This window comes from Choloepus didactylus, chromosome 9, assembly GCF_015220235.1.
Source record: "Choloepus didactylus isolate mChoDid1 chromosome 9, mChoDid1.pri, whole genome shotgun sequence".
Taxonomy (NCBI): domain Eukaryota; kingdom Metazoa; phylum Chordata; class Mammalia; order Pilosa; family Megalonychidae; genus Choloepus; species Choloepus didactylus.
In genome coordinates this window covers 35,803,350-35,947,528 of record NC_051315.1, presented here as the reverse complement: position 1 = coordinate 35,947,528, position 144,179 = coordinate 35,803,350, and the positions used below count along the sequence as shown (strand labels likewise).

The following is a 144,179-nucleotide window of genomic DNA, read 5'->3' as shown; positions in this document are numbered from 1 at the left end:
TCTTTGCCTGGTTTTGGTATTAGATTGATGTTAGCTTCATAAAATGAGTTAGGTAGTGTTCCATTTTTTTCAATGTTTTGAAAGAGTTTGAGTAAGATTGGTGTCAGTTCTTTCTGGAAAGTTTGGTAGAATTCCCCTGTGAAGCCATCTGGCCCTGGGCATTTATTTGTGGGAAGATTTTTGATGACTGATTGGATCTCTTTGCTTGTGATGGGTTGGTTGAGGTCTTCTATTTCTTCTCTGGTCAGTCTAGGTTGTTCATATGTTTCCAGGAAATTGTCCATTTCTTCTACATTATCCAGTTTGTTACCATACAGTTGTTCATAATATCCTCTTATAATTTTTTTAATTTCTTCAGGATCTGCAGTTATGTCACCTTTTTCATTCATTATTTTGTTTATATGGGTCTTCTCTCTTTTTGATTTTGTCAGTCTAGCTAGGGGCTTGTCAATCTTGTTGATCTTCTCAAAGAACCAACTTTTGGTGATATTTATCCTTTCTATTGTTTTTTTTGTTCTCTATGTCATTTATTTCTGCTTTAATCCTTGTTATTTCTTTTCTTGTACTTGGTTTAGGATTGGTTTGCTGTTCATTTTCTAGCTTCTTCAGTTGATCCATTAGTTCTTTGATTTTGGCTCTTTCTTCCTTTTTAATATATGCGTTTAGTGCTATAAATTTCCCCCTTAGCACTGCTTTTGCTGCATCCCATAGGTTTTGGTATGTTGTGTTCTCATTTTCATTCGTCTCTATATATTTAGCAATTTCTCTTGCTATTTATTCTTTAACCCACTGATTGTTTAGGAGTGTGTTGTTTAACCTCCAGGTATTTGTGAATTTTCTAAGTCTCTGATGGTTATTGACTTCTAATTGTATTCCATTGTGGTCAGAGAATGTGCTTTGAATAATTTCAATCTTTTTAAATTTATTGAGGCTTGTTTTATGTCCCAGCATATGATCTATTCTGGAGAAAGTTCCGTGAGCACTAGAAAAGTATGTGTATCCTGGTGATTTGGGATGTAATGTCCTGTAGATGTCTGTTAAATCTAATTCATTTATCAGATTGTTAAGGTTTTCAATTTCCTTATTGGTCTTCTGTCTGGTTGATCTATCTATAGGAGAGAGTGATGTGTTGAAGTCTCCCACAATTATTGTGGAAACATCAATTGCTTCCTTTAGTTTTGCCAATGTTTCTCTCATGTATTTTGTGGCACCTTGATTGGGTGCATAGACATTTACGATTGTTATTTCTTCTTGCTGAATTGCCCCTTTTATTAGTATGTAGTGGCCTTCTTTGTCTCTCAAAACATCCCTGCATTTGAAGTCTATTTTATCTGAGATTAATATTGCTACACCTGCTTTCTTTTGGCTGTAGCTTGCATGAAATATTTTTTTCCATCCTTTCACTTTCAGTTTCTTTGTGTCCCTGTGTCTAAGATGAGTCTCTTGTATGCAACATATTGATGGTTCATTTTTTTTGATCCATTCTGCGAATCTATATCTTTTAATTGGGGAGTTTAATCCATTTACATTCAACGTTAAAACCGTGAAGGCATTTCTTGAATCGGCCATCTTATCCTTTGGATTATGTTTGCCATATTTTTCCCTCTCTCTATTAATATCCTTTATTGTACCCATACCGAATCTCTTTAGTACTGAACCTTTCTCCAAGTCTCTCTGTCCTGTCTTTGTTTCTCTGTCTGTAGGGCTCCCTTTAGTATCTCCAGTAGGGCAGGTCTCTTGTTAGCAAATTCTCTCAGCATTTCTTTGTCTGTGAAAAATTTAAGCTCTCCCTCAAATTTGAAGGAGAGCTTTGCTGGATAAAGTATTCTTGGCTGGAAATTCCTCTCACTCAGAATTTTAAATATATCGTGCCACTGCCTTCTCGCCTCCATGGTGGCTGCTGAGTAGTCACTACTTAGTCTTATGCTGTTTCCTTTGTATGTGGTGAATTGCTTTTCTCTTGCTGCTTTCAGAACTTGCTCCTTCTCTTCTATGTTTGACAGTGTGATCAGTATATGTCTCGGAGTGGGTTTTTTTGGATTTATTCTATTTGGAGTTCGCTGAGCATTTATGATTTGTGTATTTATGTTGTTTAGAAGATTTGGGAAGTTTTCCCCAACAATTTCTTTGAATACTCTTCCTAGACCTTTACCCTTTTCTTCCCCTTCTGGGACACCAATGAGTCTTATATTCGGACGTTTCATATTATCTATCATATCCCTGAGGTCCATTTCGAGTTTTTCAATTTTTTTCCCCATTCTTTCTTTTATGCTTTCATTTTCCATTCTGTCATCTTCCAGGTCACTGATTCGTTGTTCAACTTCCTCTAGTCTTGTACTATGAGTGTCCAGAATCTTTTTAATTTGGTCAACAGTTTCTTTAATTTCCATAAGATCATCCATTTTTTTATTTAGTCTTGCAATGTCTTCTTTATGCTCTTCTAGGGTCTTCTTGATTTCCTTCATATCCCGTACTATGGTCTCATTGTTCATCTTTAGTTCTTTGAGTAGCTGCTCTAGGTGTGTCTCTTCTGGTCTTTTGATTTGGGTGCTTGGGCTTGGGTTATCCATATCGTCTGGTTTTTTCATATGCTTTATAATTTTCTGTTGTTTTTGGCCTCGTGGCATTTGCTGACCTTGATAGGGTTCTTTTAGGGTTTGTAGACCAGTTGAAGTCCTTATCTCTAATTTATCAGATCTACAGCTTCGTGGAGTACACTTTCTCTAACTAACCAGCAGGTGGCGTCCATGAGCCACCTGTTCTCCACAAGCCAGATCTCCCCTGCTTAGCCTTTTTGGTGAGTGGGGGAGTGAGTCTTGTGGGGCCCAATTGGTGTCCCAAGCTTGCGTGTGTAGTTGGTGTTGCCTGCCCTGTATGTGGGGCGTGTTTCTGGGCAGTCGGGGAGGGGGGGTGGCCCTAACAATCAAATCTCCCTGATGATCCTAGAGTTTTAAAGCTACTGCAATAGTCTAATCCTTCAGTTCAGTCCTGCCACAGTTTGTCTCTGCCACTGACCCACAAGTCTTTGGTATTGGCGTATGGCTCCTGAGACTTGCAAGTGGGCCCCTCTTCCAGGCTGTGCACCCCGGGTCCTCTGTTGAGGGATGACTGTGCTATGTCACAGGTGAGTGCCGTCCCCCCAGGGCAGTTCTGGGCTGCTGGGCTGTGTTGGGAGGCTCCCAGTCTGCTCAAATGATGGCTGAATGGGGCTCTGTTAATTCACACTGCTCCCCCTTCCCAGCTCTGGGACATTCAGCTGAGGTTGCAGGGAAGGCTAATGTCCACGCCCAGTTTTGTGGTGTGTGCCTGTTATTTGAAGCACTTCCGTCTCACTGGGTTGTCTGGGGCAGCTCTGGGCTATGGGGCTGGCGATGGGCAGGAGTGTTTCCTGTCCACCAGGATGGTGGCTGTGAGCGGACACCCCCCTTTTCTTGGGAAGTTGTGTTGTTTAGTGAATTTTCTCAGCCACTGGATTATTGCCTTTTGTCTCAGAGCTCTCTTAGTTCTGCTCTTGACTTGACGTGCCCAAATTTCAATTCTTTGAAGCTTTCTGTATTGAGCTTCTTAGAGTAATTGTTTTAGAAAAAGCAAAAATGATTTAAAAAAAAAAAAAAAAAGGCCCTCCTCAGCGATCTAATGGGTTATTGAAATGCTAATAGACAAAGCAACCAGGGCCATTAAGGAAAGGTGCACAGGGCAGAGAGATCAGCCTTGCTTCGGGATTTGCATATGCGCCTCAAGGCCTGATCTCCGCCCTTCCCCTTTCTGTGTTCACCAGAACTCCAAAAATCCTCTGCTTTTATTTTGGAGTTTTTCGTGTTGTTTTTTTTCTATGCCTGTCTCCTCTCTGCTGGGCTGGCTGCTCTCAGAGTCTCTGGTGTCTGGTCTCAGTCTATCTATGGTTGGAGTTTGAATCAGTAGAATGAGTTTCCGATAAGAGCAGCCACTGCAATTCTCCCTTCTCCTTCCTGGAGCTGACAGCCCCTCCTCCCCCGGGACTGAGCCTGGCAGGGAGGGGCGCGGGTCCCCTGGCCGCAAAAACTTACAGATTTCGCTGATCTCAGCAGTTCCACGTTTTCATGAGTGTTGTATGAAGTATGCCCAAAGACAGATTGCTCTGTGGTGTCCAGTCCACGCAGTTCCTGGCTTTTTACCTACTTTCCTGGAGGAGTAACTAAAACATACAGCTCACCAGTCTGCCATCTTGCCCCGCCTCCTAAATAATTATTATTTAATATCTACTTCTAAGGAATTAGAAATAAGAAAAGGAAAAGAATAGGTATGAGTTTATTGTTACTATTTTTGTGTGAATGTGAATTTTTGCACTTTGGTGATAGAAAAAGTATTATACATATGTATAATATATATTACCCTTTACAAAGAAAACAAAGACTGATGGGGACAGAGTAGGGGAGATTATTTTCCTCAATATTAAAAAAAAATTGTCTTCACAGAGTTAACTTCACTGGATTTTCCCACCTATTTAACCATGCAAATTAAACAAAACACTTAACTGCACTTTATTGTGCTTCATTTAGATCAGAAAAATTTCAAAGTAGTACTGCGCCTTTAGTAGAAACTGAATTGTAATATGTTTGTAGTAATTTTAACTTGTCAGAATATAGTGTATGCTTTTCTTTATATTCAAAATCAGTTATTACTAATTACTCTTGCAAATAAGTGGATAATTTTATCCCATTTCCAGATATACAAATACAAAAGTTAAATGGCTTGCCTAGGGGCACAAATTGAATTAGAAGCAAAAGTGGGATTATAACTCCAAACTACTGACTCAAAGCTTAGTCCAATGAGCCATGCTGTTTTTCAAGTAGTAAGCATATTAATTGTCCCTTCAAGCAGGAAACAGAGCTCTAAATGGAGCATGTTCCCATTCAGAAGACCAATGCAACTCAGTAAAGAGACCTACTTTTTTCACTTAGAAAAAAATTGTGCACCCAAACTGTCAAACACTCATTTTCTGTTGAAGAGGAAACATATGTTATAAATTTAAAAATTAATACAAAATATGTGTCACAAAAAAAAAGGACTGAAATTTATACTAATGTCTTGATGTTGTTTTTCAATACTAACCATAGACTTTGGATAAACAGAATAATGAATTTAGAATGCTAAAAAAAAATTCCTAAATAATTTAGGAATCCATTTTTCCTTGGCTATTTAGGCTAAACATAGAAAAACAGTAATTGTGTGAATGTATGTTAATATTTTAATAAATTATTTCCTGGCTCATTCTTCTTTTTTCAATCCATCCACATACATATTTTGCAACGTCCTTGGGTTTTCATTGGTATTACACTGAATCTAAGGAGGTGATTTGGAGTGAATTGAAATCTTTATAATATTAAGTATTTCATTCCATGAACATAGTATACACCTTTATTTATTTAGATCTCCTTTAATTTCTTTCAGTAATATTTTGTACCTTTCTGTGTAGTGGTCTCTCAAATCTTTTACTAATTTTATTCCTAGATAGTTGATGTTTTAAGATACTATTGAAATTGCTGGAGGTTTTTTTCTTTCTTATTTCATTTTCCAATTGTTTCTTATATATTGAAATAGGATTGAAAATTGAATTCTTATCCAGGGACCTTGCTAAATTCACTTTCTAACTCTAGTAGTTTATCTGTATATTATTTTGCTTCACTTTCTGCTACAGTATCTAGTAAAGTTAAGTATATGACTACCTTATAACCCAGCAAATCCAGTTCTAGTTCTAGATCCAAGAAAAATGAATGCACATCCACCAAAGACATGTACAAGAATGTTCATACAGTTTTATCTATAGCCAAAATAAAAAACCACCTATGAATATATATGGTGTGGTATATATTTTTTTATATTAGCTTTATTGATATTTAATTGACAAAGCATAAAATTCACCTTGGTAAAATGTACAGTTCAGTGGTTTTTAGTATTTTGGGGACTCTGCAGCTATCATCACTAATTTTAGAACATTTTCATTTCCACAAATAGAAGCCCCAACTCATTACCAGTCACTCCCCATTCCCTACTTACCACATCCCCTGACAACCACTATCTACTTTTTGTCTCTATTCATCTCATTTTCAGATTCACCTATTCTGGACACTCATATAAAAAGGAATTATATGTGATCATTTGTGACTGGCTTCTTTAACTTAGCATAATGTTTTCAAAGCTTATCCATGTAGTAGCATGTATCAGCACTTCATTTTTTTAATGGTTGAATAATATTCCATTGTATGGATAGTCTACATTTGGTTCATCCATTCATCAATCAATGGATATTTGTGTTATTCTGCTTTTTGGGCTATTGTTAATAATGCTATTATGAACATATGTGTTCAAGTTTTTGTGTGGACATATATTTTCATTTCTCTTGGATGTGTGCCTGGGAGTAGAATTTCTGAGTCACATGGTAACTCTATGTTTAACATTCTGAGAAACTGCCAAAACTATTTTCCAAAGAGTGCACCATTTTAATCCCAGCAACACTGTATGAGAATTCCAAATTCTCTACATCTTTGCTAACACTCCTTATTGTCTGTCTTTTTTAGTTCAGTCATCCTGGTGAGTGTGGAGTGACAACTTATTGTGGTTTTGATTTGCATTTCCCTAATGACTAATCATGTTGAGCATATTTTCTTGTGCTTATCATCAATTTGCATATCTTTGGAAAGTGTTCATTTAAATCCTTTCCCTATTTTTCAATTGGGTTGTTTGTATTTTAATTATTGAGTCATAAGAGTTCTTTATAAAATTTTAATTTTAATGAAGTCCAATTTATCTATTTTTTTTCTTTTGTTGCTTGTGCTTTTGGTGTTATATCTAAGAAACCTAACCCAAGCTCATGAAGACTTACTCCTATGTCTTCTTCTAACATTTTTACAGTCACATCTTAAATTTAGGTTTCTGATCTATTTTAAATTAATTTTTCCATATGGTGTGTGACAGGGGCCCAACATCATTCCTTTGCATGTGTATGCCCAGTTGTCTTGACACTGTTTGTTGAAAAGACTATTCTTTCCCCATTGAATTGTCTTGGCAACTTGTCAAAATTAATTGACCTTAAACAAAAGGATTTATTTCTGGGCTCTCAATTATATTCCATTGATTGATATCTCTATCCTTAGGCCAGTATCACACTGTCTTGATCACTGTAACTTTGTAGTAAGTTTTGAAATCAGGAAATATTAACCTCCAACTATGTTCCTGTTTTTTTTTTCAAGATTGTCTTGATAATTCTGGGTCCCTGCACTTCCATGAGTTTTAGGATCAGATTATCAGTTTCTACAGAGAAACAGCTGGGATTTTGAAAATAACTTAGTTGTATATCAATTTGGTAATACTGCCATCTTAACAACATTAAGTCTTCCAATCCATGAGCATGACATGTCTTCCCATTTATTTAGGTCTTCTTTAAATTTCTTTAAATAATATCTTTTAGCTTACAAAGTACAAGATTTGCACTTCTATTGTTAAATTTATCCCTAAAACTCATTCTTTTTGATGCTATTGTAAATGAAATTTTTCCTACTTTCATTTTCAGATTGTTCATTGCTAGTGTATAGAAGTACAATTGATTTTTGTATATTGGTTTTGTATCCTGAAACCTTGTTGAACTCATGTATTATTACTAATAGCTTGTCTGTTTGTGTGCATGTGTGTGCATTTTCCTGTTTGTTTAATAGCAGCCATTCCAGTAGGTATGAGATGATATTTCACTGTAGTTTTGAACTGCATTTCCCTGATAGCTAGTGAGGCTGAACATCTTTTCATGTGCTTTTTAGCCATCTGTATTTCCTCTTTGGGAAAATGTCTATCCATGTCTTTTGCCCATTTTTAACTGGGCTGTTGTCTTTTTATTGTTGAGTGGTAGGATTTCTTTATATATTCTGGATATCAAACTCTTAGCAGATTTGTGGTTTCCAAATATTTTCTCTCATTGAGTTGGCTGCCCTGTCACCCTTTTGACAAGTCTTTTGATATACAAAAGTATTCAATTTTGAGGAGGTCCCATTTATCTATTTTTTTCTTTCATTGCTTATACTTTGAGTGTAAGGTCTAAGAAACTAGCTCCTATCACTAGATCTTGAAGATGTTTCACTATATTTTCTTCTAGGAGTTTTATAGCACTGGCTCTTACATTCAGGTCTTTGATCTATTTTGAATTAATTTTTGTATAGGGTGTGAGATAGGGGTTCTCTTTCATTCTTTTGGATATGAATATCCAGTTCTCCCAAAACCATTTATTGAACAGACTGTTCTGTCCCAATTGAGTGGATTTGTGAGCCTTGTCAAAAATCAATTGACCACAGATCTGAAGGTCTATTTCTGAACTCTTGATTCCATTCCATTGATCTATGGACTCCATTCCATAGGTCTATTTTTATGCCAGTACCATGCTGTTTTGACCACTGTGGCTTTATAATATGCTTTAAAATCAGAAAGCATAAGTCCTCCCACTTCAACTTTTTCAAGATGTTTTTGGCTATTTGGGGCCTCTTACCCTTCCAAATGAATTTGATAATTAGCTTTTCCATTTCTGTAAAGTAGGGTGTTGGAATTTTGATTGGTATTGTATTGAATCTGTAGATAAATTTGCATAGAATTGACATCTTAACAACATTTTTAGCCTTCCAATCCATCAACACAGGATGTCCTTCCATTTATTTAGGTCTTCCTTGATTTCTTTTAGCAATGTTTTATAGTTATCTCGGTACAGATCCTTTACATCCTTAGATTCCTAGATATTTAATTGTTTTAGTTGCTTTGTAAATGGATTGTTTTTCCTTGATTATCTCCTCAGATAGCTTTTTACTAGTGTATAGAAACCCTACTGGTTTTTGTATGTTGGTCTTGTATCCTGCCACTTTGCTGAGCTTTTTTAGTAGGTCAAGTAGCTCTGTCATAGTTTTTTCTGGATTTTCTAAATATAGGATCATGTTGTCTGCAAATAGCAAATATTTTACTTCTTCCTTTCTCATTTGGATGCCTTTTATTTCTTTTTCTTTCCTAATTCTTCTAACTGGAACTTATAGCACAATGTGGAATAGAAGTGGTGATAGTGGGCATCCTTGTCTTGTTCTTTATCTAAGAGGGAAAGCTTTCAATCTTTTGCCATTGAGCATGATGTTAGCTACAGGTTTTTCATATATGCCATTTATCATATTGAGGGATTTTCCTTTGATTCCTGTCTTTTGAAATGTTTTATCAAGAAAGGGTTCCGGGGGAGGGGCAAGATGGCAGCATAGAGAGGAGTGGAAGCTAAGCAGTCCCCCTGGAACAACTACAAAAAACCAGAAACAACTAGTAAATAATCCAGAATAACTGCAGGGGGACAAACGAGACCATCCACTCATCATACACCAACCTGAATTGGGAGGAATGCCCGAGAACACAGCATAAAATCTGTAAGTAAAACCTGTGGACCCAGGTCGGGAGACCCCCTCCCCCATAGCCCGAGCTGTGGAGCTGCGTGGTGCCAGAGAGAAGCTCTCTCCCAGCAAGCGAATATAGCTCAGCTGAGCTCCAGCTGGGGTTTTAAGTAGCGAGTGTGAACTGCTCACTACAGGTACGCAGCCCCAAAAAACAGACAGAGGCTTTGGGTGACGACTGACCTGGGAGAGCTGGAGGGTCGCCTTGACTGGGTCTGAAGGGGACTATCTGTTTCTTTTTCAGCTCAGTGGAGAAAGCCCCAGTCATTTTCAGTTTCCAGGGCTGTGACTCGGGGAAGGGCGGAGACAGCACAAGCAGAGAGCAAGACCAGTGAAATGCTAATGACCTCCACCTGGGGGGGTCTGTCTTCTCTAGGAGGAAAGGGGTGGGGCCCTTTCCATTCAGAACCAGACCCCAGAGCCTGGGGGAACACGGCCACACCTCCTCACACCAGTCAAGAATTATAGGCTGACAGGCACCACCTGCTGGACAGAAAAGCACAGTGACCCGAGGCATCAAAGGGTGGAGCAATTTTCTAAGACACACCCACAGGGAAACCAGATACTGAATATTTCTTCCCTCTGGGACCTGAGCCTGTTCTGGTCTGGGAAAACCTGATTTGGATAACCAAGGAAACCATGCCTAGACAACAGAAAATTACAACCTACACTAAGAAAAACAAAGTTATGGCCCAGTCAAAGGAACAAACGTACACGTCAACTGAGATACAGGAATTTAAACAACTAATGCTAAATCAATTCAAAAAGTTTAGAGAAGATATTGCAAAAGAGATAGAGACTGTAAAGGAAGCACTGGACATGTTTACGGCAGAAATCAAAAGTTCAAAAAACCTACTAGTAGAATCTATGGAAATGAAAGGCACAACACAAGAGATGAAAGACACAATGGAAGCATACAACAGCAGATCTCAAGAGGCAGAAGAAAACACTCAGGAACTGGAGAACAAAACACCTGAAAGCCTACATGCAAAGGAGCAGATGGAGAAAAGAATGAAAAAATATGAGCAACGTCTCCGGGAACTCAAGGATGAAACAAAGTACAGTAATGTACGTATCATTGGTGTCCCAGAAGAAGAAGAGAAGGGAAAGGGGGCAGAAGCAATAATAGAGGAAATAATTAATGAAAATTTCCCATCTCTTATGAAAGACATAAAATTACAGATCCAAGAAGCGCAGCGTACTCCAAACAGAAGAGATCTGAATAGGTCTACGCCAAGACACTTAATAATCAGATTATCAAATGTCAAAGACAAAGAGAGAATCCTGAAAGCAGCAAGAGAAAAGTGATCCATTACATACAAAGGAAGCTTCATAAGACTATGTGCGGATCTCTCAGCAGAAACCATGCAGGCAAGAAGGAAGTGGTGTGATATATTTAAGATACTGAAAGAGAAAAACCACCAACCAAGAATCCTGTATCCAGCAAAGCTGTCCTTCAAATATGAGGGAGAGCTCAAAATATTTTCTGACAAACAGACAATGAGAGACTTTGTGAATAAGACACCTGCCTTACAGGAAATACTAAAGAGAGCACTACAGGGTGATAGAAGACAGGAGTTTGTGGTTTGGAACACAATTTTTGGAGATGGTAGCACAACAATGTAAGTACACTGAACAAAGGTAACTATGAATACGGTTGAGAGAGGAAGATGGGGAGCATGTGAGACACCACAAGAAAGGAGGAAAGATAATGACTGGGACTGTGTAACTTGGTGAAATCTAGAGTATTCAACAATTGTGATAAAATGTACAAATATGTTCTTTTACGAGGGAGAACAAGCAATGTCAACCTTGCAAGGTGTTAAAAATGGGGAGGCATTGGGGGAGGGATGCAATCAGCATAAACTAGAGACTGTAACTAATAGAATCATTGTATTATGCTTCCTTTAATGTAACAAAGGTGATATACCAAGGTGAATGCAGATAAGAGGGGGGGATAGGAGAGGCATGTTAGACACTTGACATTGGTGGTATTGTCTGATTCTTTATTCTACTTTGATTTAAGATTATTTTTCCTTTTGCTGCTTCCTAACTGTCATTTTCTTTTTTTCCTCTTTCTTTTGCCTCTCTACCTTCTTTGACTCTCCCTCCTGCCTTGTGGAAGTAATGTAGATGCTCTTATATAGATAGTGGTGAAGGTGGTGAACACATAAATGTATGACCATGCAGAAAACCATCGAGTATTTACTTGGGATGGAATGTATGGTGAGTGAACAAAACCATATTAAAAAAAATGGGTCGATGACAAAACCTCGAGGGCAATATACTGAGTGAAATAAGCCAGACACATTAGGACAATTATTGCAGGGTCTCACTGATAGGAACTAATTACAATATGTAAACTCATAGACATAAAATATAAGGTACCAGGATATAGGACGAGGCTTAAGAATGGGGAGTGGTTGCTTAGTATGAGCAGAATGTTCAATTAGGATGAACTTAAATGTTTGGAAATGAACAGGGGTGTTGGTAGCAAGAAGTGAGAATAACTAACAGCACTGAATGGTGTGTGAATGAGGTGGAAAGGGGAAGCTCAGAGTCATATATGTCACCAGAAGGAAAGTTGGAGGTCAAAAGATGGAAATGTATAAAACTGAATCCTATGGTGGGCAATGTCCATGATCAACTGTACAAATACTAGAAATCACTTCATGAACCAGAACAAATGTATGACGATACAATTAGAAGTTAATAATAGAGGGGCATATAGGAAAGAACTATATACTTATTACAAACTATATACTACAGTTAGTAGTATTTCAACATTTTTTCATAAACAGTAACAAACGTACTATATCAATATTAGGAGTCAAAAATTGAGGGGGGTTGGTTAGGGATAGGGGAGGATTAGAGTTTCCTTTTCTTTTTTTCTTTTTTCATCTTTCACTTTATTTCTTGTCTGGAGTAATGAAAAGTTTCTAAAAATTGAACAAAAATTAAGTGTGATGGATGCACAGCTGTATGAGGGTACCCAGGGGCAAGTGATTGTACACTTTGGATCTTTGGATAATTGTATGGTATCTGAACAATCTCAATAAAAATGAAAAAAAAAAAAAAAAAAAGAAAGGGTTCCGATTTTGTCAACTGCGTTTCCTGCATCAATCTAGATGATAATGTGGTTTTTCCCTTTCGATTTGTTGATGTGGTCTATTACATTAATGGATTTTCTTGTGATGAATCACCCTTGCATACCTGGAATAAAACCCATTTTTCCATAATATATCATTATTTTAATATGCTGTTGGAGTTGATTTGCCAGTATTTTGTTTGGGATTTGTTCATTTATATTCATTAGAGAGATTGGTCTGTGGTTTTCTTTTCTTGTAATATCTTTAGCAGGCTTTGGTATTAGGGTGATGTTGGCTTCATAGAATGAGTTAGGTATTCAATATTTTGGAAGTGCTTGAACAGGATCGGTATTAATTCTTCCTGGAATGCTTGGGTAAAATTCACTGTGAAACCATCTAGTCCTGAACTTTTCCTTTTTGGGGAGGTTTTTGGTAACTTATTCAATCTATTTAGTTGTGATTGGATGTTGAGGTCTTCTATTTTTTTCTAGAGGCAGTGTAGGTTGTTTGTGTGCTTCTAGGAAATTGTCCATTTCTTCTAAGTTGTCTCACTTGTTGGCATACAGTTGTTCATAGTATCCCTTTATGACCTTTTTCATTTCTTTTGGATCCATGGTAATGACCCTCCCATCCTAATTTCTGATTTTGTTTGCACCTTTTCTCTTTATGTTTTTGTCAATCCAGCTGAGGGTTTGTTGATTTTATTAATCTTGTCAAAGAACCAACTTTTGGTTTATTGATTCTCTCTATTGTTATTATTCTTATTTCCACTCTAATCTTTGTTATTTCTTTCCTTCTGTATGCTTTGGGATTAATTTGCTGTTCTTTTTTTAGTCTCTCCAATTGTTCAGTTAGGTCTTTGGTTTTACCTCTTTCTTTCTTTTTAATGTAGGCATTTAGGGCTATAATTTCCCCTCTCAGACTGCCGTCACTACATCACATAATTTTGATACATTGTGTTCTTGTTTTCATTCGCCTCAAGATATTTACTGATTTCTCTTGCAATTTATTCTTTGATCCCTTGATTGTCTTTGTATGTCTAACATTTTTGTTGTTGTCGTTGAATACTGGACTTTCAAAATAATGTAATGGGGTAACTGCAGAAATAAGAATCCCCCTTCAGGGTTTGTTGCTGTTGCTGTTGCTGTTTTGTTTAGTGACTTTCCTGGACTAACTCTGTAAAGTCTGTAATTTTTTTGTCATAACCATCTACCGAAATCTCTGCTCAGTTAGAACAGAGGCCTCCTAATGATTGCAGGGAGATTTTGAACCAATAAGTCTCCTAGGTTTTGTGAAGGGGTGCTGTCTTTGTCTGTTGGGACACCCCTTCAATGCTCAGACAGTTTATAAGTCTATTTTAGCCTTCACTTCCTGCTTACAAAGAGCCTCAATTTCAGTTAGAGGGGAGAGATTAGTACCTTCCCAGATTTTTCAGGGACATATGCACAGCCCTGTAGAAATCGTGTATCCTTAGATACCCAAGAATGCTCTGGAGCTTTTCAGTACTCCTTCTGAACATTTCTTTCCCCAGATTTCCCTTATACATTTTTTGGCAAGTCTCTTATTTGCCCCAAATGGTATCCCTGCTTCAGGCAGCCCTAATGTTAGACAATTGACGCTGGTTGTTTTAGACAAACAATCTCCTCACTGAGAGAACTCCGAATCACACAAAATAAAGACATGTTTTGTGATTGGGACATTCCCAGAAAACTGCCACACAGGTCAAATAGTAACAATTCACTGGGAATTGGGCTTTTTCTGAGAGCTCCAATCTCATTTTATCTCCTTCATGGTTGCTAGGCTGCTTTTAACCATTCCACTGTACAAGGTTGCTGATTTTTAAGAATAACATGGTTTCAGGGAACGGGGGGAGGACAAACGGCAAACTAAAACATCACAAAGCTCACTGTTCTTTACAAAATTCAGTTGTTTTTTTTTAAATAAATGCTCCTTGGATTAAATAAATGCTGTTTTTTCCCAGAGATTTGAAAAAGTTATTTTGACAATATTTGCCAGTGTTTTAATTTCTTTCAAAGAGGACAAGATTTTCAGAGGTGTTTTTTCTGCCATCTCAGAAGTACTTCTGCTGTGGTGTATTCCTAAAGTGAAATAGTTTACAGCAATAAAAAGAATGAACACCTGCTTCATGGAACAACATGGATGAATCTCACAAAAATCAGGCTGAGCCAACAAAGTCAGACAAAAGAGTACGTGGTATATGATTTTGTTTACATGAACTTCCAAAACAATCCTAATGAATCAATAGTGATTAAAGCAATACCATGAAATGGGTTGGCTTAAATAACGGGAATTGATTAGCTTACAGTTTGAGTCCGAGTAAATGTCCAAATCAAGGCATCACCAAGGTTGCTGGTGATCCTTGACTCCTCTGCCACACACACAGTGAGGCACATGGTGGTATCTGCTGGTCTCTTCTTTCTTTCCGGGATTTTTTGCTTTCAGCTTCTAGCTTCCATGGCTTTCTATCTCTCTCTGTGTGCATATTCATTCTGTTTATAAAGAACTCCAGTAAGAGGATTAAGACCCATCTTGAATGAGATAGGTCACACTTTAACTGAAGTAGCCTCATCAAAAGATCCTACTTACAATGGGTTCACACCCACAGGACTGGTTAACTTAAAAACATGACTTTCTGGGGTACATACAGTTTCAAACCAGGACATGGTTACACAGGTGTATTCATTTGTAAAAATTCTTCAAGTAATACACTTTGTAAACTTTATTTTATGCATGTATATTTTTGTAAAAAAAAAAAAACCCCAAGAAAAGTAAATGGTTAACCTCAAGGTCCTTCTTTAATTCTTAAATATAGATTTCCTTGCAGAGTTTTGTGCAAGGAGTGAAAGGTTTCATATTCCTAATTAAGAGATATGTGCCACTGAGGCATAGGACTGATTTGTTTTAATATTATTGTTCCTTCCAATAACAAAAGCTTAAATGTGTTCAATGCTTTACATTTATCAAACTGCTTTCATATACATTATTTTATCATCTCTAAAAACTCTTAACATGAGAAGTCAGATGTTACATTTTCCAAATGAGGGGACTCGGATACAGAATCACAGAATTTGTGAACAAACTTCAAACTTTAAGAGTCTTACCCTTAGATTAGTATGCTTTCCGGTCACACTATTATATCAGTTCTTAAAGAATATTACTAGTCATGAATTTATCAAAATTAGATCAGTGCCCAAGAGCTAAGAATTCTCTGTTAAATCATTTTTAAGGATGATTTTAATCCTTGATTCTATAGGTAATCTCAGGATTCTAGGGTTAGAAAGATTTTTGGATTTCTTCTTTTAAGTCTCTCTGTGAGATATAGGAGTATTTGTCACCCAACTTAAATATATCTTTTGAGGATATTTCATAATGCTCATGTAGTCCAGTATCATGTAGTCCAGTCATTATGATAAGGAAGTCATTTCATGTTTAAACTCTATTTCTGCAGCTTAATTTTTTCATGCCTTCTACTGAAATGTAGAACAATTGATCACAATTATCTATGATTACTTTCTTGATATTTGAGGAATATTAGAATACCTTATCTTAATGATCTTTTCCCTAATGTATATTACCCTACTTCATTTAGGCTTTCCTCCTGTCATTTATCAAGCATTCACATATTGGTTAAATGTCTCTGAATATTTCTCCATCAGAAAAGATTTTTGTTGTCATCTCATCTATGACATAAGACTTTAACCTGGAATACAGTACTTTACAACTTAGTCAGTGAACAATATAAAAGTTTTGTTGTTGTTTTATTGTTTCTGATACTTCATGACTACTAGATAATATTCTTCCATGCTTATGTAAATTTCTCATTTCTAATTATGTAAATTTCCCTTTCTTCTGTTTAAGTGCTTTAATCTGCATTCTTTCCCATTAAAAGTCATCATATTTGTGAAGATGACTTTAAATTCAATCATGTTTTTTTAAAGTAATAGACATGCTAGCTAACTCTGCATCTTTGGCTAATTTAATATGTACATTCTCAACATCAATACTGAAACCACAAATAAGAATAATAAATAAATCAGGATCCACGAAGCTGCTATGTATTTGTGGATAACTACTAGAAAGCCTAAATTTGCTTTTCATACAAATGAAGAATAGCACACAAGTGAGAAAAATGCTATTTATAAAGAGAATAAGGAGCTTGGGAAATTTATTTATGCTTTTGCAGTAAAATTCTACATGTTTGATGAAACACTACTTTCAGACCCCAAACAGTATCTTTGGCTGGATTTTTTGCCCCTCATCCTGAGCAAAACCTTACTTTCTCAATCACTTAGGGATTCCAGGGGGAAGGGGCAGGGATTTCTCCTCCAAATGACTATCTACAACCTGACTTTCTTCTCTGAGACATATCTTTTCTATGATACCAACTAAAAAATACAGTAACACAATCTGTTCAATTCCACAACTAATATTACTATACTCTTGGACAATTTCAGAACAAACTACTAAACAGAAGTACGTTGCCAGTGTATATTGCTTCACTAGTTTAGTATAGGCTGAAAGCCCTAAACCGTCTCTCCTAAGTCATCTTCATCCTTGCAGTTGCTGCTCTCCCCTTAAGTTCAAACCCTTGATATCACTGTTTTTTTTTTTTCCTTAGTTAACACTACTTCCATTCTCGAGACCAGGGCAGCAGACCTTTCTCAGAAAACCATATCCTTGAAGATGCAGCATCCTTTTTTGTCTGGACCAGCTTCAGGTTAAAACTGCAGTTCTTGTAGCCGTTGCACTGTTCAGCCTGTCCAATGTCATTTCATGATCAGTCTTCTTTCCTTTACTCTGGATACATGATAATATGCAGAGATACCTCTGTTCAGCCTTTAAATATGAGCCCTCCTTGGGTTTGTTCTTTCTCTTCTTTTCTCATGTTCTCTACTGTCTAGACCCAGAGTTTCTTTAAAACCTTGTTTCCTCACAGCAAACTTGTGTAACTCCACACCATGCCCTACTCCCACGTCTAAACATCATAAACAACTTCACCAGCCTGAGTGGGTCCCCAATTCTAACATTCAGGGATGACCACCACTTTACTGTATCTAGTTACTTTTCACACTATATCATTAAATAAAATAAAATAATAAAATAATACAATAAAATATACTTTCATCCCTGTCTCCACAAATAGATCCAATTTGGAGAATGAAACCTAGGGTAATTCAGAAGATATCTGGCGAGATACACCACAGCAAAAGAGCTTGAGATTGTACATTAAGGTTTACTTATTTATTTTACTTTTTGTTATGGAAAATTTTAAACATATAAAAAGTAGAGGAATATCATATTGAATCCCCAGGTAGCCATCACCCAGCTTCTACAACTATCATAGTCTGCTTATGTTTATTTTTAAAAGAAATATTTTTCTGTTGTGGTATCATATTAACGACACTTGCTGAATAATTATAATTCCTCAAGACCAATCTGCTCTTCGTTATTCTAAATACAGTCCTAAAATCAAACTAAAATGCTAGGGGGAAAAAAAGACAGGAAAGAAAAAGAAAAACAAATGAACTGAATACAGTTCTTTTAATTCCCGGGGTATCTCTTCCATATTATCTTTACCACATAAAGCAAGTTACAAAGTAAAGTGTGTTATAAACTCATCTTTGAAACAGTAGCTGGGGGAATCCTACATTAGAGATGTTTATTTTTCTTTCAGCACACTAGCATTATTATGGTTTTCCTACATTGTATTCTTTGGTAAAACTTCTGGAGAGATTAGATGGGTTTCCATCTAAATAAGTTCAGCCCTGGGGATATCTATGATGAGGTATTAGCTGCAGCACTGCAAGAAGAGCAAAGAAGCTTTCAAAGAACTAAAATAGTATGGTGTGGTTTACACCACTTCTAGGTAATTGAACCATTTAGCAAAGTTACAGACAAAGAGTACTTAGGCATGGCTATTTCTACAGGAAAAGAATCACATGGTAATTAGTAGAAATCTGCTATGAAGATAGTTTTCTTCCTATCTTTATTGATGTCCTGGGTGAAAGAATTCAGAATACATTGGTTAGACTCATAGGTGGTTGAATTAGGCAGTTTGCTGACATCCTAGAGAAAAGAGAGAAATGTCCTTGATAAGTAGGAAAACATTAGCCTGAAAACAGGGTGTGAAGTCATAGGCAACAAATATGAGGGTTAATTACACAAAACATTCTCTCACTTCAGTTTGAGAAATAATCCTTCCACTATATTTTTCATTTAACAGACTTAACACTAAAACAATGTGCCCATGTGGAACAGAAAAATTTTTTAATTTTGTGGACAAATTAGAGAAACTCCAAAGATCAATGGCAAAAGTAGAGAAAAATTCAATTTACAAAGGAAGGAAAACCTGAAGCATGTTATGAGAAAGGTTCAGAAAAGTTGTTTAATATTTAAGAAGGATTAAAAAAAAAAAAAGGAAGACTTAAAGGAGGACACACTATACTTGGGCATAATTCCCTTTTTCTTAGATAAAGCAACAAAATGAAATATGTATTTTACTTATTTCTTTTTCCAAAGTGTGGCTTGAACGGTGTACTTTTTAGTAGAAAGAGTCCTTCTGGCAGTGAAGAAGATAGTTTTAATTGACTTCCCACTCTTCCCAACAGCAAATGGCTTGCTTGTGACTGTGGTTGTAAAGGAACAGCTCTTCCTGGCAAAAACAATGTTTTTTCTCCTTTAAAATGCCATATATTCACAGAGTTCAACATTATTTTTAAACGTAAAGAGGTATATGGAGAAAAGTTTAGGTCTTATTCTGCCTGCCATTTACAGTGCTATCTTACCCAGTCATGCACACATGCATGCAGCCATAATCACTCTTATTATTTTCCTATATATTCTTGCAACATTACTTTATCCATATGCCAGGAAATACGGATATACATTTGGTCATTCATTTTTAACAAAAAGTAGCACACAATATACACTATTCTATACCTCACTTTTTTTTGCATTTAACAATATATCTTAATGATCAATACATTCAGATCTTCCTCATTCTTTTCTTGAAAAACTTCTGTGTAAATGTACAACAAATTTTATAACTGGTCTCCTGTTGATGGGCATATGAATAGTTTCCAATTTTATGTTACTTCAAGCAATACTGGCATGGATAATGTTATACATAATGTCATTTCACATGTGGTCAAGTATTTCTGCAGGATAAATTCTTACAAGTGAAATTGTGGAGTTGATGGACATATCATTTTGATTTTGATAAACCTTGTGAAATTTCCTTCCATAACTAATTGAATCAATTTACACTCCTCCTAACATTTGAGAGGCCCTGTTTTCCTACAAATAATAGAATGTGTTTTTTTAAGCCTTTGGATCATTGCCAATCTGAAAATGGTAACTCCATATAGTTTTAATGTGGATTTCTCTTATTATGAGTGAACTTGATCATCTACTTACATTTTTAAGTCGTTTGTATTTTTTTAATGACTTGAAATGTATATATTTTTGCTCATTTTTCAATTATGTGGTTGGTTTATTAGTTTCTAGTACCTCTTCATATATTAGGGAGATTGGTCTTTGCCTATGATAGGAGTTTCTCATTTATCTGTTAATTTTCTTTATAGTTTTTTATCTTGTCAAATTTATTATTTCTTTTATTTTATGGCTTCTTGATTTTGAGTCATAAATACAAACATCTGCTCTGGGATGTTGTCTTGGTTCTTCCTTAGCAGCTATCACAATTACCACACAATAGGCTGGCTTACAGAACAAGCATACATCAGCTCACGGTTTCAGAGGTCAGAAGTCCAATGTCAAGATACCATCAAGCCTTCCTTCCTGAAGACTGCAGCGTTCTGGTGCTGGATTCCCGCAATCCTTGGGGTTTCCGCCTCAGGTCATATAGCAATGCCCTTTCCTTCCCATTCCCGTTCCTTATCGTCTCGCCTCTGGCTCTGGGGGCTTACTCCTACAGGGAGGAGCCAGGAACCGGAAGTCACAGAAAACAGGAAGAGAAAGGAGAGGATATCCCTGTGTGAAGGGAGGCTGAGGTGTTAGCCCGGTAACCCCAAAGATTGCCGGCCAGCCAGGATGCTACTGACCTGGGAGAAAGCAAGCTTTCTACTCAGTTTCTTGATTTGGACTTCTTGCCTTTGAAGCCGTAAGCCAATAAATTCCTGTCGTTTACACCAACTCATATTTGTCATAGCAGCCTGGTATACTAAGACAGATGTTAAAAATGAACTTCCTGTTCTTTATTCTAGTACTTATATGCTCTCATTATTTTATATGCAAATATTTTATTCATTTGAAATTTATGCTGGCTTTACTGGACTATAGTTTGAAATATGACTCCAAAATCTATCCTCCCAGATATTCTATCACCATTTATTGAAGTATTCATCTCTTCCCCTACTGTTTTGAATTATTATATATTGAATTGCACTGTGCATTTGGAATTATTTCTGGACTTTATATAATGTTCTATTGGTCTATCTATTCATGAACATTTACTACTCTGTATGTATATCTAGAATAGGCAAATTCATAGAGACAAAGTAGATTAAAGGTTACTGGGTGCTGGAGGGAGGGGGGATGGAGAGTTATTGCTTATTGGGTGAAGAGTTTCTGTTTAGGGTCATGAAAACTTTTTGGAGATAGCGATGTTTGCACATTATGAGGTAATTAACATTACTGAATTGTACACTTAAAAATGGTTAAGATGGTAAAATATTGGTTATATATATTTTACCACAATAATTTTTTTCTTTAAGTTGATAAAGGAACTTTTGGAATCACCTCAAAAAACAAAACAAAAAAAAAAAAAAAAAAAAAAAAGGAAAGAAAAGAAAAGAGAAAACCCTCGTGTTAAAATTACAGATTAACACAGAAAACATTGACTTTTTTTAACATTAAGTTTACCCAACTAGAAGGATCTTCCCTTAGTTGAAACTTTCTTGTATATCCTCCAGTAGGGTTTTAACATTTCTTAGTAAGTTTATTCCTGTGTAATTTATCATTTATTTATGTATGTACTCTTTGAAGGGTGTATTTTCTTTCACTAGATAGTCAAACTGATTGATGTTTGGCTTCTATATATGAATTTTGTGCCTCACTACTTTGCTAGTCTTTTCAATGGAATTTTTTTAGTTTTCTAGATATATAAATATAGTACCTGGCAGGAAGAATCCTAATGGATGCTATAGAGAAGAAATTTTGCTTTTGTAAAGTTGGGTGGATGGAAATCCCTTCTGACAATCTCAGGAAGGACAAATATGGTTGTTTTATAGACTCTTGTACCTTTGACTACACAATGTAATGCTCAGTGTCCAAAAGCTGTAGAATCGTTTTAGGAGGGATGTCCCAATAGGAGAATTGTATTAAAACAGAAATGATGCATTATTATCTTATTCTCAGTCATCATACTTGCCATCATATCTTATGTTTATATAACTTCCTTTCTTTATTAAAAAAAAAAAAAAAGTAATCCAAGTCTACCTTTCTGTTATTACCACTGTTATTACCAAAAATTTAAAAATTGTCTCCTGGATATTCATGTACGGCTCAATGGAGTTTAATACCAGTATGGTAAAGAAAAAAAACAAAACAAAACAAAAAAACAGTTGTTTACAACCAAGATTCCACTTGCAGTAGGATTTTTTTGTTTAAGAGGCTTAAGTGAGTTGCTTTGTGTTTGCAATGGGCACAGCAAATCCTCATTGCTGAAGTTTCTAAACTGTCCTCACCTACCAGTGATCTCCTTTGTTGATCTCATATGTTTAGTTTGGCCTTTTATTTGACTTCTATTGACTTTACAGCCAGGCCCGTTTTCTTTGTTTGAGTAGGTTAGCTCAGATACATAGGTGAACTCAGCCACTTAGTGATAGGCATGTAATTTTAAAAGAATAATGCATAATGGATTTGATGAAAGAATACAATTTTTGCTAGCAAATGGAGAAGCAAATGTTTGACTTTGAGCAACATCTTGCTATCTTTTAGAGGAGTTGTCCAACTGTCTTTTGCTAGGAGACACAGAATTCTGGTTGCTGAATTTCTGCCAGCTTTTTTTCTATATACAGTGCTCAACCTTAAATTAGACGGAGACAACTTGTCTTCTTTAAGTGCTTCCTGGGATATTAGCACCTTTGGTGCTAGTTTCTGGAGAGCTGCAGCTGTCACCCAGGTCCTAATATGAGCTAGCCATTATAACCTGAAATTTGGTGTGGAAGAATCTTCTCCTTTTGGGTATATCACAAGTTGTGCTATGTTTATAACTGTTGGAAAATAGAAACAGATATATTGGGCAGTTGTGTCAATGAATATATAAGATGTACAATAGAAAAGCCAAAGATAGTGAATATTTAGATTTGTATCTATTAGTACTGAAATCTTGATTTTGCTCTAGTAAATTTAACTTTATTTCCTTGTTTCTGATACACTTGAATCTAAATATTTTATATTTTTTCTACTTTAAATTCTCTAAAGAAAATCAAGATATAAAATGCTTTAAAATCTAAAGAAGTTTTGTGTAAGTTTTTTTTATTCTGAGACATTACTTCTGAAATAAAATAGTATAACTTCAGATCAAATGACATAAGAAATTGAAATCTTTTTTTTTAATCTTCATTTTCTTGAGATAAATTCACATACCACACAGTCATACAAAACAAATCGTATATTCAATTGTTCACAGTACCATTACATAGTTGTACATTCATCACCTAAATCAGTCCCTGACACCTTCATTAGCACACACACAAAAATAACAAGAATAATAATTAAAGTGAAAAAGAGCAATTAAAGTAAAAAAGAACACTGGGTGCCTTTGTCTGTCTGTTTGTTTGTTTGTTTCCTTCCCCTATTTTTCTACTCATCCATCCATAAACTAGACAAAGGGGAATGTGGTCCTTATGGCTTTCCCAATCCCATTGTCACCCCTCATAAGCTACATTTTTATACAATTGTCTTCAAGATTCATGGGTTCTGGGTTGTAGTTTGATAGTTTCAGGTATCCACCATGAGCTACCCCAATTCTTTAGAACCTAAAAAGGGTTGTCTAAATTGTGCGTAAGAGTGCCCACCAGAGTGACGTCTCGGCTCCTTTTGGAATCTCTCTGCCACTGAAGCTTATTTCATTTCCTTTCACATCCCCTTTTTGGTCAAGAAGATGTTCTCCATCCCACGATGCCGGGTCTGCATTCCTCCCCGGGAGTCATATTCCACGTTGCCAGGGAGATTCACTCCCCTGGGTGTCTGATCCCACGTAAGGGGGAGGGCAGTGATTTCACCTTTCAAGTTGGCTTAGCTAGAGAGAGAGGACCACATCTGAGCAACAAAGAGGCATTCAGGAGGAGGCTCTTAGGCACAAAGAAATTGAAATCTTAAGACATTTATTCCATGTATGTTATCTGAGAGATGCTAGCATTTAGAATTCCCTGATCAATAGGTGGCTTTTGCTGTCCCCAAATGTGAATTACTTATATAAATTTCCTTCAGAATCTCTGTTTATGGGATAGAGACCTTAGGAGATGTTATAAAGGGTGATGCCTTGTTTTATAGGCCTTCTGATTTGCCAGCATACTTTAAGTTTCAATATTCAAAAGTCCTTCACATATCTCTTCCTTTATTGATGTGGTTTTAAAAGTTTCAGGTACCTACTTGCAAATGTTTCCCCAGTACATTGCCTTGTGTCTATGTGTACCATGCCTTTTATCACCTTTCTTTTTCTTTTTTGGGTTTTTTTTAAAACATGGTGGGGAGAATTTTATCTTTCAAAGGAAAGATGACTTGGAGAAGAACAGAGCCTGTGCCAAACCCGGGTGTCTTTACGTGGCCAGCAGAAGGGCAAAGGAAGGCCCTCTCTACTGTTTTATAATTGAGAAAGACAGAACAACTCTTAAGAAGTTACTACATTTAGTCCTGAACATCTTTAATTATTTCAGTCTTGTGAAAATTCAGATCAAATCAGTAAACACAAATTTGGAATAATTTCTCACCCTTTTGGATGGTGGAGTATGGGGCAGTGGGTGGACCACAGGAATGGGCTGAGGAGATAGTGTTTCCAGAGCAGAGTTTCTCTAGCCATCGTCTCCTGGTCTGCTTGGATGTGCAGATCTGCCTCGCTAATCTATTCAGGCTTTTGCCTGGCACACCCAGTGTTTTTTCTTATAAAAGCTAGGGATTATAATTTTCACACACTTAGAATCTTAGTAGGCATTTAGGTATCCCCTTTTAGATGGAAATTCTATTCCATCTATTTTATTTTTATTCTTTTAAGTTTAAAGAGGTATGTTATAGTTGTAATACAGTGAGAGTGGACTTTGCAGTCAGACATATCAGTACTGACTTTTTCCCTTCCTGAGCAAGTTATATAACATCCCATCTGTAAGTTGGTTATAATAAGACCAATCTCATAGGACAGCTATGAGAATTCACTGAGATCATACTTGTAACACATGGCTGGAACTTCATATACTTGAGTTTCTAAAATAATTTATTTGAGGTGTTCTAATTGCCTACTTGTTTTGTGAAAGGATTTATGTTGAAAAATGAAAAAAAAATCATTCATTCATCATATATTTATTGTGCACCTGCTTTATGCCAAGCATAGGTTTAAGAGCTGAGAATTAGTAGTGGATAAAACCAAGGAACAATGTCTGCTCTCATGGAATTTGTGTTAAATAAACGTGAAATATAAAATATGTCTAATGATGATAGCTAACTAGGGGAGAGAGAGTTGTGCCCTGAGAAGGTAATGTTGAACAGAAAGTTGAAAGAGGCAAGGGAGTGAGCAGATGGATACCTGGGAAATGAGGACATGGCAGGTGCAATATCCCGAGGCAAAGAGGCTGGCGAGTCTGGAATAGGAAATGCAGCCAGACAGATACTGAGGCCCCATCATGTGGGACCTCATGGGCTAAGTAAGGCCTTTGGGTGTTCCTCTGAGTGCAAGCAGAGCCAAGGAAAGGTTTTGAACAGAGGAATGACATTGCCTAAGGTTTCAAAAGAAAACACTTGGGCTGTTCTGTTCAGATTATAGAAGAAAATGGCAGATGCAGGGGAGACCAGCCAGGAGGCTATTGTGGTAATCCAGGCAAGCGCTGATCATAGCTTGGACCAGAATGGTAGCAGAGAAAACAGTCAGAAGTGATTGGAATCTGGATGTATTTCGCATATAGGGCTAAGAGAAGTTCTTGAAGTTATTTATAGGGTGTGAGAAAGAGAGAGGGATGAAGTATGACTTCAAAATTTTTGGCCTTAGAAACTGGAGTTACTGATAATGGAGAGAGGAAGACGGGAGAATTCAAGATTTGGGGTGGAGGGGAAGATCAGAAGTCTGGATTTAAATATGTTAAGTTTGAGATTAAAATGTCCACCTGGCTTTTAAAACCATGAGACTTGTTGAGGACTTACCAGAGGAAGAGTAAGGTACAGAAGAGGTCCAAAGATGAAATATTTGGGCCCCGTAACATTAAGAGGTGCTGCACTTGAAGAAAAACAGTCTCATTTGCAAATGTGCAGTTTATAGTGAGAGCACAGTTTGAGGAATACATTTTGAGGAAGTTTAGCTATCTTCACCTCACTTCCAAATTCAATCCAAAAGAGAATGAGATATTTGCTTCCTCAAAATAACAAATATCACATACCCATTGCTTAAGAAACATAGAACTCTGGAAATATTCAGGGAATGTGTACAGAAAGAAGATTAAAAAAGAATCATCTCCATAATGGAGACTCTAAAAGCCCTTAAAAAAAAAAGTCTAGGGCAAGCATCAGTAAATTTAGAAACGATTTATAAATACATCAGATGTTGAAAAGTGGGGTAATGGACAAGGTTGGGAAATGATAGCCAGTGTTTTAAGTAAGCAGAGCCATGTGGTTGATTTGGAAATGGTTATGAAAGTTAAAAAAGAGCCTTGATCCAAGTTTAGGAAGAAGAGAACATGGATTGGTAGAAAGAACAGTTTCAAAATCAAGAATGACCATTACCTATTGAACTAGTAGGAAGCTTTTTTTTTTTTTTTGGTGAGTCATTTCTTCCTTAGTGTATCGGGATCCCACTCAAAAGGGGCAATTGAGGAGAATTTAATGAAGGAACTATTTATAAAGTTGTAGGCAGCTTAATGGACACTAAGAAGAGTGCAAGCAAACCTAAGCAAGCAGTCCATACAGGCCGGCTTCCTGGGGCAAGAACAGGGAGGGGAATAATGGAGAGTGGATCCAAGCAACACACCGAAACTATCCAGGATACTTGTCTCCCATAAAACACAAATGTTTTTAATAAGGCCCAGGAAAAGGTGATCCTATTGTGAGAAGGATTGCAGGATTACTTAGGGGGTAGTATCCTGAATAATTTTAGCACCAGTAAGAAACTTGAACAATCATCAGTTTAATAGGATACTTCCAATCCCCCAATGTTCAATCTTTTTTACTTTTTAAATCTTTCACTGACACCACCCCTCTTACTTTTTAATTGGCAGCATTGTTTGTTGTTGTTGTTGTTGTTTGTTGTGGTGGTTTGATTTGTTTTGTTTTGGCTCCAAAGTTCTGTCCATATTATTTGTTAACATTTATGAAGACTTTGACATTTGAGAAAAATCTGCTTTAAAGAAGGGTACCAAGTTTTCAAGCTATACGAAGTCTCACTTGACTGTAATACTGTGCAAATAAGTTTAAAAGTCTTAACAATACTGAGAACCTAGTTCTCAGTATTTTCTTCCTATTAGTTGTAGTTGCATAGCCTGTCACCAGAGAAAGGGAGTTAAAAGTCTCATTCTACCAGAATAGTCACTCCCCAAATTGTTTTTTCCTCTTTCATATACTGTTAAAGTTTCCTGCTGTTCTCAATGTTTGTAACATTCTCCTGCTAACTCTAAAACCCTCTCACTATATACATTTAGTAAATGTGTATAGATCAACCATAAAAGGAAAGTTGATAAGATGAGGTACAGACTAAAGATAAAAATCACAAAATTTAAAGGGTGTGAAATGTTATTTTGAAAATTATTTGACAACAAACTTCAAAATCGGTTAGGAATATGAAAACCATTTGCAAATATCCATTACTTTCTCCCAGGTGGATTGGCAAGGGCTGCTAGCTGTCCCTCAAAATTGGTTCTCCCCTTCTTTCTTTAGTAATAGAACCCCCAGCTTTTAACTGAGCACATTCCCTGCTACATTTGCTGCTACGCTTGGCCACATATTTTAGGATCTGGTGGGTGGTATGTTAGCAGAATGCAGCCACAATGGTGAGAGCTGCAAAAACCATCTTACACTATGGTATGGAAGCCATGTCTTGAGAATAGGAGGACAACAAAATAGAAAGTGCCCCAGTCCTGCACACTGGGGAGCTGCCATATGACTCCTGGACTGTGTAGGCTCCAAATCCTACATGAGAAAGAAATCAGTGTCCATTGTTTGAGCCACTGTTTTTATGGCCTCTGTGACAGCAGCCAGACTTGAATCCCAATTTATTCATGGCCCATCTGAGCAATAGAGGCCTGTGTGATAAAGTACAATAGTAGTTGTAGTTTAGTGGTTGATAGAGAAAATGAATAATGACAAAGAGGTATAATAAGTGCAGAAAGATTTTAAATGTTTTGCTTAATTAATATCATCTATATACATTTAAAAAATAAAAGTATTCATCTATTTGCTATATAGTGCTTACATTAACTGAATTGATAATGCTTGGACCGGAATATGAATTTAAGGACCTTTGCCAAACCCCTTTCCCCAACTACCTTTTGAAGTCCATCAATTAGGCTTTAGAGTTAAAAATGAGATTAGACAGTATGAGAACCAGCTTAGAACATGGAAATAATATCTGAAATGCCAGTTCATCTACAAAACCTTTGATTATAAACAGATGAATGAAGAGAGGGTCCAGTGTCTGAAGTGGACATTATTGTGACCTCCCCATCATTTTGCCACTTTCTCATTGCATAACAGCCATTCCACTTGGGTGGGATTGATCTTTCTCTCAGCTGCAGGCAGGGATGATATTTGAAATATTTAACTAGTACAAGATCCATCAAACAAAAGAGATCCCTGCTGCTCTGCTGGAGCAGGCAGGGCCCTAATGGATCCTTGTTTCACAGGTGCTTTTTTTTTTTAAATTGAGATTGTTCACATACCATACAATTATCTAAAGATCCAAAGTGTACAATCAGTTGCCCCCGGTACCATCATACAGCAGTGGTGCATCCATCACCAAAATTAATTTTTTTTTTCAATTTTTAGGACATTTGCATTACTCCAGAAAAGAAATAAAGACAAAAAAAGGAAACTCAAATCCTCCCATACCCCTAACCACCCCCTCTCCATTATTGACTCCTAGTATTGGTATAGTACATTTGTTACTATTGATGAGAGAGTGTTAAAATGCTACTAACTGTAGTATATAGTTTGCAATAGGTATATATTTTTCCCTATATGCCGCTCTATTATTAACTTCTAGTTATAGTGTCATACATTTGTTCTGGTTCATGAAAGAGATTTCTAATATTTGTACAGTTAATCACGGACATTGTCCACCACAAGATTCACTGTTTTATACATTCCCATCTTTTAACCTCCAACTTTCTTTCTGGTGATATACATGACTCTGAGCTTCCCCTTTCCACCACATTCATGCACTATTCAGCACTGTTAGTTATTCTCTCAACGTGCTACCATCATCTCTGTCCATTTCCAAACATTTAAGTTCAACCTAGTTGAACATTCTGCTCATAATAACCAACCGCTCCCCATTCTTTAGCCTCCTTCTATATCCTGGTAACTTATATTTCATGTCTATGAGTTTATATATTATAATTAATTCATATCACTGAGACCATAGAATATTTGTCCTTATGTGGCTGACTTATTTCACTCAGTATAGTGCCCTCAAGGTTTCTTCATCAGTCCATTTTTTTAAAGATGGTTTTGTTCACACACCATACAATCTGTCCTAAGTAAACAATCGATGATTTCCTGTATAGTCACGTATTTATGTATTCACCACCATCATCACTATCTATATCATGACATCTCCATTTTTTCCACAAAGAAGGAGGAAAAGTCAAAGAAGGTAGAGAGACAAAAGAAAAAGAAAAAGAAAAATGAAAGAGAAAAAAAAAAAACCATGACAGCTGGGAAGCCACAAAAGGAAAGATAGCATTAAACTAAAGTAGAATAAAGAATCAGACAACATTACCAATGCCAAGAGCCCCATACCCCACCTTATGTCCCCCTCTTATATGCATTTAGCTTTGGTATATTGCCTTGGTTACATTAAAGGAAGCATAATACAATGTTTCTGTTAATTATAGTCTCTAGTTTGCATTGATTGTATTTTTCCCCCAATACCTCCATATTTTTAACACCTTGCAAGGTTGACATTCATTTGTTCTCCCTCATGAAAAGACATATTTGTACATCTCATCACAATTGTTGAGCACTCTAGGTTTCACTGAGGTGTACAGTCCCAGTCTTTATCTTTCCTCTTTCCTTTTGGTGCCCCACATGCTCCTAACCTTCTTTTTTCAACCATACTCTCGGTCATCCTTGTTCAATGTACTTACATTGCTGTGCTACCATCACCCAAAATTGTGTTCCAAACCCCTCAATCCTGTCTTTTCCTATCTGTCTTTAGTGCTCCCTTTAGTGTTTCCTCTAGAACAGGTATCTTGTTCACAAACTCTGTCATTGTCTGTTTGTCAGAGAATATTTTAAACTCTTCCTCATATTTGAAGGACAGTTTTGCCAGATATAGGATTCTTGGTTGGTGGTTTTTCTCTTTCAGTATCTTAAATATATCACACCACTTCCTTCTTGCCTCCATGGTTTCTATTGAGAAATCCACACATAGTCTTATCAAGCTTCCTTTGTGTGTGATGGATCACTTTTCTCTTGCTGCTTTCACGATTCTCTCTTTGTCTTTGATGTTTGATAATCTGATTATTAAGTGTCTTGGCATAGGCCTATTCAGATCTGTTCTGTTTGTGGTACTCTGCAATTCTTGGATCTGTAATTTTATGTCTTTCATAAGAGATGGGAAATTTTCATTGATTATTTCCTCTGTTATTGCTTCTGCCCCTTTTCCCTTCTCTTCTCATTCTGGGACACCCCTGACATGTACATTTGTGCATTTTGTGTTGTCATTGAATTCCCTGAGATGTTGCTCATATTTTTCCATTCTTTTCCCTGTCTGTTCTTTTGTGTGTAGGATTTCAAGTGTCTTGTTCTCCAGTTCCTGAGTGTTTTCTTCTGCCTCTTGATATCTGCTGTTGTATGTCTCCATTGCGTCTTTCATCTCATGTGTTGTGTCCTTCATTTCCATGGATTCTGCCAGTTGTTTCTTCAAACTTTCGGTTTCTACCTTATGTTCACCCAATGTTTTCATTATATGCTCCATCTCTTTTGCCATATTTTCCCTAAACTTTTTGAATTGATTTAGCATTAGTTGTTTCAATTCCTGTATCTCAGTTGAAGTGTAAGTTTGTTCCTTTGACTGGTCATAACTTCATTTTTCTTAGTGTAGGTTGTATTTTCTGTTGTCTAGGCATCTGGTTTCCTTGTTTACCCCAATCAGGTTTTCCCAGACCAGAATGGGCTCAGGTCCCAGAAGGAGGCAATATTCAGTATCAGGTTTCCCTAAGGGTGTGTCTTTGACACACACTGTGAGGCCTCAAGCCACTGTGGTTTTCCTAACCTGCCCAGCAGGTGGTGCCTGTCAGCCTGTAATTCCAGACTGTTGTAAGGAGGTGTGGCCCACTTAGTTTCTGTTTTGGCTGTTTTTCCCCAGGCTCCGGGGTCTGGTTCTGAATGGAAGGCAGGTCGTAGACCTGGGCACCACCTCCTCCTCTTAGGGAAGAATCACCCCCTAGGGAATTATCATCTGCATTTAAATAGGTTCTTTGTTGCTCTGACTCTGGTATCTCCACCCTTGTCTGGGTCACAGTGCTGCGAACTGAAAATAGCTAAGGCTTTCTGCACTGAGCTGCTCAGATTGAGAGAGAAAAAGGGACAGAAAGCCCCCCTTCAGGGCCAGTCCATGGCTCCCAGTTTTACTCATTGGCCAGAGATAACACCTGGTCCTCTAGGCTCCCCCTTCTGGAACAGAGAAGTCCTCTGGCTCTTTAATGTCAGTCGTCACTAAAAGCATCTTTCTGCTTGTTGGGGATTTGTAGCTTGCATTGAGCAGTTCACATTTGCCAATTAAACCTCAGTTGGAGCTGGATTGAGGAATATTTGCTTGTTCAGAGAGAGCTGTTCTCTATCACAGTGAGGCTTTGCAGTTCAGGCTGACTTGGGGGTAGGGGGCTCCTGGCTCAGAGCCACAGTTTCTACTCACAGATTCCATGCTGCAATCTCAGGCATCCCTCCCAATCCAGGTTGGTGCACGGTGTGTGGATGGTTGTCCCCCAGCAGTTATTCCAGATCATTTACCAGTTGTTCCTGGTTGTTTATTAGTCACTCCAGGGGGACTAACTAACCAGGTGCTAACTTTCAATTGCTAGATAGTGGAGGGGCCAGGGGGATTCCCAGGCTGGGTTGGTTGGGCAGTAAGGGACACTTCGGGGGACTCAGAACATTGGCAACTTATTGTCTGGTTTAGAAGCAGTTCAATATTATTAAAACCTATGGTGTCATATCAATGTGTGCAGGTATGTGTTCCGGTTGTTCCAAATCAATAGGTCTTTCCTTCTTGCTGTTACAAATGACTTAAGAGTGACCAAAATTGGACCAATCAGTATGAAGCTCAGGACTTTTATTCTCTGGCTGAGGAGGAAAATGCTCTCTTGTGGGAGATGTGAATGAGAAAGAATGTGACCCTGGTTGGTACAGGCAGGCAAATTGCACTAAGCTAGCGTGAGGGCAGGGCCAATAATCAAAGGAGGGAGGAACCGAGACAACTGCAGCCAAATGGACCTGGGACCCTGATCATTAGCACCTGAGTCTGTCTCATCCTCTGGACTTTTAGGTACGAGTCAATAAATCCTTTTCATTGTTTTTGCAAGTTTGAATTGAGTTTTCTGATGCTTGTACCTAAAAACATGCTAACTGATATAGTCCCTATAACTTCCCTAGCAGATGTTTATCAGGTCTTTTTCCTTGAAGCATTTTAGTTTAATGTCTACTAGTGTAACTATTCTGTAATTACCTTTGTGTTGTGTTACTAAATAAGTGAGATACCAGCTAGGCTTCAAGCAAATAGGACTTTCCTGAAAGACTACTATGGACCAACTTTATTCTAAATCCTTAAAGAAAAAAACTCAAAGGCAAACAGACATGCATGTGTGCACACACACACATGCACTTGCAACTTCCCCAGCTTTATTCTAAATCCTTAAAGAAAAAAACTCAAAGGCAAACAGACATGCATGTATGCACACACACACATGCACTTGCAACTTGCCATACATAGTAAGAACTAACTTGTACTTTAGATACAAGGAATGGGAAAAATGATGCAAACAAATGGAAGAGGATCTGGAATCTGTGGGTGTTTTAATTTCCTAGCTGCCAAAGCAAATATCGTGCAGTGAGTTGGCTTAATCAATGGGAATTTATTGGCTTACAGATTTTGAGGCTAGGAGAAGCCCAAACTCGAGCTGTCAGTCAAGTGATGCCTTCTCCCAGAAGACGGCATTCTGGGGCTGGCTGCTGGTGATCCTTGGTCCTTGGTTTTTCTGTCACATGGCAAGACACATGGCAGTTTCTCCTAGCTTCTCTTTTTTCTTTTGGGTTCCACTGACTTTCAGCTTCTGGCTGCTCCCTGTGGCTTTCTCTTTTTCTGTGACCTTCCCTATAAGGCCTTCGGTATTAGGATTAAGACCCATCCTGCTTCAGCTGGGCCACAGCTTAACTGAAGTAACCTCATCAAAAGGTCCTTTATACAAAAGTTCACAGCCACAGGAATGGATTAAGTTTAAAAACATGTTTTTCTGGGGTGCCTGGCTCCAAACCACCAAATGGGGGATAGTGAAAAAAGTAAAGGAAGGTAGTAATTCAAAGAAATATGGCTTTGTGAGTGAGATTCTCTTTTATAAGAATAACTCTAAAAATGAATCAAGTGGTATAGTATGAGAGCCAATTTAAATACAATGCTACCACAGGATAGAGAGTGATGAATAGAGGTGGCCAAGGGAAAATCATGACATTTAAAACCTCTTTTCCTCTGTCTTAGCCTTAAAAGTAGACCTTTCTTTTGCAGTTCTGGGGCCATTCAAAAACAGGGTAAAGGAGGGATAAAAACATCCCTTGTACTCCATGCCCCCACCACCCCAAAATGAAAAACAATTGAGTTCACGCAGTTGATTTAGGTCACCTTGAATTACTCGATTTGCATATTGAGTTTGAGCCTTCTGCTTTATATTCCTCATGGCAGTTACTGTCTATACATGGTTGACAATAATTATCAGAAAACACAATTCCAGATTAAGCTAACATTTTATTTACCTTTGACCTATTTTGAAGTTAGTATATTACTTTGAATAATAAGGAAAAAGAATTTTAGAAAGATAACCGGAAAAAAATGTTAAGCTTGTTTTTCCTAGGATGCAATTCATGTTAAATTGCTAGTATCTGAAGAATACTGAACTGAGATTTTATCAATATGTGCAGTACCACACATTTCCTATTTTAGTTACTAATTAGTATTCAGGTGTGCAGTGGAATACACGGAATTAAATACTAATCCTGATTCATTTGTGATTTAACATGTACAAATTGTTATATGCAGCATTACTCTGTCTATATACATGTATAATTGTTTTTTCTTTTTTTAATTTGCTATCATAATATCTTCATGTATTCATTTGATTCAGTCTTCTAAAGGCATGATATAAATAAATCTTCTTGGCTGAAAAAATCATTACCTTCTGTAGTTTAGAAATGAAAATAAGAGATATTTAAGAGTCATTTTTTTAAAAGCTTAAATTGAAGACTTAGTTTAATTGACCCACAGGTGTAGAAATTTTATTGTTTTCCTGTTTTGTTTGCTTAATTTATGATTAACAGCTACATAAAATTGTAAACCATCTAATGGAAGTCATTTTATAAATATTGCATGCCATCTTATGTTCTTCAGTCTCAACTCCTCTTATCAAGTATTTTTATGTTAAAAAATTTTCAAAGTTAATGTGTGAGGAAGTAACTAGCTACTTCAGTTAGTTAGATTTCTCTTCCTGAAGAAAATTACCATAATGGTTACTTTTGCTAAAATGCAATTACTGTCACTGTAACAATCAATCATATTTTTATATAAGAAACTTTAACAACTTTTGAATGCATTAAGAAAAGTAAATGAATAAGACAGTTTGAAATGAGACTAGACACCACCCCACCCCATTCCCCCTAAAATCCGGTAAGAAAAAAAAGCTCAGCCACCTCTCTTATAATATGTTTGAATGCCTTATATAAGATCACTGTGAAAGTTATAATACAGTAGGAAGCAAGTTTCTCAAAACATCATTGAAAAGTGCTACATATATTCAACAACTAGTAGCTATTATTTTTTCTGGTAAGTATGGTATTATCCTAATCCGATAGAATCTGTAGTCCTCTAGTTTTGTGAATGAAACTGAAAGACACCATTTGTAAAGGGTTAACATTCCTTAGACTCCTACAGATGAAAATATTTCCATGTGAAAATGGAGGTTAGGAAATATGAACTGGATCAGTTCTCAGCTTTAAGAGATCACTAGTTGAGGTTAGAAGAAATGTTTTTCCTCAAAATAGTGTGCAGTCACACAAAAATACAGATGGTATTTTTTTTCCCAAAAGCATCTGTAATATTCATGAAAGTAAAATACTAAATATAACATATAAGATTTCTGCTCCTCAAAATTGTTACCCCTCATATAGTTTTGGGAATATGGAAATAGATAACTTGGTTCATACTGTTATTTAACTGCATGTACGTTGAACAAGATGGTCACATTAGGTGAGATTAATCAAAACGTACCAAAGAACAATCTATTATAGGCAAAACAGATTATTTTAGGTAGCTATTGTAAAACACTAAATTAATATCTAGTATCCTAGGTGATTATTGTCCTCTTCTCTCTCCCAATCCACCTGTGCCCTGACCTCTTTCCCCAAGTGCTTCTTGTCTTCTCTCTAATATCTAATATCCCCATCCAGCTAGTCTCCTATACTGGACATAGGAGAAATTTTTGATTCCTCCCTCTTTCTTTACTTCCTCATTCAATCCTTTACTGAATAATTTCCTTCAAACTATAAAAAGTATCTGTATATTTGCATTGTCTTGGTTCAGGCTTCTGTAACCTCTTAATGCTCTCTCTGTTGTCATTCTCTCCCCTTTGTCACCCACTCTCTTTACTTCTTCCAGAGTTATCTTTCCAGACCCCTTGGCATGATATCCTATTCCTGTCCTGTTCCCTGTGATCTCACCCCTTTTAGCTTCCCAGGCATTCCTTCCCACTTCCCATCTTGCCAGTGACACATTTAATCCACAAAGTTCTATAGCAGTGGATGCTGCCTTTTCTTCCTGGAATACCATTTTGTAGGCCTCTGATTAGAAAATTCCTATATCTCCATCAAGATCCAATCTAAAAAGCCCTTCCTGACACTCCTAGGCAAAAATTGTCTGCTGTCTGTTTTCATAGCTGTTTGGACATATATGGGTTGCAGCACTGTCTGTTTTTCATGGGGCTTTCAACTCTGCTTCTCCAGGGCCAAAGATGTGTTTTATGCTTCTTGGGATCCCAAGTTCTTAGCTCAGTGCGTGGTATGTTGAAGGCCATCAATATATAGTTGAGAAATGAGTGAATGAATGAATCTTGTATACTTTTAGTTTTGAACCAATTTTAGTGCTAATACTTACGAATTTACATTCTGTCAGGAAACAAAGCCACTAAGAAAACGATAATTTTAAGTCATGCTATTAAAAATAGCTTTTATCAATTTACCTGAAAGTAAAATTCATTACAATTGCAGGACATTCTTCATTATTAGAAAGCCTTTCTATTTTTATGTGTTTTGGGGGGATATAAAAAATGAGCTATGAATGACCAATGGGTAACAACTGTATGGATGATTATTTGTTAATAAAACATCCCAAGCAAAAATAATCCATTACAGGATCTCTGGTGGGCAGATTTCTTTTATTTCCCTCTAAGCTAAAACCAGCCATAAAGTTCATTTGGTGGCAGTGTTTTGAATGTATTTTAAATTGAGACAGCAGCAGGGCAGTGCTATCTATAGAAAACTGCATTTGGTTCTGTTGCCAATATGTGCTGTGTTTTTTTTTGTTTTTGTTTTTTATTTCTACACTTTTCTACACTCCGTCTGTTATCAGAGATCTAATAAAGGTGCTTTGTTATTCCACTGTCATGCTTTCTAGAAAAGAATGTCATTATAGGCTTCCTGGCTGCAGGAGTGAGCAGAAGGCCCAGGCCTATCCAATCTTGGAATCTCATTCTACCCGTAGTGTTTGATCTGAGGAGTGTGTATATGACCTAGACAGGCTTCCTAGAGTCCTTCAATGAGATTTGGTATTTGGGTGGTAGGAGAGAAAGGGCTTATTTCATTTTTGGGTCTCAAGTCATAAAGATGCACACTTAGAAATATTGGCATTTATGTTTTATGACATGTGGAGAGAGTTTGTCTGCAGTAGGAAAATATGACTCGTACTGAACCTTATACCCAAAGAGAAACAGAGACTAGTTGAGAGATATTGAGTAAACCCTGATGATACTGTTTTCATCCTTGAATCTAGCCATGCCTAAAGCAAGATCCATCCTTGAATTTCCAGGTACATTAGCCAAGAAATTCCTTCTTTTCCACTTAAGGTAGCTTGAGTTGGGTTTCTATCACTATGCAATATTATACATCAGAGTGGCTTTGTGCTGAGAATACTAAATGTTAAAGCTCTTTAAGTATGAAATGTCAGTGTTAAATAAATAAAAAGTACTCATAGCCATGATTGTCCCCTAAAAGAGGTATGTTCAAAATATGACTATAAAGAGAAGCAGGGAAGGAAGCCTCTGGACACAGATCCTCTGATATCTTTCAGTATTTTCCACCTTGTGGCACTTAAAAGCTCTAATAATCATCTCATTTCACATCTTCATAATTTTAAATTCAACTTTGAGTTAATTCACAGTAGAAATACTAACATGGCACACTGGCTTTGTACCATGTCGATTTCCCAAGATTCCTTTCCCATATGGTTCCAATTTGAGTTGGCCGAAGGAGAAATTTGGGCAGGACTTGGAAGTGAAGGGTAGTCATTTTTATGCTCTGAAGATCACTGCAGGGCAGGTGCTGTTGCGATTGGAGCCTGCTGCCCTGGATCTGCTGTTGGCAAGGGGAAGCTGCTGGGTCCACAGCTCCTTTAGCTCCCATCAGACATCTCCTTCAGCTTCTCTGGATCCTGGGCCAGGAGCATGTTCAGCTCCAAGGTGAAGGGTGAGAGCTTGTCCAAAGCCACCCAAATCATCGGGACTGGAGATGGTGAGGGATCAGATGAAGTTCTAGTTTTTCCTCGCAGGTTCCAGTTTGTCCTTGGTGTCCCTTTGTATCCATCTTCTTTTCCTTATCACTGGCCTTCAGGCTCAGCACCAGACCCAGACTTACACAGATTGCTTGCCCAGCTCCCACAGTTGTATAAGGACTAATCACTATTATACATTTCTTATTCTCCATCACTCATATTGGTTCTGCTTGCCAGATCAAACCCTAACTGATGCCTGCTGTGACCTATTTTACATCATTAATTTCTGAAGCTGTATGAGATTTGATCCCTTACATTTATGAGGTTGAAAGAATTTAGGCTTTACATTCTGCCTTTGCTACGTGTTATCTGTGCAACTTTAATCATATTATTTTAATTTCTTGTCACCTTAGTTTGTTAAACTGTAAAAGGAGGAAGAGTTTATCTACCATTGGGACTGCTATTAGGATTCACAAGGGAATAATATTTGTTTTACCACTAGACTGTTGTTCACTACTGCTGTCCCATACCTAGCTCAACAATTGCTACATTGTACTTACTACATAGTATTTTCTAAATTGATGTATAAATGTATACATGCTTAATAAAAGTTAATTTCTTCTCCTTATCCTTTATTTGATGATCTGTGATAGAGTAAATTATTGTTCAGAAAATATTTACTCCCTTCCCCCCAAACCCCTGCACAGGAGAAATCTGTTTCCCTATCCAGTTGATGTTGACCTTGGCCATGAGACTGGTCTTAGCCAATGAAATGTTAAAGGATGTGATGTGAACAAAGATTTGACATGTATTTCCACAGTAGGATTTGTGCTCTTTTTCTTCTCCTTCCACCAAGAGAAGAACATGCCCCAAGAAGCCACTGCCCTTTCTACCTGAGCCTGTGAATGAGACCTATGAAGCACAGCAGTCTGGTCCAGTCTGAAGCAGTGACCCGAGCTGGCCCACAGGCAGGTGACTGAGAACCAGTGCTTCTTGTTCTATGACCTGAATGTGGGGATGGTTTGTTATGGAGCAGTACCTGACTATAAAGAGGGCTTAATGGTAAAGATAGAATCTATGTGTACGGATTTAGCATGTAAAAGAAACTAAGACTCAGTTAGGTCTATGCACTTATTATAAATTAGATGGATTTGAACAATAGTTTAAGCCTATCCTTAGTCAGATTAATCCATCCACCACCATATTCTATGAGTAGCAATTATGGTCATAGCCTTGACTGGCTGTTAGGGACATTCAAAGTGCATAAGACGTGGTAGCTATCCTCAAAGAGTAAGTATGTCCTTAAGAAAACTATTAATCTTCTTTTAAAAAAGTAGTGCGTGTTCTAAGAGCCTTGCAACTGACTTAGTACTGCTTCTCGTTTGGATATATAGGAGGAATTCTGCATTATTTAGAGGCTATGTGACCTTGGGAGAGTAACTTGACTTCATTTTCTCCTCAGTAAAATGAGGACAGTAATTGTTACTGCTCTATGGAGTTGTGAAACTTAAAAGCATGAATAAAAAGCTCTTAGCACACTGTCTGGCACATAGCAAGCAGTCAATAGAAGTTATCCTTTTTTATGATTATTATGCTTGTGAGTGACAGGATGCTTAGATAAGAGGCCAGGCTAATTCTGCCACTCTAAAGCATAGTAGTGATATAGTATTCTAGCCTGGCTCTGTGATAGGTCAGGGAGTCTAATAGGGTGGTAACTTGGAACTATGTACCCCAGAAAAACATATTCTTAAACTTACTCCATTCCTGTGGGTGTCAACCCATTGTAAATAAGATCCCTTCAAGATATTCCTTCAGTTAAAGTATGGCCCAAATGAATCAGGTTGGGCTTTAATTGGATTACTAGAGTCCTTTATAAGCAGAGTGAAAGTCAAACGGACTAAAAAGCCATGGGAAGTTGCTGAAAGTCAATGGAACCCAGAGAAGCCAGGAGAGGCTGCCATATGTATTGCCATGTGACAGAAAAGCCAAGGATCGGGGATTGCACATAGCCAGTCCCAGAATGCCACAGTCTTCTGGGAAAAAGCATGGCTTTAATGACACCTTGATTTTGGACTGCTTCTAGCCTCAAAACTGTGAGCCAAAAAATTCCCATTGTCTAATCCAACCCACTACATGATATTTGATTTAGCAGCTAGGAAACCACAACAAATAGCAAGAAGAATTCAATAAGAGAAAAACCTAGGAGACTAAGACCTTTGTCCTTATGGAAAGGGAAAATAATGTAGATCATAATCATTTTATATAACTACTCCTGTGATTCCTACAGAGCCTGTTGGGTCTATTTCATATTTCTTTTCCCGAGGCCAAATAATCCACATATCTTTAATTATCTTTGTTGCTTACCTATGAGTGGTCTACAAATTCCTTTATTATTTTATTTTGAGAAGACTGTGGACTAAGGAAGATGGGCTCTGAGCCAACCACAGTGGAACAATGACAGACTGATATTGAGTGCATCATTTTACTATTTTATGTTATTATTTTTTTTTATTTTGTCTTGCAACATTCATTCCCTCCACCTAACTCCTTGTGTTCTCAGCAAATATCTAGGTAGGCTGCATTGACACTATTCTCAACTTTGGACTGGCCCTTGATTGGTTTACTGATACCTCATCCCCAAGGTCCTTGTGATTGGTTTGAAGTTGTGTGTGATCCAACCTGAACAAATGAGGTCCCAGACCAAAGATTTGTATTTGTCTGGTAGGTTCTTTCTTTTCTTGCTGGCATGATATGAGGATGTCAGGCTTGCAGCTGCTGCAGATGGGGCCACTAAGGGCAACTTTGTGGCACCTGAGGGTAAAACTAAATGGAAGGAAGGTAAAGTGGTGAGATAGAGACAAGTTGGGCCGTGGGTAAAATAGGTGAAGCTGCGGAATCAAGCCTTATCTTAAGTCAGAACTGCCGTTGGAACTCAGCTCCTTAAGCCTGATCAATTTCTTTTATTGTTTAAGGCTGTTGGATTTTTTGTCACTTGCAACATGAAAGAGTAATATGACCACGTGCTACACCGTTATTTATATGTCCTGTGAAAAGCCAAGATGATCAATAGTGGTGATGATGTTTGTTTTTTGTTTTTGTTTTTTTTTTTTTTCAAATGAAAGCCCTGCTTTAGCACTGTGGCATATGGAGCTGACTGCCCATTGTTCACTGTTTCTTTTCCTACTTTTTGACTTGGGTGTGTAGCAGTATCAGAAGGGTGTGTAGCAGTATAAGAAACTCTTAATCACACTTTCAAAACTCTTGTTCAAGAAAATGTAACATAGGATGTAATGCTAAATGAAAAAAAGCAGGATCCCAAATTCTCTATATAGCACAAATCCCATGTAGAAACACATGGGAAAATATTACTTTTATAAGAAAAAATATTAAAAATATTCCTGCTCTCTATGGCACTACTAACATAGGATATTGTCCTTCTTAGACATGAACTCTCTCTTTACAATCTGGATGGTCCTTGTGATACATGTGGTATGTAATGTTACATTCATTTGTCATACAGTCATTTCATTCAACAACTAGATTGTGATCAAATATTGCAGCACATTAATTCCCTAGTGAGACAAGTTAGAATATAGTGTGCCCTGCTGTTTTGTCACATTTTCCTCTTTTTATTGTAACTTTTTTTTAACATCATCAGATTTGGCGGTTTTATCAAAATGATTGACTCCTAAATTGGAAGATTTGTTTGATGGTAGGCGCTAGATCTTGAATTAGAGAGTTTTGCTTGAGATTTAAAAGAGCATGTGTGTAGTGTTAGCTCCACTGGCCTTACGTAACACATGTATCAGGTACAAGGTTTCTCATTCCTGAATCATAGTTAAGAAACAAAGAGAAAATAAAAGAGAAACTTTCCACCCTTGAAAGTAAGTGTAAAATGTCTTAATGATTTTTTTTTTTTTTTTTAATCATCATTTTATTGAGATATATTCACATACCACGCAGTCATACAAAACAAATTGTACTTTCGATTGTTTACAGTACCATTACATAGTTGTACATTCATCACCTAAATCAATCCCTGACACCTTCATTAGCACACACACAAAAATAACAAGAATAATAATTAGAGTGAAAAAAGAGCAATTGAAGTAAAAAAGAACACTAGGTACCTTTGTCTGTTTGTTTGCTTCCCCTACTTTTCTACACATCGATCCATAAACTAGACAAAGTGGAGTTTGGTCCTTATGGCATTCCCAATCCCACTGTCACCCCTCATAAGCTACATTTTTATACAACTGTCTTCGAGATTCATGGGTTCTGGGTTGTAGTTTAATAGTTTCAGGTATCCACCACCAGCTACCCCAATTCTTTAGAACCTAAAAAAGGTTGTCTAAAGTGTGCGTAAGAGTGCCCACCAGAGTGATCTCTCGGCTCGTTTTGGAATCTCTCTGCCACTGAAGCTTATTTCATTTCCTTTCACATCCCCCTTTTGGTCAAGAAGATGTTCTCCATCCCACGATGCCGGGTCTACATTCCTCCCCGGGAGTCATATTCCACGTTGCCAGGGAGATTCACTTCCCTGGGTGTCTGATCCCACGTAGGGGGGAGGGCAGTGATTTCACCTTTCAAGTTGGCTTAGCCAGAGAGAGAGGGCCACATCTGAGCAACAAAGAGGCTTAATGATTTTTTTATGCACTATCTAATCATTGCTAAATTTTATTGTTCCTATCTGGACATATACCTTTAAAGTAGCTAATTGTCTTTCTGACAAAGCAAAGGAAATGAGTTATTCAAAGTGGAGGTCTAATAAAGCTGACATTAATAAGAATTTTGAAATATCATTGACATGGATGATTTATAAGCTCCATGCCTAATTTTATGTTGTTTTTAATTGTCATGAGAGTATATTTATGCCTCCAGCAGTGCAGATGAGGTGATGGAAAAAAGCAACAAAATAGTATAATGTATACCACTTTCCAATAAGTGATATAATAGCTTGGCTGTTTAAAAATTTGACTTATTTTCTAATGTCTTTGACCACACATGGCTTCTTAGAGCTGTGCCTCTTACTCCTTGGAGGAGGAGTATTGTGGTGAGAGAAGGAAGATAAGAGAAGTACAGTGAAACTTCAGAGATTTACTCTGGGTTGATTCAGCAAGGAGATGAGAATTCTTTCCCAAAGAGAACATGGCATCCTTTTAGAACATTGAGAATACAATGGAGCCACTGTTTTAACATTGATGACAAAGATAAAATTTACATTCATAGTTTAGGTTTTTCTGCATTTTAATGAGAGAGAACTACTCAAGGTCATTATTTAAACTTAAGAAAAAATCCAATCCACAGTAAAATGAAACAACTTATTGCAAGATGATACTATACTTTGATTCAACCTAGATGTTAAATTACACGTCATGGTATGTTAAATCATAGTATTTGAGCATTTCCTTTCAGTCAGGATGTTTGTAGTATTATTCACAATAGCCAAAAGGTAGAAGCAACCCAAGTATCCATCAACAAATGAATGGATAAAAATAATGTAGTATCTAAAGACAATGGAATATTATTTGACCATATGAGGAAGAACGAAGGTCTGAGATATGCTGCAACATGGAATAATCTTGAAAACATTATGGTCAGTGAAATAAGTAGGACACATAAGGACAAATATTGCAAAATGTCACTTATAAGAAATCTCTAGAAATAGCAAATCTACGGAGATAGAATGTAGATCAGAGGTTCCCAGGGAATGGGGAAGGGGGAAGGGGGATGTAGTTTGGTGGATATGAAGTGTGTATAAATAAAATTAATTTCAAAAAATTATTTTTACTATATTCAACCATAGAGCAGATGCTAGACAATTGAAAAAATTTCTTCCTATTTGCCAAAGATTCAATAGCTACTGCGTGCATGGAGAATGCTTATTGTATATCTACTGAGTTTACTATAATATTTGAAATAATATATATGTTGACCAAGTTAGTTAGATTTGGGTCCTTCCTGATGTAAGGGTTTTATTCAACTTGGTCTTAGCTTATATTATAACACACACACACACACACACACACACACACACACACACACACACATTCCTTAAGCATTTTACATATCTGTGAAAGAGACTTTACATATGGCATTTTCCCCACTCAATATTAGGTTTAACGGTTGTTTTAGAAGCTATTAACAGACAAATTAACAAATTAAAAAAATAAATTTAACTGTGGTTGGTGCCAGAGAACACTTTTAATATATGTGCATTCAAAATAATTATCAAGCATTAAAATTCATCTTAGAAATATGAAATCTATCATTATTTTCCCCAAATCTGAAATGGTGCCAGAACTTTGGCTCACTTCCTATATTCACATTTAATTATGTTTATGACTTCTAAGGTAACTGGACACTTTGCATCCTAATAACTGTCCGTAAATCCTTAACTTGCAATCTTCTTTAAAAATTTTACTCTACTCTCTACTAGCTATTTAACCTGTGCTAGTTGCTTAACCTCTCTTTCCTTAGTTTACTTATCTGTGAAATGGGGAAAATTATAAACTTCATTATCAGGCTGTTGCAAGGATTAAATGAGTTGATAAATGTAAACCACTTAGAATAGTTTCTGGCTCAATAAAATCTCAGTAAATGTTAGCAATTTTTATTACTGTTGATTATTTTTTCACCTTCTCTTGAGAGTAAATCCAATTAATGGCATTATTATACTTTCAAGTCACAGTAAGTCATAACAAATAAACATTGAGTCTCAAGTTCTATATTATTCTATTTCAATAAAAATTTCAGAAATTCTAACCCATACTTTCAATAACACTTTCTATTTCATTATATAGAGAAGACAACTAATTAGTGAAATAGGATTTTTTTCATGTGTCACTAATATTCCGATGAGCTCAAAATAAAGTGGTTAATATACATTTTACAGAAAGCATATAATTCTAATATAATAACTTTCTTTCTCATTCCCAGGGTGCTTGTGATGTTTAATTAGTTAACATTTGAAAAGTGCTTTGTGGATTAAGAGTGCTATATAAATGCTAAATGTTCATTGTTAGTAACAAAAGATCAAGTTTGAAAGAACACATCAAGCATATTTTACAAAAGAATTTATTTTATTGTAATTTTTGCTCTTTAACTTTGTAGAAAACTGCCATTAAAGTTTATTTTCCTAAAAGATAAAAGCAGAGCATTTTCACTGAAAATCTCAGCTTAGTTAACCCAATAATATATGGTTGGACTTTGACTAATTCACTTAAAATCAATGCCTTTCACTTTCTTTATTAGCAAAGTGAAGATAACTATACTTAACCCCTACCTACTTAATGCTGACATGAAAATATATAATACTTCTGTAATGTAATGCTAGCTTCATGAAAAAATATAATACTCCTATAAAGTAATGCTAGATTTGGGTTCTTTGCAGGACAATATCATTTATAACTGTTAGGATTATTGCTCAAGGGTGCCTCCTCTATATTTGGTGGAAGGATGTGGAAGCAGGGTAAAGAGTCTCTGCCCACAGCCCTGATCACAGAGCTGGGCAATCCCCCTTCCATCACTTTCCATCCTCTCAGAAATAGAGCAGGCGGGGAGAGCACAGCAAGCTGGAGAATCCCTGAGCTGCAAATGCCCTTAGAAGTCATCTTATCCAACCCTTAGTGCCCTTGAAGCAAGTAAAATCCAGGTTGAAAAGAAAACTGTAATCATATACTTTAAATGGGTGAACTGTATGGTTATGTGAGCGGTAACTCAATAAAACAGTTTTTAAAAAGTGTGTGTGTGTGTGTTTATGGAGATGTCTGCTTCTTTGACCCTTCCCTAACCTGAGTGACAAACCTACTTTACCAAACCTGCTTTCATTCCATTGTGGTCTTCAATGAATTGTGAAATGCAATGGTGGTGTCCAACCAGGACCCCAGATGATGTCTTTTTTTCTTAAGAGCTAATGGCAGATGATGGCAAAAAGTTATTTTGGCTGTTCTCATTTCTTTTTGGCATTAACTTTAAAGGGCTTCTGAGAAAGCTTTTTGCCTTATCAAACTTTCCTTTCCACACTCTTTCACAACTTAATTTTTACCCAGGCCCTAGGCTGTTCGTTTCTGACATTTCACCCTGGAGCACCATTCCTTGAGCTCAATGGCTCTCAACTGGGAATTCTTTAAGGAGCATTTGGTAATGAGAGGAGATAGTTTGGATTGCTACAGTTAATGGTGCCTGAGGCCAGGGATGATGATAAATGTACTATAGAACAAAGAATGGTCCTACCCAAAATGCCTGCAGAGCACGTGGTAAGAGATACTGATGCAGTCTAGCTTAAGATTTTGCTTCCTTTGACATTGCCATTGCCATTCTGAACTTAACATAAGTTCTGGATCCAGTCCTCGGAACTAGTTTTGATATATGGTCTGGTAAGAGGTGATGGAAAAAGCATGTGTATATGGATATTCTGGAAATGATGCTCTCATAGGGGCAAAGGAGATGGGCAGGGAAGACTAGAAGACTGACCCAGCAGCAATTTCTACCTCCCTGCCCTCTTGTCTCCTTTCAATAATGTGGTTGGGAAAGCTATTTCTTTGTTTCCCCAACTTTCCTTGTAGAGGAGTGGCCATGTCACAAAATGCTGACTGATGAGATGTAAGTGAAAACCTGCTTGGGGTGGAGGTAGGGGCTTTTGGAAAAATTTTGCTTTTCTGGTAAAAGAGATGGCACACAGCACCCCAGCAACCACTTCCCGTGGTCTTGAGGTGTGAGGAAAAAAATAAAAACCCTCTTTATTGGTTTAAGCCAGTTAGTTTGGTTTTCTTACTTGTAGCTGAACATATTCCTAACAATACAGAATTCAAAGGAAAAACTGCATATGTGTTCATGATTTTGTTTATCCTTGCCTTCTTCTCAGAAGATTCTGTCAATCAGATCCACTCTAACCTGTGGCCCAAAGAGTAGCCAAACCTGGCAGGACTCTCATTTAACTAATTTCATTGTTTATTCAGAGTATGCTATTTGAAAGGCAATATAAAAGAAAAAAAAAAATGGAAGAGATATAGTCCCTACCTCAATGAGCTTTAATTTAGTGAGACAAAGAAAGGAGACAATTTTACTAAATTATTCTGATCTGGTCTACAATAAGAGCCTTATAAGAATCAATTTGGAAAGCATAAGTGGTTTAGAAGTGGGAGAGTTCGGAGACAGGGAGGACAGAAAGGAAGCTACTGCCACCATTCAGCCTGGGCAGTGCCCACAACAGTTTCACCCAGGAGATGCCATTACTAGGTCCCCGAACATTTGATGTAAGGTAGAACTTCTGAGTTGAAAAGGACACTCTCCTTTATATCTGAACAATTGGTCTTTCGGTTGCTTTCCCACAGTCTCATGAGTTTTGCTTGCTGAAATCATCCATTTTCATATCAAAAAAATTAGTTAAGCAAACAAAAATCAGTTAAGGACATGGTGTAGGTGGGGGGGCTGATGTGCAGAGTTTGGCGGCATGCAGACAACACTCAAGTGTCCCACTTTGAAATGCAGTGGGATTCAGGGAGTTTCTTTCTGTCCACAGTGGTGCAGGTGAAACTAGTGTGTGCAGGTTTTCGGACTGTGGAGGAAACCCTCCGAGCTCAGCTGAGAAGTTGGGATATCTAAAGAGGAGACCTTAGAAACTGTACAAATTATAAGAAGAAAATGTCTCTTAAATATACCAAGACATGCTGGTACATCTGAGTCAGGCAAGAAGTGTACAGCACTGGAACTTCTTGAGCAGGAGCATACCCAGGGCTCCATTATTACCTTCTGTTCAGCACTAGATAACATTCTTGGGGGTGGAGTACCCTTAACCAGAACAACAGAAATCTGTGGTGCACCTGGTGTTGGAAAAACACAATTATGTATGCAATTGGCAATAGATGTACATATACCAGAATGCTTTGAAGAGTGGCAGGTGAAGCCGTTTTATTGATACAGAAGTAAGTTTTATGGTTGACAGGGTGGTAGACCTTGCTACTGCCTGCATTCAGCACCATCATATTATAGCAGGAACACACAAGAGAGAAGCACCAGAAAGCCTGGGAGGATTTCATTCTTGAAAATGTTCTTTCCCATACTTATTAATTTCATTGTCCTGATTACGCAGAACTTTTGGCACAAGTTTGTCTCCTTCCAGACTTCCTTTCAGAACACTCAAAGTTTTGATTAGTGATAGTGGATGGTACTGCTTTCCTTTTTGTCATGACTTAGATGACCTGTCACTTTGTACTTGGTTACTAAATGGCCTAGCCCAGCAAATGATCAGTCTTGCAAATAACCTCAGATTAGCTGTAATTTTAACCAATCAGATGACAACAAAGTTTGATAGAAATCAGACCTCACTGGTTCCTGCTTTAGAGGAAAGTTGGGAACATGTTGCTACAATATGATTTATCTTTCACTGGGACTGAAAGCAGAGTCTCAGGGATTTAGAGATGCTGTGGCTGCTGCATGTTCATTGCCAGTAGAAACTTCCTTGAATTCCCGGAAATGGTCATGAGAATCAGAAGAAGAAGAACAGTAATCCAAAGACTAATCTCAAGGTACGCAAATGTACTGATGCCTTCAGATTCAGTGTGTGCAAGTAGAAGACTCATTACTTTACAGTATAAACACATATTATGGCATGAATGAATCAGAAACAGACTGAAGTGAGTGGGAAAAATAATTAAGGAATATGATTCTTTGAAAAAGTTCTTTTAAAGCACCCTTCTATATTTATATTTTGTTCTGTTTTCATTTTTGGTAATGTTCAGTAGAGATTAAATGGGTAGTGTGTTTCACAAAAATGGAAAGCTGATCTCGTGTGGCCAATGTGAATTTATCATTCAGAATGCACCCCCTCCTTCTTTGACAATTGCCTAGAAAATCTTTTGTCCTCTGTTTCAAATGTAACTTTGATAACTCTTAAAATGACAGATTTTATTGTTTTAAAGAAGTGGCACCATGGGTCAGTCATCATTATATTAAGTTTTATGGGTAAAATATAAATTTTAACTGACCAATCTGACTTTAGTAACCTGTATCCTAAAATCTAAACCATTTTTAAAATTTTCTATGTTGTTTTATAATGTTAAAGGAGGGATTTTGGAGCTATTATCTCATTTAGAAATTGTCTAGAACATACATCTTCCAGAATAGTTGATAAACTCACAATTATTTATTTCTACATTTTTGAGACCTAGTAGATCCATTCTAGGATTCTAGGTGTTTTAACATGTTCCTTTGAATAAACTTAACTCTATTTGAAAAAATTAAAAGTTTTAATTCTTGAGTGTTTTGAAAATCATTTAAAGATATTTTGGCACCTGGTTATTCTTAGTACTCTCAATTCATTAACAAAATTTACTTTGATTCCCGGTGGAAGCAAATTATTTAAATAATTGAATATTATGTACTGTGACAACCACATTTTCCATATTTTAGTGACAGGTGGTATTTCCCTTACAAGATAGTATATCAAATTTATAAAATTTCCTCAACATATCTATCCTGCAATTGATCACATAGACTAACTGTAGTAAAACAGGGCTTTGAGAGTGAAAGGGGCACTGTTAACATTTTTGCCAGGGCGATGTGCATAACCTGGAACTGCCCAAGGTAGGTCAGGGGTATGGTCATGTAATTATTTAAGACTAATTTCAAGTGACTAGTTTAATGTAGGACAACCGATTGTAAGTATCTTACTTTTGAAGCCTTTAAAGCACAGATTATTTTATTGATGTAATCGTTTAAAATAATTACCTATTATTTATATTCTATCTGCTCCAATCATAAAATCAAGAGTTATGAAGGGGTTGTATATAATAAATAGCAGTGTAACAACACGTCAGATAATGTAGGATCTCCTTTGAAAGCATCATAATACTATACTTTAAAAGAACTGTAGGACCCTGATTATAGCCAAAGCCAAGTGTGTTTCTTCTTGTTTGCAACTTTTTTAAAAATAAAATTTTATATCATAGCCTTTTCAAACTGTTGCTATTGCTCAAAAGGGTATTTATTTTTTAGTTATAAAAATAATATACATTTATTATAGGAAACTTAAAAATATATTTCTATATGCTCACATACATTTTAAAAAACAAAATTATATTATTTTGTTTCCTGCTTTAAAAAAGAAACTAATATGTCCTCATATTTTCCACATCATTAAATTTTTCTATGACAGTTAAAAAAAAGTCAATTAAGTGTCTGTGGTGTGCTTAGTGAAAGGAAGTGTTGCTTAGTGGAAGGAGTGCATACTCTGAGTTTGAATCCTGGTTCTGCCACTTGCTAATGTGGACTTGGACTTTGGCAAGTCACCAAACATCTCTGTGCCTTAGTTCCATGATCTGTAAAATGGGAAAAAAACTTAATACTGAATCCATAGCATTGTTGAATTGATTAAATGCAATGAAATATGTAAAACACCTAGGACAGTGCATGGCATATAGTAAGTGATCAACAGATAGTAACTATTATGTGCACAGCATTGGGTGATGTCATTTGAAATGCAAAGAGGAAGGCAAAGAATGTTGGGGCCATAATCCTGTCATTTAGGGGTTTAACAGTACTGGAGGAGGTGTGTAAAGAGAGCAATTACAGTTTGTTGACGTTACCTGTAGGAAGGGGTAAAGTTGAGATAAGCTTAACTTGGCAACTCTAATGTACAGTACCTGGTCCTGTATGTACCTCAAGCCAGGTTTTCTACATGATGATTCTTAATACACACACACACACACACACACACACACACACACACACACACACACACACACATACACACACATTCAAACTCTCTTCTCCGCCAACGTGAAGCCAAGAGTGAAGCTGCCGTGGGGGCCAAGTAATTTTCCTGAGGCAGTGGGGTGGTAAGCTCTGAACATAGACCCTCTGAATAAGACGGAGTAGGTTCTACCTGCCTCTTGGGACAAAGGAAGATGTGAATGAGCGTCTCCCACATTGTTCAAATAGGATTTGCAGTAGCTTATGCACAATACAACAGAATTAAAAAAAACAGGAATTTTCAGGGTAAGATGAAAGAAATATGAGTGGGAAAATAAGATCCAGCCTGGGTTAGGGGCCTTGGGAGGATTTGCTGGACCCTTTTAAACTGGAGGGAAAAAACTGGGATAATTCAATTGTAAGCTAACAGGGGATTGATCAAAATACTTTATATGAATAGCTGGTCTTTCTCTACATTTTTTTTTCCATGAAGGTGGCAATGTTAATTTTCTTTGTCAACAGCGTTTGTAGCTTGTATAAATGTCTTGTTAATCTCAGTGCTCAGGAATGCATATACCCCAACATCGACTTAATGTATGAATTTTCTGAGATTGGATTATATCATTACACCCACATAAATATATAAACTTCATGCTGCATTTATGTAACACAACAAAACCTGGTTACTAAACATCCTTTGTTCCTTTTGCTTTCCACCACATGATATTGTTTAGAGGAGTGTTTTGGTTCTAAGCATATAAGATATTTTTTAAATAAGTGAAAAAATTTTTAAAAGATATATTTTCCATGCAAGGATGCAGGTTGTCTCTTTGAAGCATTAGAAAGCCACTCTTTGGGGCTTAATGTTTTCATTTAAACAAAGGTCTGCAATAAGTAAGTTTTGTAGATAAGTGCACAGCATTTTAAGTGTCTAAATAGTCAAGACTGGATAAAACCTTTCTTTGTATTTTCTCCTGCTGTCTTGGCCGTGACTGTGGGTTGTGGACCTGAGGCCTCCACCCGCCTGCCCCTACAACCTCCATTTGTGGTACCCATTCCAGGGCTGAGAGGAGAGCATTAGTAAGGCAAAGATGATTAATCACCCATTCAGAGATATAGCCAAAGGATTTCATTCTTCCTCTTCTGAGGGGCGTAAAGGTGCTCTTCTTTGCGATTTTGCATCTTCTTTTAGCATATCTGAAGCTTGAGAGGTTAAACATAGGACAGATGCAAGTGCTGATGAGGAATTGTGCAAAAGCATTGCCATTGGTGCATCAGAGAAGCTGTATTGCAATGAAATGAAAAAAAATCATTGAAACTAGTTTTTTCTTTTAAAAATATTTCTGGGTTTGTCATTTATAACATGATTTGAGATTGCCTTTATTGTAACACAGCAAAGATGATGATCAGAAGAATTCCTGACAACAAAAAGGCTATTAAGCAGACTTTTTACTCTTCAGGGTTTTGTTGGTTTGTTTTTAAGGTTCATAAACACACTACTTATTATTCAGTTAGTGGTAAAGTTGTTGAAATGGAAAACAAAAAGAATAATAAAACCAAAAGAGTAGTTACTCCATTTTTTGTGTGATAGAGAATAGAGCTAAGAAACTTTGCAGGTAATTAGTACACCACTTTAGTTTTATAATTAACAATTTACTCTTTGATGCTTTTTAAAATACCTATAAATGGGTAAAAGTGGTCTAAAAAGAAAAAGGAAATAAAGAGACTTACTGTACTTTCTTCATCTTGATGTTAAAATGGTGCATCCCTTTTATGGTGATGGTGCTTAAATTTAAAATAAAAATGTGTGAATCTTGTCTTATATGTCTTATGTGTGTATGTACACACACACACACACTAGTTTTCTATAATGAAAAGTTGATTGTCATGCTCAACCTAACTTCCTCTATTTAAATACATTTATATCTATATTTTTAGTTAAAAGGGGAATGAATGATTAATTCCCTTTATTTTCAGGAATAAGGAATCACTGAAATTAGAAAGTCACTTATATCATCACACTCACATCCATGGCCAGTTTTATGATTATTCTTCTGGTTCTCCAGGTATTTTATTCCATCTCACTATGAAGGAGTGATTGGATTTCCCATAATTGGCGTAATAAAATATTTTATGATGGACTGGGGGAAGACGTCTCAGATGAGCAAGCTGCTGGGCCTTAAGTAATTTGGACATACTCGAGTTGACGCTAGCTTAGGTATAAGCTTCCTCTTCTGTTCCTGAGGCTCATAAGCAAAGGTGAAGGGGCTTCTAATATCAGTGTTGAAAAACATTCAATTGTCAAAAATGCACATGACACTGAGCAAGGGCGTGTCAGGAGAATCAACAGGACATGGTCTCCAGGTACCTGAGGCTTATTATCTAACAAGTACAATCTTCCCATTCACAGGTCTCTTGCAGAAGTGGTCAAAACCTGCCTGGACTACTTCCAGCAAGCTTGGAAAACCAAATTTGTGATCTGCCAGCCAGCAGACTTTCAGGGAAGGCAGATAATGTTCATGCTTTAAATTTATTCATGTTTCTACTATGGCAATTTGCTGTTTACAGAAAGCTGTCCTCTAAAGCATTGCTCATTATTCTCTCTCTCTAATTAAACGTTCATAAGCCAGAACGTAGTTCTTTTTTTCTTCAAGAATTGAACTTTTTAGTTTAGATAGCTGGCCAGCTTCCATATAATTGTGTTTTATAACCACAAACTAATAAGGATGCAAGACCTCAACACTAAAATTTTTTCATGTATGTTACTCACTCTATGATATTTTACTACTCAAATCAATTTTAAGGTAATTTTGTCCCTTTACATTGATGATGTTTTGCTGAGTGCCATTAGACCACTGGGTTTTGCCCATGTACATATAATTTAATCATTTGAGGGACATCAAAACTACTTCACACCCTGACCTCCTATTTCCAGTCTTACTTCACTGCCTGCACTTTGCAAAAACATCCTGGTTGTCCTGAAACTGCAACTTCAAAAGAGCCATGTTCAGCATCTACATCTTACTACAAGTTTATCACATTGTTTGGACACCCAAGACTGAGAGAGAGGACAGACGCATTTTGTTGGGAGAGAGTTGAGAAAAATTTAGAGTATGTATGGCCGCAAGGTTGTCCTTGGTAGACCTATGAGATCAGGAGGGCTGGCTGCTGTGGGAATGATGGGAGGATGACATAGTGTTCACTATTTTAAAGAAAAGAAGAAGAAAGGGCAGAATATGCATAGAAAATATTTGAAAGGATATATCTCTTTCACATTTTTGACCAGGAAAGGCCACATTTAGACACGGCTCTGAAGAAAGATCTCCCAACTATGGCTTTGTATGAAGTTAATGAGCAGGCAATTCATGAAAACTTATTCTAACCACAAAATGAATTTTAAAAACATCTAAAGTTTAGAAACATAAAAATACATATAATTCTAAGTCTATTGGGCATTAAAAAGGCAGCATAAAATATATGTAAGGATGGTGTATTAGTTTCCTAGACTTGCTATAACAAATTACTGTAAACTTGGTGACTTAAAACAGCAGAAAGTTATTCTTTCACAGTTCTGGAGTGCAGAAGTCTGAAATCAAGGTTTTGGCAGGGCTGATTCTTTTGGAGCCTTTGAGGAAGAATCTATCCATGCATCTCTTCTAGTTTCCAGTGGCAGCTGTCAATCCTTGGTATTCCTTGGCTTGTAGACACATCACTCCAATCTCTGCCTCTGTCTTCACATAGGCTTCTCCTATGTATGTCTGTGTCTTCTATCTGTTGTAAGGACACTTGTTAGGGATTAAGGGCCCACCTGGGAGATCCAGGATACTCTAATCTCAAGATCCTTCACTTAATTACATCTGCAAAGCCTTTTTTCCAAATAAGGTCACACAGTTTCTGGCTGACATAACATTTTGGGCCCACCATTCAACCCAGTACAGATGGTGTGCCAAAATAATAAAAACAGTAAATTCAGATAATTGAAGAATTGAGGTAGGCTGAGCTTCCCAGGAAAAGCTCCACAGAGGAGGCCACACAGAGACTTGAAGAACTGGTAGATTTAGATAGGCAGAGAGTAAAAGTCCTAATGTTGCAAAAGATGAGTAAAGGATGAATGAACACAAGGAAATAGTGTTGTTCATAGCATTTTTTTGTGGAATGAATGGCGAGTATAGCAGAATCTTTACATTGGGTAGTTTGGGTGGGAAGGGCCAGTGTGTGGCAGGGTCTAAAATACTAACTGGTCAGTTGAAGATTTTACCTTCTTCATTATGGTGCCACAGAACATGTGGTAGATGTATAGACATATTAAAAATAATGTTTCTTGAGGAATGATGACAGTAAAAGGCCAAATTGCCAGTGCCTCCAAATTTCAGTTTGCCCTCTGTATGGATGCATTGTGACAAAATCTCCTGGAAAAAAAAAATGTTTCTTGTAATGCACCTTTCACTTTGAGTTTAATATACTTGATTACCATGTGTAATCTGTGAAAATGCATTAGATTTAAAAGCAAAAGGTGGACTGAGATGATTAGCATTTATTGTACAGCTGCCTGGCACTAAACATACACATTGTTAAAGTGCTGACTATTATTTACTAGGTGTATGATTTATGCAAGTCAATCTTTCTGTGCCTCTATTTATATCTATATATAGATAGATAGATATAGATAGATATAGATATGGATAGATATAGATATATAAAGTGGGGATAATATCCCTACAACTATTTACCTACCTATCCACCCTTATCACTAATGGACTGGAAAATTCTTAAAGGATTCTCCTTTGTGCTCAGCATACATAAGAACTCAACAAATGTTATTTAATGGATATTTGAATGCAATGTTTTGAGTACTAAATGAATTGAGTAATAACTGGAAAAAGTATTTTATAAATAGTAGAGTAGGAAAGAATCTCTTCCCTCTGCTTCCTTCCCAGTTCTCTTCAGATATTAGACTAATTCCTGGTTTGAATATAAAGTCATTCCCACCTCAGATTCAGGCTACCCAATCTGAGCTAGGTCATGGTAGAAAGTGTTTTTGGTGGTAGTTCTATGCCCTTTCAACCACAAATATTGGGAGTGCATGTGGTGAGGGAGAAGACTTGTGTCATTTTTAGTTCGTAATTTATAAGAACTTGAGTAATCCCATTCTGGGCTTGGTGGAGGGTCTGATCATCACTCAAAATCCTGATCTTTGTGCTGGATGTAGTGATTGAATGGGAATTGCAGTTGCTGCTCACCAGGAGGTGATGATTTGTTCTGTGTCTGGGAGGAGGAGCAAAAGAGATAGATGGTGAACACAAGGGCAGATTGTGGTAGAGATGCTTACATGTGCTTGCCAAATCTGTTTCCCTTTCCTCCTAGGCACATAGCTAAATTTCATTTTCCAGCATCTCTTGCAATTAGGTAAAGGCTTGCAACTCGGTTCTGACCTGTGAAATGTAGGTAGAACTGATATTTACCTCTTCTAGGCCTGAGCCTAAAATGTCTTGTGAAATCCTCCACAATCCCTTTCTCTTTCCATTCTATGGTTGTGTGATGCCAGGGTGGCCTTGACACTACAGGGAAGAGTGAAGAGATTGGGGTCCCTGAATGACTGCTCTGAGCAGAGGCAAGCCTTCATCTACCCCAACCCTTTGCTCCTCCCCCTTCTCCACCAATCCTATTGGACTGTGATATAAATGAGAAATAAACTGTTATTATGGTAAGTCACTAAGATTTGGGGGCTGTTTGTTATAGCAGTTGGTATATCCTGACTGATACAACCATTGATATTGCTAGATGATTCTTTTACTCCTCCCCAGTTTATTCCTTCTCATAGTCCCCTCATGGCCTCTTCATTGAGCTCATAGATTCAATGGTAGGACAGAAGAGCCAGTCTACCCTCAAATTTAATACCCCATTTGATTTCAACACCCTCACTGTCTATATATCCTAATTCCTTGAGAAGTGGTCTCATGTATTATTTTAATTAGCACCTTTATGTAGATGACCCTAAATATACTGCTCTGGTTTTAACCTCTCTCCTGAATTCCAGACCTAAATTTCCAACTGGCTACTGAGTATCTTTTAAAAATTATGTTGATTTTGATTTTCAGCTAAGAAATACATCACTACAGTCATTATCTTTCAAGTATCTGTGCCTTTTTTTTCAGTTATTAGAATCACAATTTTCCCTATGATCCAGTTTGAGACTTGAGGATTACTTTCAATTCCTATCTCCATCTGATGCTCCCATTTCCACTCTAATACCTGACAGTTTTCCTTTGCTGTCTCATACATCTTTCTTTCCCCTCCTTCATTAATCAGGACCTCCTCATCTTATCTCTGGTCCATCAAGCCTATCATTCTAATGCTTTCAGAATTATATTTTAAAAAATTGCAGCTGGATCATGATACTCCTGTAGGAATTTTTGGTAGCATTTCATTGTCTACAAAATGAATCTACATTTCTTGACATAGATTTAAGGATCCTTATCCCTCTAACTCAACCACTTGTTTTATTTCCAGCCTGTATGCTCCAGCCACATCCGTCTTCTCTCCATTACCAGCTCCACTTTAACGTCTCCCATTGCTAATTGTTAATAAAGTTTCTCAATTACTGGCCAGTGGACTGTCTACCTCAGAATCACTAGGCCAACTTAAAAAAATTTATATCGTCGAGTCACATCTTTGTAGATTATGTGGCCCTCTTCACCTACCTCACATTGTGTAATACCAACAATCTTATTTTAGGGGGTGGGGCGATGGTTCAGAATAAGAAAAAAAATTAGGAGCTTTAAGAACAATACAGGTTCTTGGGTGTTTCAGGGACTACTAAATCAGAATCTGCAGGGAGAGGGTTTAAGTGATTCTGATAATGCAACAGGTATGGAAACCATATAGGTAAGTTGAGAATAAGACAGAAAGAATAGGTTATTCAATATGTACTCCAAATAGTACTGCTAAGAGACAGAAAAGGATGAAGTAATTATGAAATCAGGAAATATTTCTTTGAGTTCTGCATGTTTACAAAAATCTAGATTGATGAGGACTTAGAGTTTGAAAACAAAAAGTCCCCTTAGTCATGCAGGATCTTCATCACTGGGAAGAATGTGAATAAAGGAAAAGTGACTTCCTTAAAGTTGGTAAATTGTTAAGATATATACTTAATTTAAACTGTACCATGATAAATATCCTATCTCACAATTTAGAAAGCATGTGCTCTGAAAAGGCAAGAGACAAAAACACGCTGGCAAGAGATTAAAGCAGGAAGACATGAGGAGTTGAGATGACAAAGGCTTTTGTGTCTAGCTGGCTTCATAAGCCAACCAGCTATCTTGTCAAGTGGGGAGGCAAGAGAAAAGAACCATTAAGGACTCCAGTCCCACTGGCCTAGACCTTATGTTTCTGCCCTGAATGAAGAAAGAAAACCAGCAGTGGAATAGCTCACAATGGCAAATGAACAAACTGATGGTAGACAAGGACTATGACTTGCTAACAACTCTATGAGTCAGCCTCTTGTTTCTGACCTCAGTACATGAATAGGAGAATTATATCCATTTTGCTTTTGTTCTTGGCTTCAGCAATTGGAAATCTATCGGATGCCACAAAGTAAGGAATTTAAGGTAGGATTTAGCTAACATGGGAATGTTCTACTTTGAGATAAAAGCAAACATTTGGATCCAAATGATTTTCTGATAGCTTTTCTCTGTGATGATAATTATTTCAAGGAATTCCACATCTTGAAAAGGGTTAACAACGTAGTGTTTTGAAATGAGATCTGATCTGTTTTTCAAGCTGTGCTGTATTTAAAGATATATTTAGTTCTGCAGATGTCCTGAGTCTATCATTGGAATTGGACTTTCCCATCAAAACCAGACACTGCTTCTTGAGGAGCCAGAATAGGGCACTCGATGCTATTCAGTAGGACCATCTTCATTTTGCTTTCCCCTGTGAAGCAGCACTGCAGCAAGACCTGGTGCAGTTATTTACTTTTTGTCTGGCTCTTATAGCCCATCTCCCATTGGTTGTGCAATGCAGATACTAACTAGGGTTTTTGCTTGGGGATTGCTTTGACTAAGAAAAGTCCTTAAGATTTGTGTAATTTAGTCTCAACAAATTTTAAGATTGTAAAAATAGGAATTAAAAAACATGAACAGGAGATTAATTTATATTCTTTCCAGAAAAAAAGTTGTTGAAAATGGAAAAAAAAAAAAAAAAAAAGAAAAGTCATGTAAAGGAGAAAAGTGCTTAAGATTTTGGTAGTTCAGGATATTCATTCTGTAATGAGTCTCTGACCAGTTAAGGGATGGGAAATCAAGACCCCAGGAACTCAAGATTATATTTGAAGTTGGAATAAACAAAAACATGGGTCATTAAAAAAAAAATGGGGCTGAATTTTTAAATGCTCTAGGAATCATTAAGTGTGGCAAAAAGCCTGGCACATAGCTCATCTGACTGAATAGATGAAAAAAAAAATCATTCAGAGCAAAACGGTTTTCTATTGCTATTGTGTTATTTTGTCCAATTTTTTTCCCCCAAAGGTGTGATTTACATAACAAAGTTAGCAAAAAATTTCCAGGCCTAATTATCACATTCAAAATAGAACCTGGAAATCAGCCATTGGTAACTGAAGATTACAGATTGTTTTTTTTTTTAAAAAGCAAACCTTGAGTCCAGCTCAAATATTATCCTGAAGTAGATTGTATTATTTTGCCACATCAAATCAAATGCAATTTTGGTATCAAAGAAAGCACCTCCTAAGCAGCTCATATCTCAAGTGCTGTCAATTTAGGTGACACTAAGTCTTTGTCTTTTATGAAAGTTAAAAAAAAATAGCAGGATTGTGGGAAGATGGTGGAGTAGGAAGCTCCAGGAAATGGTCCTTCCACCAGAACAATTATTAAACAGATAGGAACAGTCTGAATCAATTATTTTGAAACTCTGGAGTCTAGTAGAAGACTGTAAAGCACCCAGAGAAGAGTGGAAAGAAGAGGCTGACCTAGGAAACCCCTCTCTTGTTTGCCACCACCCCTCACCCCTGGAACTAGCCCTCCAGGCAAAAGCAGTTTAGGACAACTAAAGTGGTATAAGAAACAGTTGAGTTGGGCAGCCTGGGGCAAAGGCTTACCTGTTTTAAGTCCTGTGGGGGAGCACCCTGGAAAGGGAGAAGGTCTGTTTCCTGGGGAATAGAAGGGGTATTCAAATTTCTATAAACACTAGCAAGCACAAGTCCAGGACAAGGCACATGTTTAGAAGACAGTGTGGACCCTGCATATTATGTTAGCTTTGGGGTGATCTTCTTGATAGGAGAGCTGAACTCTGAAGAACAGCACTGGCTAACACAAAGTAATTTGGCAATGGTGTGTTTTTTTTTTTGTTTTTTTGTTTTTTTGTTTTTGCATTGGTTTGTTTTGATTTATTAGCTCTTGGCACTTCAGAAAATCTCTGTCATATCACTAGCTGGGTACAAACTCAAGAAACAGACTGCTTAGCAACTAAATCCCAGAGGTAACATTTAAAAATATTAAAATGTACAGTGGGCAACAAAAGATTACAAGACAAATAAAGAAACAGGAAATGATGACCCATCCAAAGAAACAGGATCAAAATCCAGAAAATATCAATGAAGAAAACCAGACTGTGTACATACCAGATTAAAACTTAAAAAAAATTATCTTCAATATGCTTAAGGAGATGAAGGGAAATACATGGAAAGAACTAAAGGTTATTAAGAAAACAATGAATGAACAATTCATTCACTGCATTGAGAATCTCAATAAAGGGAAAGAAAATTTAAAAAGGAACCAAACAGAATTACTGGAGTTGAGGACCACAATAACTGAAATGAAAAATCCCAGGAGGGTTTCAAGAGTAGTTTGGAACTGGCAGAAGACAGAATCAGTGAACACAAAGACAAGACACTTGAAATGAGTTAGGCTGAGGAGCAGAAAGAAAAAGGAACTATAAAAAGCAAAAGCAGCCTAAGACACCTCAGGGACACCATCAAGCATGCCAATATATGTATTACGGGAGTCCCAGAAGGAGAAGAAAGAAAGAAAGGGACAGAAGGAATGAATATTCAAATAAATAATGACAGAAAACTTCCTAACTTAGCAAAGCATGTGAATATGTACATCTAAGCATCCCAACGAACACCAAAAAGGATAAATTTGAAAAGAAATAGGCCCAGACATAGTAGTCAAACTCAGATGGAGAGATTTCTGAAAGCTAATAGGGAAAAGCAATGTGTTATGTACAAGGAAGATCTAATCAGTAGTACATGAGTAGACTATAGTGGACCTGAAAGTTAACTTCTTTGTGCATCAGTTTCCTTATCTTTATGAGGATAATAATAGTAAGAATCTCTTAGGGATGTTAAGAGGATTTAATAAGTCAATCCATTACCATGTGCCTAGCACATAGTAAGCCTTCAATCAGTGTGAACTATTACCTGATCAATCAAGGAGTGATTCAAAATAAAATCTCATGGCCAATGAGAAAGAATGATAAGGTATAAAAGGGCCATGATCATATAGAAAAAAAGAAAATAAAATCCAGCAGAAAGAACACAGGACCATTTTCTCTAGCTGGTTTATTAGATTAAAGTAGAACAAGCTGACTAGCTGCAAAGATTGTGCTGTGTATCTATGACCACAAGGACAGAAATAGCACCAGTTTTCAGATTTAAACATCCTTGATAATTTATTGAAAAATCTTGTAAAATGAATACTTTAAGCAATTATATGCTCACTGATTAAACCACAGAAAGTAAACTTTAATGAAAGAAAATCAGCTTAACTCTTAAGTGTACCAATCTAATGGAATCCAAGTCAGAAAATGCTAAATTTAAATTCTAAGAAACTGAAAAATAAGCAGATGAAATTGCCTGTAAATATCAGTTGGGTGTCACTTTGATTTCTTAACCAGTGTTATATATGTAAATAATATTCATTTGCATAAAGAGAATATTACATGAAAATACAACCTTATCAAGAAAAACTTACATAAAATATTCTGGGGAAAGAAAAAGGGCCTGAGCTCATCAAATCCTACAGAGCTCTCAAACATGGTATTCCTCTAATAAAATATTTCTTTATTGAATTGGACTTCCATTCAAAGAAGAAATTTCAGAGAGGAATTTCAAACTACATTTTCTAACTTCTGAGGACACTTTGGGTTAATTCTCTTCTTTCAAATCATTTTCTTCATGTGGCTGGAATTCTATGCTGCTTACGTGTTTTTGAGTTGTTACCCAAATATAGTCAATTTGGAAACTAAATGGTTGGTTGTAGGTTGGAGACAGAGTAGGGGAAAATAAGGAGATAATTCTCTCAACTTTTACTAAAAAATAAAAATAAAACAGAATCCAGGATACCCATTAATGACGAATTATCTACCACCACCCCTCCCCCCACAAGGTAACACTAAAAAGATAGAGTTGGTTTATATTGTGTTTGGCTTTTTTTTTTCTTTCTTTCTAGCATCAGTAGGTATCTGTGAGGAGGAAGTGGTGGAAGGAAGGTCATATGAGAGTGCATGTGTGCATGCACGTAAGAGAGGCGGGGTAGGAGTTGGGGGAAGGGGTCCATAGGGGACTTCCTGTATGAGGGTTGAAGTCTTGAAATGTGTTAAGGGGAAAGTCCAAGTTGCTGGAATTTTAATATTTGTTTTGCCTTTGCTTTTATTCCCCTCTGAAATTTCACTAACCCTTTAGAAAAGAAATCTGCCTCTGTGAACAGTCTGGTGAGTTACTGTGGAAACTGAAAGGCTATTGTGGCAGGAGGAAAGGAGCCCCATTCTGTCACATCCTCTCCTAGGTCCCAGTAACACTCTGAGTTCCCAGTGGAGGTCTCGTCCTGAAGGGCATCCTGCAGAGAAGCCATCAGGTTGGGGCAGTGTCTGAAGAGGACATGGCAGTAAGAACAGGCTCTGGTTGTACCCAGAGGAAAAAGATCACCATTTTCCTGAAGGAGGGGATGGGGTCCCCAGAGAACCTTTGCTGGGCAACACGTCTACTCTCCTGTTACCATATATGCTTCTCAGGAAATATCTTCGTTCTATGTGACATCTCTTCTTCTTTTGTCTTGTGCCTAACAGTCATTTGATAAATATTTGAGGAATGCTGATGCAGAGGACAAAGGCAGGTCTTGTCCCCTCCTGCTCTTGTACAAAGCATCCAAGGGAGTGCCAGTCTCATGTGGGTAGCTCCTTCATGGATGGCTAATTTCAGCCAGCCAATCCAGTTGTGACAGTCATGTTCGTCACACCACAAGGAGAGTATAGTTTTTGCATACCACAAAGGGAATGTAGCTCTCACAATTGTTTTCTTTAGCGAACTCTGCCTCTTGTGTTATCTTGGCTCCCTTGGTCTCTCAGCTGCTCAAATACCCAACATGACTTGCTGAAGGCAATGCCTTAGTGCAGCCAGTTGAGTTATTCTGGCTTCCACCTCACTGGTTTCAGTCAGAGGTGCCACTCCTGGAACCATAAAAGGGTCTCCTCTAACTGAGACTTGCTTGGGGCTTTTTCTGCTGTCTTCACTCGTGTTTCTTCCACCATCATTTCTATCACCTCCCACATCAATGCTCTTACCCCCTCCCAGAGCAAATGGAGGCGTCTCTGATTCTGATTTTGGGAAACAGACAACAAACCAAGCCAAAAACAAAACAGAACAAACCAAACCAAACAAAAAACCAAAAACCAACAACTCCATACCAAAAACTATTCCTAGAAGAATTTACATCTGCATCCTGTAAGCTCTTACTCCCTTTCTGATATCCTTGGTAAGTGAGGAAACAAGAATCCCAAATCCATCAGACCCCTCAAAGATTCCTTGCCTACTGATGGGTTTGTGTATGGAACTCCATCAAAGGCTTCTTCTTTGACATATCACTGTGACTCTGCTGAATGGGCTGACCCTTCTCCTTCTGTTGCAGACCTTTTGCTTAGAACTATTTCTCTGCATGCCCACTTGGGGTTGATGCTTTGGTCTGTCAGGTCCAGGAGTAGGACTTTGAGTCCCTTTTGGCTGCAGCCTCAAGTTAGCCCTGCTCACTCTTCTAGACATTGTTACTTTTGGAGCTAGGGAAGTTGAATCCAAAAGATTTCTGTTCAAGCCTTTTCATTCCATATGGGGGATCCCTGTATTCAACCAGAGTGGAGTGAAAGTGGGCAGTGAGAAGCCAAGCATCCTAACCCATGTGCACTTAAACACTAGATCTGCTGATAGTGGTAAACCCCAAGAAGATCTAACCCAACACTCTGTAGACTCATGACACCCACCATCACCATCCCTGCACTGCTTCCACCACCATTTCCATCACCTCCCACAGCAGTGCTCTTACCCCCTCCCAGAGAAAATGGAGGCTTTCAGAAAATCAACTTTCAGCAGCTGGGAAATCATCCCTTCTCCAGTCAGAACTAGGTTATAGGACCATCTTGCTAGGACATATGCTTGCTGTCTAAGGAGCTCTGCCTTTTCATGTCCAGCTGGGTTGGGTCCACAGATTAGGGGGGTAGGAAAGTCCAGGGGGTTTCTTCAGGGCCCTGTATGCTCTCAGAATAGAGCACTGCTGACAGTTAAGCTCCGCTGACATGGGCTCTCAACCTTGGAGCATATGACACATATTTGATATCAAGAGCAGTTTGGGAATAAGGAAGGAGTTTGCAGGACTCAATCAAACAGCATCTCCAGGCCAGGTTGGAGGCAGGTGGAGATAGGCAAGGGATTGCTTACACACCATTTACTCCCTTGGAAGTCTTGATGTCATCAGGGCTCTGATGTCAACAACTCTCCATCCTTGTACATAGAAATAGTCTCTTGCACATTTACCAGTTAAAAATGTAAAGTATTTGTGTGCAAATATTTATTGAGTTTCTACTCTACCTGGGCTGGGAGATGGGTGCTCTGAAGTTTACAATGAGCAAGACTATTCCCTGCTTTCCAAAAAAAGCTTACTGTCTTGTGAGGGAGACAAATAAACACAAAAATAATATAGAGGGCAAAAAAGGGACATGGTAAGCAATGAATGTGGGGGCTGAGCATGGAAGTAGCCAGCATAAAATTTCTAATTTTGAGCATTGGTGTTACATTGCATGTGGCTTTTATTTCTTTTGCAAAAGGAAGAATAAAAATTCTGTGATCTTTTTTTATAAGACTATTAAGCTAAACTACTTCCAACAACTTAGAGAAATTTGGTTATTCATGAGAATAACACCTTTTCTAAAAGAAATAAAGTTAATTTTCTACTCTTCTGCAAAGGAGGTCATTAATTATACATTTTAGATTTCATCAATTTCAGTTAGATGCGACTAACATTTTAACTAGATGTCAAGGAAGGCATAAGATATTAAGTTAAATACCCTGGAAGACAATAAATGGTTATTAAAAAACATAATTCTGTTACTCATAATTTTCTCACTAGGGTGTCTAATTGAAGGCCTGAGTTTCACATTTAGGGAGTTAAGTCAATGTATAGCAATCCTGTGAGCTTTAAATAAAAGCTTCTAAACCACTGAGTCACTTCCAGATTAAGGACAGATGGATGGTATTTTTTTTTAATTGAGCACTTAAAAAAAAATAAAAACCCCAACAAATATGCTGGTATCCACGGTGGTAACCATTTATCTGCAAAAGAATCACATACCTCTTATTCTGTTCTCACTAGGAATTTACTATTTTTGAGATAGGAACTTGCCTTGAAAAAGTTTAATGCATATGATCCTTTGTTTGGGTGATTCTCATTGCCAAAATGTGTAGGAAAAAAGTAAGGAAAATCTAGAGCATTAGCTATTGGCATGCTTTGTGAGTTTCCCCAGGTTGCTGTTGTTTTCCTCTTCTCGTTTTTCAAAAATTGTCCTCTGCTTGGATAGCCCCCTGTCAGGAGGAGCTATCCCTGATGCTGCATGGAGTAACCAGAACCGTCTTTCATTTTTCACATCATCTTCTGCTCATTCGGCCCAGATTCACAAGTGGAGAATTTTTTTAGAATTGTTTTTTTCTTAAGGAATCCAATACAAATTACTAACCAATTTGAATTGTTTTTATTAGGCCACAAGGGATGGAGGGAAACATTCACCTTCAAATAAAGATTTAAGTTAATCATTTTCTAGCATATAGTCCTGGGATTAAAATGTTTTTTTAAACCCTTTTAATTCACACAGGTAGAATGAAATTTGAATAGTTCAGATGACTGCATGATGAAAGAGTAATATATGTAGGTTGCATCTGCTTGACCCTGTTGTCTTGTCCTATAGTCCATCCCATAAGTACAGCAGAGCAGTGAAGGCCTGGGAGAGGAGTGGGAAAAACTGTGTCCCAAAAGTTAAGATGACAAATCATACTCATTGATTTTGGTCCTGCACTGAATACTCAGGCTGGTTATACATATTTTTCCTATATTTTTGTATGTCATTATTTTGTTCTGTCTCTGTTAGATTTTTAGTTGTTGAGGAGGCATGATTACTCTCTTCTGCTCTCTGCCCCCCTACAGAATCTATTCCAGCACTCTGCAGATAGTGACTGTTTAATAGATAATTGTTAACAGACTAACATTTTTCCTGCCAGTTACTGATTAAAATTGGGTTCTTGGTTCTTTCTTTTTTTCTCTGTGTTGCTCTATGAAAAATCAATGATCTTAATCTGCAGTGTGGTACATAAAGAAAAGAGATCACTAAAGTTGACACAATTTCAAATAGCAAAGAAATGGGTCACCTAGACTGAAGTCAGCAACGTGGAGACTTTGTGTGTAAAAGAAGCCTCTACTTTATAAGCAGCCACTTAATGTTAGTAACAGTCACCTATTTTTTCCCAACTATTATGGACTTGACATTCTGCAGAGTGGCTTCAAAAGACCTCAAACAGCAAACTCATAATTTTAAAATGCTTATTTACAGCTTCATTCTCTCTTTCCAATGTGCTATATGGGCATTAAACCGTAAGGTTCCTGTTAAATGTGGTTGAAGCTGAGAAACTAAATTCCCAGTGTATGAAGGGGCAAAAAAGTTCCCCTTAGTATTCTTTAAAAGGAAGAGGCAATTACAGTTTTGTAGGTTTTGGAGAGCTTTCCTTCTTTTCCTTTTTCATCCTGTCATCATTTTTGCTTTATTAGAAAACAAGTACCCATCTGTTTTTTTATATGATGAGAAAATATTTTTTAATTGTGCTTACATGCAAGCCAATAATTCCAACCAACATGATTAATCTGAGGCAATAAACAAATGATTTCAAGTACTTCATAAAGGCCACTACTCTTCAAGTTTTCAACTTTTCTCACATTTTCAAGCTTCTTGGGCAAAATCCTTCTTGATTTCCTAATTGCTATTAATTTTTATCACAGTTATTACTGAAAAAGGAAGGTCAAGTAGGAGAAAAGTGAATTGCTGCACGAAAGGGAAAATCTGTAGCAGCTACCTGAGCTCTGGCCTATCTCTCAAAATGACAATTGGAGAAATCTAGAGCCAAGGAAACTAGTATTTAAAAACTTATTTTAGCCATGTCTTCACAGAAGAAGACTATGTCTTGGCAGCATGATCTATTAGGTCAGATAATAAAAGGTCAGAATAAAAGTCAGACTTTTCAACTTGATGGAGGTTTTCCCACATAATTACATTGTAATATGGAGTCTAGAAATAGAGATTCCGATACACAAAACAGTTAAGATAATCCCTCTGACTCTCACTGGCTAAATGTTTCAGTTCGACTCTTTGTTAGATGGTCCCTGTTGATTTACTTCACTTGAATAATCTACTTCTAGTGCTTAAGTTGCTTGTGTAAGCAGAGCCCTAAAGTTTTCATAGAAATATTCAGTTGAAGCAGGTTGGGAATAAATGTGAATTTCCTTCTCATCCTCTTTGTTCTAAAGTAAATTATGAAAAATAAATTTCAGAAGGAAAAATATGTATTCATTTAAAATATTTTCACTCTTTGGATCATAGACCACTTCAAACAGTGGAAATTTGAAATTAAGTTATAATGCATTTTCACATACATCCAAGAAACTGATCAGTGATCATTGAACCCCAAATATCATTAAATAAATATTGCTTGAGCGCCTGGTATGTACCAAGAACTGTAGTAAGCTCCAGGGCTGCAATGTTCTTTGCTTATGGATGTTGTAGGCTAGAGGGTCTGAAACTAGAGAAGTAAAATGGCACCTAAGGTGGGTATGAGCACTTTGAGAATTAATCCTCTGTAATAGGTGTTCTTCTAATGATTAACAGCTGCCTTAAACAGAGCATGAGGTGTATTTATGGGAACAAGTAGGGGTAATCTTAATCTTGGTTAAGGCAAAAGGAAAACAAGTCCTGCATATCTTTGAACTTTGGTTAAGGAAGAACAGAATGGCTACTGTACTATCTTAGTTGAGGAAGGGGAAAGGAGATGAGAAAAGAAAAGGGTCATGCATATGTGTGAGTTGGGGGGAAAATGGAATTAGAAAAAAGAGAAAATGGAATATACATTCAGCTTCATGTTCCATATTTTATACCAGGCAATGTTGAAGAGAGCTTTTATACCTTCAGTTGGTGTTCAGGTATGGGAAGCCAATAACAAAGTCAATAAATCCCAGCTCATTTGATTCTGGAACTTTGGTCTCTTTTAGCTTATTAATGTAGCTTTGGAAACCCATTAAAAGAGGTAGTTATTGGTGGTGAATGGTGTAGCTGAGACCAGTATGTAGTTTAGCAATAATAATATGTGTGTTTATTGATTTATGTCTGGATTAATAGTCCTGTATAAATCCTTAATTTGTGTTTGCAAGCATACCTATATCTGTGCTAGACTTACTGCTGACCAACATTCACAAGGAGGAAAACAAAACGAATTAACAAGTTCACAGGTTTTCTCCATAACACATGGTTAATTAAACATCTGAGGGATCAAAGTCCTTTGCTATGAAACTATGTTTGCTTTTCACACCAGGGAACCAAGTTTAGCAGTACTTGAGGAATTCAAGCAGAATTTGTTTACTAGCCAGAGGCATGGTAAAGGCCATAATTAAATAAATGCCTAGGGAATAGAGAGAGAAACATAGGCAAAATCCATCTAGTTTTGCTAATAGTTCTTTTTCCTCAGTGTTGATTTGGTGGGGTTCCGTCTTTAAACTATGAATTGGTCAGGGTTTTTAATTACAAACCAGAGAATCTACTCTGGAGCTAGAGAGGGTTGTTACAATGTCTTCAGGTAGCTCACAGAATCTCTGTAAGAACTGATAGACCAGGTTAGAGTGTGTCACATTCTGGAACAGTTCAGCCTGAGCACTGCCCCACCATGCTGCAGGATTGTTACTGCAAAAACACCACTTCTACCACCCCCCACTGCGTATGCTTGGTATTATGCAGAACTCGGCTACAGACCCCCATTGAAGAATCAGATGCCTCTGCTCCCATGTTTGCCAGAAGATTGATCTCCCTACATGTAGCCACTGATTTATGTTGCTACTTTCCACAAGTTTTATCTTTTTAATTGTGTATGGGTGTATTTGCTTGGCTCAACCTAGACCTGATGCTTGTACTATAGCTGCAAGAGAGTCTGGAAATATAGTATTATTTGTTTGTGGTTTTTATTTTTTAATTTTACTTTGGAAAGGCTGAATTCACAATGCAAAAGTCCACCAAAATATTAAGAGAGTGTTTAAAGGATATTAGGCAGCTACAAATGACAAAGTTCCAAAAGCTATGACTAAAGAACCTCAGTGAGAACACATTTATTTCAGGATGACTAGAAATTAAAATTAGGTGAAACATTAATGGGATGTGCTAACTAAAGTTTGGGGGCTAAGATCTTTTTTGAATATTGACATGTGGGACCTGGGCAAGTTATAATTTCTAAGTTGCAAACATCCAAAATACCTAGGAATAAACATCATAAATGAAATATGTACGACCTCTGAAGAAAATGATAAAAAATATTAAAGGGCATAAAACAAGACAAGACATGGAAAGACACTTTTTTTTTTGTGGCTAGACACACAGTTGTAAATTTGTCAGTGATCTCAAAGTCAATCTATATGCAAATGGCAATCCTAATCAAACCCCAGAAGTTTTTTGGAGGGAACATGTCTTCAGGATTCTAAAGATAATCTTGTATAATAGCCAGCCATATTCTGAAAAATATAATAGCTAATTAAATTCTGAAAGAGGAGAATGATGAGAGGTAACTTTCTCTAGTAGGAAGCAGGGTATCAGTAATTAAAGCAGTGTGGTTCTCTTAGAACAGAAATAGACTGAAATATGAGATACAACAAGTGAGTCCAGAAGGAGACTCAAGTAATACGGGAATGAAATATATGGTCAAGGTGGCAGTGTCAAAGATGGAGTATTTAATGAGTATTAAGACAATAGGTTAGTTACTCAGGAAAAAAAAGTTCAACACTGGCCTCAGTCACTATGTTAACAAAAATTCCAGATAGATCAAAGATTTAGTGTAAAAAAAGTAAACCATAGGATTACAAAGAAAACAAAGATTGCTAGTCTTGCACTCTTGTGGTAGAGGAAGCCATTTACTGTTACACACACACACACACACACACACACACACACACACACACACATCCTAAAGGAAAATATTGAAATATTTAACTATAAAAGTTAAAGATTCAGTATAGCAAAAGAAACCATAAGTAAAATGGAAAGAACCTAAAGAAACTGGGAAAACTATTTGAAACTAATATTTGCAAATATATTTGAAAATAAAATCAGGTGACAGTATAGTCCTGAGTTTAAGGGAGAAGAGTTGTCAGTTTTTTCATATACATATAACATATGTAGATTGAAAGTCTATGTCTCATCCTTCATTTATTCCCTTTATAAAATATTCATTGGCTGTGAGTTTTATAGAAACTAGTAAAACTATGCTGAAAAATATTAAAAGATTTTATTAATTCATCTGTCAATTTTTTAAGTGCAAAGAAACCTATCTCCTAAAAAAAAAAAAAGAATTTGTTGCCCACTGTATTAAATCAAGTTTTGTATATTGAATACATTTTCTTTGAACAAAATCTCTGGAAGAGATGCATTTCTATAAATGGTAATGAAAAGTCTGCTGGGATTATGAAGACTTTCTAGCTTCTTTTGCTTCTCTGGATCCAAAGGAAGAAAAGGCAGGATTTTTAAAAGGGGGGATTGCATTCCCTTCAGATTGTTATTCTAAATCTGACTTGATAGCAGAATCCAAAGTACATCATCTCCCAGATAAAGCTAGCTGCTTGCCAGACTGCTCTGTTACAATTGAACTGTAAATGGCTCACATCAGCACACTGTCAACTTTATATAAACCCCACTTTATGTAACGTGATTATAGATCTCCTGAATCCTGCTCTGTACCTGCAGCTTGCAGACTGATTCTCCTAATGCTCTCTGCCAGACCTGACAGTGAAAAGCAGCATGGGCTGGCGTTGATGACACGGGTGGAGCAACAGGCAGCTAGTGCCTGGTTGTTTCATTTTTCTGGTTGCTTTGTTATGTACACATGCAAAAGAAAATAGGTAACCAGGTTCTTCCCCTTCCCCCCAATCCATTAACCCCTGATCCCTGTCTTGATCACATCCAGAGATACTCTGGGGCTGGCTAACTTTGGCCACAGGCCCTGGGGTCTCCATCAGGAAGCATGTAATTCATGGAAGCTTTACTCTCCATTTCTCTTTGGTCATGCCATTCCCTCTGATCTGTGATCAGGCTGACCCGACAGCATGAAGGGTCCCTGTTAGGTTCCATTCAGATCAACAAGCATTTATTGGGCCTCTGCTTTGTGCATGCACTGACTGAGGTACTGGGAATACCAAGACAAAAAAATGCAGGTTCCCTGCTTTTGTGGGGATGACAGCCCAGTGGGAGAGGCAGACAAAAACCAGTGTTTGGCTATAACATGATTAATGCTAAGATAAGATTCCGGGTTGCTGAGGGAGCACACAGGAAGGTGCTAGCCTAACCTGGGATCCAGGAAAGGATTCCTGGGGAGATGATATTCCTGGGGAGTCTCGAAAGTTGAGGAAGAATTATTTAGGTGAGAAGAGAAATCCAGGCAAAAAGAATAGCCTGTGAAACATCACAGATGTTTGTGAAATAGTGTGGGGATATGGGCAGGAAAACTCCCAGAGTTCAGAATTCCCAGAGGAAAATTTATCAGGCACAGAGTGGGCAGGAGATGAAGCTGGAGAAGGAAGCAGATGTTTGATTGGGAGGAACTTGATGCTGAGCTTGGACCCTAGGCAGTGCTGAATCCTTCGTTTCTTCTTTTCTCCACATACCTCACATTCCATGCTTCAGAAAATCCATTGGCCAGTGTTGTGATTGAATTGTGCCTCCTACCACCACCAAAAAAAAAGAGGAGAGAGGTGTTGAAGTCCTAACCCCTGGTACCTGCGAGTGTGATCTTATTTGGAAACTATCTGCAGCTGTTATCAAGGTAAGGTGAATGTCATGCTGGATTAGGGTGGAGCCTCCATCCAGTGACTAGTGTCCTTATAGGAAGAGAAATATTTGAAGACACAGAGGAGGAGACACAGGGAAGAAGGCAATGTGAAGACAGAGGCAGAGCCTAGAATGATACAATGCCACAGGCCAGGGAATGCCAAGCATTGTTGGCAACCACCAGAAACTAGAAGAGGCAAAGAAGGACTCTTCCCTAGAGCTTTCAGAGGGAGCATGGTCCTACTGACTTCTGGCCTCCAGTGAGAAATTTCTGTTGTTTTAAGCCACCCCGTTTATGGTATTTTGCTACAGCAGCCCCAAAAAATCAATACAGCCAGTTATCCCAAAGCTGACCTCCATCACCAACCTAGTCTAAGCTACCTTCACCTGTACCCGGATCACAGCAATAGCTCCACGGTTACCGTGGAAATCAGTCTCCCTGCTTCTGCTTTTGCTTGTCGAAAGTCTACCCTCTACACAGAAATGAGAGTGGCTCCTTAAAACATAAATCAGATAATGACATTCCCCAGAGCACAAACCTCCAACGTCTTCTTCACATTTAGACATTTAGAATAAAACACCAAGGCCCCAAAGGCAAGGGCTTACTTGAATTGGCCCTTGTGTCCCCATCTGATTTCATCTTCTACCCCCTTATACACTGCCCTCCAACCAAACAGGCCTCCTTGATGTGCCTGGAACATGCCTGACATCTCTCAGCCTCAGGGGTTTGTACTCGCTTCTCCCTCTGCCTGGAACAGTCTTCCTCCTGACGACCTTGTAGCAGACCATATCCCTTCAGTTCAGGTCTCTGCTGAGAAAGGGTTTCCCTGGTTACCATTTCTAAAACATGCAACTACCCCCATCTTTCTCTTTTCTGCTTCATAAATATATATTATATTATACATTTGTTTACTTATTTCCTCTTACCGTCAGCAGGAATATAAATAAGCTTCAAGAAGGCCAAGATGTGTCTATCTTGTTTACTGTTGTGCTGGAGCACTAGGGATTTGTTGAATGAATGAGTGGAGAGTTTTAAACTTGGGAGTAAAATGAGCACATGTGTGTTTTAGGCACATTGCTCAGGCTGCAATTTGGAAGATGTATGCAAGGGGATGGATTAGGGGAGGGGGCAGGTAGGTAGACAGGACTTAGGGAGACTGTTTAGGATGCTCTTGTGTTAGTCCAGGTCAGTGGTCACAAAGGACTTAACTAAGTGGTGGTATTTGGCATGAAGAAAGAGGAGATAGATGTGAGAAGCATATTAGAGATACAATTGGCCAAACATGATCAAGTTACATCTGGGCCTCCCTTTGGAGTCTTGGCTACATAAGGGGATGATAAAGGATACTGGAACTGGAAGTAATCCAGAATCAGAGAGGGCAGGATGATGTTGCCTGGTTGCCTTCTGGGACCAGTGCTTTTCCATTTCAGCATTTCCTTGAGTTAAAATTGCCAAGGAGTTCACGTGTCCCTTGCAAAGTGCAGAAGCATTGTCTCTCTATGGATGGCTATGATGAGTTGGATGTATTTTTGGCACCAGATAGATGGCCAATAATAGTTTTAATGATATTTCTACAGCACTTGGGTTTACCCTAGAGGCTGCCCATCTCTCTAATGATTAGGGCCAAGTCTGCTTAGTTTATAAGACCTGGCAAAATTACAGCATGAACTGGTAATGCCGTGGGCTGTTGTACAATTAAACCAGTTCTGTCTTTTGTATAACCCTGAGGAACTTATCCAAGCCTAGTGCCTCCAGAGACTTCAAGAATACTGATTTCAAGGGAAGTGCTACACTAATATTAGCACCACGTATTTGTACCTAGCAAAACCAGAAAGGGACCCACCAAATCTAACTTGCAGTTTCTGTTCAGAATTTTTGAAAAAACATTTGGTCTTTTGAAATTCACACTTAGTAAGTGTCACAATTTTGTTTTCAACATGGTTTGGGAAAGTTCTTTTCAACTTGGGAAAAGTTTATTATCTTAGACAAGGAAAGAATTATGTGGGCCTCAAATCTATAAACTCTCAATCCAAGAGAGATTATGAAATTATTTTGGATGATTGGGGCAGAGGTCTTTCCAAAGGAAAAGTTTATCACATAGATGATTTAAAATACTGCTAAAATTGCCTCTCCAAGCAATGACCTAGAAATCTGACAATGTGATAATGAATTCTCAAACAAATAAAACAAAACAAACACAAAAATCACATTGGAACATCTTGCAATTGGCAGGATGAAAATTGGCAACAATGACTTCTGGAAAAGTGAGTTGGATCTTAGAGCATTAAAATGAGTTTTGGGACCATAATATGAAGTCAACACTCATGTGAGAATTTTGGAATGCTCAGTTTCCCACCATATCATCATTTCTCTGCCTGACAATTGTAATTATTCTTCATCACTTGACAGCCAAATTTGCTTCCTGTAGTGATAATATACCTTCTCCATCCTGGCCATATTGGAGAAATAGCTTTTTTTTTTTTTTTTTTTTAATTTTTGAAGCTAACTTTCTATATTATTCTAACCATTTTGTTACATTTTTCATTAATGAATCACCATTCATGCTTGTGACAATAGTTGTAACTTTGGCAAAAGTGGGGAGATACATAATTGTCTCTACATAATTGTCTCCTTGATCATAAATAAAAGACTACTTCACTTATTTTGTAAATTAAAGTCATGGCTTACAACTTCAGAAAATATCGGACTTGATTATATATTTCCAAAACATCCTAAGGTCATCAAGTAATCATAGATTTAACATATGAAGCATTATGAAGGGATCTAAATCTGTATAATTTGAGAAAAATGCATGGGATACTAAAACCAGGTCATATGTTTAAAAAATAATAATAGGGAAAATAGAATAACTATGAAATAAAACTGTGTGGTAGTTATAAAAGATACTGATTTGATAGAGTCTAGGGGTCATTCTGGAGGTTACTCTTAAGCAAACTTTAGCTATATATTGCAAACTACCGTAATATATCAAGCCCCAACCAACAGTATTCCTAAAAACCCTACGTAGTACCCTGGGCCCTATCTAAGTTTCTATAAAATTTTTCTAGGTAAGTTTATTTTTTCAGAAATTTAAGGCTTCCAGATTGATCCCATGCTAGATAAGACCTGAAACCCAGAGGTAGCAGTCTCTCCAAGAATATCAGCCAGTTTCATTCCACTACCCCATAAGGTTAGCACCCTTTTCCAGCACAAAGAAGTTAAAATGGTCACTGCCCAGATATCCCTACAGACTGAGAGAAAAATCAAATGAGAAGGAGGACGTGTAACTGTGAAATTAGGATTTTGCAAACAACTGTGACTGCTGACTCATTATATAGATATTTCTTTTTAGTATCTAGTGTTTTAAAATAGACAGAAGGAAATACCTGAAGTTGTTGAACTATAATCCAGTAGCTCTGACTTTGATAATGATTGTATAGTTACATAGCAAAAAAAAAAAAAAAAAAAGTCAGTTGTCCGTGTTTGTATGGATCTACTTCTGGATGTGTTGATCTATTCCACTGATCTGTATATCTATCTCTGACAATACTACACTGTCTTAGTTAACCTCCCTCTATTTTAAGTCTTAAAATTGGGTAGAGCACAATAATAGTGATCAGTAAAGGGGGTAGTGGGAGTGGTAAGGGGTATGGGACATGGGGCTTTTCTTGTTTCTTTTTATTACTTTTTCTGGAGTAATGCAAATGTTCTAAAAATGATCATGGTGATGAACACACAACTATGTGATGATACTGTGAACCACTGATTGCATACATTGGATGGATTGTATGGTATGTGAATATATCTCAATAAAATTATTTTTTTAAAAAAGAAAAAGATATTGATTTGAAATCCATTTACCCATTTATTTCTTCAACCAGTTTTTACCACATTTGAGCAAGACTTAAAGTTGGTGATGGAGTGAGACTTGAAGACACCTGGAGAAACAACTTTTCCAGGCAGAGGGGACTCCCCTTGCAGTGGCACAAAGAAAGAAAGAGAAAGATTTTGACATGCTAGGACTTAGGTGTAAAGGTTCATTCTGTCTGGTGTGTTGAGAATGGACTGTAGGAGGCATGGATGGAATCAGGGAGGTTCCCTAAAAGGCTAATCCAGGTTGGTGGCTCCAACCAGTGGGAACAGTACAAATGGTGAGAAGTGGTCAGATTTGGATGTATTTTAAAAAGTCAGCTGATGGATGCATTGGTCCAAAGATGCAAGTAAAGGATGACTCCAGGGGTTTTGGTGAGCAACTGGAAGGGAGGAGCTACCATTTGGTATTGAAATGGAGAAGACTATGGGTGAAGCAGGTGGGATGGGGGTGGATGAAGAAATGCATACACCCTGGTAACAGCCTGAATTGTTGAATTAAATAATCAGGTACTCTTATTAAAGTTATTCATTATATTGGCCTCTAAAAGAATGGATTATTAAATCTCTATCAGAATCCAACATTCTACTCTACTTTCGCCATTATCTTCCATTCTTCATAAGATATTTTAACTCAAACTGTTAAACTATGTGAATTGTTCCTATTTGAATTTTACTTCCTCTCCCTTCCACCAATCTATGTGGAAGAAAGCATTCATGTATTCATTTATTCTACAGATATTTATTCAGTGTCTAGAGGGTTCAGTTCACTGTGCTCAGCAATTCAGAGATACAAAGATAATTAAGAAATAATTTCTAGCATTAAAAAGCTTACCTATAATACTTTGGCTCAAACTAATGTTACCCCACCTCCGCCCCACATTGTGTCCTAATACAGCTTACTTAAGTGTTTAGCTTACTCACAGTCTTCTTGCTATTTAAGACTGATAGTGGTTGCAAAATCTTTCTCTTGTTTCTTTTTTGTTTTTGTTTTTTTGTCTTCACCCCTCCTCCCCCACTTATATTGAGGACGTTTTGGCAATTATAGACACTGAGCTTCAGGTTCTAAAGTGCTTCAAGGATGTAGGAACAAGGCACCGGAGTGAATACATAGTGGGTGGAATCAGTTTATTTGGAGGTGCTTTTCCTAGAAATAACCCATCCTACACTGTGATTTGGAGAAATATACTGAAGAGACAGAAGTGCCAGGAAACAAGCACCATAAAATGTGACTAATGTAAAATAAACCGTAATCTTGGAATTGAAGCATGTTAGGGACAAATGGTCCTTATGGAGTTTAGGAAAGGAAAAGTTGATGAGTATTTCTTGATGTTTATTCATGACTGCCAAGAGGAAGAAGAGACCATATTGGATGCCACTAGTAATCTGATCACTTGAAAAGTGAGTGACATCTCTAGTCTCTCAGACAACCTGATTTAAATAGTTCACAACTATTTAAGCTCCTTTGCATTGGGTCTTGACTCTTGAATCAGCCACCTGATTATTGCTGTAAAGAGCTTGGGGAGCAGCGCCTGGCACATAGTATGAGCTCCATAAAGGTTATTATTTTATTTTCCTTGATACTTGAACATTTCTCCCAGGGTGATCAAACTACTGGGATGAAACCAATGAAACTAGGTTGTAAACTTCTTGTCCCAGTCTAGACTAATGATTTGGGTCAAGATGAGATCATTTATTTGATTAGCCATCCTTGAAACAGTCTACTAGCTTTATCTTTATATTGCAACAGGAATATTTCCTCACGCTGAGCTCATGTTTGCTAGTAATTGCCATGTATCATCACCTAATTGTTATCTCCTGATTTAATCATCCTAAAGCACTGTTTTGTTTAGCCCTTCTTTCTTAAAAACCTTTTCATAGGTCAATGGTACTACCAAATAGTCTAAACTCCTTAAAGTAGCATTTAAGACCTGCTTGTTACCATTCATTTCCAACATGATTCCAACCTGCTTTTCCTACCAACCAACCATGTTTTTTCAGGCTATTAATAATTCCTCCTTTACAAAACATTTGCTCCCCAGCTTCTACGCCTTTGCTCCTGTGCCTCCTGCCTTCTGGAATGATTCTACTTCCTAAAGTTACTCATTGCCTCTTAGAATCCTGGCCGTCACCCAGTGGCCAACTCAAAGGCCATTTCCTCCACCAAACATTTCCCCTTCTCTTTGACTGGAAATGACCTCTATAAAAACTGTAGTTCTTTGACTGGTCTGCTTTTATGACATTTCCTGTATCATAATAATTTGTTGATGTATGGGACATAGTGTGTCACAGAAAGCTAATGCTCTATGGAGCCAAACAGGAAAGTCCTACTCACTAGTTTTACAACTGTGGACCATTTACTTCTCTGTGAGTTTAGTTTCTGCATATGTAAAATGGGAAAAATAATACCAACCCCATAGTGTTGAGATGAGGTTTAGATGAGGTCATGTATGTGCTATATAAAGCTCTTGGTGCAATTATTATTATGTTACTGTTATTATTATATTCTCCTCTACTTATAAGATTATCATCTTTTTGAGGTGCATTTCTTATTCGTCTTTATATTCTGTTTAGCTTAGTATCTTGTACATAGGCCTTCATTTGCCAAATCCATGCGTGTACGTATATCCTTTTGCCTTTCCAACTGTGAAAAGTTTCTAGAAGTTAGGGACAATGTCATGTATATCTTAGTTGTTACCCCTTTAGTGCCAATGTAAAGGATGGTGTAATGTATTTACCCAGGTAGGAATAAGACTTGGTCAGATACTCTCTGTTAGGGGCAATGCTTACCTGGTCCAGTCATTTTGGACAACTGAATCTTGACTGACATTGATACCTGGGGTTTTGGGGATCACCCACACATTACCTTTTTTAAATAAGGTCTGAAGGAATTTTGTACAATTGAGAATAACTTAACCAGTGCTATGAAATGAATACTATATACTTAAAGTTACACATGAGCATAATTCCAACAACGTATAATAGACATTAAACATTATTATGACAGTGGCATTTCGTCCCTTCACATGAGGGAATTGGTGAACCCTTAGGTGAGTGTGGATCAGAGAAATCTCTCTGACCTAGTTCTGGTCTCTTGGCATGGCTCTTTTTCTGGGTCCTGCAATCTCCAGGTCTTACATCTGCTGCCTCAGAATAGTCCCACGTTGCCTCATTGTCAGGATTACTATTGGAAGAAGATCTTTGGTTGCTCCATTCACAGATACATAGGACAGCCTTTAAGTAGAGTTTGCATAAACCATTTCTTTAGGTAACTGCATCAAATGTAATTTGCAACAAATCTGTAATTGCATGAAATGTAAGAAAGATCCCCGAGGCTCCTCTATATTCTGCAAAATCCTTGCCCCATTTTGTTCCCTGGAGTGAGATTGATCTTTACAAGTCATTGCTGCACTTTTGTCTCTCTCAGAGTATTCTGATCTGCACTGAGGGGCTGGAAATAATAATATGTATTTCCATGGCTTTTTGACATGGGGGAACAGCTACTGGTTGGATTCAACCTGAAAAATAATCCCCTCTTTGTGTAGAAATCATTTCTGTGGCTTCCTGAGTCTTATTGTCAAATATCTTCTATGGCTATCGCTAATTTTAACAACTAAATCATTGATTGATTTCCGCAGTGTTCTGGTTTGCCAATGCTGCCATTATGCAAAATACCAGAAATGGATTGGCTTTTGTAAAGGGGATTTATTTCAAATTTATAGTCCTAAGGCCATAAAAGTGTCCAAACTAAGGCATCAACAAGAGATACCTTCACTGAAGACCGGCTGATGGGTTCTGGTTTTAAAATGGCTTTCTCTAAAATGTGTCTGGGCATCATCTCTTAGCTTAGCTTCTCCAAACGTCCTTCATTCTGCATTCTCCAAGCGTCTCCAAGCGTCAGTGTAACCATCTGTGTTGGCTCCTAGCTCTCTTAAATACTGCAGTGAACTAACCAAGCCCACCCTGAGTGGGTGGGGTGCACACCTCCATGGAAATAATTTAATCAGAGGTTCCACCCTAATTAACAGACTAATCAGTCTGCCCCCACAAGATTGCATTCAAGAACTTGGCTCTTGGGAGGGACATAATATATCCAAACTGGCACACATGGCAACATTCAACTCTCAGTAAACACTTACTGAGTAACTTTGAAGTTTATACTATTATTCTTAGAGTTTATAAGATTTCTGATTCCTATGAATAATAGAATTCCTAAGTACTTATTATCTGAATTTCAGTATCTGAAAAGTGTCTTGCGACAGTCATGTAACCTATATATTACCCTGACAAATGAGACATAGGCAATTTAAAAATGTATTACTATGAAAGTAGAAAGATAACTAACTAATTGTATTAAGTTTGGTCATAATAGCATTATACTATGAAGGGGTAAATTAGGAGATGAAGATGAGATAATGAAAGGAAATTAATAAGAAATTTAAAGTCATTTAAATTTTTTCTCTGATGGATTGTTCCCTAATGTCTTTTTGTTAATTCTTCATCAGTCATGAGTTACATATTACACATGGTTTTGCAACATTATAACTATCCTATAGATAGTAGAATTTATTTCTAGTAGCAAAACTGGATTTTTGTTTGGGAAAGAGAGAATTTTTGGAAGAGAAAGGGAGGTTATAATTCAATCATTTCTTCACAGCTGGATAGAAATTAATTTTAGATGGTGTTAGAAAAATTAGGTGCTGTGACATCCCACTTGCTTTGAATAAATGAAATTTTAGCTCTGGTGGTGGGTCTCTAGTCCACCTGTCTCATTTTACTGGATGGAAGAAACTGAGAGAGAGCAAATGTCTTGCAAAAGCACACACAGGGAATTACAGTACAGTACAACTCAAGTCTCGTGACTTCTAATCGAGGGCACTTTTCACTATTTCTCTTTCTTGTTTAATCAGCATATTCCCTTAAATTGTAAAGTTACCCCAGAAAAGACTAATAATAAGAAAAACCTACTTTTGTCCATATGGCCAAAATTGGTTATTTCTCCATTGATTTGCTATTGTTGCAAGTATTGAAGTTACCTCGATGAAGTATAATTAGAAGGAGAGAAGGAAAACAGAAGTCTCTTCAGCCCTGCAGTTCATGCCAAGTTTTGCAACTTGCGAATTCACATTTGTATACAGAGGTGTATTGCATGATTTATGTGCAAATTCTATTCTTGGGCCTACCCTAGAGATGGGTCTGCTTACGCAGACAAAGTAATTTGATTAAAAAGAATATTTATTAGGTCTTAAAATTTCTCTTTCAAGTAGGAGTATGTTATTCACTACTGTATTCAGGTCTAAATTAGATGATTCTTAATGATCTTGGTCCAGGGACTAGAAGGAGAGGGAGTTCTGCATTTATTATTCTGCAGGCATCCATCAAATTATCTAGCAGGTAATATTCACTATTGTCACATGCTCACCACCCCTTCTCTCTTGTATATCCAATCAGATTTTCATCCGTACTTCTTCAGTGAGCTCATTCTTATCAGGGTCACCAGTGACCACCATCTTGCCTCATCATTTGTCAATTCTCAATCCTTAAGTTACTTGACCTCTTCACAAAACTCTTTCTTTCAAATTTATAAAATAATATTTGAACAGTTAATACATGCATAAGGTATAAAATTCAAAAGGTACAAAAGTGTATAAACCAAGAGTAAGTCTCTCTTCCACCACACATACTTCTCATGCTCAGAGGTAATGCTGTTACCAGATTTTTGTGTACCTTTGGAAGATATTCTAGGCACATACAAGGTTATGAATATTGATATTTTTATTTGCTTACATAAGAGGTTGCAAGCTGAAGATACTAATCTCAACTATGACTTGTTTCACTTAATCACATATCAAAAACCTTCCACACTGAACATATAAAGCTCTCTTTATTCTTTTAGTAACTAAATAGTATTCCATTTTGGTGATGAACCAATCTTTTGCTATTGCATATAATGCTTCTGTGCATATCCTTGTATCTACATCATTTTGCACGTGTCTAAGCATATTATAGGATTAATTCCCAGAAGTAGAATTTTTTGGCAAGGGACCTATTTACACTTAAATTTTTTGTGATATTGCCAAGTTGCTCTCCTAAGAGAATGTCAATTTATATTCCCACCTGAAATGTATGAGACTTTCTGCTTCCCTACAGCCTCACCAACATAGTTTTATAAAACTTTTAAATCTTTATTAAACAGATGGGTGAAGAATGGTATCTCAATGAAGTTTAAATTTTAATTTCTCTTATTAAGAGGGTTATTAAATTTCTTTTCCAAGAGCTATTTGTACTTCATTTTCTATGAATTGTATTTTCACATCCTTAGTTCATTTGTTTTCTTTATACTTCTTGGTTTCCAACATTCTGCACCCTCCTGATTTTCCTGCTACCAGACTTATTGCTCCTTCTCAGTGTCTTGTGCTGAGTCTTCTTTTTCCATAGACCTCTAATTGCCACAATGCTCCAAGGCTCAGTCTTCAGTCTTTTTTTCTTTTTTTGCTCCCATTATTTAGTGAGCTCCCCCTGTTCCATCTAATAACTAATGCCGTCCACATTTATACCTCCAACTCCAGCCTTTTCCCTACGCTCCAGACTTCTGTCTAAATGCCTCCTTAACATCTCCAGCTAGATGTCTGTAACGGTTTGGATATATTATGTCCCCAAGAAAAACCCATGATCTTTTTTTTTTTTTTTTTTTAATCTTCATTTTATTGAGATATATTCATATACCATGCAGTCATACAAAACAAATCGTACTTTAGATTGTTCACAGTACCATTACATAGTTGTACATTCATCACCCAAATCAATCCCTGACACCTTCATTAGCACACACACAAGAATAACAAGAATAATAATTAGAGTGAAAAAGAGCAATTGAAGTAAAAAAGAACACTGGGTACCTTTGTCTGTTTGTTTCCTTCCCCTATTTTTCTACTCATCCATCCATAAACTAGACAAAGTGGAGTGTGGTCCTTATGGCTTTCCCAATCCCCTTGTCACCCCTCATAAGCTACATTTTTATACAACTGTCTTCGAGATTCATGGGTTCTGGGTTGTAGTTTGATAGTTTCAGGTATCCACCACCAGCTACCCCAATTCTTTAGAACCTAAAAAGGGTTGTCTAAAGTGTGCGTAAGAGTGCCCACCAGAGTGACCTCTCGGCACCTTTTGGATTCTCTCTGCCACTGAAGCTTATTTCATTTCCTTTCACATCCCCCTTTTGGTCAAGAAGATGTTCTCCGTCCCACGATGCCGGGTCTACATTCCTCCCCGGGAGTCATATTCCACGTTGCCAGGGAGATTCACTCCCCTGGGTGTCTGATCCCATGTAGGGGGGAGGGCAGTGATTTCACCTTTCAAGTTGGCTTAGCTAGAGAGAGAGGGCCACATCTGAGCAACAAAGAGGCATTCGGGAGGAGGCTCTTAGGCACAACCATAGGGAGGCCTAGCCTCTCCTTTGCAGCAACTGTCTTGCCAAGGGTAAAACCTGTGGTAGAGGGCTCAACCCATCAAACCACCAGTCCCCTATGTCTGTGGTCAAAACCCATGATCTTTTAATCCAATCTCATGTGATATTGGGATTAGGTTGTTTCCATGGAGATGTGACCCACCCAACTGTGAGTGACACCTTTGGTTAGGGTGTGACTTCTGATTGAATGTTACCATGGAGGTGTGGCTCTGCCCATTCAGCATGGGTCTTGATTAGTTCATGGAGTCTTAAAAACGAGCTCACAAACAGAAGGAACTCAGAGCTACAGCTTAGAGAGACATTTTGAAGATGGCCATTGGAAGCTGATGCAGACATTTTGGAGAGTACCATTTTTGAAATGCAACCTGAGGGCAAGCAGATGCCAACCATGTGCTTTTCCAGCTAACAGAGGTTGTCCGGATGCCATTGGTCTTCCTTCATTGAAGGTACCCTATTGTTGATGCTTATCTTAGACACTTTATGGCCTTAACACTTTAACTTTGTAACCAATAAAACCACCTTTATAAAAGCCAATCCATTTCTGGTATTTTGCATAAGAGCAGCATTAGCAAACTGGAGCAATGTCTAACAGGCATCTCAAATTTAACATGTTCAAAGTATAACTCTTGATTAACCTCCACCTGAGCCCCTTCTTTTCCAAGTGCTCTCCATCTCAGTAAAGAGAACCACCATTCAACCAGTTGATCAAGATAAAACTCTGAGTCATCCTTGTTTTATCTCTTTCTCTCATGCCCAATAGCCAGTTCATCCATCAGCTGCCAGCTCTACTTTTAGAATATATCCTGAAACCTACCAATTCTAATTATTACTACTGCTACTTCTACTACACCACCCCAGTCCAACCAACATCATTTCTTACTCCAGTTCCCAATTTTGTTTCCCTATAGTTTATTCTTCACAAGGCAGAATTAATGATCTTTAAAAAATTCAGATTATGTCACATTTCTATTCAATATTGTCTAATGATTTTCCATCATTCTTACAAGGAATTTCAGACGCCTTTCCATGGTCAAGATGATCCGACCTGCCACCCACCTCTGTGTCTTCATCTCTTGCCACCTCCCCCTCACTCGTTTTCTCCTCAGGACCTTTGCACTTGCTGTTTCTTGATTTGGAATGCTCTTCCCCAGATTATTGTATATGTTGCTCTCTCTCTCCATGCTCGTCTCAAACACCTCCTCCTTGGTGTGACCACCCTGTGTAATAACCCCCTCATCAGTCTCTATCCCTTGACCTTGCTTTATTTTTCTTCATAACCCTTGCAATTTCCTGAATTATATTTATTTGATTATTATCTACTGCTCCCAATTTGTTTTATGCTCCATGAGGCCAGAACTTTGCCTTTGCTCACTTTGACTCCCCAGCACTTAGAACATGAATGCTGGATAATTACACATTTCAAAGAGTTCATACCAAGTTTCAGATTACCAAGTGTAAAGAACTTTAACACAAAATGTGTCTGCAGTTTCCTTCTTTCTCTCTCTCCTTTTTTTTTCTTTTTGTCTCTCTCTTTCTTCTTCTTTCTAGCAATCTTTAGTTTTGAAAATATACTGTGTAATTACTTTATTTTAAGGTATGGTCCATTACTGAGATACAAAAGGTTTTTAAAGTTATTACCTATCTATCTATCTATCTATCTATCTATCTATCTATTAATACTGAAGAAATCTTTCTGATATTCCAGATTTGAGATGAAGAGGGCCAGGACCATGTGTTGGAAGGAATAGGAAAAAAGAAGTCTGAGTATTATTTTCAGTTCCACCACTGGTTAATTTATCATCATGGTCAAGTTAATCTCATGTCTAAGAATTTTAACATGCATACTATGAAGCTATTAGCAACATAAATTAAAAGATGAGAAAATTTTCCTGATTGCTTATCTTATTCCACTCATAATAGAACCCTTGATGTAGATACCATTATCTTTCCCATTTTAAAGATAAGAAAACTGAAGCACAGGCAGTTTTGTATGATTCTTGCCCAATATTTCATGGTTAGTGAATAGAGGAGCCAGGCCATCTGTTTGACCAAAGCCTGAGTGGTTGCTGAAATGTTCTGAAAACTAGTAAAACTATTCCCATTTTCTCCTTCCACCTCTTGTGACTGTATCTGTATGTAGAGGTACATTGTATGCTCCCACCTGAGTGAGAGATTGCTTTTCCCTGGTATTCCAGCTCCATTATGTAACATTGGCAGAAAGCTGACATGCCTGTGGTGAAGAGTGCCTGATCTAAACATTCTTGGTTGCCAAGAGGTTCTCACTTCCCGTTAGATTGGGAGCACGTTGACAGTCATTCAAGACTGTCGTGTAGGGAGAAGCCAGCTCTGTACCCACAGTACTCAGAATAGGGCCAGTATATAGGTGTTCAGTGAACACTGGTGGAAGAAATGAATGAATGATTTGACTATTGCGGGAAGTTAATAGGCTTCAAACTAGAGAGAGTTCATTAGCTGCGTACAATTCATTCAACAGATATTTGTTAAGCACCTGGAGTGTGAGCTCACCCTACAATCTGCATTCCAGCTTATATTCAATTTTAGCAGAGGGCACAGCTCTTGAGCAGACCACTGTGATTCCTTGATTCCACAGTTCCTTTGGTTCTCTCACATGGAGCCACTGTACTATGTCTGCTGTCTTAAGCCTGTTTCTTGTTAGGGACTTTTATAGATTGGTCCAGAGGTTTGAAGGCTCTACTTGCTGGTCCACCTCTTACTTTCTGCCATAGGGCTAGGATTCGTGCTCTTGTACCTCAATTGTAGTAACCGAGTCTTGTCTTCCTAGGCCTTGATATTTTGCCCGATACAGCAGTTATCCTAGGATGTACATTACTTTTAATACTTTTCCTGGTTTATAGACCCCGCTGTTGGTCCCCTAAGCCCTCTGGCTGAATCCTTGATACCAGGTAGCAGACCTGGCGACCTCTTTTCCCAGGCCTATGCCTATTACCTGCTGCCTGACCCCTTAATGCTTGCCCATTTCCCAGGCTTCATTCCCAGAGGGTCTGCCATAGCTACAGCTCTAGATCCTGGCCCCTCTGGTTTGTTCTGCCTGTTAACCACCCAAGGATCCCCTGTCTGACTCCTTGTATTGGGCTTCAATGAATGAAGAGGCAGCTTGGATCTCTTTTTTAACCTGAAGGTGATCATGGAGGGAAAAAAAAATAATGAACATGAGAAAAAGAGGAGGAAAGAAATGCTGTTCTCCTTCATACACTACTCAAGATTATGAACATTAAGTGCATTGATCTCTTTAGATTGATTTCTTCCTTTGTTGTACTCCTACAACACTTTCTGGGTGTCCCAGAGTTCAGTCTTATTGTTTAGATGTTTTATGTGAGTTAGTGGTGTTTTCCCAACTAGATGGTAAGATTCTTATGAGTGGGTAGCTTATGTCTTCCTATTCCAATATCAGGTCCAATATCAGTACCAATTACCATTTGAGGACTTACAATATGCTAGGCACTGAGCTAAGTGCTTTATGTAAATTAACTTATTTAGTCTTTAGAACAATTTTATAAGGAAGGTACGAATATTCCTACATCACTGGAGAATCAACTAAAACACAGTGGAGTTGCAAATTGAATCCATGTATGTCTGATCCCAAATACTTTCAAGAACAAAACAGATCTCTGGGCTCAATCAATCAATAATTTTTTACTTCATTTTAGGAAAATATATTTAAAAATTATTCTTAAACATAGAGGTCAGACTGAAATACTACCTAGCATTGTGCTCTGTCCAATAATACATAGACAATGTAATTTGCTATTAAAAGTAGTAGTTCTACTGGTGAGAGTGGTCAAATCCTTAAAAGATGCAATTTTTCCATATTCAGGATTTGGAATTTTACTATATGATAATGCATATGGACACAAAGAATTTTTACGAAGATCATCAGGATGTTGAAATGTTGTTCAGAAAAAATTGTTTGAAAATTCAAAACATCATGTCTCCTTCCACTTCTTGTGGAAGATTGTCTCTAAATCTTAGTTTGAGGTGTATTTTCTTGGGGATGCACATGTATATACATTATATGCATTCAAACCACATATAACTTACTCTGAAAAAGGTTATTATTTAATGAGCCAGTATCTTCCCTTTGCAACAAATGTGCTTTACTAAACTTTCCTTTCTTATAGCTAAAAATTCACATGCTGGGTGCCAGTCATCATGGTTTGACTTACCTGCAACATTTTTTGTTTTTTAATTTTTTTATTACAGAAGTTGTAGGTTTACAGAATAATCATGTTCAAAACACAAGATTCCCGTATACCACCCTACTACCAACACCCTGTGTCAATGTGGAACATTTGTTACAATTGATGATAGCACATTTTAATAATTGTACTATTAATTGAAGTCCATGGTTTATCGTAGGTTTCAGTTTGTATAGTGTAGGTCCATGGATTTTTTTTTAAAAAAATTCTATTACTATATATATAATCTAACATTTCCCCTTTTAATCATATTCAGATATATATTTCAGTGTTGTTAATTGCATTCAAAATGTTGGTTGTCATCACAACCATCCATTACCAAAACATCTCCAGCATTCCAAATAGGAATCCTGTACATTTTAATCCTTAACTTCCCATTCCCTATCCCACTTCCCTCCCCCCACCCTCCACCCCTGGTAATCTATATTCTGACTTTATGAGTTTGCTTATTCTAATTGTTTCAAAATAGTAAGATCATACAATATTTGTCCTTTTGTGTCTGGCTTATTTCATTCAACATGATCTCATCAGGGTTCATCCATGTTGTTGCATGTATCAGGACTCTGTTCCGGTTTGCTAATGTTGTCATTATGCAAAATACCAGAAATGGATTGGCTTATAAAGTGGATGTATTAGTTTACAAATTTACAGTCCTAAGGCCATTAAAGTGTCCAGACTAAGGCATCAACAAGAGGATACCTTCACTGAAGAACGACCGATGGTGTTTGGAAAACCTCTGTCATCTGGGAAGGCATGTGGCTGGTGTCTGCTGATCCTTTGCTCTGTGGTTCTGGTTTAAAAATCACTTTCTCCAAAATGTCTCTGGGCTAGCATAGCCAAACATCTCTAAGCATTTCTAAGTGTCAGCTCCAAAGTGTCTCTTCAAAAGTCTCTCTCAGCTGCTCTGAGCTCTGTCTGTCTGTGAGCTCTCTTATATGACCCCAGTGATTTAATTAAGACCCACCCTGAATGGGCAGGGCCCATATCTCCGTGGAAATAATTTAATCAAGGATCTCACCCACAGTTGATTGAGTCACATCTCTATGGAAACACTCAGTCAAAAGATTAATGTCTGCCCTCACAAGATTGCATTAAAGAACATGGCTTTTGGGGGACATAATATATCCAAACTAGCACAGACTTCATTGTTTTTTATGGTTGAATAATATTCCATTGTATGTATATATCACATTTTATTTATCCATTCATTGGTTGATGGACACTTGGAATGCTTCTGTCTTTTGGCAAATGTGAATAATGTCACTGTGTACATCATTTTCCAAACTGTTTGAATCCCTGCTTTCAATTCTTTTGGGTATATACTTGGTAGAGGGATAAATGGGTCATATGGTAGTTCTATACTTAGCTTTCTGAGGAAGCAACAAACCGTCTTTCATAGCAGCTACACCGTCTTACATTGTCACTAGCAATAAACAAGTATTCCTGTTTCTGTACATCCTCTCCAATACTTATTATTTTATTTATTTATTTTTTTTTAATAGCAGTCATTCTAATGGGTATGAAATGGTGTCTCATTGTGGTTTTGATTTGCATTTCCCTAATGGCTAATGATGTTAAGCATCTTTTCATGTGCTTTCTGGATATTTCTATATCTTCTTTAGAGAGATGTCCATTCAATTCTTTTGCCTATTTTTTATTTGGGTTATTTGTCTTTTTGTTGTTAAATTGAAGATTTCTTTATATATTATGGATATTAATTCTTTATCAGATATGTGGTTTCCAAATATTTTCTCCCAGTATGTAGGTTGTCATTTTACTTTCATGAAAAGGTCCTTTGAGGAATGAAAGTTTTTAATTTCGATGAGGTCCCATTTATCTATGTTTTCTTTTGTTGCTTGGGCTTTAGGTGTAAAGTCTAAGAAAACATTGCCTAACAGAAGGTCCTGAAGATGCTTCCCTGTGTTTTCTTCTAGGAGTTTGATAGTTCTAGCTCCTATATTAAGATCTTCGATCCATTTTGAGTTGATTTTTGTATAGGTATGATGGAGGGTTCCTCTCTCTGTATTTTGCAAATGGAGATCTGGTTTTCCCAGCACCGTTTGTTGAAGAGACTATTCTTTCCCAATTGAGTGGTCTTTGCCACATTGTCAAAAATCAATTGTCCATAAATGTGAGGGTTGACTTATGAGTCTTCAATTCTATTCTGTTGGTCATTTTGTCTGTCCTTGTGCCAGTACCATGTTATTTTGGTTACTGTGGCTTCATAATGAGTTTTAAGATTGGGAAGTGTGAGTCTGCCAACTTCACTCTTCTTTTTCAAGATGGCTTTAGCTATTCAGGGCTCTTTACCTTTCCCTTCCATATAAATCTGATGATTGGTTTTTCCATTTCTGCAAAGTAGACTCTCAGAATTATGACTGGGATTGCATTGAATCTGTAATTTGCTTTGGGTGGTTTTGACATCTTAGTGATATTTAGTCTTCCAATCCATAAGCACGGACTATCCTTCCATTTATTTAGGTCATCTATGATTTGTTTAAGCAATGTTTTGTAGTTTTTTGTGCACAAGTCCTTTACATCCTTGGTTAGATTTATTCCTAGATATTTGATTCTCTTCAGTTGCTATTCTATTGTGAATGAAATTTTCTTCTTCTGATTGTTCATTGCATGTGTGTAGAAACACTACTAGTTTTGGGGTATTGATCTTGTACCCCTGCTACTTCATTGAATTCATTTAATACCTGTAGGAGCTTTTGTTGTGGATTTTTCAGGATTTTCTTTATATAGGATCATATCATCTCCAAATGGGGAAGTTTTACTTCTTCCTTTCCATTTGGGTGACTTTTATTTCTTTTTCTTGCCTAATTGCAATGGCAAAAACTTTCAGTACAATGTTGAATAACAGGGGTAACAGTGGGCATCCTTGTTTTGTTCCTGATCTCAGAGAGAAAGATTTCTTTCACACTCAACCTACTTTTATCTTTGACTTTAAGGTGAGTCTGTTGCAGAAAGCATATAGTTGGGTCATGCTTTTTTATCCATTTTGCCAATCTCTGCCTTTGACTGGAGAGTTTAATCCATTTACATTTAAAATCACTAATGATAATACCAGACTTTCTTCTGCCATTTCACTATTTAACTTTTGTAAGTCTTGTCCCTCACCTCCATTAAAGCCTACTTTCATATTTATTTGATTTTTTGTGTGTTGTACCATACTGAGTGCCTTCTCTTTTCTATTTTCCTTGTGGTTACCATGGAATTAAAATGTAGCATCCTAAATATATAACAGTCATATTTGGTTTGATACCAACTTAACTTCAACAGCATGCATGTATACTTTTCCTCTATCTCTTTTTTTTATGTATTTGTTATCGCTTATATCTTTGTGCACTGCATGCCCCAAAACATAGATTTATCATCAATTTTTATGCATTTGCATTCTAGCACATGTAGCAAATACGAAGAGGAGTTACATCTAAACAATACAATACAATAATATTGGCATTTATGGTTGCCCAAATGGTTACCTTTACCAGAGGTCTTGATTACTTTCTGCTGCTTTGAACCACTGTCTAGTGTCCTTTCCTTTCAGTCTGAAGAACTCCCTTTAGCATTGCATATAGTGCCAGTCTAGTGGTGATGAACTACCTTAGCTTTTGTTTATCTGACAATGTCTTAATCTCTCTCTCATTTTTAAAAGAGAGTCTCACAAGATATAAAAGTCTTGGCTGGCAGTTGTTTTCCTTCAGCACCTTAAGTTTTTCAACGCATTGCCTTCTTGCCTCCATGGTTTCTGATGAATCTAATTGGGACCCGCTTGTATGTAACATATTGCTTTTCTCTTGCAGGTTTCAGAACTCTCTGTTTGTCCTTTGCATTTTATAGTGTGATTAATTTACAATATGGTATGGTTTTCTTCATGTTTATCCTGTTTGGTTCTCTGAGCTTCTTGGATATACATAATCATGTCTTTTACTAAGTTTGGGAAGTTCTCTGTCATTATTTCTTTGACTATTCCTTCTGCCCCTTTCTCTCTTTCTTCTCCTTCTGTGACTCCCGTAATGCATATATTGGTGTGCTTGATGGTGTCCCATAGCTCTCTTAGGCTGTTTTTGCTTTAATATTTCTTTTTTCTCTCTATTTCTCAGCCTGACTCATTTCAAGTGTCTTGTCTTCAAGTTCACTGATTCTTTCTTATGTCAGCTCCAATCTGCTCTTGAAGCACTCTGGGCATTTTTCATTTCAGTTATTGTGGGCTTCAACTCTAGTAGTTCTGTTTGGTTCCTATAAAAAAATTCTATCTCTTTACTTAGACTCTCATATTATTCATTTAGTGTTTTTCTGATATCCTTCAGTTCTTTCTCTGTACTTTCCTTCATCTTCTTGGGCATTTTTAAGACTAAGTTCATTTTTTTTTAAAGGCTTTGTTTGTTTTTTCCACATTGTTGTTGTCTTCACTGATGTTTTCTGTAGTTTTATCCACTTCTTTTGGATGGGCCGTCATTTCCTGTTTTTTTATTTGTCTTGTACTTTCTTTTGTTCCACAGTGTACATTTTAATCTTTTTTAAATGTTAACACTGGGATTTACTTCCTGGGATGCCTGTTTCTTGGTTTTATAACCAGGTGGTGATAAGACAGAGATTGTCTTGAGCTTCAGCCTTCCTATCAGGAAGGTCTTCCCAAGGCAAATGCAAGTGCAGGGTTTTCCCTGTCTTTCTGGGTCTCTCTCTTGTCCTGGGCTTTCCTGTTTATAAGAGTTTAGTTGTCCCCTCTGTTTCCCAGGAGACAGATCTCCCTGTCCTGGGTATTTGAAGCCAGTAGGCCCTTGTCCCAGACTGTCTGCTTCTATAGTTTTTACAATCCTTTTATTGTCTCACACTGCTTTTGCCTGGAGGGCAAATTGTGGTAGATGGGTCTTCCCAGAGAGGACTTTCCCAAGTCAGTCTTTCCCAGCCAAAACAGGGCCAGGGACCCTTGAAGAAGGTGCAGATTGGCTCCAAAGTGCCCTAGGGAGGGGATCAAGGGCAGCTCTAAAAACTTGTGCAATGGCTCCTCGAACTGTGCTTTCCTGGTCAGCCCAGCAAATGCAGCCCTTCAGCTTACTGTCCCCCATAGCCCTGAGGAAGCGCTGTGATTTCACATCTCCACCACCTCCACTCCTTTCCAGGAAGGGTTGAAACAATTGCTACTGCCATTGTCTGGGGCTGTTTGAAACAAAGCTGCCTTCAGAGCTGGGACCCAGCAATCCAAATTCATAAACCAGAAACCATGATCAGCCATCCTCTGACCCTACCCTTGTTCTTGGGGAAGAGGATTTTTATGTCTCTTTCTGTCACCAGCAGCTAACCAGGTATTGGGCCCCATGGCAGCCTGCAGCACAAGTGGGAGATGAACACCAGTAGCCATCATGTGGCAAGAGCAATTTATAGTTCTTTATTATTGTTTATCTGCCTCTTCCTCCTGCTCTTTCCTGGGTGCTGTACAGTGTTCTTTTGGCCTCTGGACTTTCACAATAGTTGTTTCAGATGGTTTCTGCCTGTATAATAGCTGTTTTGGTGGGAGGACTGAGTCCTAGAGCTCCCTACTCTGCCATCTTCCCTGGAAATCCACAGTCACTCCACCCCACCAGACATAAAGCATATGTTTCATTACATTTGAAAAGAATATCTCCTGTAGTTTGTATATTATATTAAAACATAGAAAACTACAGAAAAATTTACATTTTTAGTGGGAAAATGTCTTTTTGGTATACAAATAGATAATCCCTTTGTCCGTTATGTTCCATTAATGAGGGTTTGTATTGCTTTGATTTTTATAATATCATGATGTGTTACTTCTGGTTCTTAAAGTGCTCAAAAGTTTGAAGTGTTTTCAATTTACACAGTGTAAATAGTTGCCTATGGATTTAACAGGAAGCTGGGAAGTTTCCCTGCTCAAAGATCCAGGCCTACAATGGATATCTGAAATGCCACCAATAATGATTCATTACTTTCTGTTAAGCCTTTCCCTTACACAGTGGCTCTTTCCTAAATTGCAGATGCTTTGGCGAGGAGTAGTATGCCGAGTAAATTGCACTGTGTTAAGGAATAATTGATCATGTCTTTTCTATGATAGGAGGAACTAGAGAGGAAGTACTAGACAGGGCCAATGAAAGAAAAGTTGTTAAGGATGGCCCAATTTCATAGATCCCCTCTTCTATCTGAGCAGATAGCCAACTTCCTGATCCTTTTAAAACATGAGTTTCTCAATTGCAAGTTTAAGCTTTGTCAATACAAGCAAAGTGAAATGGAAATCTGGGACAATTATCTAAATTATTTCATTTTTAAAAACCTTCATTAGGGCTAAACAGGCATTTTCAGCTTAAATTATTCATCTGGACTAACTACATTAAAATTATCTAAAATTGCCTTGCTCCCTATTTCACCTTATCTGTTTAGAGAGACAGACCTTAGGCTGTGTCTGCTCTACCCTCTATGGATTGATTTGGGGCCAAAAAAATTCAATTAATTCTATTCACAGAGGGCCATCTTAGCACTGAACAAATGGCAATATAGGTTTTGCTGGTTTTCTGCTGCCCTATTCTGCTGTAAAGCCTGGGAAGAATTGAATCTAATGGATTTAATGATCCCAGTTCAGTTCCCTTGCTATGTGCCTATGTGGGTTGCCACTTGGCATCTTATTTTAAATTATTGCTTTCAAAATCTTCTTGGCTTTGATGTAATCAGCAGAGCCAGCTGATTGTTTCAAAAGCAAAGAAAGTAAATTGAGGCAGTGTGTTGATAGTTAACATCTACTGTACTTACCATGTGTGGGGTATTTATCATCTCATTAATAGGCGAGCTATTGTGAGTGGTAATAGCCTTCCACCCCAGGGATTTTGGCTTTAGCCTGTGTGCTTAAGCGCAGCCCTACAATGAAAGGCAGTAGAGCATTCTGGTCAAGAGGGTGGGGCTTCAGCTCAGATGGCTGAGTAACTTAACCTTGTGTGCCTCAGTTTCCCTCTCTGTGAAATGAAGACAATAACAGTACATATTTCATGGGGTTGTTGAGAGGATCAGCAAGTTAATATATGTAAAGTTCTAGAAAGAGTGCCTGGCACCTGGTAAATGATTTACATTGTTGTTATGACTATAGCCCCTAGAGTTGATATGATCAGTGCTTCCCAAAGGGATTTGTGTGGAAATCCCTGTCTTTTGTCAACAAATTTACACCACCTCCACCTCCTACTTTCCCTCCATCATATACATTCTTGAAAAACTGGGATTGGCTTTGGGATTGTAAATTTGGGCAGAGGTGTGTAAATTAAGAGCAAAGTAGCTATTTTGGTCAGGTGAGAGCCTATGCTTATTTCTCATCTTTTTAGGTAAAAAAAAAAGATAAACATAAGATTCGTGTAGCATTTTTTGGCATCGTGTGTTTTTGTATTCATGATCTCATGAGATACAGCAACCTGCATAAAAGCTTGCATAAGATGTGGTTTCCGTCAATAGAAAAGGATCGTAGAAAAGTTAAATATTTTGCTGAAGGGCTTCCCACTAATGTGGGCAGGGGCTGGGGCAGAGAGGGCTGAGCAGAGGGGCAGGAGGGAAGCCCGGTCTTAGTCTGGAGGCTGTGAGTTCCCTGGAACTGTCAATGCCAGGCCCAGGCCAGGGCAGGGGAGAAGAAACCCTCAGAAAGGAGGAAAGAGAGTGGACAGAGAGGCCAGGGAAGCAGAAAAGGGAAAGAAAAAGCAAAGAGGAAAAGGAAGTGCATAGGCTAGTTAGAATGAGCACTATAATAGCTTTTTCTCCAAGGTGCATCTAAAAATGGATGTTCCTCAATGGCAGGGTCTTTATCTAGGTCCTTCATTTTCCTGATGGTACTTAGTGGAGTATTGTTGAGTGCCTAATGAATTGTTCTCTCTTGTGCAAAGGACTTCCAAGACAGCAACTGTGAGCTTAACTGATGGAAAATGGTTCATTTGGCCCACTGAGGAGAAAGGAAGACCTCCTATGAAGTCAAGGAATTGGATGAAAATGATGGGTATTCTCTGGGGTGGCTGAAGTTAGAGCTCTGTGGTCCGGAAGATAAACTGTGCTTCAGTACAGATACATTTATGGAAACATCAATAAACACTGTGATTAAACTGCAGATAGGATTTCATCAGAAAGCACAATTCAAATATGATATAAATGTTTTTTCTTTTTAATTCCTATTCATGTTTGCAGGTAAAAAAATTCCTTTTTAATCAACCAGATGGGCTATTCAGATGGTTTTATTAAATCCAAATTATGTTAAAGTGAAACCTAGTGCTGCAGGGTATGGAAAGTTTATGGTTTCTTTTTTTGTTTTTGCTTTGGAGTGCACTCTGCAAATAATAGTTTCTGAACATTGAAAGTTGTGGGTATGTATTCTTTCGTTTGAGTAGCAATTATTAAGTAGCTATTGCGTAGGGAACATTTAGGCTTTATGTTGAGGGTATCCTGACAGAATTCCTTGCTCCTCGAGTTCCCTTCTGGATACTAAATGCTGGTGTGACAGTGACAAGGGCTCCAAGTGAGGCAAACCCAAAAGGCTGTGGGAGCTCAGGGGTGGGATGGCTGGGAGCATCAGGGAAGATGTGTTCCCGGCGCTGAAGAATGAGGGACAGGAGGAATGGAGAAGTGGGGGAGGGGGTTGAGACATTCCACGTAGAAGGCACCCACATGTGCACAGTCATAGAGGAGGGAAATACTTAGGAACTGAGGATGCTGCTGGAGTATAGTTGGGGACCAGAAAGAGAGTCAGGGGCCAGGATGAAGCTGAAAATGTAGGCAGAGTCTAATCTTCAAACGTCTTGTGAGTTTGGTGTTTATTTGGAATGCCATGGGAACCATTTACGGAAACTAAGGACCTTGTGAATAGATACAAATAATTAGGCAATGAGTTTAGCATTTGAAATACAGCCCTTCAGCTGCTGGGTGAAGAATGGATTGGAGGAAGGCAGGGCCAAAGGCAGCTTGGGGGTGACTGGAGGAGTCTGCAGGGAGAGAAGGGGCAGGTATGAACAACAAAAAAGGAGAAGAGTTGATGGAACTTGGTGATTGACTCAATGCTGGTGTGAGAAAGAGAGGAGTCAAAGAAGCCTCATAGATTTCCAGCTCGAGACTCCAGTGGTTTCTCTTACTGAGAGGGAGGGGAGGAAAAGGTGTGAGGTGGAAGATGATGTAAGAGCATTGAATTGGGGAAATAACTGCTGAAATTAGCAGGGCCTAGAATGGTAAACACTATCATTTTTCTTGCTTGCTGGCAACTGTTTCTGATGCTTTGGTTTTGACTGTCCTGCCCTTTCTTCTCTTTCTCTCTCCCCCTCACTTCACCCATTGCTGCTTCCTTTCCTCCTTGCCTGGCTCTGTTAATGCTTCTTTCCCTCTCCTCCCCAGTCCACCGTCTCCATTCCACCCCCACAGAGACGTGGCAAACACATACAGTGATAACAAGTAGAACAAATACAGAACCAACATTTTTGTTAAATAGTTTGACTGCTTTGTGGTCAGGGATTTGTGAACACATCTGTTCTAAAGGATTTTCTTTTAATAGATTTTTGTGGAAACCAGATCAGCAAAGCACTGTTACTATGGCCTATCCTTGGAGACCTGAAAATCGCTGTACTAAGCAGAACTGATTAAATGGTATTTTACCTGTTTGGAATGAAACAATTTGTGCTTGAAAATTGTTGCTATTATTTAGTCAAGGGCTACTAAAGAAAGGAATATACTATTCCTTATATTCTAGAATTAAGATTCGTGATCCATGTCTAGAGACAATGGGCTCTCTCCTCAGTTGGATAAATACAGCATGAGCTGGTTAAAGGGCACGGCACCCAGGACAGAAGGAAGCATGTAGGAGGGTAACTATAAAAGTCACCAAGGCTATCACCAGGTATAGAGCTAGGGGGTGGATCAAGCAGCCGACACCTGGATTCATGATGGGTGAATTCATGTTTCTCAGACATATCCTTCCTATGCTGTGGAAGGGTCCTGCTTACAAATACAAGAAAAAGTCGAAGTAGGATCACCTGAGAATGTGTAAGTTCTAGAGGTATTGACCCTCAGTGTACATGTTATTCTGCCTCAGGATGGAGGTGGGATAAGGAGCTGTGCAGCCACCCCAGCACCCTTTCACAGTGAGAAAGATGCAGGAGTCCACCTGGTCTTCACAGGAGCACAGACACGGCCCCAGAGGGCACGAGGTGGGTGATTAAGCTTTATCTGTCTGAACAGCCTGCCCCGTGGCTGTGAGTGTGGATTCTGGTCAGATGCCCCCAGCTTGACCCTGCCTCCTTTGCTGGCTTACTTGTGTGAATTTGGACAAGTTGCATAACCTCTCCCAGCCTCACTTTTCTTGCTGTGTGATGAGAACGACGTTACTCACCACCCTGGGTTCTGGTGAAGAGTAACCGAGCTACTGCACTTACAGCACCTAGCATATTGCCTGGCATGTAATGAGAGCTCAATAAATGCTGGCTGTTTTTATTATTTTATGCTTTATATTTTATGTATTATTAGTGGCTTTATTATTAGTAGCTATTATTAGTGCCTATCTGATGGGAAGATGCAGTTTTCATATCGTTGCATTAGAAATTGGTCTTTGAGGGGTTGGTTAAAATGAATTTGCTACAAGGAATAATCCTATGCCTCAAAAGCATTCTTGGGGGTTTGTAAAGGTCTTCTGTTTTCCCTCTGCTCACTGTGACCGTTATCAACAGCACGCTGTGTACTGCTCTACCTGAAGTCAGTTTTGGTCTCTCGTTCTGTCCACCCCTCACCTGCAGCCAATTACCAACTTGCATTGGGAGTTCCCACCCAGTATGTGAAGAATGTGCTACAGAAGCCAGAATCCTGACTCCAGTTTTGTTTCTCTCTGGCATGTCTTCTTTTCTTTTTGGCACAATCTGCATTGCCAGGAGGATTGAGCATCTTGGAAGAGAATAGAGCAATGGTCCTCAATTCTGATCAGTTGTGCAGCTGAAAATAAAATGTAGTTGCCCAGGTGCCTGGTGCTGAACCCTCAGAGGACAGCTTCCTTAATTCTCCACAGAACACCCCTTGGTGGCCCTGTTAAAGCAGGAGCCACGGGCCACCCAAAGTTGTATTAAGCAAACAAGAGGCCCGTGAACACCCCTCTCCATCCCCCACCCCCAGCCATGGTTTGGGGCTTAGCTTGTGTCTCTTGGGGACAGCAGGCCTATAGAGGAATCAGTCCTATTTGGACATCATTCTCTAGCCCAGACAGTTATTTTCTGACTTCACACATGACCTTCATCAATTGCATTTCTTCTTGGTTCAACTTTTCCTGTTGCTCTTGTATAAATTCATCAAATGGGAGAAATTTAGGATGTGTTTTTCCTCCAATGTGAATATGCCTTTAAAACAAAACAAACAAAACTTTCTGCTGTATCTAAAATGAATCTGTGAGGGTTATCTAGGGAGAAGCTAATCTCTGGTCTGCATGTTGTCTGGCAGATTTCCCTTTATGGTCAGAAGCCTTTTTCTCTGTGGCAGTTGTCTGTTTTAAGCTATCAAACTCTCCCTGCCCGCCTGACGCCCCCACTCCTTGGCTGTAATAGATGAGGTTACAGAGGGTTCCCTTGTGAAGGAAGGATGCCTCACTGGGCCCTGCCTTTTAACAATTTAATGCCAGTGTCTATCAAACTAGATCTGCCTTCTGACTAGGAAGTATAATTTGAAGGTTGCTAATTCTTCATAAATTTTGTTGCATTTCCTTCTTTGCCCAAATTAAAATGGGTTATGAGCATGTTCTCCAGCAGTGTTCCTTCATTCTAGAAGTGTTCATAGGTGTTACTGGAAGAGTAAAATACTTCTGGTCAAAAAAGATTGTGGTGACCTATATATAAGTATCTCTGACAGTACTACACTGTCTTAGTTAACCTACCTTATTACAAGTCTTACAATTGGGTAGAGTGCAATACTAGCAGTCAATAAGGAGGAGGGAGTAAGGGATATGGGCTGTGTGGGGCTTTCTTTTAATTTCTTTTTCGGAAGTAATGCAGATGTTCTAAGAATGATCATGGTGATGAATACACAACTATGTGATGATACTGTGAACCATTGATTGTATACTTTGGATGGATTGTATGGTATGTTAATATATCTCAATAAAATTACATTTAAAAAGAGATTAAAAAAGACTGTGGAAATGCTAGAAAAACAAATTGGTTTCTTCTCTACAGGACTTCTCAGAGCCTTTAGCATGCATTGTATATGCAGTAGTTCCCCAAACTATTTTCCCACAGCACTTTTTTTTTCTACAGGGTATCTCTGAGGACTAGGGTCTGGGGAAAATGCCTTGGGAAATGATGTCCTTAGAGCTCTGAAACAAGAATGGAGAACAGATTGAACAGAGAAGGGAGGTACACATGATCTGACATGTTTTCTGACAAAAGAACAATTTGAAATTGGATCTGCCTTAAATAATCCAGGACTTTTGATTAATGTGTGCCTCATGCCAAGAGGGTGATGGGAGATGGCTCAGCACCGGCAAACTGCCAGGCAGGCATCTGAAAAAAGTGTCTTTGTTTCTCAGTTGCCAAAGTTGTTCTCAGCCGTTGGCAGCATTGTTGAAAAAAATGGGTGCACAAATACTGAAATTGGGGTGATGCCGACCAAATTTGACAACCCTAACACTGCTGCCTAAGAAGGTAAGAGATTTGGGGCAAAAAATCTTTCCAAGATAGGCATGATGTAAATTGCACCAGAGATAAGTAGGCAAGATGTAAAGTGGGGCACAGCTCGTCTTCCTCGTGGCTGGTACTGCCCAGCAGACAGGCAGACCTAGTGGGCTGTCTGCTGCATTAGCACCAGAGTAGTAAACACTAAGAAGGAATCATGATCATGTGCTCCTTTTCAAAGCATCCACTGATTCATGCAACAAATATGTATTGAGTGTCTACAAAGTGGAAGACACTGTTCTGGTCACTTGGACTATAGCAGTGACAAAAGTGATGAAAGTCCCAAACTAAAGATTTAATATGTCTGTTACTTCATTTAATCTTCACAATGTTCCAATTTAATAGGCAAGAAAACGATGGTCCTAAGAGATTGAGATTGTAAATTTCCATCTCAGAAAGCCTTTTAATGCAAACCCTTCCTTTTACTCAAGAAGAAATGGGTGTAAAGGGCTATGCTACTTGACTGAAAATAGTGACAGCCAGGACCAACAGCCTGGCTCTGGTCTCCCCCCCATTGCCACATGCTGATTTGAGAATTGGTCTGGAGATGTAGGAGGTAAGCGATCTGCAGAGGTGTGATCTCAGAGAGTGGCTCCAATCTCTGGCCTAACATGGCCAGAATTTGACACTGTCAGCTGAAGCTGCTAACTGAAAATCAAAAAGCAGCAGTATCTTAAGGACCATGCCAAATGGTACTTCTCAAGGTAAAAGGGGGAAGGGACCCTCGCTCACCAAGAAGGATGAGATAAATGGTCACACATCTACTGCTTGTGTCTTGCTGGATTATGAAAGCCCAGTGGATATGCTCCAATTTAAACTTGGCCAGACACTGGAGGATTAGGTTTCATGATATAGGGGGTTAGTATTAAAATCCTAGCAAGTTCTCCATGAGAAGTTGGAAAATTTATATAGCATTACATGTTGGGAAGTGAGTTAAACACCGTATCTCTGTTATAAACAGTACTCAAAATCAGTATTTTATTTTCCCCTTGATTGTAACTCTAAAGCTAGGAATGTCAAGGGAGAAGATATGCTCCATGGAAGCCAGAACACTTGGTTAAGAAAAACCTTCATTCATAAAAAGGCATCAAAGAAACACATGAAGCAAATAGCACAAATTTCATATTTCAATCAGTTTTTAAATTTGAGTTACTTGAATAGATAGCAGATTGACTGAATGCATGAATGAGAGAGGAACTTGTTGAATGTTAATCAACAAACATATATTAAGCGTCTGCTATGTGCCAAGCGTTGTTTGATGGTAAGAAATAGGAAGACGAATAATCCACTTTTCCGCCTTTAAAAAATTTTTACACAAGACATGATAAATGTTGTAATGCAAGCTTGGAAAGTTTCATGGTCATTAAAGAAGTACAGTATGTTTGGGAGATCAAATTTATTTCTCACTATGGAAAATATAATCATAAAATAGAAGCCAAACATTTATTACCTGTGAAAATGTTGGATCTTAAGAACTTGGTTAGAGCTGTGCCACTTAAATGTGAAGGGATTACATGATTTACCTTTTGGAAGTTTAATTTTGTTTGGATGGTATGATTCAAAATGCCATTTGCAGTATGATCTATATTAATAGCTGTTATTTTTTGAGATGATGTTATATTGGCCAAGATGCTTCTGAAGTTGGTTCTGACATTTATAAGGGAGCAGATAGCTCCTTTGCAGACAGCAAGCTCACCATCCTTGCATACTTGTATCTAAAATAGTCCTAAAATTCTCTTTATTGCCACTACACTGTTTCCCAAAGTGAAGCATGAGATCATGGTAGTATTTAGTTATTGGTTTGGTTTCCTGTCTTCCTAGATCCTTTTAAAGCTCCTCCGTCCTTACAAAATGACCTCCTAGCTTAATGTGTGTGACCATGTGACCAGCTATTTACAATGTGCTGCTGTTCTAATTTGATTCTTTTTTATAACCTTAGAGAACATTTAGTTATATGGTCTGTAGTAATATTATTTATTTTGTTATCCTAGAGTCTTCTGTGACTACACAACGGTAGGAAGCAGGCCAGCTAAATAGTAACTTTTTTTATACTACATAACTTTGTAAAAAGAATTTGATCAATGCTTCTCCTTAAATAGTAACATTTGATAAGAAATTGTCAACCTTTCTGTAAAGGAATTTTTTCCAACTGCTTTCCTTTGTTGATTATACAGTTCTAAATGAAACAGATGAAAAATTTTGGTTAGTGAATATTCCAAGTCATGCTCTGATTGTCAACTTTATAATAAAAATATATTAAATGTGTATGTATTACATACATCACATTATTTGCATATGTATTTAAAAATGAAAACTTTTGATCTGTACTTCAAGTGTTTGGTAGTATTTGTTACTTAAATTTTCATCTTAGATCTGATAGCCAAAGGTTTCTTTAATGCAAACTTTATTAAATACCAGTCCCCAATTTTATTGCAAACCTATTGTGCATATCTAATACAGTCTACACTTTTGCAAGATGCAAGTCACTACACTCCAATAACATTCTTACATAGAACATTGCTTTTTTTTTCTCTTTGCAGGAGTGCAATGTCCCCCTTAGTTTGCATTATCTTATTTTGTGCAAGTTTTGTGGATTTTACCTCTTCGAGAATTGGTCATGATTTTATATAAAAATGTAGCACACTATTCTTATGCAAGTCTCCATGATTATCTATTTTTATTCTCAGTTCTCAACAGGAACAAATAAATACTGCAGTATGAGTTATTTTTAACTGTTTTTATATAGCATTTGCTATTTCAAGGCATTAAGAGTAAAATCTTAGAAAATACTGGTCAGTTGTGTTTATTGCCTTATGTCATCACACTTGTCATTTTGCAAAAGTGTCACAATCCTAGAAGATGGTTTGCACTCCTTGAGTCAGATTCTAATCTGAGAAGTGTTCTGTGTATTCCTGCGTATCTTGCAAAGGATCTGTGTTTGCACATCTGTAGGCATCTTGCTTCACATAGCATAGTGGCTGCTTGTTGGGAAGGTTTAGAATCTCTTCTTCAGCCGGTGTAATTGCAAATTGGGTAGCTAATATGGGAGAGTGGAAAGGTCCTTATTGTTTTTTTGTTTTGTTTTGTTTTTTCCTTTTATCCTACTTTCTGTGGTCTGTACACTGTTGAACTGTTGACATATTTAGGGTAAGTTAGTTATACTAAAGCGTATTCACAGAACACAGAATTGGCATCAGATCTCCTGATGCCACACAAGTAGCTATTTGACTTTGAATTTAAACTCCTTGAGCCTCAGTGTCCTCATTTTGTAAAATGCAAGGGTTGCACATGGCTTAAATCTAATGTGCACAAGTGTTTTGTTTGGGCCACACATTGTTTTAAAAATAGGAAAGTTTTCATAAGATTTCTGACATCTCTTAAACAATTGGAAGATCTGGCAACATGGGGCCTGTATTCTTAAATGGCAACAATTTCCTGGACCCTGTAGGTTCCTTAGTTTTCGATCCTTGTATTTGATAGGGTTTTGTTCCCTTGATCTTCAAAAATTGTGCTCTGTGGTTTTCTACCTGTGTATGGCCCCTCAGTTTTTAGGGGCAGTAGTGGGGGATTAACCTTGACTTTAATTTTTTTACCTCTATTTAACTTTTCTCCTTCCATAATTTGACTAACAGATAGACAATGTAAAATGATTTGTCATCACTTCTGCTGAAATTAGAGAAACAATGGCTTTCTACTCATGAAATCCAGAAAGTATGTGGAACTGAATAGACTAGTAAATCTCACTTTCTGAAGCTGTGTCCTGCTAAGTTCACATTGACTGGTTACCACACTGTATCTAATCAGATTCTCGCAAAGCAATGCTATTCATGCAACCATTCTCCAATAACTCTCTTAGGAGACAGGGCCCAGCTGCTGTGGTGAGGGTTAGCTGTTTTGTATGGCTTGGGATCATTTTTCATTAAAAAATCACAGATGGTAGTATATGTTTCCCACCATAAGAACTGATTTAAGCTTTGATCAGGCAAAGGAGGGACATGTTACCAGGAAATGCTTCTTCAAGTACAGTTTATCTAAATCATGTCCAATTTTTGTTTATCTTCTGTTGAGCCCCCGTTCTTGATTCTTGTAAAGAACCAATATAGTCAATAAAAAGCCTGGAAGATAAAAATAACCTTGAATCTATAGGGGGAAAATGATCAGTGAAAGGAATTTGTTTCTCTTTGATTTATTAAGAATTTAATTCTTAGAATGTTTAATTCTAAGCAACATTAGAGAGATGGTTTAGGGGAAGAAAATACTTAATTGCAGAAATAAAGCATTGGTTTCCTCTTAGGATATTGCAACACGGCTACTCTATGGTGCTTCAAGTGAGGTGAATGTTAATGTTGCTCATTGTCATATACGATCCTTGAAGGGCTTGGTTATTGACATTAAGGACCATCTAAAGATAATGCATATTTTGCAATAGGATTCTCTTTCACCTGCTAATTAGATTGTGAAAAATCTGTGAGCCCAAATGTAAATTTTCCTGTTCTTGTTTTACTGGACAGGCTCCCAGGACTAGATTAGAGCTGATGCAAATCAGCGAATTTCTACCACTTGACTCAGGGAAACAGCTAGCTTGGAACAACCCTTTGAACAATGAGGCCCTGCAGAAAGATGCAAAAACAGGAGCTTTGGTTGATTCAGTTAAGGAGCATAGGGGACAACAGAGTTTGTTGTTGTATGTTACTCAAAGTAGGGGGCAGATTAACCAGAATCTCAATTTGTGTGTTCATTCTCTCTCTTTCTTTCTGGTTAGAGCAGTGATTGCTTAACACTGACTATTTATTGAAAATGAAGCAAAACTCTTGAGGGTAGACCCTCTATTCTGCTTGTGCAGTACACATTTTCCTTTAGTCATTTTTACTGGGCGAGAGAAATTTATTCAAGGAAAATGTTGAAAGCATAAGGGGATACATTTTGTGAGGCACACAGGAGCAAATAACTTGGGTAGAAAAGACTGTTGAATTGGCCTTTGCTTCAAATCTGACTAAACCTTTTAGTAATTCCATTTAAAGTGGGTGGAATATTTTGAATATCTTATGATGAAAACCCAGACACGATTCCCCAAAAGACAAAGATGTCTGAAAGAAGGCATTTGGTGGATGTTGGTCTCATGCTCTTTCATATCTGGTTATGATTGTGCCCTGGAAGTTCCTTAATATATAATAATTTGGTAAATTGTTAACAAGTTATTCCCTGGTGTCCTTGTAACCCTCATGATTTGCTGTCAGATCATCATCTGCCAGATTGCTCAGGAAGGATAACACTTAGTCCTGGGCAATCATTTTAAAAATGCTTTATGAATTAGCAATTAATAAAATTGGGGTGAAGTCAGTGACTCTTTTCAAGCTTCATTTATACTTAAATTTGAAAGAGGATTTGGGGTCAGCTGGATGAATGCCTTAATTTACTGATGAGAAAACTGAGGCCCAAAGAATCTAAATGCCACATTTTTTGTTACATAACTTCTTAGCAGTAGAACCAGAATGAATTCTTGATTCCCAGCCCAAAGCTTTGTTATTAGGGCCTGTTGCCTTAGATTTTCCCTTCACACCAAGCTGCTGGCTTGGGTAAAATTCTAATAATTGATATTTCATTTTTGATAAAAAGTTTTGTTTTGTGAATCCTGCATCACATTATGTCCTTTTAGCATTGTAAAAAGGAGCTTAATTTGAATGTCCTTTTAGCATACTGCACCGACTAAGTGTACCAGCTTAGCCAGTACAGTATCAGCATCAGGCTCCAAGAACACTGTGTAACTTTTCCCACCTGATGGTAGCTAGCCCCTATCTGTCATGTTCAGCTTTAACTTTGAAAGGCTGCCTAACTTCCCCTGTCTGATTAATCTTATTGAAAGATGCTGCCTTTAATATACTGTGATTTTCAAGGAACCTGACCCCAAAACCTGCTTCAAATCAATGCACAGACGTAAATGGAGTTATTTTCCCACAGGAAATAATAGCATGAATAACGATGGTGTACTGTGATTTAGTTGACCATTATGGTGGGAAATCTAGAGATATATAAAAATTGCTATTGGGCTAACTCCTGGAGATCAGAGCCAAGTAACTACATGAGACCTACCCTTTGGCTTTCTTAAGCTGTCCATCTTTGAATGCCAGGCATCTTGAAATTGAAGTTATGGGTATCCAGCTTGCCTCTTTAAAAAAATTCTCAAAACTTTTTATTTTGAAATACTTTCAAACTCACAGGTCAGTTACAAAAACAATACAAACCCCATCCAGAGAACTCAACATACCCCAACCATACCCCCCACCAGGTACACAGATCCACCAATTTTAACATTTTGCCACATTTGCCATATCATTCTGTCTATCCATCCATCCATCCATCCATTCATCCATCCGTCCATCTATCTGTCTCCTCATCCATCTGTCAATCCATTTTCTGAACACTTGGGTGTAGGTTGTGTACATTGTGCTCCTTGAATACTTAATACTGCTTTGAACATTTCCTAAGAACAAGGAAATTCAATTATGTTACCACCTTAAGTGCAGTTATCATGTTCAAGAAATTTAACATTGATATAAAGCTTACAGTCTATATTACAATTTTTTCATATGTCCCAATGATGTCCCTTTGAGTTTTTTCTTCTCCCTTGCTAGGAGATCATGTATTGCACTTAATCATCATCATCTATTTAGTTGTTCTTTTTTTTTTTTAATTGTGTGATACTAAACCTTCCCATCTAACCACTCCCAAGCATACCATTCAATGAGATTAATCACATTCACAATATTGCAGTACCCTCATCACCTTCCATTACTAAAACTTTCCTATCTCCCCAACCAGGAACCTTATACGTATTATGCGTTAACTCCCCAATACCACCTGCCTCCTGCCCCTGGCAACCTATACTCTAATTTTATGTCTCTATGAGCTTATAGGTACAGATATTTTCTTTGTAGTTACCATGGGGCTTAAATTTAACATCCTAAATCTGTAACAATCTCATAAGCTTGGATAACTTCAACAATACACACAATGTTCCTATACCCCTCTGTCCCCCACCTTTATGTAATTCTTGTTAAAAATTATATGTTTATGAATCCCAAAACCACTGATTTATCACTATATGTTTTTTTGCATTTGTCTTTTAGATCCTGTAGGGAGTAAAAGGTAGAGTTATACACCAAAAATACAATAGTACTGGTATTTATATTTACCCATGTCATTACCCTCCCCAGAGATTTTTATGACTTCATGTGACTTTGATCTATTGTCTATTGTCCTTTTCTTTCAATCCATAGAACTCTGTTTAACATCTCTTGTTAAACTGGTCTAGTTTTCACAGTCTGCCCCATTCTCATTGAACCACTGGGCTGAAGGGTGGATGGTAACAGCCTTGGGCAAAATGCCACAGACTTGTACCCTTCTTACACAGAGTTTAGCAGTTTCTGTGAATAAATGCTTCTCATTTGATTCTATGTCTTTGGTCAAATTCCAGAGTGCTGAAATGGTTGTTTTTGACCATTTTATCCAGTTTTATGGTTACTTTTGGGAAAGAGGATTTGCTGAGCTCCTCATTCTGTTGTGCCAACAGTTGGAAGTCTCCCACACTTAGTTTTAAGGACAAGATTTTCATAGAAGCTAAAGTGTCCATACCCTTTGCATGTGGGTATAAAAGCTCAGTGTATGTTCCAAAGATAATGCAATATATTTGATAGTATGTCCAGAATTGGGGAATACTCCATCCATTACTCATCCTTCAAGAGGTAAACAGTTTTGAGCCTCTGTCAATACCTCTTCCTCTATTTCTTGTGAACCTCAGTGTTCTCATTTCTGAGTGCTGATAACCAAGGCTCAGAAGATTATTTTTCCCCTTGACAACAGCATCAGTCACTTAGTTTTTTATGAGGCCAGGTTGGGAGATTGACAATGGAAAGGCTTCATCTTTGTGCCTTCTTAGTAATAATTATTTAAAAAACGGAACAATGCCTACCATTTATTGAGTGCTTACTATGTGCCAGGTTCTTTGTTAAGCATTTCACAATAACTTTACATGTTATTTTCTCCCTTATTGAGGCTTGGAGAAGTTAGGTAACTTGCCTGAGGTCACTCAACCAGTAAGTTGTGGAGTAAGAATTAAATCCAGATTTGTTGGATAACTAATTCTATGTTGTTTATGTCCATGTTGTACTCCTTTGGGGTACCATGCTCCCAGATATCAAGTAGGCAAATTAAATCCACAATTGTTTTGAGATACTCCTTCCAGTAATGTGTCACCACCCGATGACCTGCATATAGTGATTCTTGTCTGTCTCAAGAGAAATCTTTCTTCTTCCTTTACTGGCTCAGTAAATTTAGTTGTAACTTGGGTAATGGAGGGATTATTCAGGAAATTTAATTTTAAAGTTATTTTATTTTCTAAATCTTTAGTTTGCTCAACTGATGCTTACAACCTCTGTACATATTGTCACGGTTTGGATTCCCTGGGAAACAGACTCTGAAATGGAGATTTCAGGATATTTGTTAGGGAGTGTTTTGGGGATGAACACCTTTGAAGAGACTGGAAGGAGGCAGAATGGGGGAGAAGGTAGAAACTGAGCGATGATGCAGTTTCAATGTAGTCCTTAGAAAATCCTATAGAAAGTTCTGAAGCTACAATGACCCTTCAGAGTTGGGGAGGGAGAGAGAGCCTTTTACACCCACTTAGATACATCATTAGATGTGGGCCACTCTGAGGAGGCATTCTTCAGCTAATGCAGTTCCCAAAGAGGGCTGATTGTTGAGAGCTCTCAGAAAACAGGAGCACCTGCCACCAGCTGGGGAGAATAACTCCTTTGTTCCTTAAGGAGACCTGGGCAGCTCATTGGAGCAACCACCCAGCTGTTGATATCCATACATGTATTCTCTGATTCTGTATTCTTTCATTTATCCAATCAACCTCCAACTTTTTTTTACAATGCAATTGTATTGAAATATATTTACATACCATACAATCATCCAAAGTGTACATTTGTTCACAGTAGCATCATATAGTTGTGCATTCATCACCACAATCAATTTTTGAACATTTTCATTACTCCAAAAACTAAAGTAAAAATAAGAATTTAAAAAAAAGTGAAAAAGAACACCCCAAACATCCCATACCCCCCCATTATTCATTTACTTTTTTGTCCCCATTTTTTCTACTCATCTGACATACACTGGATAAAGGGAGTGTGAGCCACTAGGTTTTCACAATCACACGGTCACACCATATAAGCTATATACTTAAACAATCGTCTTCAAGAATCAAGGATCCTGGATTGCAGTACAACAATTTCAGATAGTTCCTTTTAGCCATTGTAATAAACTAAAAACCAAAATGGGATATCTATATAATGCATAAGAGTAACCTCCAGAATGACCTCTCAACTCCATTTGAAATCTCTCAGCCACTGAAACTTTATTTTGTTTCATTTCTCTTCCCCATTTTGGTCCAGAAGGCTTTCTCAATCCTATGATGCTGGGTCCAGGCTCATTCCTGTCAACCTCTAACTTTTAAGTGTGTAATATTTTCTGGGCATGATGAGAGAAGCTAGGGTTATGAGAATGAAAAATAAGTGCCAAGTTTCTGTTACTATAATGTTTATTGCATATGGGAGACTATGTGTAGTTAATCTCCTTCCATGAAGCCTCTTGTTTAATCAGAAATTGGTTCTAGGTCAGTAACTCATTGTGGCCTAATTTAAGCCAATTTTAATCTCTCATCCAAGCCTTAAGAACGTGGTTTTTATTTCCCAAAGTCTTTTAAATTAGTAATATCTTTCTGACATAGAATTATACTACCAAGTTCAGCAGTTTTTACTGTTTGTAAAGTCAGTTTGCTGGACAGTGAGTTGAAGGAATGGAACCTTTGTATTAAAAAAACGTTAAAATTAATCATGACAATATGTGATGAAAGTAGCAGTTGAATTTGTTACTTGATATTGCCTTACCTTATTAGTATTATTCTGTTATCCTTAAAAAAAGAAATAGTGTGTTCTAATTATAATTACTTTTGATAATTTTTTTTACTCTGGGAAGTAAATTATTAATTAGGGCGTGCATTATAAATTACTTTTTTATTAGGTGATTTCTGTCTGACAATAGTTTCTAGTTTTTATTTTAATTAAACTATGTCTAAGATTTATTATTAATAGCTCTGGGCTCTATTAAGAGGGAGGCCAATCAGATTTCCACCTTATGATTCCACATTCAGCTGGAAAAATTATTCTGCCCAGCTGAGGTAACTGGTGACTAATATGTGACAGGTGTGAGTGGCTCTGGATGAGAAACCATTTCTAAAAGAAAGTTTCATTTTCACATTTCTTCACTACAGTATTTCACTATAAATTTCAAGTTAATTTGCCTCATCATTACACATATGTCAAGGAGGACTGGATCTGTGTCTTTAAAAAACTGGTCCAGGCACAAAATAAATCAGAGAAGGGACAAGAAAATTCAAGTTAGAATCAATTCCAATGGATAAAACAAATAAATTGATGGATAATGGATAAATTTTCCTTTTGCATATAATTGTGGCACCTTGGCGAATACTCATCTTAAGACTTTTTTTTGTGTGTGTGGTAATTTCACAGGTGGAAATTGAAATAAACAAAACAACCAACAAAAACCTTAAACAACAAAACTACTGTTAAAACATAGCTATTCAAAAGTAGATATCAGGTTTTTTCTTTAACTGGTCTTTTATTTTGAGAAAACACCTTGAAAGCAAGGGTCTTGGGGGAAAACTTTCCAAGTTGCCTAAAAATGTATGGATGAAGAATTTAATCTTCTGTTTGATATATTGCTGTTTTTCTTAGTCTTGTGGCTGTTTTTTTAAGAATCATGTAGGAAATGCTGCTTGGATCTAAATGAATGTTGCTTGCACTGCTTCGTCGCCTCCCTTCCATGGACCTAGGTCTCCATGCTCTTGCTTCACTCTCCATTTGGCCTTTTCATTTCCTGGGTCCTCAGCCAGGGTGGTCAATCCTTTTCCCATCCTCCCCATCATCAAACCCTCCATACTCCCCAGGAAAGGGTCCTCAGGTCAAACATTTATGGCAATCAGACCTTTATTACTATCTTTTAGTACAGCTTCAGTGGATTATTATACTCAATGGCCTCTGTCTTCCTCTCTACTTTCAGTGGCATTGAAAAGGTCTGCTTCTATTATGTAGCTTGGCCTATAGCAATGAGTTCATGCCTGTGCTGGTTTGAATGTATCATGTTCCCCAAAATGCCATATCTTTGATATAATCTTGTGTGGGCAGATGTATCAGTGTTGATTAGATTGTAATTCTTTGAGTGTTTCCATGGAGATGTGACCCACTCAACTGTGGGTGATGACTCTAATTGGATAGTTTCCATGGAGGTGTGGCCCCACCCATTCAGCATGGGCCTTGATTAGTTTACTAGAGCACTATATAAGCTTAGACAGAGGAGCGAGCTTGCTACAGCCAAGAGAGACACTTTGAAGAATGCACAGGAGCTGAGACAATAGCTGCAGATGAGAGACAGTTTGAAGAAGGCCATTGAAAGCAGACTTTTGCTCCAGGGAAGCCAAGAGAGGAAAAATGCCCCCAAGAGCAACTAAGAGTGACATTTTTGAGGAACTGTACTCTAGAGAGGAACATCCTGGGAGAAAGCCATTTTGAAGCCAGAACTATGGAGCAGACACCAGGCATGTGCCTTCCCAGCTAACAGAGGTTTTCCAGATACCATTGGCCATCCTCCAGTGAAGGTACCCGATTGGTGATGCGTTACCTTGAACACCTTATGGCCTTAAGACTGTAACTTTGTAACCAAATAAACCCCCTTTATAAAAGCCAATCCATTGCTGGTGTTTTGAGAGAAGGCAGCATTAGCAAACTAGAACGATGCCTTTCTCCAAGAAGGGAGTGAGGGGGAGACAATGTGGATACTCATGGACCCATCAATTTCACTTCAAGAAATTTCCTTAAGAAATAAAGCAGTAGCAAAGATGTATGTATAAGAATGTTCCTGAAACATTATTTCTAGTAGTGAAAAAGTGGAAACAACCTATATGTTTTTCGGTTGGTTATGAAATGTAATACCATCTAGGTATTAAAAACAATGATATCAACAAAGGAAGGGATAAATAAAATTTGGATAAATAAAATTCCATACAAGTGGGATATTATTTGGCCATTAAAAGGAATGAACTGAGATGGAAGAAGATGACAGCATAGAGAGGAGTGGAAACTAGTTAATCTCCCTGGAACAACTAATAAACAACCAGGAACAACTAGTAAATAATCTAGAATAAGTGCTGGGGGACAACCGTGACTGTCCACACATCGTACACCAACCTGGATTGGGAGAAATGCCTGAGGTTACAGCATAAAATCTGTAAGTAAAGACTGGGGACCTGAGCTGGGAGCCCTCTCCCCCCACAGCAGCCCAAACTGTAAAGCCTCACTGTGACAGAGAGCAGCACTGTCTGAACAAGCAAATATACTTCAGTCTAGCTCCAACTGGGGTTTTAATTAACAAATGTGGACCCCTCAATACAAGCTACAAATCCCCAACAAGCAGACAGGGGCTTTAGGTGACGACTGACCTTGGAGAGTCAGGGGACATATCTGTCTCGGGACGGGGATCCCAGAGGACCAGGTACTATCTCTGGCCGGCAGGTGAAGCTGGGGGGGGTCCAGGGACTGGCCCTGAAGTGGGGCTTTCTGTCCCTTTTTCTCTTTCTCAACCTAGGTGGATCAGTGGAGAAAGCCACAGCCATTTTCAGTTTACAGTGCTCTGACCCTGACAAGGGTGGAGACAGGAGAGTCAGAGAGACAGGGAACCTATTTAAATGCTAATGATCACTCCCTAGGGGGTGTATCTTCCCTAAGACGAAGCAGGTGGTGCCCACCCCTACTACTGGCCTCCCATTCAGAACTAGACCCCAGAGCCTGGGGGAAAACAGCCAAAACAGAAACTGGGGGCCACACCTCCTCACATCAGTCAGGAGTGACAGGCTGACAGATGCCACCTGCTGGGCAGGTTAGGAAAATCACAGTAACTAGAGGCCTCACAGGGTGTATCAATCTTCTAAGACACACCCTCAAGGAAACCAGATACTGAATAGTGCCCCCTTCTGAGATCTGAGCCAGTTCTGGTCTAGGAAAACCTCATTGGGGTAACCAAGGAAACCAGATGCCTAGACAACAGAAAACTAAAACCTACGCTAAGAAAAATGAAGTTATGGCCCAGTCAGAGAAACACACTTACACTTCAACTGAGATACGGGAATTGAAACAACTGATGCTAAATCAATTTAAAAAGTTTAGGGAAGATATGGTAAAAGAGATGATGCGTATAATGGAAACACTGGGCGAACATAAGCTAGAAATTGAAAGTTTGAAAAAATAAGTGGCAGAATCTATGGAAATGAAAGGCACAACACAAGAGATGAAAGACACAATGGAAACATACAACAGCAGATCTCAAAAGGCAGAAGAAAACACTCAGGAACTGGAGAACAAGACACCTGAAATCCTACACACAAAAGAACGGATAGGGAAAAGAATGGAAAAATATGAGCAATGTCTCAGGGAATTGAATGATGACATGAAATACATAAATGTACATGTCATGGGTGTCTCAGAGGAAAAGTGAAGGGAAAAGGGGCAGAAGCGATAATAGAGGAAATAATCAACAAAAATTTCCCACATCTCATGAAAGACATAAAATTATAGATCCAACAAGAACAGCATACCCCAAACAGAATAGATCTAAATAGGCCTATGCCAGGACAAATAATAATCAGATTATCAAATGTCAAAGACAAAGAGAGAATCCTGAAAGCAGAATGAGAAAAGGGGTCCATCACATACAAAGGAAGCATGATAAGACTGTGTGTGGATTTCTTAATAGAAACCATGGAGGCAAGAAGGAAGTAGTGTGATACATTTAAGATACAGAAAGAGAAAAACCACCCACCAAGAATCCTATATCTGGCAAAACGGTTCTTCAAATATGAGGGAGAGTTTAAAATATTTTCTGACAGACAATGAGAGAGTTTGTGAACAGGATACCTGTGCTACAGGAAATACTAAAAGGAGCACTACAGACAGATAGGAAAATACAGAAGTGAGAGGTTTGGAAGACAATTTTGGGTGATGATAGCACAGCAATGTAAGTTCTCTGAACAAAGATGATTGTGAGTATGGTTGAAAGAGGAAGGTTACGAGTATGTGGGATACCAGAAGGAAAGAAGAAAGATAAAGACTGGGACTGTGTAACTCAGTGAAACTTAGAGTGCTCAATTGTGATAAGATACACAAATATGTTTTTTCATGAGGGAGAACTTTGCAAGATATTAAAAATAGGGTGGTATATACCAAAGCTAAATGCCTATAAGAGGGGAACATAAGGGAGGGGTATGGGACTCTTGGAATTGGTGATGTTGTCTGACTCCTTATTCTACTTTAGTTTAATGCTATCTTTCCTTTTGTTGCTTCCTAGCTGTCATTTTTTTTTTTTTCATTTTTTTCTCTTTCTTTTTTCTTTTTCTTTTGTCTCTCTACCTTCTTTGACTCTTCCTCCTTCTTCATGGAAGAAATGGAGATTTCCTTATTTAGATAGTGGTGATGGTGGTGAATACATAATACAGGGAACCATCGATTATTTACTTAGGACAGAATGTATGGTGTGTGAACCAAACCGTCTTAAAAAAAATGGGTTGATGAATAAACCTTGAGGACACTGTATTGAGTGAAATAAGTCAGACACATAAAGGCAAATATTGTTTAGTCTCACTGATATGAACTAATTATAATACGTAAACTCATAGACATGAAATACAAGTTACCAGGATATAGAATGAGGCTAAAGAATGGGGAGTGGTTGCTTTTTATGAGCAGAGTGTTCAACTAGGGTGAACTTAAGTGTTTGGAAATGGACAGAGGTGACGGTAGCATGTTGTGAGAATAATTAACAGTGCTGACTGGTGTGTGAATGTGGTGGAAAGGGGAAGCTCAGAGTCATGTATATCACCAGAAGGAAAGTTTGGGGTTAAAAGATGGGAATGTATGAAACAGTGAATCCTGTGGTGAGCAGTGTCCATGACTAACTGCACAAATGTTAGGAATCTCTTTCATGAACTAGAACAAATGTATGACACTATAAACTAGAAGTTAATAATAGTGGGGCATATGGAGGAAATATATACCCATTGAAAACTATATATTACAGTTAGTAGTATTTTAACATTCTTTCATCAACAGTAACAAATGTACTATACCAATACTATTAGTCAATAATGGAGGGGGGTAGTTACGGGTATAGAAGGATTTGAGTTTCCTTATTTTGTCTTTATTTCTTTTATGAGGTAATAGAAATGTTCTAAAAATTCACAAAAAATTAATTGTGGTGATGGATACACAGCTGTAGGATGGTACCATGGACGATTGATTGTACACTTTAGATCTTTGGATAATCGTATTGAGAACAATCTCAATAAAAAAAATTAAAAAAAAAAGGAATGAACTTCTGATACTTGCTACAACATGGGTGTACCTTGAAAACTTTATGCTAAGTGAAATAAGCCAAACATAAAAGGACAGATATTGTATAATTCCACTTACATATAATAGCTAGAAAAGGCAAATTCATAGAGACAGAAAGTAGATTGAATTGCGACCTGTAGGCTCACATGAATAATTCTGAAGGATTCAAGCATCTAACATTTCCAGGTGGAAAATATGCTCTGGTGTAGAGCTGTTCTAAGGCATTCAGTCCATATAGGAATAGTAGAGAAAAACATTTATTATAATGGTGAAAACATTACTTTATAGGCCAAAGACAAGAAAATGGCAGGATATGCCAATAAAAAAATCTCCACACATGCAATAAAGAATTAAGAGAATGAAGAAAAGTATTTAGTTTTTTCCTTATAAAGGTACTATGAGCAAAGAAAAGTGTTTACAATCATTGGGAGAATTTTAAAGTGGGTTATGGAAAATTTCCATTGAGGTGTAGGAAAAAATGAGAAATTTTTGTTGTCATCACATACTTGTGATATATAAATCGTTGGTACATTTCTATAATTTATAAATAAATAAATGGTTGGATGTAAAGCAAAGAAAAAAACAAAACAAAACAAGACAACCAATGATTGTCTCCATTTACTTACATGGAAAGTTATTCATGGTGGCTTTTGCAGGTGTTTACTTACCTGTCAGTCCAACAGTTCCTTCTTCCCAGTTCTCTGAGAGTTAAGCCTCCTTAGTCATGTTTGCACTAAATGACCCTGCACCTCTAGACACTCCAGTTTTCAAGGATGGGCATCGGTCAAGCTGGACCAAACATGTTCTTTCACCCAGTAATTTGGAATTGGACTTTAGCAGTGCTGGGCTGAGGACGTGGAACCATGAGCTCAGTGGAGCTGCCACACTAACCCAGGCAGAAGACAGAGAGATGGGAACGAAGTTCCCACGGAAGAATCAGAGACCAATGATCACGTAGAGGAAAGCACAGAGGGAAAATGAGAGAGCAAATGAGAGGTAGAGTCAGCCAACATGAGAGACTGCCTGGGACAGTGGCTGCCTTTGTCCCTGATAACTTACTGTCTTCTGAAGTCTGCTTGTACTGCTGCCTGGGATTCCTGAAGTGGTCCTGTATTCTTCTATAGATCCATGATCTTTTTGCCAAGTTTTGTGTCCTGAACTGGAGTCTCTATTCAGAATTTTTGAGATTTTAGAAAGGTAACTTGGGATATATTTCATAAATATATTGCAAAACACCCCAGAGAGGTCTGGGACAGCACGTTGGAGTAAAATCCTTTAACATTTCTGCAGTGAACCCTTTGGATATTCACACCAAGTGAGATAAATAAAGACTGATGTAGCTATGCAGTCAGTTCAGATAGGTTTGCCACCTAGTGAGTCAGTCCCAAACTTCAGAAAAGACATTAGGTTTTTAGAGCCCTTGGGATTACTGTATTTTACAGAATTGTGGATAAGAGATGTGGACCTGTAGTGATAATGTGCACTTTTTGCCTCAACTAATGCAAATTGTTTTTTTTAATTACTAAAAACCTAAAGAATCACTTATTTCCAGGGAAATAATCTGAGACTTTATCTCTTAAATAACTGAACTAATCCTTGGAGGAAAGTTAAAGCTCTTGATATGGATGTTGGTAGCCTCGAGAGAAGTCCTTCATAATTTTTGCAGAGCCAGGAAAAGATGGGGTCTGTGGCCTCAGAGTTGGCTCCTGACCCTCTCTCCCTGAATGAAGTCTGCTAGTTTGTATGTTTTTCCCACATACACCTGTTAGGTTCCTGGTAGGCTTCTTACTCAGGGGAGAGCTCTTCCGAGAAATAAATTGGCTTACACAGCAGCAGTGAAACCCACAGCAGCCGTATAATCCTCTTTTCCTAAGTGTGGCAGGACAGCCAATGAGCACAAGAGAACCAGCACCATGAAAGAGGGAGACTGAGATAAACAAACAAACAAGACAACTAACCTCCAAGGAAAATCAAGATCATTTAGAAAACAGAATAAAACTTAAAAAAAAAAAAATAATACCCAAAATCTCATTCAAAAGAGTATTACAAAATAAAAGCAATCAGAAAAGTAAGAGCTCTTATAAACATACATTATTGCCTACATACAAAGAATTCAGTTCAGGAGCTGGGAAATGTCAAAGAAATCTCCCAGAATATAAAACAATAATAAGAAAAGTAGAAATGTATGAGAAAACATGAGATAAGAGGACCATTCCAGAAGGTTCAACATCTTCAGAAAAAAGAACAGAGAAAATGAAGGGGAGGAAATTATCAAAGAAAGAAGGGAAAACAGTTTTTCAGTGTTGAAACACATGAATGTTTCCATCCCCTGGGGAGTGGAAAACGTCCCAGTTGTAAGCACCGAGGAGCACAAAGAAGAAAGGGGCTTGGTTCCTGCCCTTGGGGAACCCAGTCTGGGTGGACCTGCGAACCTGTCTGCCTTAGAGGGGTCAGGGAAAGCACTAGTGTACCGGGCTCTGGATGGCCATTACATTGAATTAAGTAGTGTCTATCATTGGGATTTGGTGGATTATTCTGAATTCTATGCGTAGAGTGAATTGTGATTGCATTTAGGAATAAAGAATTTTCTCTTCTTCATTCTGACCAAAAATGTTGTTGTTGGTGGGGTGCAGAGGAGTGCAGCAGGTCTTTTTCTATCAGCAAAAGACAAAATGTTGGATTCAGATCCCTCTAACATTCACTAAGGCACTTTGAAAAATGACTTTGAGTGTGTCAATTGTGGGGAAAAAGGATGTTATATATAGTATAGTACGCATCTGTATATGCATGTAAATTTAGAAAATAATCCTGAGGGGATATATCCCATTCTTTGGATGGTTTTTATTTTCTTCTCCCTTATAATTTTCTATATTTTATGCAATAAGCATGTGTTAATTTTAAAATCAAAACAAATAAAGCTGTTTCCATTGGGGGAGTACTTTCTGCCTTTAAAAAGCAAATACTCCTGGGAGTAAAAGGATCATGAAAACCTGCAGAAAGTAGCTTGTGAAGTAGTAGTGGGAGGAGGTAGCAGGAGTGGATGGGTAGCTTGGAAGGTAGAAGGAGTAGGAGGAACTCCCCAAGGGCCTGGGAAAGGAGCCCTGGGGGCAAGAAAAAGTGCAGAATAAGGAGGCTGCAAGACCCTAAAGATAAAGCTGAACATAAATTCACTCCAAACCTATGTTTACAAATTTCCTGCCTGAGTTAAATAATTGTCTTCCCTTAGAAAGATGTTGCCTGAGGGTTGATGCTATCCAAGCTTATCTACCAAGGAGATGCAGAAGAAACCTAGAAAGAATCAGGCCAGAGCTCAGTAGAGAAAGGAAGGGAGGGAGCCCAGGAGAATTGCTCATACAATACATTCTGAGAGTGCAGAGGTCTTTTGAGTTTGTTTAAAAACAGATACAACAATGCCTCACTGACCTCCAGCATGCTTGAAGAATATCTCTGTGGCCACTGTCCCCATCCTTATCAGGATACATTTATTCTGAACTGATCTGTATAGAGGACTATCTTAAGCAGGTTAGTAAAGTAGAAAAGGTTAGAGCTTGTGGATTTTGAGAAATAACAATTTGAAAGCTTGCTTCATGTAAGCAGAAATGATAAAATGTAGCTCTTCGAAATCAAGCCCTGAAAATCCATATGATGATCCAACCAGTTAAAAACGTTAAATGGAGTTCGGGTCACTCCCCCTGGCCGGGAAAGGGAGAAAGCCTCATCCCCATGTTGCCCCCAAATTTAAGAATATTCAATACTAAATGCATCTGGATTAATTTTATAAATGGTCTCAAATAGCAATGATAGAGAAATGTCATAGAACTATCCATCCAGATTAATTTTTTCCCCCCAAAAGCAACATTGTAAGATTAAAGACAAATAATTCAAACTCTAAAAGTTACTTTCCAATACCAAGTACTATTGAGGAATTATTATTATTATTTTAAGACAGAGTAACAAAAGCAGGGGGAAGGTAGAAAAAGCTCAGCAAAGTCAATTTAAGAGATAATGTATTACATTTAAAGAAGTTGAATGCCATTACTTTTCATTACTTAACTTTTCAAAGAACACTTTCAGCTTCCTTATTTGCATGTTTCATTGTTTTCCACCCTTTAGACTGTATGCTTCAAATGCAAATGGAATGATATAAGAATAATGAAAAGAAATACTTAGAAATGTTCTAAGAAAATGTTGAAAAAGTTCCCGGTTTTCATCCAATTGAAAGGAGGTGAAATTTGGGAGAGCAGTCAGGCTAGATAGAATTTTATCTTAAGCTCTGACTAGAAGCACCATTGCCATCCCTCTTTCTCCTTTATAGTGTTGAAAATAAGTTAATATTTCCCTTTTGTGAATGCCTTTGTGTGCCTAGCAATCAATTAACCTCAAGTCAAGAAACTTTTATTGAGCACTTGTTAACTAATTGTTGCCACACCTGTATTGTAGAATAAATAGTTCTTTATTAAGAAAAGTAGGATTTGGCTAAAGGATGAATGTGGAAATGCATCTGTGTATCCCTTCCTCCAACTCCTTTGATGTCTGGCTTCCCATTGTATGGGCTCAGGAATCAGGCCGCCTGGGTTTCAATTCTGCTCTGCCATTTCCTAAACATGCTACTTAACTTCTCTGAGCCTCAGTTTCCTCATCTGTAAAATGGGATTATAGTATTACCCACTTCAGAGGGTAGCCATGAGATAATACAAATAGAGTGCTTAGAGAAATACTCTTTACAAATAGTGTCAGTTCATAATTACTATAGGGTACAAGTTACTGTGCTCAGCGGTATGTGAATTTCAGGAGGAATACGGTGCTCTCTCTGTTCTCTGGGTTGTGATACAGCAAGGGAGGCATAAGGTAACCAACTTTCCCAGTTTTTTCAGTATTGACAGGCTTCCCAGGACACGGTCCTTCCAGTTTTAAAAATGAGGAGAGTCACGGACAAATCAGGATGAGTTGGTCACCATAGAGGTAGAAGAACGTGTATTCAGCTAGTCATAATTGAATGAAACAAATTGCATGTTACAGGCACAAGGTTATATTGAGGCATAGGGCAAGGCATAGTAAGTTATTCAGAGAAGTGGGAAAGAACATTCCATGCTGAGAGAACTGAAGAACACAGGTATGTGGTGAAAAGGTGTCAGGCCTGCTCTTGGAAGCCTTACACAGCCTGGTGTGGGAGGCATAGGATGTATGAGAGGATGTAGTGAGGTAAAGCTTTAAAAAGTTTTGATGGGACCAGACTATCGAACAGCCTACGCGTTATGCTCAGGTCTGTGGATTTATTCAGAGGGAAATGGGAGGTGGCTATCCAGGGGTTTGGAGCAGTGGTACTTCTCAAACCTTACCGAGGCACTACTTCTAATGATGAGCTCATGTGGAAGCTTCAAATAGTTTAAAATTGACAATTTGTCATCAGCTCTCATTTTATTATTAAGTAAACAAATAATTTCCATGGTGTCAAAATATTTAAGATGACCCTCCTTATATGATAGCCAATAAAAGTGCAAAGTCTCTTTTGCTACCTTCTGGATTCAAACTTGGACTCTCCTCTTTCCATTGTTCTTATCAGTGGCAACAATCAGTGTGTTGATTTTTGTCTTCCCAGCCAAATTCCTTCCTTTCCATTCCTTAGCGCAGACCCTTATCACTTTCCTCTAGATTCAAGGAATAATCATGTGTAGTCCCTCCTCCCATCCTCTCTCCAGTCTAAACCATCCAGAATATTGTGCCCAATTAATCTTGTTAAACAACGTTTTTATCATATCACTTTCCTCTCAAGAACCTATTATGGCTTCCCATTAACACCTGGATCTAGGTCACTTTTCTCAGCCTGTGTTTAAAATTTCTCCATCAATGGGCCTCTCCCTACAACTACTCTGGTTTCTCCTGCACAACTCGGAAACTATTTGTGCTACTCCACCTTCTTTGTGTCTTTAACACTAGGCCTTACCTTATGAATCCAGCTCCTCCATCTGTTTCAAGCTGCTCCTCACACAGAGAATTCAGTTTCTCTTCCTTCTCTCTTCCTGTTTAAATTCACAGGCAAACTCCCCAAAGAGAAACCCTTTGTAAGCACAGTGTTCTTAACTGAGTAGGTGCTCAATAAATTGAACAAGTACTATGGTATTTATATTTTGTATCATTCTCCAATTACAGCTTATATGTGAATATCAGGCACAGTGTTCAGGCCTGTATGCCATCTCATTTGACTCTCATAACAGCCCTTAGGGTGAATGAAGTAGAGGCTCTTATGTACTGCTTTCAGATGAGGAACCTGAGAATGCTAAGGCACCTGTCCGAGTTGATAGAACTAGTAAGTGACAGAGCTGGTACATCCCTCAGTAGTAGAGGAGATGCACTCTCTTTTTTTTTTAATGCAATTTTATTGAGATATATTCATACACCATATAATCCATCCAAAGTATACAATCAAAGGCTCACCATATCATCATATAGTTGTGCATTCATCATCACAATCAGTTTTTTAGAACATTTTCATTACTCCAAAATAAAGAAAAAAATCAAAAAGAATACCCGAAACATCCTATACCCTTTAGCCCCCCTATTATTTATATATATTTTTTTGTCTTTATTTTATTATTCATTTGCCCATACAGTGGATATAAGGGGTGTCAGTCACAAGGTTTTCACAATCACACAGCCACATGATAAATGCTATATACAGTCATCATCAAGAATCTAGTCTACTGGATTACAGTTCAACAGATTCAGGTATTTCCTTCTAGCTATTCTAATACACTAGAAACTAAAAAGGAATATCTGCATAATACATAAGAATAACCTTCAGAATGAATCTTGACTCTATTTGAAAACTCTCAGCTACTGAAACTTTATTTTGTCTCATTTCCCTTCCCCCTTTTGGCAAAGACGGCTTTCTTTATCCCATGATGCCAGGGCCAGGCTCATCCCTGGGAGTCATGTCCCATGTTGCCAGGGAGATTTACACCCCTGGGGGTCATGTCCCACATAGGAGGGAGGTCAGTGAGTTTATTCGCAGAGTTGGCTGAGAGAAAGAGGCCACATCTGAGCAACAAAAGAGGTTCTCTGGGGGTTCTGGGGGTGACTCTTAGGGAGAGGTACTCTTTTTTTTTTTTTTTTGAGATGCACTCTTAGTAGAGTGATCTTTCTACTATTTCCAGCTGCCTTGATTCTTTGAAGCATATCTTATCTCCCCAGCAAGAGAGAAAGTTCCTTGAGAATGGGAACCATGCTTATAATTGTCTTCAGCTCTTTTAGCTCTTGGCTGAGTATTGGACAAAAAGATTCTGTCTTAGGTATTTGTGAGCATGTTGAAAATTTCCTGAACTATTATCTATGTTTTTATTTTTCATAGTTTATATCATTTAAAAACTAACTCCCTGGGCTTCCTTAAATAACTGTGGAAGAGACTTTTAGTTCTCACTCAATTATTCTGAATACATTGGAATTCTGTACCTTTCTTGCCCCTTTCAGTTGGGAGAGGTCATGTGACAAGTACTGGCCAACAGATTGTGAGTGACAGTGCCACGGGTCCCTCCAGGCTTTCCCTTCCACTGCTGCTGACATGAAGGGGGACTTGTGTCAAAGCAGTGGAGCCCCAGGGTGTAAGCAGCTAGGATTGCTGCCTGGTGGCTTGGGGGGCAGCTGTCCAGAGAGTTGACCATGGACTTTGTGTGAGATAACCAACTTTTGTCATGTTAAGTCACTGAGAGTTTAGTTTTGTTTTTCTCTTTTAACCTCCACATAATCAAGTGCATCCTGACAACATGAAATTGAGATGTTTAATGGTCAGCATATTAGCATCTAAAGCTTTCAGAGTTCCCCTGGAAAATAATAAGGAATTATTCTTCTTACTTTACAGTAGGAGCAACTGAATGCCCAGAGAGGTTCAAGCAATGACCTTGAACTTCTCCGACAATTATTGTCTTAACTCAAATTGGGATATCTTTTCTCATATATTTAAGAACTAGCATAAGAAATGTAAATCAGGTGCAGAAACAATCAGACTAGTACTCCACTCTCTCCGTTTCTACAGTAACATCCTCCACCCTCACCCTCCACGCCACTCCACCCTAGCCACCTTCCCTTTTCTGTCTGGTTTCCTCTTTTTTTAATGGCTGGTTGAAGCCTTTCCCAGGGCAGCCTCCATTGGAGGAGGCCTGGTTTTAACTGTGTTGCCAGAGTATCACCAGCCTGCACAAGGTTCTAGCCAAAGGACAGGAATTGGAGGCAAAACATAGTTCTGCTGGCTTGTGTCACCTTCTTGGTCACCACCTGTTACGTCTGACTGTGTGAGGAAGATTGGGGATCAAGCTTGTCCTTCTAAAGAGAACCATAGCAGAGAGAGAGAGAGAGAAGAGCTGCATAACCTCACAGTGAGATTCCCTCTGATGATAGTAATTGTATTTTTTCCAGTGCTTCTATTTAAATTCTCTCCTAATTACATAATTTTTATAAATAAACCCAACTAAATTCAGTTCTCAGAATTGAGGGTCTTCTTCCCAATTTTGCTTGAAATTTAGTTTTCTAGATATGTACTTTATGCATTATTTTAAAATGTCTTTTCTTTTAGTTGAGGCTGTTTTGGGGGGGGATGGGCAAGAAAAAGGTTGTCAGGATGCATTTGATTGTCAGGATTCATTTGATTATGTTGAGGTTAAAAAAAAAAAAAATGACAAAAAACTGAGACTCTAGACCCAGACTAATTTGTCTGTATAAATTAGCATGAGCTACTGGGAACTTACTGATGTTTCTCTGTAGCATTATGAAGCTGAACACATTATTCAATTCATATTTTAGCCCTACAATTTACAAGTATTAGGAAAAACTGAGGAAGTGGCTAAAACCATGTTCCTTGGGGGAATTTTCATTGCTGAAGTAAAAGATACCAATAGACTCACAAAAAGTTCCGTAAAACAAATGGAAAAAAAATGTTACTCACACTGAAGATACAGATAATTTGGGAAGCTGCAGCCATCTGGTTATGGTCAAAATAGCTGCTTCTGATGTCCTTAGATGGTACAAATTACTGGCAGACCTCAAAAACCAGAACAGGAATCCATTTTGAGATCAGATTCCTTTTGCCTTTAAGACATGTTTACAAAGAAGTCAAGATTAGAAGAAACAGAGGAAGAACTGAAGTGTGGAGAGAACATATGAGCAAGGAGTTTCTTGGCCATTGTTGAACATGAGCTACATTTGGATCAGACCACAGGTGGATGTCCAGCCCCAGGTCATTCATTTTGCTTTCTCATTTTACTGTAGCCACCAGGTCTCCAGATTCCCACCCATAAGCTTGTTGGTGATTTCTTAAGGGGTGTAATAACCGTGGCAATCAGGAGTCTTCTTCAGGTCAGGCAGTGGACATCAGCCATGGAAGGCACAAGTGGTGACTAGTGGACAGTTTTGAAGCTCAGAGGGCTTACTCCTTTGAACAATCCCACAATAATGTGGGGGAGGAGGAGCACTTTCCAGGGGTTGGGCAGGGAGTCTAAGATTTTGATTTAAGTAAAGATTCACATTGTGATTTGGGCATTGAAAGTCATACTCTGCCTTTATACTTTGCAGTCAATTAAACCACAGTGCAGGGGTCACAGCTGAGGGGTTGTATGCTACTCACCCTCTCCTTGAGTCACTGCATAACTAACCACTTGACACTCCTTATCCATGCCCACCTTTCTCTGGTTCCTGGAGCATGGTGCTTTCTCGTTTCTAAGGTCAGATGTTCTTTCTTTCCCCTCATACTCTCTTTTCTTTTTCCTTCCTAATCTCCCTCCTCAATTTCTGGGACTGGTCTCTGCTCTGGCCCCTGTTCTGATTTCCTGTTCCAGCCATCTGTGAAGTCAGAAACTAAGGAGTCAAATAACTTCCTCAAAATGTTTGCCTTCCATTAATGGGGAGGGAAGGATGATGAAGAAGGAGGGGTTGGTGTTGGTGTATGTGAAAAAATAATTTACATGCTTTAACAGGTAATTTGCACACATTATTTGTGCAGATTTTTATAATTTTTAAACCACTTTTTAAAAAATACCTTAAAATAATGTATGGAATATTGAAGAAAATGACATTTTTACTCAGCACTGATTTTAAGCACAATTTTCTGGTTTGGTCCTCACATTGTTTAAACACTGAAGATTCCTTCTATGCTTTCAACTGAGATAGATGAATAATATGTGTAAATAAAGTGAAATAATCATCTGATTAAAAAAACAAAATATATGATAGACCAAAAATTCACTTGTGAGGTTTCCAGGGGCCACTTCAAAGAGATAGGCAGTCCTTTTCCAGAGCTGCTAAAATGGAGGCATGATTAGAAACTCAGGCCGTGAATTGGGAGAGGTGCTTTGCATGTGTTAAGGCTCCCTGGACAGAGAAAACCCATAGTTGTTTCAAATATGGGCAACCAAGTCTAAAGTTGCAAGGGCAGATATTCTGATTTATAGATGTTGATTTTCAGTCAAGCAGTTCTCATATGGGCAGCTCTGTGTGGCTGTGCTTCTAGGTAAATAGCAACAGGGATTTAGTTAGGGATGGTTAATGCTTCTGAGTAATATCCAGAAGGTAGTCAAGACTGAAAAATTTTTAACAAATTGGAGTTGATCTTTGGCTGAAAAATGTGCCTGTATTCGTTAGGGTGAGCTAACTTCTGTAAGGATAGATCCAAAATATATTATGGTTAAAACACAATGGAAGTTTATTTCTTGTTCATATAATGAATCCAGACAAATAAACGGGTCATCAAGGTGGCCCTCCTTCAAGAAGTCATTTAGGGATGCAGGCTGATGGAGGCTACACCATCTCAAACATGTGCCTTCCAAGATTGCACAGCCCGCAGGGGAAAAGACTGCAGAGAGAAGCACACATGGAAAGCCCTTATGCCTAGAAGGGCACCCATAACTTCTGCTCACATTCCACTGGCCAAATGGCTGCACCAACTGCAGAGGAAGGTGGGAAATAAGTCAACCTGTGGTCCTAGGAAGGAGAGGAAAATGTGAGTTTTAGTGAGCAGCCAGCAGTTTCTGACATTGTCTATTTATCCATCGGTGGGTGTTGTGGCCTGTAGCAATAGACTTACTTCATTCAAGGGATGAATTTTGTCAAAAAGACTTAAAATCTCTCTTGTCCAAGGCATTCAGATACCTGTGCCTTCATCCAAGGAGAGATGTTTATTTAAATGTGCAAGGTTATAAAACCTCAGCACTTCATGCTGCCTAGCTCTGTCTGCCTTTCCCTCAACTCAAACCCAGAGAATGACATAACTATGAATCTCAGTCACTTGTATGTAAGCTAAACCCTTTCAAATCCACTCATTATTAAGATGAGCATGATATCCTTCTGTGGACTTTTCTGGCATTTGGAAATGAATAAACACACTCTGGTTTTGTAGGCAGTAGGAATAAGAGGCCTTAAAATGACTTAATGACCTGTTCATTACTGGTCTTAAATTGTATTTGATCTAAAGGTGGGCCCTCCTTGCTGTATGACTTGTAGAACAGGTTATGTTTCATACAGAATGACTTTGTTCATCTAAAATCAGAAGTGAAATCTTTGTCTAGGCTAATTAGGTGGGCAAAAGGGCAAAGTAAACACAACTGCTTTGGGGCCAACTTGCTTATCTAGGTTTGTGAAGAACAATGCATACTTTTGATAATTGAAACATGTAGATAATCCCTAAATCTTTCTCTACCCATTGGTTTTGATTACTTCCTCATGGGTTTGGTCTCAGCATGGGTCAATTCAATTGCTTGTTTCTTCTCTTTCCCCTGCCCTCAGCCCTGGCTCACTCACTCTTCTGAAGGAGAATATAATGAATGGGCAATGGTAAGAAAGTGGGTGAGAGACTGAGGAATCCATAAACTATGTAAGAAGCCCCTGGGCAACTGGGCATTGACAAGAGGTGAACTTTTCTTGTCACTGGATTTATGGCCATGAGTCAGGATAGAGAAATGGGTATGGGTTCCAAAGCCCGACAGAACTCCGTGCAAGTCTCACCTCCACCACCTACCAGCTATGTGATTCCAGGCTATGTAACTTCTCTGAGCCCCAGCTCCCCCTAAATAAAAGATCCAGTTTGCTAATGCTACCTTTATGCAAAATACTAGAATGGACTGGCTTTTATAAAGGGGATTTATTCAGATACAAATTTACAGTTCTAAGGCCATAAAAGTGTCCATACTAAGGCATCAACACAAAGATACCTTCACTGAAGAATGGTGGATGGCATCTGGATCACCTCTGTCAGCTGGGAAGGCACGTGGCTGGCATCTGCCAGTCCTTTGCTCCTGGTTTGCATTTCAAAATGGCTTTCTCCAAAATGTCTCTGGGCTTTTCTCTTTGCTTCTTCATTTCCTGTGCATCTAAGCATCGGGGTCCTCTTTTAGCTTCTCTGGGGCAAACTCTGGGCCAGCATCTCAAAGTGTCAGCAAGCATCTGGGCCTATATCAGCGCTGAGCTCGTCTTAAATGCTCCAGTGAACTAATCAAGACCTACCCTGAATGAGCAGGGTTAAATCTCCTTGGAAACATTAAATCAAGAGGTCACAACCTAATCAAAAAGGTTAATAACTCTGCCCTCACAAGATTGCATTAAAGAATATGGCTTTTTGGCGGGACATAATATATCCAAACTGGGACAGTCACCAAAGTTGTACCTATCTCGTAGAGTTGCTGTAGGACTAAACTAGATAATGCAAGCATATAATATTCTTAGTCTAGTGCCTGGCATGTAGTAAGCACTCAATAAATGTTAGCTAGAATTATTATCTATGAAAATTTTGGATACCCCTTTCATCCTTTCATATTCCACATCCTTCTCTATTCCTGATAAGAATTAAAGGGGCATAAAAGATTGAGTTCCCCACCCCAGTGCTCTTTCAGTAGTTGATGCAGCAGTTCTCAATGCCCTCGATGACCTTAGGGATGAAACAGCTTTGTGGTTCAGAGCAGCTCTTTCTTCTCAGCTCTATTTTGTTCTTGATATAGCTGTTCTATTCACACACCTTGCAATCTGTGAAGTTAAAATTAACCTATTTGCCAACCTGCGTCTCAGTGAGAAACTGAAAAATTACACCTTCTCTACGCACTAGACAGTGTTTTCTAGTGCATCTTTGATGAAGAATATGTTAAAGGAAGAGATGGCTTAAAGGAAAAAGACTGAGTTCTTTCTGCGCTTAGTTTTTTCCCTTGTAAGAGTCCTCGGCAAATGTCAGAAGCTGGATTGAGGGAACAGGATGTGACATGGAAGTCGCTCAGTTGCATCTCCACACACGTTTTTGAAGTGGGGAATCAAATTGTGCCAGTGTAACTGTCAGATTTGGGCATATGGAACAATCTAAGGAATCAGACTCTTTCCAGTAACAAGTTTAGCAACTTCCTTTAAAGAGAAAAACACACACACACACACACACACACACAAAACCACAATACTCGCTGTGCTCACATCCAATGGTTATCTTCAGTCAGCAGCTCAAAGAAGTCCACTTTTCCATTTTGTATGAGTTGACTTTTCTCTGACTTCAGGTAGAGGCAGTACGGCTGACTGGAATGTCACCACCCTTTGATCTTAGGTAGCCTGGATTAACCCTAGGGTCTTCTGTCTATTATTTCAGAGCCATGGTAGGTGGCCAGGGATGACTTGATTTGCTTTGACCTTGTCCTGTAGACCAGCTGGGTGTTATCGTTTGTCCCTGACATGGCAGACTGCATTTGGCCATCACACCAGGCTGCAGAGGTGCACTCTTCTTTTATTGCTTTGCTCCTTCAGTGGGCCACTGTGAGACATTTCTCAGTCCTCTTGGTATTTATCTCCCCACAATTCCCTCCCCTTCCCAGTAATTCTCAGAGACTCTGAAGTGCCCAGGTTTAGACCTTTGAAGCAGTGGGTATGGAGCACAAGATAGGGGTCTGATTCTGGGCCTAGGCCCAAGAATTCCTAAGCCACCAAAAAGCTGCTAGAGACTAGACCCTTAGAGGTGTGGTAGGAGGACAGTAAGGGTTGGAAACAGCCCCTTCCCTCCTGACACAGTAAACCCAAAATCAGGGTGGGTAGATGTCTATATGGTAGGTAGAATCAGGAATATTAGGCACAACTTTCTGCCCCCAAACATTCTAGTAATAGAATTTTAATTACTAAATTTTACCACTAGAGATTCATTCCTTTGGATTGGGAGATATTTGTTTCCAAAAGGCTTCATGTTTATATCCATCTGGGAAATAAAATTTAAAGAGTGCTTTTACATATATTAACTCATTTAATCCTCAAACAACCCTGTGAGGTAAGTACTTGTTATACTCCCTTTTTACAGTTGAGAAAGCTGAGGCACAGAGGCACTAGTAACTTGTCCAAGGTCCCACAGCTAGAAAGTGGTGGAGCAAGAATTTGAACCCAGGCAGTCTAGCTCCAGAGCCCCTGATCTTAGCCCCTTGCTCTTCTGTCCTACACTGACAGCAACAAATTCTTACTTTGCTAGCTCTAACACCTAACTACTATTGCAGAAGTTCCATCTTCAGCAAAGCTTCTATCCCTCTCAGCTATTCCTGGGGATTCCCAGAGAATTTATGGTAGGTGTGGAGCAATAGATGTTGACATAGCATGTGATGTCTACTGTGCCGGTTTGGATGTATTATGGCTTCCAAAACACCATTATCTTTGATGCAATCTCGTGGAGACAGATGTATTAGTATTGATTAGGTTGGAACCTATTGATTGTTTCCGTGGAGATGTGACTCAATCAACTGTGGGCAAGACCTTTGATTGGATACATTTCCATGGAGGTGTTACCCCACCCATTCAGAATGGGTCTGAATTAAATCACTGGAGTCCTATATAAAGAGCTGACAAACAGAGGGACCTCAGAGCAAATGAGAATGACATTTTGAAGAGGAGCTGCAGCTGAGAGACATATTTTGAAGATAGCCATTGGAAGCTGACAGTGACTTTTTGGAGCACATTTTGAAACGCAACCGGGGAGCAAGCAGACACCAGCCACGTGCCTTCCCAGCTAACACAGGTTTTCGGACTTCATTGGCCATCCGTCAGTGAAGGTACCCTGTTGTTGATGCCTTACCTTGGACACCTTGTGGCCTTAAGACTGTAACTTTGTAACCAAATAAACCCCCTTTATAAAAGCCAATCCATTTCTGGTATTTTGCTAACAGCAGCATTAGCAAACAGAACATCTACCAAATCCTTTCCCCTGTTCTACTGTCCTCTCAAGATTGTCTGTTGCTGCTACCTTCATATTACAACAGTCTTCCCAAAGAAGGCTATGTACTTTAGAGTGTCCAATGAGCTGAAGTCATGTGGGGCTCCATGTTGAAGAATGAGGATTTTCTGCCGATGTAAAATATTAGGCTTAAGAAGCACTGTGCTGTGCCCAGATGTAGGGGACATCTGGGATTGCCTGCTGGGATCCCTTTGCTAAGAACTGCTTTCCTTCCCTGATTCCTCCTAGTTAACATAAGAAGAAACACTTGTGTACCCTTTCACGTCTCCATTCCCAGGTCGTACCTGACTGGTCCAACAGGGATGCTGGACCTAAGCCAGCAGCCCTCTCTCTGGTACTGGGGCTGATTCACGCTGATTCACGGGGCTGAGTCCTTTCCTTGGGTGGTCTAGGGGCCAGAGAGAGCTTGAGGGCAGCCTCTTTTTAGGGGTTATATCTGTAAGGTGTAAAACTTAGCAAGTGTCAAGTGCCATGTATTTTCTCATTTAAAGAAATCTATTCTGTAGACAGAGAAAATGAAACTGACAGGAAGAGAGGCAGGAACAAGAAACAGAAATCCCAGTGCTTATCTGAGTCCCCCATTCCAGTAATTTCAGAGGTTCCACGACATCCCTGCTCCTCTCCTGTTTTATTGCTCTATTTTTTCTTGAATATCATGAGCCAACAGAATCCCATATTTGCTCAGGCTGGTTCCAATTTTTTGTGTCATTTGTCACTAAAAGACATCTTAAAGTCCTCCAGGTGACAGTTACTGCTTTAAGCACCTTGATATCTGTTTGTAACCCTCTCCCCTTCGGGCTTTGACAAGGCGAGCTGGTCAGTTGAGAATTTCCCACCAAAACATATTCCTGTTTTCTACCCTGTTCCTTCCCTCATCTCCCCATATCATAATTAGTCCCTCAAACCTAAGGCTGGTTGTTTGAAGCTTTCACTTATATATGCAAATGCATCTCGAAGAAGAAATACCTTATACCACTGTCAGCTAAAAGCCATTATCTGTGGAGAGACTGGTTGACAGCTAAGAATAAGACTTCTGGGAAATGAAAACTGGTTGGAGACCTACAGAAATTAGATATGTAAACCAGGGAAATAGAAGAAAGAATTTGTCAAGTGCTAGTCTTACTTTCTGATGTCCTCCTCACTTTAGCAGTAGCAGAGTAAGTCCTGGGCATTTGTATGCTTGTTGTTCTTCTTTTCCTACTGAGAATGTAATTAAATTGAGACATATTATATATCCAATGCTGTATTCGAGTATAGCCCAGGGGATTGTTTATTTTATTATACATACTTTAAGTCTGGGCTTTTTAAAACTTATTATTCAGACTTATTCCAAATAGGATGTAAATTAGTAAAATATTCTTTTGGAACCAGAGCCTCTGGAACTTTAAAAGGATCAGATTACAATACTGCAAATCTGCCTTCTGCATCATGATTTAACATTCACTGAACTGGGGAAATGGCTGGGGTTTAGCAATCCTGTAAGTAAATACCTTTGATTTTCTCCCGGGTTGCTAATTAGCCTAAATATCAATGTTTCTCTCTCTTGGAGAGGGATTGGAGAACAGAGGAGAACTGAGCTATCTTGATTTTTACCCCCTTGATGCCTCATCCCAGGCTCCTCCAGTCTTCCTATGTTGTTTGAGAAACATTTATTACTAGAAAGTTTATGCGCCTGTCCTCTCTGATCTACTTTCTTTATTATGGAATTTTAGACCTGGAAGGGACTTCAGGGATTGAGTGGTCCAAATCTTTTGATCATTGACTAGAAAGCTGAACTGCCTTATTCAGAGTCAACCAGCTATTTAGAGGTTTCAGACTCTGAGGACAGTGCTCTTTCCAGGAAGAATAGAATTTTTCCAGATTAGGTTTACTGACGATATACAAAGCAAAATACGTGCTCATTCTCCATTCATTTCTCGTTTGCTCACCTTTGAAAGCAAAGCTGACAGAACTCATTCTTGCCAATGTTCAATCCCTCTTTTTGATTCAGAGGGCTTGGCCTGGGCTAGCAGAACCTGGGGATCCAAGGGGGCATTGGGTGGGTGGGATTGGCTCACAGACTCTGAAAGCCTGGTTAGGTGAGTGCAATACTCAGTCCAAACTGAAGTGTCCATCTATGGGAGCTGAGCAGAGACGAAAATCAGTGATATAGACATGAGATGCAAGCTGGAAACCAGCAAGAATCAGGAAGGTGGGAAAGGAGCTCTGGAAGGCAGAGCCAGGAGGAAGTTCTAGAATGCCACTGGGACCCTCTTCCCCACCTCCCCCCACCCCTAACCCTCCTGGAGGTTGTGAGGACATTGACCTGGACTCACAAGGCCTTCTGTGATTAAATGAAACAGAAGCCTCCTAATCAGAAAAACTGATTCTGGATGATATTTTTGGCTAATATTTGTCAGTTCTATTTATCCCTTAATAAATTGGAAAGTCCAATGAAGGGTCACATGGTCAGGCTTAAGAAGCTTTCTGAAGCCTTCCTAAGTTTATGCATCTAGTACGAGCCTAATACATTTCACTGGTGACACTACTAAAGACCTAGAAAGTGTGAAAAACAATGTTTTTAGGTATTTCAAGGAATCTAATATTTTTGTGGCAAGTTCTTGATGTGCTTCCGTGCAAATAATATATGATTAAAATTCCCTGACCCTTCAGTCTGACAAATTTGTGTTGAAATTGAAATGATGAGTCCCTTGAGAGAAACGCTGGAGAAGAATTCTAGAAATATGATTTTTGTGCTGGCACAAAACCAATTTCGCTGTTCCTTGCCTGCATAGGGAAGGGTATGGGCTGAGGAAACCTTTAGGGAGAACTCTAGTTTGAAAATTCAATGCTTGTTCTTCTCCTTGCCTTCCATTCCTGATTCCTTCTCTTCCTCCTCCTTCATTTGGCCTGAAATCAGACTTAAAACATTTCAGAAACCATAAATCATACATATGTTTCTTAGAATAATACAAGACACAGATAAATGAATGGAGTTTTTTTAGCTTACATAATGCAGAATGAAGGTGCACAATGAAGGCATATTACATTGTTCGTGTACAATTGGTTAGAATGAAAATAGGGTAATAATTTGAGAAAAATGAGCAATCTGATTCCATGTGCTTAAGTTCCTCTTTGCTATTGGGACAGCACCAACCCTGTGTTAGCTCATCTCATTTCGTTACTAACATTTCATTTCCCTTTTTCCAAGCATACTTTCGAAGTTCAGTGCCTTGCCTACACTTTACAAAGCTGTGGTCACAAATAAGTAGGGAGGTGGGAGGGATTGGGTGAGGAGGGAAGTGAAGGGAGGTGCCCAAGAGAGTGACTTGTCTCCAGGACCATCTTGGGGGTTGAGTAGGTGAGTGGTACAGAACCGATGCCAATGATCTTGGATGGGCTATTTCTTTTCCACCTCACAGTTTTGTGCAGATAAAATCTGGTGTAAATGATTATCAAGGGAATTGCTGAAGGGGGACACTTGCCTCTTTCCCCATCCATCATCTCCCTGGGGCTTCAGTTGCCTCCTTCACATCAGAGAAGCACTCTCCTCCCACCACTCTGTGCATCTCCCTCCTCTCAACACAGGGAGTACAGGGCCAGCTCTGAGTGCCTTCCTGATACACACTTCCAGAGTTTGCAGGGTGAGCCAAAGCTCTAAGCAAGCCTGCTTTTGTTTGTGCTTTTTGGGCAGTCTTTGACATGCTGTTCTCCAAACCATTATTTCTTTTTTGTGGGGGAGGCTGGTGATTATTCAGCTGCAACAGCCTCTATGCTGCGTAGAGTGTTCAGAGGGTGACCATCCAGGGTAGATTCTTCGGCTCGGTGGCGACATCAGTGAGCCAGGCTCTTTGCATCTTCTGCCCAGTCATTCTCAGTGGTTGGCATTTGGCTCTTGTTCTTGTTACCTCAGGGCCGCAGGGTGACTGCCACAGTTCCTGGCAACATGGCACATTCAAGGCAGAAAAGAGGGATGGAGGAACGTCAGAGAGGGAATGGCTTAAGCTAAATTTCTATCATCTATCCATCTATCTATATAAAACTATATAGCTAGATGATAGATAGATATAGATATATTATAAGGCTACAGAAGATTTCCACTCATATCTTATTGACCAGAACTGTATCCTGTGGTCACTGACAGCACAAGAGAGTCTGGGAAAGCTAATAACTTGCAAAAATAAATGGGACTGCCAGTGCTGGCTTAGCCAATCATGATTCAAGCACATGGGGCTGGGCACGTTGCTCTTCTGCACAAAATCGAGATTCTGTTGGCAACCAACAGTGCCTGCCACAATATCCAAACCACAGCTTTGTTGAATTTCCTTTTCACACTGCCGTGGGAGTGACTGATTCATGCTAGGGGCTACCTTCCCAGTCCTAGAGAATGAATCATGATCAAGAATGAGCTAAGCCAGTTATGGTGGCCCAAGTCCCCTTCACTATTAGGTTAGACAGGAATGTGCGTCACAATTTTGGCCAATGAGATGTGAGGGAAATTGGACCAGGGGCTTCTGGGACAGGTTTGCCTCTTTGACAAAAAGACCTATGAGGGGTAAAGAATATTTTCCCTGTAACACTGACTCATGTGTTTATGATGGTGGTGCTGCTGCAGTCACGAGGGAAACACACAACAAACTAAGAATGGCAAAAAGGAGGGGCAAAGTCCAGGGATTTGATGACATCACTGATCTGCTTCTAAATTGACTATCCCTGGAGACCCCTAATGAAGAACTTATTGCTATATGAGGTAATAATTCTTCTTATTGTTTAAACCATTTCTGAATAATTTTTTCTTTGACTTTTAGCCTAAAGAGTATCATGACAAGAAGCAATGGCAATTGATTAGGTCACCTTCCCAAAATAAGTTACTCAAAATATTATCCCCTGCAGGTGTTCCCCAACCAAAGTAATCCATGATCAAATAAATACCAGAAAGTTGCAAACTATATGTGCTCGTGGAAGTTAATGATCAAATTATCATATCAAAGTCTCAGAGGAAAATGATTCTTAAAGAGAGTCTTTTCCTCTGTTTGTAACCCTAGAGCTCCCATTCACGATAGGAGTAATTAAGTAGCATGTATGTTAGAGAAGACATTTTTGAATAAAGAATATTTAATATAGTAACTCTCTCCATGACAAATCCATAAAACCCCCTGCTCTTGTCTACCTTTTGGACTTAAATCTATTATTAGCACTGGGAAATTACTAGCTGGAGATGGGAAAAATTCATGAGCAAGGACTATGAAACAATAGATCTAATTTGAAAAAAAATTGATTACTCAGCCTGTTATCACTTGGACTATAATTTCTAAGGACATCTGTAGCCAAGGAAGTACAAGGGGATTGTTTCTAGGGGCCGGCATCTCATGTGTGACTGGGAAGTGTGGATGTGTGGAATGAAGGAGATGTGTAAGGGGGGTGGGTGTGGAGTACATACTGAAGAATTTCCTTTATATAATGAATATGGCTTGTCTGTATTCTTGCAATAAAAAAAGTCGGGGATAGTAGCAAGAGGGGATTATACACTTTAAGTGATCATAAAAGCTTAAGACAGAAGATGGATGATGCCCACTTAAAATAGATATGTGAAGACCAAAGTCATAGGTCAAATTTAGATATAGATTTTGTTTGGCTTATATCCAGAGGAGAAATTTTAAAATATTGATCATCATTGTTTACAGTTTTTTGCCCAGCATTGATCTTTTTCTTAGCCATCTTTAAGATTTGTACACCCATTTAAACTCATTCCCTAAGTGTCCTAATAACTATTGATTTATAGCCTTCTAAAAACCTGTAATATTGCTTGGATGCTCCAGCTATTAACCTTAATCCTTTTGAAATAACTATAGCATGGTTCCACATGCAAAGAATTGTTAGATGAGGCTTTGCACTGCTTCGTTTAGAACCAGTATAGTGTTTTACTTCCTTTTCCTTTATATAACTTTCTTTCCCTATATATAGTTCAAACCATTTTTAAGTTATCTCTAATTCCTGGTCTCCAAAGTCTGTTAGAACAACTCTGAAAATTGTCTCCAAAAATAATTACGTTTCTATTCAGCCTACTAATTTAAGTCAGCCATCCCCAAATTTATGAATGTTGTTTGCTCCAAAATGACATCCTTTTCCTTCAACATGACCACAACTTAGGTTCATTGCACTTTTGACCACAGCTGACATCCAGTGTTCCCGTATAGCTACTGACAATTTTGCCTGGAACCTCCAGATCATATGTGAACACAGCATTCTGATTTGTTTCAGCCAGCGTTTCCTGGCTCTCAGGGGCTTCTTTAATAGATTTAATCATATTTTGACTGCAAACCTTGGGTTTCGAAGGCAAAATTGTCTTTTCTCCCCCTTCTCTCCTTCAGGATGGGTCAAGACATACTATCTATGTTTAAATTAATGAAGCTGAATAAAATAGAAAACTATTTAGTGATTTGAGTAAAATCAGGGAGATTTATATCCAAGTTAAAGAAGAATGATGAAAAGGGGTCTATTCAAGGGTAGTACTGAAAATATTTAACAACTGTATGGCTTGGGCACTGGGCAATGGGAATGAAGCCTGGGCACAAATACCTGATCCGTTTGTCCCTGTGCTTACTGATCCTGATCACCATATCTAGACTGTCCCTACTGCCTGATTTCTCTCAAACTTTGGATCTTTTGGTTTGCTGCTCATTTCAGTGACTGGCCATTGGAATAAGCTGTGCCTCACTTCCTAAAGTGCTGAATGGTTTTCCTGTTTGAAGAAACCTGCTAATTCTCCTTGAGGATCATTTTGCACAGAAAGTCTCTATTTGAGGGGGTCTCCCCAGTGGTTTTCAGAGAAAAACTTTAGTTTCTGGCAGATCATCTTTTCTTCCTCACAGGCTAAAGAGAAATAAAAGACTTCGCAGAAATCAGCATTCAATAATGCTGTTTAGCTAAAATTAGTATGGGAACTTCTGGAAGTTTTGGGGCCTCTAATAAATGAAGAGTATTTGAAGTGTGTTTACCAAAATGTTAAATCAGTGCTGTTTCCTTATGTGAACCAAGATCAAGAGATTTGTGTATTATACATTCTGTGAGGTCATAGTATGACATCTTTGGCACGTAGCTCAGTAGCTAGCGTATTATATGCCCTCAAATATTTGGTGACTGACTGACTGATTGACTAAATGAATGAATGACAAAATGAATGCCTTCTGAGATCTGCACATGGTTGGACTTTACTGGTAGCTAGAACACACAGTTGTAGATCCTTTGCCATTACTTGAAATTCCACCACTGGCATTCATTTCTTTGTTTTAAACAATGCCCTTTTCTTCCCACACCTTCTGTTGAAACACAGATACTCCTGAGAAGGATAATACATTAAGCACCTCCAATACTTCTGATGTCTTAGCTTGAGTGAATTTATCAGATCATGATGACATGTGACATTCATGAAAGGGTAGACAGGTCTAAATGGGGATTAGTTTTTGCAGAAAGGGGAACCCAGAACACAGGAGACCAGCTTGACTGGTTCAAATATTTTTCCTTGGGCTGGCCATATGAGAAGACTCCTGCCCCAATTGCTGTGAAAATACCAAACAGTCATTTCTAGAAGAACCTGCAGCTTTTGGAAAGCGGCATGAATTAAGGAAGCAGGAGAAAGATAGTTGGAGAGAAGACATTTTCTTATTCTGACCTAGTTTTCTATTAATAAAATGTATTTATTACTTAGGCAACATTTTTCCCAGCAGGCAAATTATAACTAACAACATACAATTTTAAGCTAACATTCTTTTTGCTAAAGGACTCAATCATAACAGGTGTTTTTAAGGGTAATAAGTACTTGAAGAGTAAGAGAGAACAATTCTTTTATTGGAGCGATTGTGGAAAGTCCAGTCAGTGCAGTTGAGAATTATGTCAAGTACATTATTTTTATCAGCTCTCAGGGAAGACCATGATCTGTAAATGATCTTACAGTGCTTGGGTAATGATGAATTGAATTCTGGTGGCTGTAACTGAAACTGTTAGTCCTGTGGATGATTATGCCCCTGAAGGAAATGACACTGGGTTTAAGGAAAATGGATATTTACAAGTAGGAATTAAAACAAACACTGAATGTTTACTCCCTGGTGCTGTATTGCTATTAGGTTCCTGAAAAGAGAGAGAAACCCTGTATATTCTCAGCTTAGCATGGGGTGTAAGAAGAGGAGAGCTGGGAAATGTGAGCCAGATGGCAGCCCTTCCTACAACCGATAGTGGTATTCTGAAAATGAAAGGGTGCCAGCTCCTTGGAGAATGTTCTTGCAGCTACTGGTTTTCTGCTTTCTTCCTGGGCCTGGGCTTCTGGGTATACATGGGATTGGAAGAGAGGCAGGTGTGGTGTACTGGTCAGATCTGCAACATACAGTACTTGCAGTCTAATGATTCTAGGACCATTGTAATAGCCATTTGTTATAGAGGCATTTAACTGGTTTTACAAATAGACATCAACTATTTAAGGCTCTTCTTTAAACCTAAGGACCATACAGTCTGTCGCAGTTTCCTACAGCTGCCCTAACAGAGTACCACAAACTGGGTGGCTTTAAACAACAGAAATTTATTCTCTCACAGTTCCAAAGGCTAGATGTCTGAAATCAAAGTGTCAGGAGTGCTACACTCCCTCCTGTGGGCTCTAGGGAGAATCCTTCCTTGCCTCTTTTGGCTTCTGTGGCCCCATTGTTCCTTGGCTTGTGGCAGCTTAACTCCACTCTCTGCCTCTCCCTTTACATGGCCACCTCCCCTCGTGTCTGTGCCTGCGACTCTGTGTCCAAGTTTCCCTCTTCTTATAAGGACCCACCCTAACCCACTATGACCTCATTTCAACTAATCCCATGTCCAAAGACCTTATTTCCAAATAAGGTCACATTTGTAGGTACCAGGGATTAGGACTTGAATGTGTCTTTTTTGAGGGATACAAGTCAACATAGTCTTATTGGCAACCAATTTAAGTTTACATGAAACAAGGTTGGTACCGTTCATTTCTTCAGCATGTTGGGGACCTACTATGTGCTTTATTCTAGAACTGGTTTACAGTTTTGAACCAGAACAACAGGGTCTCTGTACCTGTGGAGCTTACTTTTGAGAAGTGGTGATACACAGTAAACAATGATAAAGTTATAAAGGTGACATTTGAGAAATGGTTCCTACCTTGGAGGAGTGTGCAATATAGTTGGAGAGATCAGTATATCAGCACACAATCATCATCATATAAATTTGAAAACACAGTCTCATTGATTAGAGGACCTTTCTGGATCTCTGCTTGATACCTTTTGCCCTGGCATGGGTCATCTTACAATGAATGTCTTAGTGTGAGTGAGTTTATCAGGCCAAGGTGCCATGTGACATTCATGAAGGGGGAGGGGAGGTAAATTGTCCTTAGGCTTCAAAGTGACCCAGGTGTCATGTTTTTCTTGTCACCTTCCCACCACATTACCAAGGAAGGGAATTATTACCAACAAAATCTCTGTAGTGTGGATTTCACTTTGCTATGACACCATCACTTACCTTACTGAAGAAATTAGTATTTTGATGAAATAGGTCACTGTCACATGAGGGGCATGGTTGTATGCAGTGGCTGATGGACCAGCTTGCTGTTCTCTTACAGAATGCAGCAGTATTGGACCAGTTTACAGTGCAGTTTCTCATTCCCATTTTTCAGGTCTTAGCTCAGATACCAGCTCTCACACCGACCTCTGGCCACCCAATCTCTAAAGGCCTCCCCTATTATTCTTTATCTCCTTGGCTCATCTTAAGGTATTTACAACAAGAAGAGGAGGTTGGACAAATCTACAAATAATCATAAAAGAAAGCCGAAGGTGAAAATGCTACAAAAATCACAAATAGTGTTCTGTAGGTTTTGTGGGAAAAGAGGTCAGTCATCTTTTATTTCATTGTTTAGAAGATTCCATCTTTGGAGAAGATTGGGCTATATATACATATCTATATGTATCATTGAATCAGTGGACAAGAAAATAAAGGTCCTGGAATGTTAACAAGATTTATGAACACGGGAACAAGGTCTTACAGAGGCAATTGAAATATGTGACAAGCATTAGTATTTCAGAGTAGTGATGAGCTTCTTGTACAGATTGATGTGGCTAAAAATTAGATGAGACATATTAAAAGCTGAGATCATTCAGACTTAGGAGCAGCTGAATATGAGCAATTACGAAGTAGTTAAGCATTAAATAAAACGGAAGATCTTGTGAACCGTCAGAGCAAAAAGGCACCTCCGTGTGACCGAGAGCTTTATCACCAGCGCTTTCCTCTCAAAACAGGAGATGATGGTGCCAAGGGCAATGGAGAAGCTCTTTAAAGGCAAACCATCACGTATATTGCTCAGGACAGCAATCTCAGGCAGGGAAAGCCATCTCTAACTGGGCATATCAATTGTGCAAGCAGAACGTGGGGATAAAGTGATGACAGCCAGCCTTTTGGTTTGGGACCTACATAGAACCTGAACATTCCTGAGCCCTATGGAGAATGGCTCACCTGGCTTCTGTCACACTCATGTAATTGTACATTCAGACTGGCTGCCTTCATCAGCTGATCCCTCCTGTGAAAATGATTGTAAATATGGGTAATGCTGTTTATGTGAAAATGTTTATTCTATTCCCATTCTGCTTGGGTGTTAGGCACTTTAGCATGAGAGGGTTTCAAGAACACACTACATGAGGGAAAATAATCCTAAGAACATCTGTTCTTTCCCCAGTCACTGTGACTTGGCTGCATCATTTGACAGTAAATAAGATTATTCCATGAAGAAAAGGCTGAGCCCATTTTAGAGTGGGTCTACCCTATGCCACTAATGCTGTGTGTATATGCATAATCTGTTTTGAATGGCTTAATTGGTTGTCAATAGAAACATCTAATATTTATTAAGAAGCTGCCATGTGCCAGGCATGGGATAGCATGTTTACATATTTATTCAGGAGAAGCAGGGCATTGGAATAGAAAGAGCACTGCAATTAGAGCTTCAGTGTTGGCATGGCCTCTATCTAGCTGGGGAAACTAAGCAAGTCATTTAAATCACTCAGCACATGTAAGAAGGAAAGCAAATTCTCTAAAAACTGTGTTTATTTTACTGTTTAAAAATACATGTGTTGTGTGTGCCTGGAAGAGATTGTCTTTCATAGTCTCTCCAGCTCTGAAGTTCTATGGGATGTACATGTAGACAACTTCATTTACATTTTTTACCTTTCTACTCTTTCTTGGATAGTATATTTTTCGTTTGCTATATTTTCTTCCTTTCATGTCCAATCAGTCATCAAGTTCCACTTCATTAATTCTTCAAAAACATCTCTAAAATTTCTTCCATTCAACCAACCGTTCTGTACAGGGAAGCATAGTGGATAAGAGCACAGGCTCTGGAGTAGAATAGATCTGGGTTCAAATCCTGCTTTCACCATTAATGGCTGTGTGATCTTGGGCCATTTATTACTTATTTAAAAAGTCTGAAATTAAATTTCCCCAGCTGTTAAAGTGGATGGTAAGACCTATATCTTAAAATTGTTGTGAATATTAAATGAAAAAAAAATGCATATAAAATGCCTGATATATAAAACCATAAAATTCAATGTTAAGGAGGTGGGGCAAGATGGCGGACTGGTGAGCTGTATGTTTTAGTTACTCCTCCAGGAAAGTAGGTAGAAAGCCAGGAACTGCGTGGACTGGACACCACAGAGCAATCTGACTTTGGGCATACTTCATACAACACTCATGAAAATGTGGAACTGCTGAGATCAGCGAAATCTGTAAGTTTTTGCGGCCAGGAGACCCGCACCCCTCCCTGCCAGGCTCAGTCCCGTGGGAGGAGGGGCTGTCAGCTCCGGGAAGGAGAAGGGAGAACTGCAGTGGCAGCCCTTATTGGAAACTCATTCTTCTGATCCAAACTCCAACCATAGATAGACTGAGACCAGACACCAGAGAATCTGAGAGCAGCCAGCCCAGCAGAGAGGACACAGACATAGAAAAACACAGCACGAAAAACTCCAAAATAAAAGCGGAGGATTTTTGGAGTTCTGGTGAACATAGAAAGGGGAAGGGCGGAGCTCAGGCCCTCAGGCTCATATGCAAATCCCGAAGAAAAGCTGATCTCTCTGCCCTGTGGACCTTTCCTTAATAGCCCTAATTGCTTTGTCTCTTAGCATTTCAATAACCCATTAGATCTGTGAGGAGGGCCCTTTTTTTTTTTTTTTTTAATCCTTTTTTCTTTTTCTAAAACAATTACTCTAAGAAGCCCAATACAGAAAGCTTCAAAGACTTGCAATTTGGGCAGGTCAAGACAAGAGCAGAACTAAGAGAGCTCTGAGACAAAAGGCAATAATCCAGTGGCTGAGAAATTTCACTAAACACCACAACTTCCCAAGAAAAGGGGGGTGTCCGCTCACAGCCATCATCCTGGTGGACAGGAAACACTCCTGCCCATCTCCAGCCCCATAGCCCAGAGCTGCCCCAGACAACCCAGTGTGACGGAAATGCTTCAAATAACAGGCACACTCCACAAAACTGGGCGTGGACATTAGCCTTCCCTGCAACCTCAGCTGATTGTTCCAGAGTTGGGAAGGTGGAACAGTGTGAATTAAGAAAAGCCATCATTTCAGCAGACTGGGAGCCTCCCTACACATCCCAGCAGCCCAGAACCGCCCTGGGGGGATGGCACTCACCTGTGACATAGCACAGTCATCCCTCAACAGAGGACCAGGGGGTGCACAGCCTGGAAGAGGGACCCACTTGCAAGTCTCAGGAGCCATACACCAATACCCAGAACTTGTGAGTCAGTGGCAGAGACAAACTGTGGCAGGACTGAACTGAAGTATTAGACTATTGCAGCAGCTTTAAAACTCCAGAATCACCAGGGAGATTTGATTGTTAGAGCCACCCCCACTCCCTGACTGCCCAGAAACACGCCCCATATACAGGGCGGGCAACACCAACTACACACGCAAGCTTGGTACACCAATTGGACCCCACAAGACTCACTCCCCCACTCACCACAAAGGCAAAGCAGGGGAGAACTGGCTTGTGGAGAACAGGTGGCTCGTGGACGCCACCTGCTGGTTAGTTAGAGAAAGTGTACTCCACGAAGCTGTAGATCTGATAAATTAGAGATAAGGACTTCAATTGGTCTACACATCCTAAAAGAACCCTATCAAGTTCAGCAAA

General features: G+C 38.3%; 1 pseudogene; it reads left to right on the top strand.

The window, feature by feature from the left end:
- The first annotated feature begins 47,435 nt into the window (after positions 1 to 47,435).
- Positions 47,436 to 48,403, top strand: LOC119543705 (annotated as a pseudogene).
- Positions 48,404 to 144,179: the final 95,776 nt, after the last annotated feature.